This window comes from Artibeus jamaicensis, unplaced genomic scaffold (assembly GCF_021234435.1).
Source record: "Artibeus jamaicensis isolate MK-2021 breed Jamaican fruit bat unplaced genomic scaffold, CSHL_Jam_final scaffold_1019, whole genome shotgun sequence".
NCBI classification, from domain to species: Eukaryota; Metazoa; Chordata; class Mammalia; order Chiroptera; family Phyllostomidae; genus Artibeus; species Artibeus jamaicensis.
This window is the reverse complement of record NW_026522025.1, coordinates 24560562-24704740: the sequence shown is the minus strand read 5'-3', so window position 1 is coordinate 24704740 and position 144179 is coordinate 24560562. Positions and strand designations below refer to the sequence as shown.

At 39.1% G+C, this 144179-nt stretch overlaps 1 protein-coding gene across 2 annotated transcripts; it reads right to left on the bottom strand.

Moving 5' to 3' along the window:
- Positions 1–65427: 65427 nt before the first annotated feature.
- Positions 65428–142561, bottom strand: GIPC2 (GIPC PDZ domain containing family member 2). Of its 2 annotated transcripts, XM_037148134.2 has the most exons (6): positions 142215–142561; positions 114895–115080; positions 104836–105016; positions 84147–84253; positions 78478–78559; positions 65428–69307 (listed from the first exon to the last, which is right to left on the bottom strand). In XM_037148134.2, the coding sequence occupies exons 1-6, from the start codon at positions 142452–142454 to the stop codon at positions 69162–69164; spliced, it is 942 nt and encodes a 313-aa protein (XP_037004029.2). In that variant the 5' UTR covers positions 142455–142561; the 3' UTR covers positions 65428–69161. The 2 variants fall into 2 exon arrangements, with proteins under 2 accessions (XP_037004029.2, XP_037004030.2); XM_037148135.2 differs by lacking the exon at positions 114895–115080.
- Between the last annotated feature and the right edge of the window lie 1618 nt (positions 142562–144179).

The window sequence follows — 144179 nt, the reverse complement described above, 5'->3', positions numbered from 1 at the left end:
TGGAAAAATTGCATGGAGCGAATACTCACTTGTAATCTCTTAAAAATTATTCCTTATTGCATCCCTCTTCAGTTCAACTTCCCAGTAACTGTTTGAAGACCCATGGCAACCTTTCCTTACCTACTCCCATGGTAATGTTTTCTAAAATGACAACATCAGAGCTTCTTATTCTTTTTGCAGTATGCTGAGACATGGCAGTAAATCTCTGGCTATTATTTACTTATCCAGTAAACTCTGGTTGAGAATCTACCATGTGCTGGGCAGTGTGTTGGCTACTAGAGATCCACAAATGGATCAAATGGGTCTTTAGCTTCAAACTGGTCACTGACTTGTGGGGAGGTAGACAGGTAAGGATGTGTTCATATTGTCAACAGTACAAGCAGCTGCCATGTTCCAGGTGTTCAGGTTAGATGCTGAGGATTCATAGATAAAAATCTACTCTTCACTAACAAGGCAATGCCATTCACATAAAGAAAAATAAATTCAGACTTCCGCCAAGATGGAGGCGTAGGTGGGAACACTTTTTATCCTCGCACAACCAAATCTAAAAATGATACAGTTTTAACAATAATAAACACAACCAAACCACACAGAAAATCGAATATGGACCCTGGAAATAAAGGACCACTCAGCTAAACTGGTGAGAGGGGCGAAACCAGCAGCAGAGCCAGTCAGCAAAAAAGATCCGGGAGGTGCACAGGCAGTTGGGGGCGCAGATCCCAGGTGCGGGCGGGCAGAACCCAGCAAAGAGGCGCTGCTGGCTGTCTGCAGTCGGTCCTGCATTTGCATGCAGATAAACCAGTGAAGAGGCGAGCATTGAGACAGACCTCGCAGGCCCCAGCGACTGGCGCAGGGTGGCAGACTCGCACATTTGCGCTTGGATAAGCAGGCGGGGGCGAGCTGTGAGGCGGACTGGGCGAGCGGAGAGGACCGCCATTGCTCCCTCTCTGGCCCCTCTCCCACATACAGCATCACAAACCTGCGACCTGGGTGGCCCCACCCTGGTGAACACTAAGGCGCCTCTCCTCGTACCTAACAGGCATGAACAGATCAAAACATGGCTCAAGAACAACTCAGAGCCCCAGAGCCTATAAATCTAAATGATGAAGAAATAGCTAAACTTTCAGATGCACAGTTCAAAACACTGGTGATCAGGATGCTCACAGAACTGGTTGATTATACCGACAAATTAGAGGAATATATGAAGGCTAAACTAATTGAAATGAATGGAAATGCACAGGAAACCAATAGTAATGGAAAGGAAACTGGGACTCAAATCAAAGGAGTGGACCAGAAGGAGGAAAAAAATGACCAAACAGAAAAGGATGAAGAAACAAGAATTCAAAACAATGACGAGAGGCTTAGGAACCTCCAGGACATCTTTAAACGTTCCAACATCCAAATTATAGGGGTACCAGAAGGGGAAGAGGAACACCCACGAGTGGAACACTTATTTGAACAAATAATAAAGAAGAATTTCCCCAATCTGGCAAAGGAAATAGACTTCCAGGACATCCAGGAAGCTCAGAGGGTCCCAAAGAAGTTGGACCCAAGAAGGAACACACCAAGGCACATCATCATTACATTAGCCAAGATTAAAATGAAAGAGAGAATCCTAGAAGCAGCAAGAGATAAGGGTACAGTCACCTACAAAGGAGTTCCCATCAGACTGTCAGCAGATTTCTCAAAAGAGACCTTACAGGCAAGAAGGGGCTGGAAAGAGGTATTCCAAGTCATGGAATCCAAAGACCTACAGCCAAGATTGCTCTATCCAGCAAAGTTTTCATTTAGAATAGAACGGATAAAGTGCTTCTCAGATAAGATTAAATTCAAGGAGTTCATCATCACTAAGCCCTTATTATATGAAATGTTAAAGGGACTTACCTAAGAAAAAGAAGATAAAAAAGATGAACAGTGAAAGGACAGCAAACTCACAGTTAATAACAACCACACCTAAAACAAAAGCAAACTAAGAGGACAGCTAGATCAGGAGCAGAACCATAGAAATGAAGATCACATGGAGGGTCAGCAACAGGGGAGTGGGAGAAGGAGAAGAGAGGAGAAGGTACAGAATGGGGGGAGGGTAAGAATAGTAGAGGAAATATAGAATCTAAAGAACTTGGGACATGTGTTCATGAACTAAAGGGGGGAGAATGGTGAGGGAGGGGTGTGCAGGGTGGAGGGGAACGGAGGAGGGGAAATAGAACAAATGTAATGGCATAATCAATAAAAAAAGTTTAAAAAAAAAGAAAAATAAATTCAAATGAAAAATCAGGAGGAAATGAGCATTCTGAAATTAGCTATGTAGAAATGAGGTCTAGATAAACATATGCCTTGGAAATGGGTTGAAAGAACATGAAGAAGATAGTCGGGGAGACCGAAAATGGGATGGGAAGACAAGCCTGGTGAGTTAGCAGCCTGACAATGACCCCATCTGGCTTTGACAAAGCAGGCCAACCAAGATCTTGTATTCATTCTCCTTAGAGGTTTTTCTATGAATTGCATTAATGCCACAAGATCAGCAGACTGTTTATGTGACAATCCAGCCTGTGTACTGAGGGTTGGCGATGAAGGGACAGGGTGGTTAGTAGCTGAGCGTAAAATTTTCCTAACATAACTGTTTTGGTGAGAAATACCAGCTGCTTTTTGGACACATCCTTTTACCCGTTTACTTTTACTCTCACCCAAAACCACTCTTTACATTTACTAAGCTTTGGGGTTTATAGTGACTTCCTCTAATTTCATTTGAGTTACACTCTTAAAATTAAGAGTGTACAAGCACACGTCCTTTATACTCTCAGAAACACTGCCAAGTTCAGCTTTCCCCTCAGCAAGGGGAAACAATTAACATTTTGTTAATATCTGGATCTGTTTCAATTCGTCCTTCTCTGGGTTTTCCACTGCTTCGGAGAAGGGGAAGTGTTCATCAATAAGGAATTCAGCGTGGGGGGCATGTAAAAATTAACAGAGAACTTATACTATTAACAAGATAATTCAGAAAGCCTAGATTATTTTAGAAATTATCATGGCGGGTTGTATATGAAGTATTAACTCATATAGAACAGGGGATGGGGAGTCATGACGGAGCCTTGCAATCCCATTGTTTACGCTGTAGCACTCGCCACTTCTTTAAACTAATCCTGGCCCCTATTGCTCCGTGAGAAGCTAAACCATATTTGTAATGCAAATAGGCACAAAAGAAGTTAATTTTTAGCTTTTAAGATTACAGGGCTAAGATCCTTACCTAAGCAATAGACTTAGAAGAGGACTTAACCAACCACCTCCTTCTTTCCTTCCCCAGCCCCCAAAGGAAAGAGCAAATAAAGTCTTTGTGGATTAGAGGGGGCATGAAAAGTTTGGAGAAAAAGCAATAGAATCAGAAATGATTTGAGAATCCTGTTCTTGGCCCACCCCACCCAGGGACTTGCAGGAGGAAAAGAAAGTGGTTCTGCCTTTAACTTAAGAATCTAAGACAGACCTCAGTGAAAAGCCCGCAGCCCTGCAGGCCCTTAGCCACAGAGAGGAATGGGGAACTGCTTGACAGGCCTGGAAAGAGGCCTGAGTTTCTTCTCAGTCCCTGACACCCCAGAGTGTCTGGAATTTGCATGCCCTAGACTCTGAAAGAGACACAGAAGTTAGCAGGGAGAGCAACAGCCCTGAGAGTCCCACAGCACAGTCAGCAGAATTCCAAGATTCCTCACACCCACTTTGTGTCTGCTCCTTATACGCCCCTCCCCTTGTGATTAGGTTATCTTCTATGGCAAAAGTGAAGAAAATTTGAAAATGTAATTAAGATACCTGAATCAGTTGACTTTGAGTTAATCAAGAGGAAGATGACCCTCTGTGGGCTGACCTAGTCAGGAGAACCCCTTAAAAGGTCTTCCATGGAGGGTGATATTGGAAGTAGATTCTTCCATTGGCCTTGAAGAAGCAAACACCCAAGGAGTCAGGAGAGCCTGTGAGAGGGCCACTCGGCAAGGACTTGAGGGTGTTGCTAGAAGCTGAGTGTGGTTCCCAGCTGACAGCTAGTAAGAAAATGAGGACCTCCAATATATGATCACAAGGAAATGAATTCTGCCTTAAAGAGCGTAGACAAAAATTATAAATATGTAAAAAGTTGTTCAACCTCATTAGTAATTTGCCAAATGCATTAACATCACAATGAGATTTTATTTTACACCAAATAGATCGGTAAACATTAAAAGACACGGCAATAACAATCATGGTAAAGGATGTGAAGGAACATGCGTTCTCATAAACTGCTGGTGGGAGTATAAATTATAAGCCCAGGAAAGCAATTCAACATTGATTTGGGTTTGAAGAACTGACCATCATGTTAGGGTGCACCACACCAGTTTTGAGCGGTGCCCCGAGCTAAAACAGCCCTGGCAGCCACTATTGAAACTAGCATGGAGATTCCTCTAAGAACAAAAACCCACACTACTATATGATGCAGCAAGTCCACTTTTGGGTGTTTATCCAAAGAAAACAAAACACTGACTTGAAAAGATGTATGAACCCCCATATTCACTGCAGCACTATTCATGATAGCCAAGACATGGTGTCCACCGATGGATGAATAGATTTTAAAATGTCCTATGAATACACAAGGTAGGACAGAAGTAGGTTTACAGTCATGAGTACAGGGAACAGAGTTTATTCTCGTATTATTTCTTTTTTAATAAGACTTTATTTATTTATCTTTAGAGGGGAAGGGAAGGAGAGGGAGAGAAATATCAATGTATGGTTGCCTCTTGTGCGTCCTCTGCTGGGAACTGGCCTGCATGTGCCCTGACTAGGAATCCAACTGTGGCTGTTTGATTCTCAGGCCTGCCCTCAATCCACTGAGCTACACAAGCCAGAGCATATTCTCATGTTATTTTTTAATTATTGTATTATTTTCTACACAAGCAACTATAAATCTACTTTTGCCTCATATTGTGTATGTGTGTGTGTGTGTGTGTGTGTGTGTGATGGAATATTATTCAGCCATAAAAAAGAAAGCCTGCCATTTACAACATCATGAATGGACCTTGAGGGCATTATGCTAAGTGAAATGAGTCAGATACTGTATGATCTCACTTACGTATGAAATCTAAAAAACAACAACTCATAGAGGCTGAGAACAGATCAGTGGTTGCCAGAGGCAGGGGGTGGGAGTGGGAATCAGGAGTGAAGATTATCAAAATGTAAAAACTTCAGGATACAAGATAAATAAGTCCTGGGGGTGTAATGTACAGCAAGGTGACTACAGTTAAATAAAAAGAAGTCTCCGCAGGAGGCCCAAGCTCTCATGCGCTCCTCCCTCCCATTCACTGCTCACAGCCAGCAGTAGGTCCCGGGGAACTGCAAGTGTCGATAGTAAACAAAGACTTGATATGGAGTCTATGACAAGCCCTAATAAAAGAATCACAGCAAAAACTCTAGGGTCTTTCTCTGACAACAACTCGCCTTTTCAGAACCGCTCCTTCCTAGCTTGCTACTGGGCCCAGCTGAGGCTAAATGCTTCCACAGGACCCCAGCTGCCCATCGTTAACCAGGTGCCATAGATCCAGTTTCAGTTACCTATGGCTGCATAACAAATCACCCCAAAACACAGTGGCTTAAACAAGAAGCCAGATAACAGAGTTCTCTGTGCAGCAATCAGAAAGGAGAGATAGACGCAGATGGTGCTTTTTAAATCCCCTGATGGTTCTTAAATCACATTCACAGATTTCAATCATTCCACCAGTAAAGTACCTTCTACCTCACTGCAAATAATTTCCAGATTTTTACTGACATGGTTATGTCTATGAACTGTAGGAACAGAAAAAGGTAGGTAGTGTGGGAATATACTGTGGTAAGAAGTAAGGTATTTCCTATACAAATCTTCAATTTCCCAGAATTACGAGACTCAAGAAAATATTGGAACGCAGTTATTCTGAGATCTTAATGTAAATGCAAGTCAAGTGTTTCTGTTTATTCTCAAGTGAATTCTTACTAGGAAATCTACCTGACAAACATTGGCCGCAGAGAAAGATGGTAAATACCTCTAATCTCTCCAGCGTTACTCTCTCAGCTGCGTCCTCACCCAAACAATTACAGACACGAGTCTCCTGAGAGTGCATTTTAAAGAAAAGGAGATGAATAAAATGACAATAACCAGAGCCGAACAGATGACTGATTTCCTGGTTCCCACAGATGAGCTATTCTCTTAAATATCAGCATCAGCGGGGATCATCATGCTACATCTGTGCACAAGACACTGCCAGACGAGAGGAAGAGAGTAAGCCAGTTCCAACACCCTCTGAGTACTCCCAGCCAACAAAAAAAAATCTTTGCTGAGATTTCCAGTTAATATTTAGAAAACTTAGCCAAGCTTCAGAAATGTTCCCAAACACAAGTCCGCTAAAATTTCCAGGGTTATAAGTAAGTAATTCATTGTCATTTCTCCTTACCATAAAATCAGAAATTTTGTTCCTCTGTAGGTAAATGTTACCCTTCTCTGGGCTACATCCAACAGAAGTTACATAGGAACTATTTCAGGTCACTGGAGCTGTTTAAATGATCTCTGCTTCTAGTCAATGAGTACAGAACAAAGTGAAAGTAATCAGAGCTCCAAAAAAAAAATGCGTGAAAGTAATCAGAGCTCCCAAAAAAATGTGTGATAGGCACTGTGCTATGCTTTACATACATCGTCTCATTTAACCTTGCCAGCCCTATGAAGAAGGGATCATTATCTCCATGGTATAGACAGAGGGACTAGATTCTTGGGATAGGAAGGTAAACAAATGCAGATGTGGCCTCTGTTTCCATGGGTTCACAGTCTGGCTGGGGTTAGAGACAATAACTTCAGTCTGCAACTGTCATGAGCGCTCTGGAGCACAGGTTCATGGTCCTCTCCAAACCTGAATCACAGGGATTTGACTGAGTTAGTTGATCAGGGAGCCTTCCCTGAGGTACTGAAGCTTGAGCTGAAATCCAAAGGATAAGGAATTGAGAAAGATGTGAAAAAAGTGCACTAGCCTAAAAACAGCATGTGTGAAGGGCCTGTGGTGGGAGCGAGCATGCTGCTTGCTCTCTATTCTCTGAGCCGTGTCTCGCTTCCAGAAAGCATCTGATAGGCACTATGAAAACAAATCACATTACCTTGCTGGCTTTGGCTCCTTGTCTGGCCCCCTTTAAGGATTTAAAACCAAGCGATTTGAAACTCATTCTTCACTACTTAACCCACAACTTACCTTCCTATCTTTGTCATTTATTGGTAAATTATTGATTCATTCTTGGCTCTGGGGGAGGGTTTCTGGAACCCTTTGTCAGCCTTCTATATCCCAGAAATATGAAACAGCCCTTGTTCCTTCAATCTCTCAGATTCCTGTAACCTTTCCCAGTTTAGCATCATTATAACACCTACCGCACTGTACTCATTATGGGGCTCCTCTTCTACACCCTAAGCCCCCTTGGGCACCATGTTTTGTCCACTCTGGTGAAGTAAGTGATTAGCATAGGGCCTGACACATGGCAGTTTCACAATCAATGTTTTCTGAATGAATGACCCAGCTTTGTGTCTATAGCACTGGATTGTACTTCTGCATGAAGTTTCCAACTGCAGTTTTTCCCCACAGTTGGGATGTTTTACCTCAACACTGGCCTGGACATTCCTTAGCAGCCCACTCCTGCTGCAGTCTTCAGATCAAGGTATGACATTCTTGCTGCTCCCTTCTTGCCACAGCCAGCCTTGTGCCACCCAGCAACTCTTTCCTCTATCCCTAGTGAGAAATAAACGTGTTCTTGGGCAGTAGGGGACTAGGTGGAAAGACACAGAAGAACCAGAGCAAATCCAAACCACTATTAGAAATACAGTTCTAAGTACTGCAGTCTGATCTGCCAAAGCCCAAGTGATAGGCGCTGTGCTATGCTTTACATACATCATCTCATTTAACCTTGCCAGCCCTATGAATAAGAGATCATTATCTCCATGGTATAGGTGAGAAAAATAAAATCCAAAAATTTATGGAACTAACCAAAGGTGACATAGCTAAATAGGTAGTGGAGTTGGGATTCACTCCCAGGTCTAACTTCAACACCAACCGCAATGCTCTTTCCACGATACCTCTAAGGCATACTGTAGTGGTCTTAAACCTTGAACTCAACCAGGAATATCTAATACTCTCAACACAATGAAAAATATATATTCAAAGAAGAGACACTTAGACTAAGAAAAAGGTAAGGCTTAGTAAACAAAGAAAAAAATCCTCTGATCAAAGGAATTTGATCACAGTTAAGATAGACGTAGCAATGCAAAATGTTCTAGATCTGGGTGAATTGAATTAAGGACGGTGTAACATGTTAATGAATCATAGTAAGATTTAAAATAATTAGGAAAATAAGGCTACCTCTTATAAATAAAAAAACTGATTTTAAAAAAACAACAACACTATTTGAGCAAAGAGCACATTGCACAAGAACCAAGGGTTAATTATACGATTGTAATAGTTTTTCCACTCTGCTTTTTCAAGCACACAAACTGTCTCATTAGTTGTTGTGAATATTCAATAGCCCAGGTCAGAAGTTTCTCGCACACAAATAACCGAATAACACAAAATGTTCCCCTGCAATCAGATGACTGAGCAAGATTAATCAGAGAAAGCATTTTCACTTTCAGATAATCTTCAAGTATTTAACTATGTTCTTGATCAAGTGACAGATAATGGTACAGACAAATTTTACCTGGTGGGAAGGAAGACTGATGTTTTAGAAAGAGCCAGAGTTTTAATATATAAATCTGGGCTCCTTAATATAGCTTCAGGTCATCTCTGATTTCCCTCATCTCAACACCCCTCCCCAACTATCTAACGGCCTTGATTTGTTACCAGCATTTTTTTTTAAAGTCCACTTACTCAAACATTCCAGCCACACTGACCTTTCAGTTTCTCAAACATGCCAGCTCTTTCCCATGTCAGAGGCTTCACTCCCTCAGCTTCAGTCTCCCCAATACATCCCTCACTCGCTGCCTCCCCATCCTTCATGTCCCAGACTAAGAGGATTATCTGTAGGGGACCAGTTTGTCTTGGCCTGTCAAATGTGACTCAGCTCTGTATGGAAAACCTACAGATTCGAAGTGGTGGGCAGGAGCCAGGCCTTCAAACCAAGTTTTCCCGTGGGAATCAGGCCTAGAAAATACTTACAGACTGTTATGGCTTGCTCTTGCTAAAATTCTCTCACTCTGGTCTAAAGCAACAAATGTGTATTGTTTATCCTCAAGGTAACTTCCAAAGCCTGTGTGAGCTCTCCCAAGGACAGAGCTAATGAGCTCGTTGCCATTCCCCTCTGCATGTTATTTTTATTTCCTTGATTGTACCTAGAATGTAGACAATAATGTTCTATGTGATAGATAATAAATCTTTCTATGATGTAAGGCCCCAGGAAAACAATAAAAGCCTGTCTAGGCAAGGGTCGGGGTGCTCCCCTCTTGAGGGAGTGGCCAAGGCACCATAGGCACTCTTCCCTTGAGAGAATAGTCATGCCTGTTCCCTTTTTCCACACAGGATTGTTGTCGCCTGTGCATTGATTCTCGTCATCAACCACAACAGGTGGACTCTGTTGGACAGGGTCTGCAACAGTTATCTCCTTGGAGATGCCTTTCCTGACCCTAAATGTGAAGCCATCTCCCACACTGCACTCTCCTGCCTCACTGTATCCCTTCCATGGACGCTGTAGCCACTCCTTAGAAAGACACATTCCTGCATGAGTTTACTGGCATAACTCCTTCACTAACCCCATGAGAGAGGATAGGAACCTTACTACGCTGTTCATTACTGTTTATCCGGCGTAATATCCAGCATTTAGCAGGAGCTCCAGAATATTCGCTAACTAGTGGATGTACCAGGGTCACATTAAGGGGAGTCATTTGGGCTAGAAATTTGAGTGCAGTGCTCATTAGCATACCAATGGTATCTAAAACTATGAGGCTCACATCACAGACGTGTTCCTGAAATGTGTGTAAAATTTTGGTTTTGTAAATTGCCTACTTTAAAAACAGTTAAGTTGCTGTTTTCAAAGCTGTCATGAATCATTTTGTAAAAAAAATTATACTATATTTATATTTTGAATAAATCTCTTGGTCCGGTGTTAGAATTATCTCATGTCAAATGCAGTTCTATGAGGTGAATAAAGCCATAACTAAATCAAATACATATGTTTTGCTAAGGGAATCAAAATTCATCATTTCTCTATGACTTTTATTAAGTAAGTTGTCTTTTAAAAACACTTTCTCGAACACACCTTTTCTATTACATCATGACTAATTCTGGATGAGCCATCTCTTTATAGTCCTGCAGAGTGAGTTCGAGTAAGGTGGATTTCACCTAAATCAAATAGTTTCAGAAGTTTTACTTCAATTGGATCACTTTTTCCACTCATATAAATTATCTTATTTGATAAAACCTTAATAATTCTGGCAATAATAAGTGACTTTAATCTATATGTGACTTTTAAAGTGGTGCTTTTCATATTGTGAAACTAAGGCTTAATGTGTTTTTAAAATTAATTTTGCAACCATATCATAAAACTCAATATCTATACATGTTGTATTCACTCTTGTATGGGGATTCATTCAAATCCCTGTGTTTCAGGTTTGGAGAGGACCGTGAACCTCGGCTGCAGAGCACTCATGACAGTTGCAGAGCGAAGTTATTGTCTCTAACCCCAGCCAGACTGTGAACCCATGAAACAGAGGCCACATCTGCATTTGTTTACCTTCCTATCCCAAGGAAGGTAAACCTAGTTCCTCTATCACATATTTTCGTGGGAGCTCTTATTGCTCCCATTTGATTTTATTAAAAAAAGGAAACAGAGACTCAGAGAAGTTATATAATTTGTCCAGTGCCACACTGCTCCTAATAGAGCTAAAAATTTAAACCCCGGCTACACAGAAGGCAAAACGGCATGAACAGTACAATTAACTACATCTGTATTAGGAAGTAGACACATATGCAAGTGGTCCAGAAGCGGAAGATTATATGCAAATGCAAGAAAAGTTAAGTTATGGTGATAAGACTATAAGGTGTTTAAATTTTTTCCAAAAAAAAATGTTTATCATTCTAAAAGAATTTGGTGGCCCTTTAGAGCCACTCTCCTCCACTGGGAAAACTTGGAATTTGTTCTGGACCCTGGAATTACTCAGAATATCTCCCTCTGTTCAAATGAGGATATCATCACTGGGGACTGCTTTAAGGCAGTTCAAGGCCAGCTTTGTCAGTCTCGCTTCTGGCTGTGAGAGGCAATTGTGCCTCCTTGTACTTCCCGTTCATCCCATGGTTAACTATTGGCTCAAAAACATACACATTCACCTTCTAATGACAAATGCTAAGCCTCAGAATCAATGTAGCCTAAATCTAGACAAAAGAAGATGAATGTTTCCCCCACCACATGTATATAATCTACATTTCTATCTGTCCACAATAGACACAGAAACTTGCATTATTGTGCAAACTGGGAATTCCCTTCTGTTCATCCTCTTATGCTCATTTTAGGCCCTGAATAAAGAACACCTAAGAAACAAAAGCTATTAAAAAGCCATCTACCTCTTGTCTGGTCCTCCTTAGCTAAACAAATCTCCAGCTGAACGCATGGCATTAACAGGTGTGGCAAATGTTTAAATTTAATTTGTGGATCAAGTTTTTGAGACAGGCATTCTCTAACGTTCTGTTAAATTATAGCTTAGTCAAATATATAGAATTTTAGGTTGGCATCTGTTATCTTCCCCTTGGCATATTAGCAATGACATTCCATTTCTTTCTGGCATCTATTAATACTTATGAGGAATCATTATCAATCTAGTTGGCATTAATAAGTACTCTCTCCTCTCTCCAGAAGCTTTTAAGATTTTTCTTTATCTTTGGTCTGCACAGTCTCCTCAAAGTTTTTTAGATACAAATTTGGATTATATATCTTGATCCAGCCTGGTCATCAACTTTAATTTGAAGATTTATCTTTTTTCAATTCTAAAAATTAACAGCCATTTCTCTTCAGATATCACCCCTTCCCCACCCTGTTCTCTGCTCTTTTTGATCCTATTAAATGTTTTCTAAACTTTTCTAGTCTACTCTCTCAGGTTTTCCATCTCTTCTCTGTATAGTGTATTGCCTGGTTTTTCTCAAATCTATCTTTTGATTTACTGTTATATTCAACTATGTCTAACCTATGATTTAGCTTATCGAGTTGTTTATCCCAATGTCACTTTCATTTCCAAAGTTCTACTTAGTTCTCTTTCTAATCGCCTGGTTCATTTTCCCTACTCTCCTGTTCTATGACCATTGCTTTTGTTTCTTCTCCTTAAAATATTAAATATACTTAATATAAAGTCTATTTTAGATAGTTCTATTACTTCCAGTTCTTGTGGTGTTAATGCTCTTATTAATTGTATCTGCTGAATGCCCTTCATGGTGATTCTCTTCCTTGTTTGATCTGCAATTTGTTTTTCTTCAGTAAGTCTGCTTTTATGTGTCTCATGCATGTTCTGTGGTCATCTGTAGAGAATAATTTCATATTTGTCTCTGCCGGGGTTCAGTTTCTGGATCACTACATGTGTTAATTTCTCGGCATCCGACAGGAATGATAAATCAGTATGCTGCCTTTATTCCACTTCCCCAGACTGGTGAGCCACATTTTTCTAGTTCCCATTCTATAGACTGGGCAGTCCTAGGTGGCTTCTGGCTCTACGCAGCAGTCTCAGTTCTGGTTCCTTCCTCTGCACAGTGTTGAGACCTCATCTCTTGATTTTTGTCTGAGCCTTAAAATTCCAGACCCTAGCCCAAAAGGACTTTATCTGGATCCACCATCGCCAAGAGCTACTTCAGCTTCAATTTCCCCTGGTCACTCTGGCTTTGAGTTATTTCTACCCTTCTTGAACCTGGAAATTTCCATTTATTTCTTTTAAACTTGGCTCCATTTTTTTTTAATTTGTGTTACATTTCTGTTTTTCTGAGTGAAATATTTCTTTCTTATCTTTGATATATTAAGAGACAGGACCCCCAAAATCCAGGATTCATTTATTTAAAAAAATTTTGTATTTATTCTTACATATTTAAAGTACTTCAGTCACCTTCAAAGTACTCTCCATTGGATGTGATACACCTGTCAAGACATTTTTTCCACTGCTCAAAACAGTTTTTGAACTCATCAATTTTTATACCTTTTAAGTGCTTCTGCCATTTTTTGTTTCACCTCTTCCACATCAGCAAAATGTTTCCCTTCCAGGACTTTTTCATCCAGGGAAACACAATAAATCACTTGGGGAGAGATCGAGTGAATAGGGTGGTTGAGACACAGGGATCATGCCTTTCTTTAATCAAAAACTGCTAAACACTCAGCGTGGAGGGGACAGGTGCGCTCGTGTATCAGCCATTACAAAGTGGGCAGACACATTGAAAGAGTCTTCAAACAAAAAGTCACTGAAGCTGAACACATATTCTCACAACGATACCAGCTGGCATGCTGATACAGATGGGTTCCAAACCCTCACCGAGGGGGGCTGGGAGCCTGTACTACAAGGGGCCTACCACCCAGAAGATAATTTCAGTTTTCGGGGGGAGCCCCCATTGTATTTTAGCCAAAGGCTATTTTTTAATCTTTGTACATGTGGAAAGACAGTGTGAGGGTTGACCATTTTCAAAACAATTAATGTTTTATATGATTGGAAGTGAATTTTGTGAAGAAAGAAGGAAACAGGACCTGTCCCTCAGTGAGTCAGTCCCAGGGTTGAGGCTTCATTGAACACTTTATGTCCCAAACATACATGATCATGAACCAAAATGAAATACCTTGTCCTTCATCACAGAAAAACGTAACCAAGGGCTGTCAATCTAGATCCCCCTAGTTGTCAAACAAGTAACTTTTCCATTGATTGAAACAGTCTCAGGACTATTAAAATGATGTTCTCAAATTGCTGGAGATTTTTAGTGTCCTACATCATACAGAATTTGTTCATAAAAACAGAAGGTACACCTATTTTTGAGTAAAAAAAGTTTAGTATATGGAAATAGAGGTTTATAGCACTGTTGGAAGGTTGAGGATTAAAGGTCGCAATGTTAATTCTGGACATCTTGAAGTACAGGGAGTCGAGAGATATCTACAGAAACAAAATAGGCGAACTTCAGAAAGTCACTGTTGCTGCTGGGAACCATCACCCATAATCCCAGAGGATGTGCAGTGGGCATGGGAAGCTCACACTTCCCTTCTGCAAATGACTGCATGCCTCCTATAAACTCATGGCTTCTCCTTTCCTTCCACCTTCCAAATCTCAATTGAGTGCCTATTATTAGTAGACTCCAACAAAAAACATGCTCTTAAAGCCTGGGAAGTGTAGTTTCTAGGATTGTGTCTCTGTAATTGAGAGAGATATTAGAAGGGTAAAGAGTGTATTATTTACAACAATAAAGAACACATATCTCTACCCTTTACTGTACATAATGTATGTGAGTGTGTCTTTCTTATTCCCTCCCCAAACTCTCCAACTATACAAGAAACCACTAGAGGAACAAGTGTTTCTTATCCATCTTTTTAAAAAGTAGCACAGGTCCTTTACCAGTTATTCAGCAAATATATGATGAACAAGTGGATAGATGAATGGATGGATGGATGGGTGGCTGAAACAATAAAAGATGACCTAACAATGGAATATATAATGTGTCATAAGACCATCAAAGATTTACTACATCTAAGACAAGTGAATAGTATTTCTATTTCTAATTTTATTTTAATTTCTTTAAAGCAGTAAACTTTTTATAAGGGTAGAAATGTCTTTCTACATTATTACTAAACTGATTTTTCATCTTACTCTCAATCTTTTAACAAAAATATCTACTTATATAAAAATGTTCAACTTTCCCAACATCACTTTCAGAATCTCCACCAAAATTTTTAGCCCCCTGGAAATACCAGGAGTTCAGAGGCTTGGGTCCTGATTACCTACATCTCCCTGAACAACATTAAAATTCTGTAAATCTAACTATTAAGTTAGCCTGTCATGATTTCACATGTACTGGTAGAAGACATAAGACTCTGGCACAGAGAAAAAAACTTTATTGGTCACAACGCTGCAAGTAGCATGAGCTGCATAATCATGTCAGTTTCCCTGACCTACTAGAATAGAAAAAACTGTCATGAAAAAAAACACTCTGCTAGGTACTGGCTACCAAGTGTCAGAACAGAGATGTTGGGAGTAATGGAAGTATTCCACATCCTGAGCATGATGGTATTTACATACTGTGTTATATTTAATAGGAGTGAAAATTATTTTAAAAATAAAAATAATAAAATTCTGTAAATCTGTGTATGCATGTTTGTTTACTCCAAAATGCTGAGAACAATACTATTACTATTCATTCCACAAACTTGAAGTACTTGTTTATGAGCCTAATTTTGTGTTAGGCTCCAGAGACAATGACACTAACAAAGCTACTATAAAACAGCAGACATTCCTAAGAGAAATGAGTTCAAGGTCCTGTGGCATCTCAGAGGAAGAAGCGACAGTGTTAGGGGATGAATGATCAGGGACATGCTAATAAAAGAGGTGGTATTTGAGCTCACCCCTGAAGAATGAATTGAAACAACAAAGGCATTCCAGATGGAGGAAACAGCATGTACAAAGGCTTAGAGATGTTCTGTCAGACAGGGCTCAATCAGGGAAGTAGAAGCCCAATGACTGGTGACTCTGTACGGATTAAACCTTTCACAGTTGTAGGAAAAGTGATGAAAGTAAAAACCTGGAAAGGGAAGGATGGAGGATCAGAGAAAAGTCACACTACCCAGGGACCATGAAAATGGGAGCTGGTAAAGAAAAAAATGGAAGCAATTACCTCTGTGTCTGGTGGTCCATCTGAAATCACGGTGGGTCAGCAGATCTGGCAGATGAGGGGGAAAAAGCCACAGATAAGTCATGGGAGAGCAGGACACACCAGAATCTGAAGACAAACAGGAACCAGCAAGGAAAATCTGGAGCATACAAAGACAAACTGAAACCAACATCTGTCTCTAACAATGCAGTAGCTGTGTGGAAGAAACTTTACCAAGGAATGCATTCATTCCTGGCCCAGGACTTGGAGAAGTTGAAGGAGGAGATCTGGCAAGAGCTGAAGGAGCTGTGGGCACAGAGGCTGCCGCACACCAACCAGAAGAGCCAGTAGGTCAAACAAAACGCATGGCCCTCAGCAGCACTTAAGCCCCTGAACAGTTCTCTGATCATGATGCCTGCTGCTTCACTTTCACCTGTTGTGTTGGAAAAAACAAGGATCTTTGTCTTTGTGTGCAAGCTGGCCTAATTAAAAGAGCACAGGCCTTTGAATCCATGTACATGTGTTCAAACCTGGCTTTACCTTTTTCGAGGTAAGAAGAATTCTAACAACATATCCCCAGTGACTCATACCCTTATAAAATCCCCTCCCCTTGACTTGTGAATATGATGGGACATTACTCCCTTAACTAGTTTACATTGTATGTAATAGCTGACCTTAAACAGAGCCATGGTGGGCTTGACCTAATCAGATAAACCCTTTAAGGAATGGGGTTTTCCTGGCAAAAGACATTTAAATCACAACAGGGATTCAACACAAGGGAGGGTCACTATTACTGGCTTTAAAAATGGAGGGAGCCATGTGGCAAGGAATGTAATGTTTCCCCCAGATGACAACTAGCAAAAACACAGTGACTTCAGTTCTACAGCCCCAGGGAACTGAACTTGACCAACACCAAGAATGAACTTGTAAGCAGATTCTTACCCAGAGCCTCCTGGAAAAAAGAGGAAAAAAGTCCTGGCCAACACCTATATTTCAGCCTTATAGAAACATGAGCAGAAAATCCAGCTTCACCATGACCAGAGTTCTGACCTACAGAACTATAAGATAATAAATGAGTATTATTTTAAGCTGCTATGTTTATTACATAGCAAAGAAAACAAATACATTATAGCTAAGTGAACTTGGATCCACTCCTTAACCTCCCTGAGCTTATATATGCTCATATGTAAAATAAGCATAATAATGACATTGCAGAATCATGATGGAAATTAAAATAGGTAATGTGAGTAAAATGTTGGCTGTGGTTGCTCTGGCATGTTGCACATGGGCACTCAATAAGGTCTGCATTCTCCATTATAAGGATAATGAAGATCACCAATGTTGGCCCTATTATAAGAAGAGATGGGAGAGGTTTGTCTATTCCACAAGGCCTTAAAAAGAAGGATTTAACTTCTTGTAGGAGTAATGATCTCTCAAAATGCCCACATTCTAATTCCAAACAGAATAGAATAGGATAGTATATAGGCAAAGGAGAATTAAAGACTAAAATGAAATTAAGATTGTTCACTAGCTGACTTTGAAATGGGGAGATTATCCTAGATTATCTAGTTGGGCCCAATAGTATTTATGCCTACTAAGAACATATTTAGGTTAAAGTTTATCCCATAGGTCATTTTGGCATTTTTAAGTGGAGATGAATATCCATAAACCTAACAATGTTGCTTGGAAACTACAAATCAGCATAGAATAACACTTTAAAAGGACATGAGCACCACTGCAATTTGACAGGTTCTGCAAAGACATAATCCAGTGCACTTTGAAAAACTGGATTAGTGCTAAATGCTTCTCAAAAGTCTCTCTCTCAATGCCAGCATTTATATTCTTTTATGTGGCAAAGAGTCTCAAAATAACCACCTCCTGAGGTGAAATTTACAGTATAAAGTCATAAAAAATAAAAATGATGAAAAATTGTAAGAAAACTAAGAAAGGATGAGAACAATGAAAAAGATGTTGTTGAGCTATATTTGTGGCAAAAATTTAACAAAAAAAACCAACTGTGGTAGGATCATTTGGACACAGATGATACATGCTCATTCATTCCATAGACATGAGAATAGATTAAGTATAAGTCATTATATTAGATGGTAAGAATGCAATGATAAATTAGATACTGCCTCTGCTCTCAAGGAGTTTATACTTTAGTATGGTAAAGAGACATAAATTGAGATAAAGCTAAATTGAATTATGCATCTATTACTTGATTTCCTTTTCTTTTGTTGTTCAGTTACAGTTGTCCTAATTATTCTCCCATTGCTGTCCCCTGTTCTTCCCCACCACCCACTCCCATGAATCCCCACCCTGTTATCCATGTCTATGGGTCTTTTATACATATTCCTTGACTAGACCCTTCCCCTTCTTTTCCTCATTATCCTCACCCCACTCCCCACTGGTTACTGTCAGCTTGTTTTTTTATTTCAGTGTCTCTGGTTATATTTTGCTTGCTTGTTTTGTTGATTAGGTTCCACCTGTAGAGGAGATTGTATAGTATTTGTCTTTCACTGCCTGGCTTATTTCACTTAGCATAATGATCTCCAGATCCATCCATACTATTGCAAAGGGTAGGAGCTCCTTCTTTCTTTCTGATGCACAGTATTCCATCATGTAAATGTACCATAGTTTTTAATTCACTCATTTACTGATGGACACTTAGATTTCTTCCAGCACTTGGCTATTGTGAATTGTGCTGCTATGAACATTGGGGTGCATAGGTTTGTTTTGAATTGGTGTTTCAGATTTCTTAGGGTATAATCCCAGCAGTGGGATTACTGAGTCAAAATGCAGTTCCATTTGTAGTTTTCTGAAAAAATTCATACTGTTTTCTACAGTGGCTGCACCTGTCTGCAGTCCCACCAACAGTGCACTAGGGTTCCCTTTTCTCCATAACCTCTCCAGCACTTGTTTGTTGATTTGGTTATAATGACCATTCTGACCAGTGGGAAGTGCTGTTTCATTGTGGTTTTAATTTGCATCTCTCTGCTGGCTAATGATGTTGAGCATTCTTTTAAACAGCTTCTGCAAGGCTAAAGAAAACATTGGCAAAATGAAAAGGGAAACAACCACATGGGAAAGCATATTTGCCAATAATACCTCGGACAAGGGTTTGATCTCCAAAATATATAAAGCACTCACACAACCCAACACCAGGAAGACAAACAACCCAGTTAAAAAATGGGCAAAGGACCTGAACAGACACTTCTCCAAGGAGGACATACAGAGGGCCCATTGACATATGAAAGAATACAATTTGGTTCCTATAAAATAAAAATGAGCTTTGTTCTGCATAAGGCCTATTTATCCAACAGCTCCTCTGGGAAAAAAAAGAAGAAAAAGACTCTCCAGCATCTGGTTGCCCTGGGACAAGTGCATTCAGTCTTCTTTTGCATCACAGAACCTGTTCCACAACATCCAGGCAGCTCAGTCAGAGAAGGGCATTTAACACAAGGGCAGGTTGATCCCTGAAACTTAGAGAATCGTCATTTGAAGATTACCTGGAAAAACTAAAGCTAAAAAGACAAAAGGAGCAATAACACGTCACAGTTTCAAGAAAAGAAACAATGAGCTAGCAAAATCAATGGGCAAATACAAATTTAGCACAGAAAGAGAAGCAGCCAGATTGGTAAGAGAAGATACAACAAGACATACCTAGGAACTTTAAATTCTGGTCAAGATGAGAATTTACCTTTCCCTCTGAAACAACTAAAAACCCAAACATATTCAACAATGATTTTCATTATACAGACATCAGCCAATGAGGAACACTGATCCCTGAAATATAGAAAATCATCATCATCATCCAAGTTAAAAATAGCCAAAAACTTAAATAGATATTTTTCCAAAGTAGATATTCAACTGACTAACAGCAGCTGGAAAAGGTGCTCAACATCACTAGTCATTAAGGAAATGCAAATCAAGGCCAAATGAGATATCACTTCATACCTGTTAAGATGACTATTACCAAAAAGACAAAAGATAATAAATGCTAGTAAGGATATAGGGGGAAAAGGGAACACTTATACATTATAAGTGGAAATATAAATCAGTAGGTCCACTATGGAAAACAGTAGGAGTTTCCTGAAAAAATAAAAAATAGGACCAGGCTGGCTCAGTGGATTGAGTGCCAACCCTGAGAACCTAAGGGTCGCTGATTCGATTACGAATCAGGGCACATGCCTAGATTGCAGGCCAGGTCCCCAGTTGGGAGCATGCAAGAGGCAACCACACACTGATGTTTCTTTTCCTCTCTATATCCCTCCCTTACCCCCCTAAAATAAATAAATGAAATCTTTAAAAAATAAATAATAAAATAAAATAAAAAATAGAATTACCAAATGATCCAGCAATTCCCCTCCTGGGTATTTACCCTATAAAACAAAATCACTATCTTGAAGAGATATCTGTACCCCTGTGTTCATTAGAGCATCATTTATAATAGTCAAGACATAGAAACTACAGAACAGTCTAACAATGGATTAGAAGATAAAAAAATGAGATACACACAAACAGAAATATTAGTCTGCCATAAAAATAAGGAAATCCTGCCACTTGTGACCACATGAGTGGCTCTAGAGGGCAGGCAGGGAAAGACAAATACTGTATGATATCATTTATATGTGGAATATAAAAAAAACAGACTAACAGCAACAGAGATCAGATTGATAGATTTCAGGGGTGGCTGTGGGGGAAATGCATGAAGGTAATACAAAGGTACAAACTTCTAGTTGTTAGATAAGTAAGTTCTGAGAATATAATGTATAGCATGTTGTCTACAGTTAACAATAGTGTATTGTTTATTTGAAAGTTGCTAAAAGAGTAGATCTTAAAAGATCCACAAAAATAATTACAACTATGTGCAGTAATGAATATTGACTAAACTTACTGTGGTAATCACTTTGCATATACATTTATCAAATATTATGTTGTATATCTTAAACTTATACAATGTTATATGTCAATTATATCTCAAAAACTTGGAAAAAAGATTTTAATAGACACTTCAACAAAGAAGATATACTCATATGAACAGCAAGTAAGCACATGAAAAGATTTCGATATCATTAGTCATTAGAGAAATGCAGATTAAAATGACAATGAAATACCACTACACTAGAATTGCTAAAAATTAGACTGACCACACCAAAAGATGATGAAGATGTGAAGTAACTGTAACTCTTATACACTGATGGTGAGAGTATTAAATGGTATGTCTACTCTGGAAACAGCTGGACAGTTTCAGAAAAAATTAAGTATATATCTAACATATGATCCAGCTATTCCATTCTCAGTTATTTACCCAAAAGAAATAAAAGCCTATGTTCAAATACACAAAGACTTGCCTATGTTTAAATACACAAAGACTTGAACACAGATGTTCATAATACCTTTATTTGTAATGGTCAAAATCTCAACTCAAATGTTCACCAACAGGTGAATGGATAAATAAAATGTGGAATAACCATGTAATGGAATACTCAGCAATAAAAAGCAATAAACTGTTGATATACATAATAACATGAATGAATCTCAAAATATGTATCCTGAGTGGCAATAATGAGAAAGGCAAATACTATGATTCTAATCATATACAGGCCTAATTTACTGCAAACTAATTTACAGTGACAGACAGGGCTGTAGAGGGTGAGGTGAGGGCGAGGTGAAGGCAGAGAGGAGGAGGAGGACAGATGAGCATGAGGAACCTCTCAGGCAAGATAAATACACTCATTGTCTTGACAGTGGTAATGGCTTACAGGTGTAACATGTTAAAAGTTATTGAATTGTATATCCTAACTAAATACATATAATTTATCATAGGCCAATTATACATTAATAATGCTTTTTTATTATTTTTCAAAAGACATCAAAAATAGTCTCAGATCAGAGGCACAATTGACTGAGTCAAAAGCTGATATGATACTACAAGAAAGATCCACATATTCCTGCTGCTTAGGACCCGTTCATAGACACCACCAACCTCCTTGAAATCCACTCTTCTGTTCTGTGAGCTCCCTTTCTTCCTCACTGCTACATGTGACCCTATAATAAAGCTTTCTTCATAGTTTTTTTTAAAGATTTTTCTTTATTTATTTTTAGGCAGAGAAGAATAAGGGAGGAAGACAGGGAGAGAAACATCAGTGTGTAGTTGTCTTTCATGTGCTCCCCTGCACCAGGGACCTGGCCTACAATCCAGGCATGTGCCCTGACTGGGAATTGAACCAGTGACCCTTTGCTTCACAGGCCCATGCTCAATCCACTGAGCCACACCAGCCAGGCCATAGTGTAAAATTAAGTTGATTTATTCTCTATTTCTTAAGACCAAAGAACCAGAATATGAAGTTCTTTGATGTGGAACTAGAATGTCAAGGCAAGTGGTCAGATTATAAAAGGTATGGTTTAAATAGTTGATTTAAAGGGATTCAAGTTTCTAAGTCTAAATTAATTCCTATTTCAGAAGACAAGAACCTGTAAATATGAATGAAGAAAATGCTGTTAGCTGTTACTAAAAGCCAATGTGGAGCCAGTTATAGCAAGTCATACTGCTCTGAAATCATTTTCTTTATGAAAAAAATAAAAAATTCCCTTATGACAGAATCTACATTCTGGAAGATCAGCAAAGTGTCTTTCTCTTCCATTAAAAGTTGGCTTTTCTCCAGAATTCTGTACTTAGCACTGAATAGAGTTACTAATTTAGTCAGATGTAAACCTGGAGCTTCTAAGAAGAAATATTTGCAGAAAGCCTGCCTTGGAGTGAGAAAAAAAAAAAGCAAAGAAAAACAAAGCTAAGCAATGAAGACCAAGTACAGATATTATTTGAGCACCTGGATCTCCAGCTCTACCTAGAGATAGACTTACTTCTGACTTTCTCATTGTGAGTCAATATACTTCCTCCCCTCACTTACTTTGTTTACTTACCTATGTGTGGCGGGCCCTGGCCAGCAGTCTGACTGTTGTGACTTACAGGGAGAATGAATGCACAGGCGAAAATCCTGTGTGGAAAAAGGGAACAGGCACAACTACTCTCTCAAGGGGAGAGTGCCTATGGGTGCCTTGGCCACTCCCTCAAGAGGGGAGTGCCCCAACCCTTGCCTAGACAGGCTTTTATTGTTTTCCTGGGGTCTTACATCAGAGAATTTATTATCTATTACATAGAACATTATTGTCTACATTTTAGGTACAATCAAGAAAATGAAAATAACATGCAGAAGGGAATGGCAATGAGCTGATTAGCTCTGTCTTTGGGAGAGCTCATACAGGCTTTGGAAGTTACCTTGAGCATAAACAATATACATTTGTTGCTTTAGACCAGGGTGAGGGATTTTTAGCAAGAGCAAGCCGTAACAATCTGTATGTATTTTCTAGGCCTGATTCCCACGGGAAAACTCGGTTTGAAGGCCTGGCTCCTGCCTACCACTTCACTTCTGTAAGTTTTCCATACAGAGCTGAGTCACATTTGCCAGGCCAAAACAAACACTTATGTATTCACGTATTTACTTTTTTGGTAAACTGATTTAAACTGGATCTTTTGTAATTCAAGAATTCTTACTAATGCATACAATCTAACGCCTCATTCAAAGAATTTCATTTTATCAGATTCGATAAGGAGCATGGTGAACCACTTCAGCCACTAACTTTTTAAAACTGCATTGTAAAATTGTATTTCATCCAAAACAAGATGACTGAGATAGTGACGATTCTTGAAACTAATCTAGATAAGAAACTGAGAATGTTTACTTTGCAGAACTAAAGACCCAAAGGCCACCTTCCAATATTTGAAAAGATCTCACGTGTAAAAGTGAATAGATTTGATCTGATGTGCCAAAGGGTAAACTTTAAAGAAAGGCAGATTTCAGCTTATCTACATCATTTTTACTCATCAGTGAAGGAAAGTAAAGAGAATGTACATCTCTCCAATCCTTTCCAATAGTAAGTTTCTCTGATATACTCCATATATTCTATTATATATTCTTCTGATTACTTTTACGGGTAAAAATAGCCCTGGGAAAAATCCAGCAGATACTTGCTGAGTGTTTCCCACGTGCCAGGAACCAAGTGTCTTAATACATATTCCCTCCCTACATCACTCCATCTCTGGTAATATGGCATCTGTGCAAGATAAATTATTTCAATTCTAGCACTTTTTCATGCAATCCATAAAATGACCTACTGTTCTTCTTGTTAAAAATGAAATAAGTTCAAGAACTAAAATTTAGCTTCTGTCTAATTTGTACACCAGATTTGGGGAAAAGGCTCAAAAAACTCCTCAATCGGTCCATAACCCAATTTTCCCCAATGTGTACATGTGCACCTTAGAAACCATGCTAGGTATCATTAACTGCCCATCCAACAGCTATTCTCCCTTCTTTCTGGCTAAGAGAATCCTGATTTGATTATATCAGCAATAGGTTCAGCTTCCATGGATAAATCACACATTCATTCCATAAAATTTATTGATGATCTCCCTATGTGTCAAACTCTCAAGACTAAGGACACAAACGAAAAAGCAATCTCCTATCCTTTTGAAGTTTCTATCCCAGTATAAAAAGACAGATCAGAAACAATAATTATGATAACTAAATAAATTACATGGTATATTGGAAAATTAATGACATTATCAGGAAAAAATAGAGCAGAAGAAAGGAAATGGAAGTGCCAGTGATAGAGATAAGGAGCAAGTTGCAATATTAAAATCGAGTGGTCAGGATAGCCCTCACTGAGAAAGTGAGATTTAACCAAAGACCTGAAAGACATGTAGGAAAGAGCCACATTGGTGTCAAAGAGAAAAGCATTCCAGAAAGGAGGTACAGCGAGAGCAAAGGTTCTAAGGTAGGAACCCACCTGGCATGTCAGAGGTCTGGCAAGAAGGCCAGCATGGCTGGTGTGGAGTGTGAAAAAAGGAAAGCAATTGATGACAAGGTCAGAAAAGATACAAGGGTCCAGATGATGCAAGACTTTGTAGGCATTGTGAAGTCTTTGGTTTTTACTCTGAGTGAAATTGGAACCCTTCAATGGCTTTTGAACAAAAGAGTGACATGTACAACTTCAATTTTGAAAAGATCATGCTGAGTCGCATTTGCCAGGCCTACAGTCCCCTACAAACCAGTCCCCTACAGGATCACTCTGACTACAGTGCTGAGAATGACTGTGGAGTAAATAGTAAGACACAGAAAGAACAGTTTGGAAGCTTTGACAGTGACCTGAAGGAAAGATGATAGAGTTTTGTACCACAGTGGTAGCAGTGGAGGCAGTTAGTAGGGGTCAGATTTTAGATGTATTTTGGGGGCAAAGCCAACAGGATTTGCTTATAAGTTGAATGCAGGTTATTTTTTTAAAAATTAGCCCTGGCTGGTGTGGTGCAGTGGATTGATCCCTGGCTTGCAAATCAAAGGGTCGCCAATTCAGTTTCCAGTCTAGGTACATTCCTGGGTTGCAGGCCAGGTTCCCAGTAAGGGTGTCCATGAGGCAACCACACATTGATGTTTCTCTCCTTCTTTCTCCCTCACTTCCCCTCTCTAAAAATAAATAAAATATATTTTTTAAAAAACTAAAGTTGCCTCCAAAATTTTAGCCTAATCAACTAGAAGAATAAAGTAGCCATCAGCGGATAAGGCAGCTGAGGCTGGAGCAAATTTACAAGGGAACACCAGGAGTTCTGGGCTAAACATAAAAATGGGAGCACCATTGCCAGGTAGATGGTATTTCAAATGACATGACTGCATGAGATCTCCAAGGGTGAGTATAGATAGAGAAGAGAAGAGAGTTGATGACTAAGCGAGCTTTCCAACCTGAAGAGGCCAGGGAGAAGAGAAGGAACCACCACGGGAGATTAAGAAGAAACACTGGTGAGGCAAAAAAGGAAAGCAGCCCTGCCCCGATCCTTCTCTCTATCTGCCTGGCAGAGAGACTAGGAAATAATGTGAAAGCTTGCAATTAACTCTATTCTCCACAATAAAATCCTAGCAAAAGAGTAACTCCTAGCAATGAAACCATCTGTTTCCAGATACCTGGCTTTTAAGCAAAAATTCTGAATGAGAACGAAAACACAGCATATCAAAATTTGTGGGATGCAGCTAAAACAGAATTTGGAAGGAAATTTGGAGCATTAAATGCTTTTGTTAAAACATAAGAAAATTCTCAAATTAATTACCTAAGTTTCTGCTTTGAGAAACTATGAAAAAATGAGTAATGTAAGCAGAAAGCAAAAAAGGAAGCAGAAAACCCATAATAAGCAGAAAGAACAAAAGGATAAGGATAACAGCAGAAATCAATAAAATTTAGAAAAGAAAAGGAGTATGAAAAAAAGTCAATTGAACAAAAGGCTGATTCTTAAGATCAATAACATTTGTGAACTCCTTAGCCAGGTTGATCAAGAAAAGAAGACACAAATTACAAAATATCAGGAATGAAAGAGAAGATATCATTACAGACCCTACAGATAGAAAAAGAATATTATGAAAAATTCTATTCCTGTTAATAAAATGAGCAAATTCCTTGAAAGTCACACTGTCAAAGCTCACTCAAGATAGATAACCAGACTTAATCTATATTTGCTGTTCACTGTACCTCCAATGTTTTTCCCCTAAATGTTTAAATTCACCACATAGCTCAAGGGTGATTGGGCCTTCTCTGACCCATCCAACTAAGATAGCAATTTGAGTTTATTGTATTCAAAGTATGTATACCACATGCAGTTATCTTGTTTACTTTTTATGTGTTTGCTTATGGTCTGTCACCCCACCTTGTCTGTGCCAGTCATCAGTGTATCCACTGGGTTTAGCACAGTACTTGAAATGTTGTATGTGCTCATCATTAAAATGAATGCTCTCTAAGGCCATCATTTCCTATCGGTCTGGGAAATGTGTCTGGGCTGAGACAGATCCACCTGAAGGGCAGATTTCAATGAGCCCAATTTCGAAATCTAAAGCCCAAGCTGATGACTCCTACTTTGCTTTTATCCAGTTTTTCTCCTAGTCTCACCATCCAAAGATTAAAGAAGTCAATTAAGTTCAACCAATCTGCAATAAAGCAACAACTAGGAAAGAGACAAACAAAACATTCTTTGGTTTAAATGTCTCAGCATGAGGAAAAGGCTTCTGCCCCATCCTGCTTCCCATTCATACACATAACATATTTAATTATCACAACAATCCTGAGGATTAGATATTATTATAATTTTTATTTTATAGATGAGGAAACTGAGGCACAGAGAATTTAAGTTACACAACTATTCATTGTAAACCCAGAGGGAAGTGCTGGCCGTGTGGCTCCAGAGACTGGGCTCTTAAACTTTGTACAATAAACTCCTTACACTAAGGGGTATATATGCTGCCTGAAAGATACACAGATATTTTTCTATCCCATCCCTTCCCTTCATCCTGACTGACCCATCGCCCAGACCAGATTAGAACAGACTAAGAGGCAAGTCCCTTTGGAAACACTTGTCTCACTGGAGCAAGGTGGGGGTGGGGGAGAGGTTTCAAGAAGAAACAGGGCCCAAAGAAGGCAGAGAAAGATTTTTCCCTATTGACCATAATAGACATCATGACAATGAGTGACCCCAAATGTCTAGAACAAAGAACTCACTCCCTTTGAGAAGCTGGGCAACTCAAATCCAGTAGAGCAGCCGTTCTAGAGTCATGCTAGCCCCCTGGCTGGAACATAAGACTCAAACCCAAAGTAAACTATTGTATTTTTACCTTATCAACATTTTTATCATCTACTGGCAAACGTAGCATTGTTAATAATAGGCAATAAACCACTCCCTCCCACAAAAAGGAAGTCCTGTAGCTAAGAAAAGAAACTCGGCAGGTTAGGACATTTTGCCCAAAACCATCCTTAGTCCTGTTTCCTCATAACAGTAACAGGGAGCACTTTGAGTTGCCATGTGAATGCCTCACGCAGTCATTTTTACCTCCCAAGGGATATTTTTCCCAAAAGGAAAAAAAAACAAAAAACCTAAATCAAAAGAGTTTTTCTATTATTTTTCCTGCCAAGGTTGATCCCACTAATGAAAAATACAACTTTGCTCAGCCAAAAGGACAGACATTAACTTTGAGGGATAAAAAGGTCACTTTCCAAGCCTCATTCCCTGGGTAAATTAGGTCAAGTATCTTGATGCCTGACACAGAATATAGTCTCTTAAAAGATTTAATAACTCACATCAGGCCCAGTAATATTGATCTCTGAGTCAATAAGCCCTTCAGGGAAAATCAATAACTCAGGGGTTTTCTTTCCAAAACAAATTTGCTCTTTACTGATCCCAATGACTGTCCTAAAATGGAATTCAAACAAAAAAATTATAACCTGCCATAACACATACAACTTTTTAAGAACACAATATAATGCCCTGACTACCACACAAAGGTGCAGTAGAATGAATGGAATTTACAACACAATCGTGTTCAGGCCACTAGGCTCAGGCACAGCTATACGAGGAGACTAGTGAAGCAGTCAATGCATCAACATGTGGAGTTTATGGGAATTTGACATTTACCAACATAAACTGATTTGGCTGTGTACTATTGGTGATTCAAATGCCAAAGGCAGCCTGGCCTTTGGTAATGTGGTTTCCCAAAATGAGAAACAACTCTTGGTAAACTTCAAAACAAATCATGTATATTCATTCTTTCTTCAGTGTACAGTTGTTGCAGTAATGAAAAATTTGGCCTATTTTTTTAATCCTAATCCAAAAAAAATTTACTGATTTTAGAGAAGGAGGAAGGGAGGGAGAGAGAGAGAGAAACATTGATGTGAGAGGGAAACATTGACCGGTTGCCTCCCTTAATGCCCGGACCAGGAACAAAACCAGCAACCTAAGTATATGCCCTGACTGGGAATCGAACCCATGACATTTCAGTGCACAGGAGGACTCTCCAACCAATCAAGACATGCTGGCCAGGTCTCAGCCTATTTTTAAACCAAAAAATATGAGTTTATATATAAAATGTTATTAGGTTCTAGACTTATAAACAAGTTTTTCACCTCTGAATGACTAGTCAGGGATTCAAAAATTATGCAGAACATCAAACAGTTCTTCCTTGTGCAGGACTGTCTTGTGAATTGCAATTTTCTCATACCCCTTTGATCATAAAATGCCTATAGCTACCCTCAGACAACCAAACACCCCCAATTTTCCAAAACACTATCTAGGGGAGAGTATCATTTCAATTGTTGTTAAGGCTGTACTTTCATCCATGCACTTACAAAAACAAGCACATTTTAAAAGAAATCTCACTTTAAAATTCAACTTCTCAGACTTAGCTTTGACTATAGTATCATCTTCACCAGAAGAGTGGAAACAAGTCTGAGTTTGGAGTCATACCTGGGTTTAAACCTCAATTTCACCACTAACCACCTAGCTGACCTCGAGCCACCTCTCAACCTCTCTGATCACCAGTTCCTCTACAAGAAGGAAAACATGATGTTTTTACAGCAGGACCACAAATTTAACTCACATCCAACTCGGTAATGTCTTAATTGTCCATAAACTAACCTGGCATTTCTCCCAGGCTCCCATTCATTGGTTAATGGGGAAAGAATTAACTATATGTCCAACGCAGTTAAAGTTTAATCCAATCTGGTAATTTAACAATCTCTTTGGGCAATGTTGAGAATCTCTAAGAGAAAAAACTATGTAGGCTTATAGTGGGATCGGCTTCATGGGCCCAAGACCTGTGTCGTGGCACAGGGTCCTACACTTAAAATAGCCCCACACCTGGATTACTGCTTTGTTGTCACAGTGTTGAAATTCTCCCTTTTTGAATAAAAGGCTTATACTTTCATTTTGCATTAGAGCTGGTAGCTAATGCTAGCCTTCAGACAGGTGCCTCCTTCCCCTCCTTCTCTCCCTAAGGTGATATCCACATAGCTGAGGACAGAGGCATCAATGGGTCCTCTTGGCACTGAGGGAAGGAGCTCATGGAGCTCACTGACATGCATTGGGAAGTTAATGTGGATGTTAAGACAATGACCATTATTCACTGGGGGCTTTCTGTTTGGTGAGGAAGCAAGTAACACCTCTGCATGGCTCAGCCATGCTATACTGGCTGCAGTCTACTGGAGTGGCAGTCCACCTGCCTTGTCAGGGCAGGGTGAGCAGATGCTGACTTTGTAAGGCTTACTGGCTTTTGTCACATTGTCCATAAAACATAAGGATTAGGAACCGTAGAAGAAAACAAAACCATAAGATCTCCTTCTGTCCTTGGTATATGGCCAGGTTGTATGGTCATACTCACAGGCTGGTACAGGTGAGCAGGACAAGATATGAGCTTTCCAGAGCCCGCCATACTTGGAAATGGTCAATCTCCCCTCTTTGTATTTACTATTACTCTCATTTTTGTAACATGACTCCTTTTCAAGCCTTTGGGGAAATTAAAAGACACAAATCACTATCTTCTCTTCCTATTCTTTTTCACAATCTTCTTGACAAATGTCCTGCTTCCTGAGGCTGATCATATAAGCCTAAACTGCGTGCAGTATCTTCCCTATACAATGGGGACCCCTTCTATGGTCTGAGTTTCCTGGGCTCAGCTAGTGATGCGTGAAATTGGAAATGAAGTAATTTAGCAAACCCTCTATCTCCACACCACCTGGCTAAAAGGTCAAGAGCTTATCTTCTCTTTCTCTAGGACACTAAACCTCATGAATTCCCTTAAGAAGTCTGCTCTTTGCAATCAAATATGACATAAGAATGAAATGAAATATATCTATTTAACATTTGCAAAAATTTTAAGACAAGAACATTTGCTTTGCAGGCTGGTTTTGAGTTTTGGTTTTAAGCCCCTTGAGCAACCCTACCTTTTTTTTTTTTTTTTACAATTAATTCTTTAGTACATGCAATATCTGAAACAATAAAAAAGTGACCTTTTTTTAAAAAAGCAGTATTTTTTTCATTGCAGCAACCACTAAAAATCCAGCTTTGCATACATACAACAGCATCAAAAAGGATGTATCATTATAATGTTGACACTGTGACCTACATCAAAGTAGTAGTCGGCATTGTGTTCAACAGTCATAGAGTATAATCATGTTTCTCTCAAAATTTAAAAAACATCCAATGACACCCACTCTCACTGTGTAGCATCCCAAGGCACGTAGGCTGCAGTTTGGGAATTGCAGGGTTAGAATGACAGCTCAGAGCATGCTGTGATAGATCATTCAGTAATGACTCCTGTGAATCAGACCTCTCTGTACACATGCACCAGAACCCATGTGATTTGTTTGGGCCAATGAAAAACTGGTAAATATGACACAGGCAGAGGCTTAAAAAATATAGGTACTGTGGAGCTGGGGGAGGGGGTTACCCTCTCTTGCTACTGGAAATCCTGCTGCAACCCTGTAAGACACCCAGGCTAAACTCCTGGAGGATAAAAGACCTTGTGGAGAAAGGCCCAGCCTTCCTAGACATATGAGTCTAGCCTAGACCATGTAACTCCATCCAAGCCAGCCTACATCAATAGAATTGCACACTGATTCATAAATCATAAAACATAATGAAACTTTAAAAATTTTAAACCACTGTTCTGGATGCTTTTTAGGCAACCAAAGTAACTAATAGAATGTTAAAGCAGTTGCACTTTGTACTTTAGGCAATAGAAAACCAATGAAAGAATTAATTTTTTAATAGAGTTATTAAATAGATAAGCTCATGATCACTCGTTTGCACCCTTGGAATCCTCTTAGAAATAGCTTGTGATTTGCAGTCTGATAGCCTCAGGAACCAATTCCGAATTCATAAATATTTCATTGTGAACAAGATTATAAAGCTGTGTCAGGCGGTGGTAGGTAAGGGGTGGGTAGAAGGATTGAGCAAAAAAGAAAAAACAGAGAAAAAATCTCATGGACATGAAAAAACACGTGGTAATTGCTAAGGGAAGGGGCAGTAGAGGGAGGACAGAGACTTGACTTGGGGTGGTGAACAAATAATACAGTGTACAGATGATACGTTGCAGAATTATGCACCTGAGATGAGGAGAGGGAAATCGGCAGAGGAGTAAACGGAAGCTGCACCAACCTCCTCCCAAGACCAAACTGCAATTACAACTAAACTATAGGAAAATCATCCTGAATAGACAACACTAACTGGACACTAGCTGGAGAGAAGCCTTATAGCCGTGGACAAATGAAAGAAGCCACATCACCACAATATGACTGGTAGGGAGAGTGAAGGAGGTTCAAGAGGGCTGGCTGGGCTCCCACAGGCAGCAGCTGAAGTGCTGGAGGAATATTTTAGTGGCTGGGGGTTCCCCCTGAGAGGTCTGGCATCTTAACCCCAAGATGGGCTCCTCAGCATACAGCACCAAAACCAGGAAATAACCCTGGTTCATTTCACATGGCTGTGAAAATCAGCAAGGTTTATATCCACTGGGGAGAGATGGCTGGAGACACAGAGAGCCACTCAAAGGGCCAGTGCACAAAATTCCATTTGTAGACACTTATCCTGGGCTCCGGCAGAGAGAGGGCAGAGTAGACTTAAGACACATGAGAAGAGTTTGGGCCTGGTGGCTCTGGGGAAAGAACTGAAGGAACAGCCACCAGGATGCCTGTTCTGAGTCATTCCCCATTCTGCAAGAGCCATCTTTCTAAGGCAGAGCGCTGCTCTCTGAATGGTGTCAGCCTGAAGGGAAGCAACAGCCCCTCCCACAGGAATTACTCTGTCCTTCCTATGGAGCTTAAGCCCTGTGACTGAGGAGTACTGCTGGAAGACATTCACCGATTAACTCTAAAGAAAGCCTGCAAGCAGAGGCTGATCACTAGGAGATCTGAGACTTTAGCTGACCCTTCCCAGGGCCTAGTGCTGATAAAAGACAGCTTTGGTGCACATCGTGGTTCTCTCTGCACACACCCAGACCCAGCAGAACAAACCACAAGCTGTGAATCACTGATAGCTCCAAACAGGTTGCCCAGGGCCAGTCATAGTCAGGGTTTGACTTAAACCTGCACCAGGGTCTTGCAGATCTAATGTAAACAAACGCAAAGAGGCAGCCAAAATGGGAAGACAAAGAAACCGGCCTCAAATAAAAGAACAAAAGAATTCTCCAGAAAAAGAACTAGATGAAATGAAGATGAGCAATTCATAAGATAGAGAGATTAGAGTAATGATTATAAGGTACTCAACAGCATAAAAAAGGACATAAAAACCGTAAAAAAGGACCAGTCAGAAATAAAGAATGCAATATCTGAAATAAATAATACACTGGAAGGAATAAATAGTAGTTTATGAAGCAGAGGATTGAATCAGTAATTTGTAAGACAATGTAGGAAAAAAACATCCAAGTAAAACAACAACAAAAAAAGAATTTTTAAAAAATGAGGAGAGCTTAAGAAATTTGGGGGACAGCATGAAGCATAACAACATCCACCTCACAGGAATAGCAGAAGGAGAAGAGAGTGAGCAAGGGATCAAGAACCTATTTGCAGAAATAATAACCAAAAACTTTCCTAAGCTGGTAAGAGAAAGAGACACACAAGTCCAAGAAGCTCAGAGAGTCCCAAACAATCTGGTACCAAACAATTTGGTCCCAAAAAAACCTCCACCGAGGCACATCATAACTAAAATGACAAGGCTTAAAGACAAGGAGAAAATTCTAAAAGCCACAAGAAAAAAAGCAGGTAATTACCTGCAAGGGAGTACCAACTAGAATGTCATCTGGTTTCTCAACAGAAACATTTCAGGCCAGAAGGGAGTGATGTGAAATATTTGAGGTGATGAAAAGCAAGGATCTACAACTAAGGCTACTTAACCCAGCAAGACTATCATTTAAAATCAAAGAAATAAGAAGCTTCCCAGACAAAAAAAAACCTAAAGGAGTTTGTTAACATCAAACCATTCCTGCAATAAATGTTAAAGGACTCACTTTAAAAAGAAGAAGAGAAAAAAGAGAAAGAAAAAAAACAGGGGAAAATAATCTAACAATAAAATGGCACTAAATAAGTACCTATTAATAATCACATTAAATGTGTATGGCTTAAATGCTCCAACCAAAAGACATAGGATAGGTGAAAGGATTAGAAAACAAGACCCATATATATTCTGCCTCGAAGAGACACAAATCAGACCAAAAGATACACACAGACTAAAATTAAAGGGGTGGAAAAAATATTTTATGCAAATGGGAAGGGGAAAAAAACCAGGGTAGTAATACTTGTATCTGACAAGATAGACTTTAAAACCAAGGCTAGAATAAGAGACAAAAAAAGAACACTACATAATGATAAAGGGAACAATCCAGCAAGAGGATATGACCCTAGTAAACATTTGCATACCCATATGGGAGCACCTAAATGTGTGAAGCAAATCTTGATGCACATAAAGGGAGAGATCCACAGAAATACAGTCATAGTCAGGGAATTTAACACCCCGTGCACTTCAATGTATAGATTTCCAGACAGAAAATCAACAAGAAGACAGCAGCCTTAAAAGACCCACTAGATCAAATGGATTTAATTGATACCTTCAGAGCACTTTACCCCAAAGCAACAGAATATACACACTTTTCAAATGCACATGGGGTGTTTTTTAGGGCGGACAACATGTTAGGACACAAAATAATTCTCAATAAATTTAAGAAGGTTGAAATCATATCAAGCAAAATGCTATGAAACTAAAAATCAATCACAAAAAGAACACTGAAAAACAAGTAAAGTCATGGAAGCTAAATAACGTATTATTAAACAACGAATGGGTCAACAATGAGATCAAGGAAGAAATCAAAAGATATCTTGAAACAAATGAAAATGAAGACACAACTATCCAAAATCTGTGGGACACGGGGAAAGAAATCCTAAGAGGGAAATTCATAGCATTGCAGTCCTATTTTAAAAGAAAAAAATAAAAACAAGTAAAAGCTCAAATAAACAATCTAACTTTACACTTAAAGAAACTTGAAAAAGAACAACAAACAAAGCCCAAAGTGAGTAGAAGGAAGGAAATAAAAAAGACCAGAGCAGAAATAAATGATAGAGAGTCTAAAAAAAAAAGATACAAAAGATCAATGAATCCAAGAGCTGGTTCTATGAGAAGATACACAAGAGTGACAAAACTTTAACCACTTTAACCAGACTAATCAAGAAAAAAAAGAGAGACCAAAATAAATAAAATCACAAATAAAAGAGAAATAACAAGTGACGCCAAGAAAATAAAAAGGGTTATAAGAAAATATTATGCACATTTATATGCCAACAAACTGGACAATCTGGAGAAAACATAAATTCCTAGAAACACACAATCTTCCAGAACTAAGTCAGGAACAATTAGATCATCTGAATAGGCAGATTACACCTAGTGAAATTGAAGCAGTAATCAAGAAACTCCTAAGGAACAAAAGCCTTGGACCAGATGGCTCTGCAGATGAAATTTACCAAAAGTTCTGAGAAGAACTAACACCTCTCCTCCTCAAACTATTTTATAAAATTTAAGAGGACAGAAAGCTCCCAAATTCATTTTACAAAGCCAGCATTATCCTCATTTCAAAACCGGATAAAAACACTACATAGAAAAAAATTATAGACCATTATCCCTGATGAAGATAGACACTAAAATCTTCAAAAAAATTAGCAAACTGAATACAGCAATGTATCAAAAAGTTACAAACCATGATCAAGTGGGATTTATTCTAGGAATCAAGGTTTGTATAACATTCTCAAATCAATAAATATGATTCACCACAGAAACAAAATGAAGGATAAAAACAACATGATCTTATCAGTAGATGCTGGAAAAGCATTTGATAAAATCCAGCACCCATTTATGATAAAAAACTCTCAGTAAAGTGGGAATAGAGGGAGCGTACCTCAACATAATAAAGGCCATATATGACAAATCTACTGCCAACATGGTACTCAATGGGCAAATACTACAAGCATTCTCCTTAAGATTTGGAACAAGACAGACTGTCTTCTTCCACCTCTCTTATTTAACATAGTACTGGAAGTCCTAGCCACAGCAATCAGACAAGAAGAAGAAATAAAAGGCATCCAAACTGGAAAGGAGGAAGTAAAACTGTCTTTATTTGCAGAGGACATGACACTGTATATAGAGAACTTCAAAGATCCCACCAAAAACTAATAGAACTGATAAGTGAATTCAATAAAGCAGCAGAATACAAAATTAATATACAGAAATCAGTTGAACTTTTATACACCAAAAGTGAACTATCATAAAGGAAAACTAGGAAACAGTTCCATTTATAATTGCATTCAAAAATAAAATACTTAAGAATAAATAGAACCAAAGATGTAAAAGACCTACACTCAAAAGATTATAAGACACTGATGAAAGGAATTGAAGAAAATATGAATAAGTGGAAACATATACTGTGTTCACAGATAGAAAGAATCAGCATCATTAAAATGTTTTAGCCCTGGATGGCATGGCTCAGTGGATTGAGCTCAGGCCTGTGAACCACACGGTCACGGTTCAATTCCCAGTCAAGGTACATGCCTGGGTTGCAGGCCAGTTCCCGGCAGGGGACTCACAAGCGGCAACCACATGTTGATGTTTCTCTCCTTCTCTCCTTCCCTTCCTCTCTAAAGATAAATAAATAAAATTTTTTAAAAAAATGTTCAAACTACCCAAACCAATCTATAGATTGAATGCAATTTTTTTATTAAGATACCAATGGTATGTTTCCCAGAACTAAAGCAAATATTCCAAAAATATATATGGAACCAGAAAGTACCCCAAATAGCAAGAGCAGTCTTGAGAAACAAGAACAAAGTGGGAAGAATCATGCTACCTGATATCAGACTATATACTACAAGGCCATGGTAATAAAACGGCATGGTAGTGGCGTAAAAGCAGATATGTAGATCAAATGGAACAAATTAGAGACGTCAGAAATAAACCCACGCTTTTATTGTCAATTAACATTTGACAAAGCAGGCAAGAATGTATCGTACAATGGAGTAAAGACAGTCTCTTCAATAAATGGTGCTGGGAAAATCAGTCAGATATGCAAAAAAAATTAAACTAGCACCTTCTTCTACTATACACAAGAATAAACTCAAAATGGATTAAAGACTTAAACATTACAATCGAAAACATAAAAATCCTAGCAGAAAGCATAGGCAGTAAAATCTTGGACATTTCTCGCCACAGTATTTTGTAGTAGACTGCTCTGCCTGGTTTTAGGAATTGTATCTCTACCCCATGTGGCTAAGGGCGAGAGACGACCTTTGGAATGCCAGCCGCAGGAGACAAAGCCTGTCTCTGGTAGCAAATGCTGCCTCAGTTCCTCTCCCTGCCCCCAAAGCTTGGTCGGAAGTCAATGACGGGTAAGACCCCTCATAGCCGGGGTGGGGTGGGGGGCAACCTAAGCCAGACTCGATCACCTGGGAGGCCTTCATGGAAGGAAAGGGGGAGGGCACTGCAACAAAGAGCAATGGACTCTCACCCCCCCCCCCCCGGCTTTGACAAACCCCGAGTCCCCATGTTCTCTGGGAGAAGCCCTTCCTGGCTCTAATCCACTTAAGCCTGAATACCTGTTGGGGAGGGGTGCAGCTCCTTGCCTGGCCAGAGCGTGCCCTGGGGGAAAATCTGGCATCACAAAGACTTGCTGATAAACCTGTGAAATCTGCTCTGCTAAGAGTGCTTTCATTCATATGATAAGGATCTGAGAGGAAATGAGTATGTCTCCCAAAGTTTCTGCAACTCTCTTCCTGACAGACACTGACTCATAGTAAGCCCTCAGATCTCTTTGAAATGTTATCTGCTATTTGATCCTTGCCGCCCTGTATTCCTGTGTATTTCAACTCAATAAAAGGCAATGGATGAGGGCACTCAGGGCCTTTTTCTCCTTGGAGGAACTGGCTGCTGCCGGCCATTGTCTCCCATGAGAAACTGGCCACAGCCCACTCCTCCATCCCCAAACAGATCCAGCATCTCTTGGCCATATTTACTCATTCATGCGTGTCTGTGGCACGGCGGGGGGGGGGGGGGGGGATACTTGCAAAAGAAGTCTTTACCACAGTATTTTTTCTGCTATATCTCCTTGGGCAAAGGAAACAAAAGAAAAAATAAACAAATTGAACTACAATAAACTACAAAGGTTTTGCCCAGCAAAGGAAACCACCAACAACATGGACAAACAACCCAATGAATGGGAGAATATATTCACCAATGATACATCTACTAAAGAATCAATATCAAAATTTATAAAGAACTTACACAACTCAACACCAAAAAACAATTCAATTAAAAAAAGGGCAAATGACCTGAGCAGACACTTCTCCAAAGAGGATATACAGATGGCCAATAGTTATGAAAAGATGCTCAATGTCACTAATCATCAGAGAAATGTGAATTAAAACCTCAATAAGATATTCCCTCACATCTGTCAAATGTCTACCATCAATAAATTTTAAAAATAGGTGTTGGCAATGAGATGGAAAAGGGGGAACCCTCATGCACTATTAGTCTAATTCAGATTGGTGCAGCTGCTGTGGAAAACACTATGGCATGTCCCCCCAAAAATTAAAGATAGAACTGCCTTATGACCCAGCAATTCCACTTCTATGAATGTATCTTAAGAAACCCAAACCACTGATTCAAAAGAATATATGCACCCCTGTTTTCATTGCAGCACTATTTACAATTAGCAAGATTTGGAAGCAGCCCAAGTGCCCATCAGTAGATAAGTGGATAAAAAGCTGCGGTACATTTACATGATGGAATAATAGCCATAAAAAGAGGGAAATCTTACCTTTTATGACAGCATGGATGGGCCTGGAGAGTATTATGCTAAGTGAAATAAGTCAGTCAGAGAAAGACAAATACCATAGGATTTCACTCATGCATGGAATCTAATGAACAAAATAAGTAAACAAACAATAGAAACAGACTCAGATACAGAGAACAGAATGACAGCTGTCAGAAGGGAGCAGGGCTGAGGGGCTGAGTGAAACAGGTGAAGGGATTAAGCCAAAAAAATAAAAACTTCATAGACAGACAACAGTGTGGTGATTACCAGAGAGAAAGGAGGTGGGGGTAGAAGAGGGTAAAGGGGGGATAAATGGTGACAGAAAGAGACTTGACTTTAAGTGGTGAACACACAATACAACATACAGATGATGTATTATAGAATTGTGCTCTAGAAACCTATGTAATTTTATTAACTAATGTCATCCTAATAAATTCAATAAAAAATTTAAAATATAAATTTAAAAGTTCTTATTAGGCCTGATATTTCAAAAAAAAAGAAGTGAAAGAGGAAGGAGGAGGAGGAGGGAAAAAAGAAGGAGAAGGCAGACGGGGAGGGAAGAATGGGAAAAAGGAGAGGAGGAGGGGAAGAAGAGGAGGGGCTGGGAGAGCAGGAAGAAGGAGGATGTTCAGGAGGAAGGAGGAGGAAGAAGACAAAGCTATTGTCCAGCAGGAAAAAGTTGACCCAATTACAGGTCCCCTACCACTGACCAAGACCCTGTTTACCGAGGCAAGGAGACTGCCTGAAAGTCAAAAGAATAAATGAAAGCACATCCAGCCACCATTAACACAGTAAACACAACCATAAATATAGCCTCTACAGGCAAAAATACAATTAACCTATTTTACATCGTGACAGACCATTAGAAAATATGGGTAAGGTAAGGAAGAGAGGAAGAGAGCAGGCTATATAAATATATATTAAGTGACCATATAAATATATGTGATCTTTCCAGAGGTTATCCAGCCAATATGAAAAATAGAGACATTTATTGGAAAAGATACAAAATATAAGAAACATTGTACACAGGACAATGACACCTCAGTCTCCTTCAGATTAGGTGCCTTGGGACCATACAGTTCACCCGATCTCTATCAGCTGCCCCATTGTATTTTCCTGAATCTCATTGATGGTCTGAAACCTCTTCCCTTTCAAAAGTGGTTTTAATTTTGGGAAAAGCCAGAAGTCACAAGGCACCAAATCTGGGCTGTAGAGGGGCTAAATCACCTGGGTGATTTGATGTTTTGCCAAAAAAAAGTTTCTGCATGAGATGTGATGCGTGAGTGCGTACATTGTGGTGATGAAGCTGCCCATCACCAAATGCCCATAGTCATGGCCTTCTGAATCATCTGAATAGTTTCCATGGAAGAAGGTTCAAGCTTCATGCAAAATCTGATGCAGGTTCATTGCTCTACTCACAGTCATTTTGAATGTGATGGCCACACAGTACACATGCTCATTCAATAGCATCTACTGCCCCCACTGACTAGTACGGTGAAGGCATCATTGTTCAGCATGTGCACTCCAGTCCACTCTTTTTGGCTGTCAGGTTACAGGATGTCATGCAAACTGCTCTTGTTATGTTAACAATGGTTGGACTTTTTCCAAACAGACCTTAAATATCAAGATTGTTTATAGGCAAAATGATATATTAGAATCTTTTTTACTTATCAATATATACATTAATGTGGTCATTTTGAATTGAGGTATAATATTCAATTTTATAGATATAACTTTTTAATCAATTCCATGGTTTGGATACCCAAATTTTATTTTTTGTTGTTATTTCCTGGGTGTATCAGGAACCTTACTTTAATACTAACTTAGCAATAAAGAAGCATCGAGACAGATGGAAATGAGACAGCCTTACTTTTGTAAAAGTTGGATGGAGGACATGGATCAGGTATGCAGCCCATTGAGATTCCTAACACAGTAGCTAGAATTAAACAGAGTTCCCCAGATAGGCACAGGCAGAGAGGTAAAACTGCAGGCCTCCCAGCGAAGGGAGGCCTTCCCCACAAAAGCTTCACTTGCTTTGCTGGAAGCCAATGAGAGCACATGCTCACGGCAGGCAGACAGATCCCACAGTGTGAGTAGGGAGGCAGCAGAGTCCTCACTCCTCAGCCAAACTAGTTACTCCTTTTCCCGCAGAGGGTAGTGGGTGATGGGAGAGGGCCTCGCAGTGTCACAGAAGTGGTTGTCCTTCCACACAGGAATCTGGCAAAAGGAAGTTACCCACCCAATGTCACTTTAAAAACAAGGCTGCAGTGACTATGCTTACATTTACACCTTTCTGCAGGTGTCCTACTATTTTCTTAAAACAAATTTCTGGAAGTGGGATTTCTAAGTCAGAGCTGAAAGCACTTCTATCAAGTTGCAGAGAAAGACTGTACAGATTTACACTCCCAATGGCAGCGGGTGGAAGTGTCCACTTCTTCACACCCTTTGCCATTGTGACAGATTAAAATAATATCATTATTTTGGGGGTTAGCATCTTTTTTTACTAGTGAGGTTAAAATTGTTTTATATTTATTAATCATTTTTATTTCTTCTTTTCTGACTCCCCTGACATGCCTTTTGCCCATTCCTCTAGTGAGATTTTTATCATGTACTTACTCATTTGTAAGAATAAAAAATATTTAAGTAAGTCACTCTTCTTAATCTTAGAATTGTGATGCATTGAGTGGCTGTTCAAATCAAAAGCCTAACAAAGCATGATACTGGTGTTGAGAGTGATTATTTCCATATTTGTTTCAACTTTTACTTATAACAAAGCAAGAATCTATTTGGGAAAAAAAGGGTTTTCAGAAAAGGTCAATATTTATAGCCCACAGAGTGCTTAGATTTAATATCTCCTGATACTAAGTCTATGCACTGGTATTTTTATTACACATTTGAAGAAATTTTATTATTGCTTCAGAGATTTCTAATATAAAAAAATCTTTACCGATATATTTATTTCAAGCATATTCAGCACATGGAAATCTAAAATTGTGGAGAAAAACTCAGAGTAATTACTTGTTTTCTTTATTAAAAGATTGCTAGAAACTTCAGATATAAATTATGGACTGAGGCAAGGTGTACTGTTAAAATGATTGACATTATAGAATTAACAGATAGTTCCCAGGAAATTGTTCCAGAATTTGCCAAGAATGACAACTTTATTATTTTCAGGTACTACAATTGACCGCTGACAAGGAGAATACTTTTTCAAGGATGCATTATTTAATAATATTTTTGTAAGAGGTCTTAGGGTAATGGATATTGAATAAATGCCAGTAAACCACGCCTTGACCAGAATGCCTCTAGTCATTGTTCCTATTAGGAGAATTTCTATTCTTAGCAGAAGCATGTGCACCTTAAGATCTACCAAGGCAGTAAATTTCAGAATTCTACTATTATGCATTATCCCAAATTCTTCCTTCTGTCATCTTTATATTTCTCTGTAGAGTATAACAACGCCTATTAGAGCCCTCATCATGCATCACCATTTATTAATCCAATAAAATTTCCTTTCAACAAACATTTTTAAGAACCTACTAATAAACATTCTTAAGAACTTAGTCTGGCTCAGTTGGTTGGGTATCTTCGCATAAACCAAAAGGTCATGGGCCCAATTCCCAGTCAGGGCACGTGCCTTAACCAATTGATGGTTCTCTCTTACACCAATGTTTTTCCCCCTTTCCTTCTCCTCCCTTACCCTCTCTCTAAAAATAAATAAATAAAATATTTTTGAAAAAAGAACTTAGTCTATACTACATTAGGAGCTAACATTAAGTAGGCAAGTAAAACAGTTCCTACCCTCAAGGAAAACATGGTCTACCGTTTATGCTCTAGCAAGGGAGGTGGTTTCCATAGTAGGGGAGCTGCATAGATAACAAGAAAATTAGAATTCACTGTGACATAACAAGCAGTGTGATTGCTGAGACAATCCAAGGGAGCAGCCACTAACCAAAGCTAAGAGAATCAGGAAAGGATTCCAGGAGGAAGTGAGGAGTCACTGAGTCCTGGAGAATGAGCAGGTTCCAACCAAAAAAAAGAGGGTCATTCAGGCATGTGCCTGTGTAAAGGCAAAAAGGCAGAATGGGTCACGACATGGAGACTTACAACAAGGAGTTCCATTAGGCTAAAGAATACAGAGTTAGGGCGGGGACAGACAATGGTGAAAGACTGCACTACTGAAGGAACAATAATAATATTTCAAATTTTATTATTGAAAATTTAGCATATGCTAGTCACTACATTAAATCCTTGACATCCCTGTGTATGCTGATAAAAATTGATGGGGAAAGAACAATTCTTGTGCTCCTCCACCAATTCACAGTTAAAAAAACAGAAGCCCAGAGAGATTAAGTAACTTGCCCAAGTTCTTACATTTTGCACATAGCTAAGATACATTCCGATTACAAATTCTGAAACCCAGAGTTTAGGCTCATCTTCTAATTGTGAATGGATTTTTATGCAATACCAAGGAATTTAAACTTTACCTTCAAGACTATGGGAGGCCAAGGAGGATTTGAGGCAAGACAATGACATGGTCAGCTTTGCCATTTAAAAGCATGGCCCAAGTTCCTAGGAGGAAGAACTGAGGCTAGAGCTGAGTGGTAACCCTGCAGCTGTGCCCTAAACAACCTACATATCCATGTTTAATGTAACTGCAAGTCAGAGGCGATTCCAGTAATCCAGACAAAAATGTATGCTGGGTGGAACTACACAAACAAGGCAGTGACAGAGAAGAGAAAGGGTCAGAATGCAGGGCTCTTGATGGTGGAGGATAACAGGAGTTGACGGTTGGCTAGATGACGATGGTGTTGCAGAGAGAGCAGTCAGAGAAACTGGGTTTGATCGTTAGTCAGCCTCAGTGAGTTGGAACTATATTTATTTATCTATCTATCTATCTATCTATCTATCTATTTAATGTCCTCACCTGAGGACATTTTTTTCATTGCTTTTAGGGGAGAAAAAGGGTGAGAGGAAGGGAGCGAAAGAAACACTGATGCAAGAGAGAAGCACCAACTGGTTGCTTCCCATTTGTGTCCAGACCGGGGATAGAATGCACAGCCTAGGTATGTACCCAGACTGGGAATCAAACCTGCAACCTTTTGTCTAGGGGATGACACTCCAATCAACTGAGCTAGACTGGCCACGGCAAAGCTACATTGTAGAATCACCTTTCTTGTTCGGTTCTGGGTTAAACTAAGCCAAAACAGAAATGCACAAGAATCAAAAAGTCAGGTCAAGCAGCAGCCAGTAAGCTCTGAAAGTCTTTGTAATAAGAGGTGAGGATAGATGCAAAGTGCCAGCAGGTTCCAGTCTGTTCTGACTCTTCCCCATTCTGCATCCTCTTCTGCCTATTCCAGCTTTTTCCCCTTATGCCCACCCTCCTAACCAGCAGCAGCCCACTACCAGGTACCTGACGGCAAACTCACAGGCAAGAGCTAGCACCAGGTCACAGCCTTCCACAGACCTCGACTCCAGCCCCTTTTGTGGTTCCTCTCAGTACATTTCCCTCAAGCTCTCACTTGTCCACCGTGCTGGTGCTTTAGGAGGTTTACCTAGAGACTGTCCTGATCTGCCAACTCTCATCCCACACCCCCTGCTTCTCCAGCTGCAGTTTTTGATCTTGGCATGTTTTTTTGTAGCAACTGACAAGATGAGTCTAAAATTTATCTAGAACTGCAAAGTTTCTCTTATAGTCAAAGAGCTTTGAAAAGAAAAAAGCTGGAAGATTTGCACCATTTCATTTCCAGACTTATTATAAAAGAATCTATAGCAGTCTGTAAAGATGGACACCCAAGTTATAGAGGGGTAGAATATTCATTAGAATTGTTTCCTCAGCTAACTGAGAAAGCAGGCCACATGCCTACAGAGTTACAGAGTCTGTAGCTCTGGGAGAAATGGTTGTCAGCCAGAGGATAACTGTGGGCTCTCTTTTACTTTGTACTTCAGGCAAAGTATTACAAGAGATGAGCTCGGGAAATAATTGGCTACTTTGCAAGCAGAGATTGAGGATCCAGAAATGGGGGCCTGGCTAGGAAAACTGTACAAAGGCTATGCACTGAGGTGGCTGAGAGAACAGTCTTCCTTCATTCTGGAGATGTTCCTATCCAGGTCAACTCCATGCCCAAAGATGTGCTGAAAATCTAAGCTCAAGAAATATCTGGAACTTCTTATGGAACTGGGCTTCTAAAAATATCTACTTATGAAAAAAAGGCATTGTAAACCAGACTTTTCTAAGAAAAAACTAGGTGCTCCAAGATCCAGCATGCTGGGTTACCAGGACCCCTGGCAGGACCTTCTGCTCTTTCATTCGGCCACTTCATTACAGCTGAATCTTCTTAAGTCCCACTTTGGATCATTCAGACTTCTGGGAAACACTTTAGGTTGTTGGAATTAGACTTCATTCTGAGATTTCTTTTCATGGGTGCAAAATGCTTTATTTTATTGGTGACTTCTTTTATAGTGCCTTTGAAATCAAAGAGTTGCTACTATATGTTCTTAGAAGAATTATGTCAATGTTACTAAATTTTGTTCCTGTATCAGTTTGATTTTATTAACTTATTGGCTATGGGGAGTTTGGTGATATAACTAGAAAGATTCTTAGGATATTACTGGTTTTGTGCTACCTCACTTTAAGGCTTTTGAGAACTTTATGATAGGTTTTGTGAATATTTTTTACACAGACACATTTTAGAGGGACTTGTTCAGAGGTGGATGATATTTGTTTAATATGCTGAGCTGAATTTCAACTTTTCCCTCCCACCTGTCAGCCTATATTTTCCAAACAATGTATTACCTTTAGATTTTACAGTGAGAAAACATGTCCCCTGTGCAAAACTGTGATTTCAGACCACCTAAATGTTTAAAATGGAAAGATGGAGCTACCTCATCACGGTATAAGTCAGTCTTTGGGTTATAGTGTCCTTGGGTTATGATGACTATTGCTGAAGGCATTAGGATAGATTGCAGTGACAAAAATTAAGAAAAAAATCTTAAACATTTTTGAATACTAGAATAAGATTTAAACATGTATTTCAATTTTTTAATTAAATGAGTAAAAGAAAATAAGGCTTTAAAAAACAAGTAATATTCAACCTAATGTGTACATGAACATTTTTCTATCCTAATTACTAGACAGATAATTACAATATAAAATTATAAATGTATGTTCTCTGTAATGCTACCCAAAACAGCAACTATTTACAGTGCTGCTAACATTCCTCCTGCGAAATCCTCCCTGGTTCCTGTGGGGCAGGTCTCTACCCCCTCTGAGATCCATCGGCTCTCTCTGTCACTCAGGAAGTTATCCCTCTGCTTTGCACCATGGCTATTTTCTGACTTGCTGGTCTTGTCTGATCTCCACTCCAAACTGTGATCCCACTCCTTGGGGGGAGCTGGCTCCACACACACCAGTAGCCGTTGCACTCTTCAGTCCAGAGCTTAACCGTTGGGTAATATATGATGTTTTCTCACAGGAGGAGGGCAATTTTCTAAGAGGACTCAGTGGTAATTAACAGGAAAAATAAAAATAGTACCTAGTTGTATCACAGGAATTGAGACTATCCAATGAGCCAATATTTTAGCTGACTGATAAGAAATTTTAGCTTACTGATAAGAAATTTCAAGAAATTGAACTCCAACTTCTCCAAGTCTTCTTTACTGCAAAACTACTTTTATAGAAGAAATCCAATTAAATTTGAAAATACCATATCAATATTTTCTCTTAAACAATCCAGTGAGGAGAAGATGGGCAGTTGCCCATCTAATATCAATACCATTAGCAAATGGTATTGACATCGGGGATATGCCATTAGCAGGTGAGTGGAGAGGAGACAGTCATTATCTCTAATGTTCCCACATTGGTGTGTAAGGGAAATGGAAGGTAAAACATGAGGACAAATTACTCTTCAGTATGAAATGGTCAAAGTCAGAAGTAGAAAAGATCAATGTCAATAAAATATTGAGGTATACTGAATGTGCTCACTAAAGTCTGGACTATAATAAAGGAGATATATGCTTAAAGTTTGAGTGGGGGGAAATTTAGGGTGAATAGAAATATGTACAAGTTTTTAAGGGGATAAACTTTAGGTTATTGTTTACTTAAGAGACAAATGCAGATAAGAATAAAAATATAAGTAAATCAATAGATAATATCTCCATAGTTTATTGATAGTAGAGAGACTTTTGTGGAAGTAGTCCTCAATCTGTTAGATTCTTGGGTTCCTTGGCCACTGTAATTACTATAAGGAGACCTTGAATATATACACACAGCAAGCCTTGTTTATGGAGTATACAAACGATATGCTTAACACATATGTACTCCCATTTGACGTAAACACAGATGCTTTACTGATGAGCAACAGAAAGTTCAGACAGGTTGGGGAAGCCAGGCAGGCTGATCCGGCAGGGACATACTACTGGGAGAGCTGCGGATGGAGGGAGAGGACCCTACTCATTATCTGGGACACATGATCGGTGGGAGGGGCCACGGCAGAAGCCTGGGCTTTGAAAGGCTCTGAGCAGAAGAGAGAGAGGGGTACAGCCAGCAAGATGGTGCAAGCCTACTTTGTGAGCAGTGGAACCTCTCAGATCTTCAGAAAAATTACCACATTCATAAAATCAGGTTAAATTTTTTATAGAAAATGTTTAAGAGACTGAGCTTCTGGATGTGACCCAGGGCTCATGCCAAACAGAAAGATAGTGGGAGCAAAGGGAAGCATGAGGAACTAAAATGTAGGAAACTCAAGGAAACATGAGTAGCATATTGCCTCTTACCAGCCCTGCACATGGAGGCCTAGACTAGTTTAATCTGATCTTGAGAGACTTGGGAGCTTTGGGTAATATCTGAGTTGCTTATATAAATTCACTTAAAAGTGTTTCTGAATCATTGGATTCTTTTGTCTTTATGTGTTTCCTCAGTTGATGGAAGCATGCAAAAATAAAAGTCTTACTTTAAAAAAATCAGTCTTGACACTACAAGAATTCAGACTGCTATTTTCAGAGCACTGACCCATTATGATTTTTGTCAAGAGTGTCACAAGCTTCATCAGAGAGAAAAAGCTGAGCAGAGTCCCCTGCAGAACTGTGAAATCCTACCCAGGCCACTGTACAATACAGGCCTTAAATAACAGGTGCTCCACAAGTTTTTGAAGGTAAAAAAAAATGGATATTTAGAGAAAAGCAATTTAGCAGAAGGGAGTAGAAGAAAAAAATAAACTCATGCGATGTGGCTTTGTCACGGGATTAGTGGTTACTGAGGCTGACTTCAAGACCTGTTTGCATTGTCAAAGAAGTTGAGTTCACAGCAAAGCAAGTTCTCAAATCATTGCTCTGTTCACATTTCTATAGTAAGAACTGAATTTGTTGTAAGAGTATTACTTTTAGTCACTTCTTTTAATGGGAGTCATTTAGCAAAGCCACTCAGAGCTATGAGAACATGAAAAGTCTGTGTGGTTTTCTTATTCTATTTATAACAAGAATTAAAGTTTATCAAGGCTCTAACTTGCTGAGACCCCCTAACTTAATAAAGAACTTGATTTTTTGCGTTTAAAACAAAACTGTATCTTTTTTTCCTATAAAGCTAATAACTTGTCTAGGTTAATTAAGGAAAAAGAAGGTTTGTATCTAATTCTCTTTTTGTAATACTTTTTACCATCTTCAAATGTTTTGGCTTTGTTTTTCACCTTGAAATATATTTTTTGAAACACATAAACACAGATTTTTGTCAATCTCAGTTCCAAGTAGAGATGCAAGGTCAACTTCTCTTTATGTGAAGTATCACGGGAAGTCTGATGCAATCAGAGGTCAGACACTCCTACAAAACCACAGAATCCTCTCCTAGATTCAAATATAGCAATTCAAAAACATTTTCACTTAGTCCCTTTCCTAGGAAGAAACCCAAAAGTTTCATAATCAATATATCTAAGCCACCATTTAAATGAAGCTGTCATCTCAAAGTTTTCAGAGCAAGAGCAAAGCTCTGGCTTAAGAACTTTACAGCTGAGAAAAGTGCCTTAAGACCCTTCAAACTCCATTATTCTGTCTGAAAGAATTGGCTGTAAGTACAGCCAATTGTGTAGACACACAACTCACTAGGAAGTACATATAGAAAAAGAGATTTCATTAGAATTGAGGTGTGGTCAGAAAAGAATGAAGTTCATTAACCCCAGTGTAAAAAGTCACCCAGTAATTTTCTAATAACTCTTACTAATTAAATCATAAAATCACAGACTCTTAGGATTGGAGGTGGTAATATATCATCTAGATTCCAGAGCAAAACACTTCATTAGACACATGACTATCCATATTTTATTTATTCCTTTTTTATGATTAATGAAATGCATTTGGAGACAATTAATTTTAAAAAGCTGAGTTTAGCACTTTTTGAATTACTGCCAATTTTACTTTCAGCTTAAAGTTAAAAAAAAACCTTGCCCAAAACCAATAAAGTACAGTATGAAACATTTGGGAAGATGGTTATTTGGAGAGTTCTGATATGTGTTTATGTCTCTACATCTCTATCAAATGTGAAAACCATGGTCACAGCCTGGGACCCTGCTGGTTCTAGTGCTCACAGTGGGATCCCTCTTCCAGTGACTCAGGTCAGTTCCTTGTGCTTCAAGCTCTACTGAGGCCGACAGAGGCAGGTATTTTATTATAAAATGTCTCGATTTCTTAACATTAGCTACATGTCACAAGATGACTTACTTTCCCCCTGGACTCCAAGACTTGTTTAAATGAGGTCATAGATGCTCAACACTTTCCCAAGCTTATTTCCATTAGTTAATCACTTAGTTCAATTATCTAAGCCTTTTCATTTAACAGCGACAAGAAATGCCCCAAGTGAGGTTTTTCTGGAGAATAATGTACTCTTAGCCTGGGAAACTGGCTTTAAAAATTATGTCCTCCTTTAGCGCTAAAAATTTATCACTTACATCTCTGAGATAAAGCAAAGCATGAAAAGAAACCCCACAAATGTCATCCATGTAACCTTGATTTTCTGAGATAATCCAAATTGCATGTATTAAAATATAATATTAAGTGGCAAATAATAGAAGTTTGATTAAATAAATTGTCATGTACAATGGGCAAGTATGCAACCATTTAAAAGATGTGTGGAAGAATATGAAATGAAAAATGTAAAACATGTTTGGGTTAGAAGCTAAGGTAGAAAACACAATTAGTGTATAATCCTGATTTTGTAGAGACAGTGTACTGAAAAATGCACAGCAAAATAATAATTGTAGTTATATTTGGATAAAATTGTGTGATTTTTATTTTTTCTTTGAACTTTTTCATATTTTCTAACTTTTCTATAGAAAGGGTTATTTATCATATTAAAAATTAAAAATAATTAAAAATAATAAAATACAGTCACTATTATCCACTTAGCAAAAGATACTTGAAAAAGTAAAAGTTGCCATGTTTTCTATGAGCTTCAGTATAAGCCTCTTTTCTATGGTCTTTGAATCCCTTCTTGCCCCTCTCCCTAGTCAAATCTGTATTACTTCCTATTGCTGCATAAGAATTTGCCCCAAAACTTAGCAGCATAAGAACAATGCACATTATTTATTTCATGGTTTCCATGGACCATGGGCACAGCTTATCTGGGTCCTTTGCTTCATGGTCTCTCAGTCAGGGGGCTGGTCCAGGATCTACAATCTCATCTGGAAGTTGGACCCGGGAAGGATCGGCCTCCCAAGCTCACCCGGTGGTTGTTGGGAATATTCAGTTCTTCACAGGCTATTGGACTAAAGAATTCAGTTCTTTGTCAGCTGTTCGTCATAGGTTCCTCTCATTTCCTTGCCATGTGAACTTCTCCCACACAGCAGCTTGCTTCACCAAAACATACCAACCAAGAAGACATCAGAGAGGATCTGCTTGCAAGATGGAAGTCACAATATTTTGTAACTCAGTCCCAGAAGTAACAGCCAATCACCTTTGTCATAGACTGTTGTCTAGAACTAAGTCATTAGGTGCGGCCCACACTCAAGGGGAGAAGACTGGACAATAGGAGAAACACCAGTGGGGAGATCGTTAGGAACCATCTGAGAAGTCTGCTTCCCACTTCATTCTTCCCAATTAGCTCCCTTGTAATCTCTCTGATGTACCTTTAAATAAGTTCTCTTTTACATCAAATCTCATTGTTTACAGTCTATAAATTTATAAAACTAAATATAAAAAAATTCAAGCCTTCTGTTTTATACTTTTATGGTTTTTAGATAAAATAATTTAAGCATTATATTCTTGTGATAATAAATTGGTGGATTTTTTTGTATGTGTATGTCTTTAAGGGATTTTGTATATTTTTAATAATAAAAAGAAATACTCTATCACCATGTTATTCATATCAGCAAACTATTTTAAAAACCTAAATACTCAATGTATACAGAGGAAATAATACTTAATCACCAAAATCATGTTCTAGAACATTTATGACATCAGAAACACCCTCTATATTGTTAAGTGAAAAAAATCAAGACAAAGCAATATATGAAGTATGCTCACAATTTGTTAAAATATATTAAATACATACACCAAAATATTAACAATATTTATCTTTGGATATTAAAATCTCAAATGGCTCTCCCCCTTCATAATACTTTCAGAATCTGAATATTTTATTAATATATTAATAATAAATTGTTATTTTATTTATTAAATATATGTTAAATATGCCTATTACTTATAATTAGTAGCATTTTTTCTCAATAAAGCAATATCTAAAATTAGTAAACATATATTTACTAGTTAATACATGTGACCAATATTATCCAAAAATTCTTAATAAAATCTTTGAATAACCCTTATATACCAAACAATTTTGAAATTTAAGTATTGTACATGAATTTTTAAATATATAGACTACTGAGAAAGTTACAATGATCACTGTGCAGAATATCATCACTCTGGTGAGAATAGTATCTGATAAAACTAAAAACAAGAAAGAGAATGAATACGCAAAGTCCTTCCAGATGAAATCTCTTTGGAGCATGAAATGAGTGGAGTGTAAATTCATAAAGTTATTAAAGAAACTCATTTTTTTGCTTGTACTAGAGTGTCTGTTGTGTGCAGGGAGATGCCTCTGTAGGTCTAAATTCAAATTGTTCATTTGGAAACATAAAATTTAAGTTAGCATAAAAAAATTTCTGTTTGCTCTACTGTCATTTTAAAATGTCTAATAGTGTTTTCTAAATAATGTATTCAATTTACATGTACCTACCTTACACTTCTGATAGAAGTTATTTGAGACTGAATTTTCAGTAAACTAGTCTTCTCCATTTTTGTCACATTACAGGAAGCAGACAGAATACTAAAGCAGAAGGCTCATCAACATTAAAATGTCACCTAGAATATTGCTATATTTCAATTTAGCTTCCTCCAATTTCTAGCAGATGCAATTCACTTGCTTTAAACTTTTTTTTCAATTTTTAAGTGATTAAATAGAAAATGAAAAAAGAAAAATTAAAATCAAAACTTTTTGAGGACAATGTTAGTCATATGAGACCAATATTAGACAAATTATGTAGTCGATCTTTTTCATAAACATTATCGATTTTCCTATCCCCTTCATGCCTACATTTTTATATACCCACTGTTTTCTTTTTGAATGATGGTTCTTGCTGAGTATAGAAATAATATATAATCATGATAAAGAAGCTAAAAAATAGACACAGGCACAAGGAAGAACAAATACACAGGTCACCTGCAATTTTACTACCCAGATTTTATATTATTAAAATTTATAAACATTAATTATATTTTTAAGACAAAAGTGAAAATACGTATTATGAGAATGGCTGAACTAGTGCCCCAACAACCAAATTATCAGGGATGGAATTGTACTAATTAAGAGTTAATGACTGAAATAATAAAGGAAAATTAAGCACTCACTTAGATCAGTTCTTAGCACAAATAAAGAAAAATATCACCACCATTTAGCATTGCTTGTAAAGTCCAGTTTGGAAAGTAAATATGTAATTCATGGAGAAGAAGCTTTAGCAGCATGGACCAGAGGGAAGCAAAAAAGCTATCTACTCATTTAGATCAATTAATAGCCTACTAGTTTCTTAATGTAATTTGGCTGTATTCTTTGCACTAAGATATTTTATAATAATGAAGCAAACCAAATAAAATTATTTCAAGTGAACCACCATTTGTATAGGAAGAAAAAAAATTTGTTTAAGAAAAAATAAGAGAATTAGAGCATTTCAATTTCCCAGTCAGGTAAGTAAGTCCCAATGAAACAAAACACAGTGTACGGTTGTCCACTCACCGAGTCCCACAATAAAAGCAGCCCTGATGCACGCCATATCACCAAAAAGAAATGCAGAGAAAGGAGTGTACCAGCAAGCTGCCTCCCGCCACACAGCTAAACACCTAACCTATGAATCTCACCTTTACATCATGTCTCTGAGAACAAAATTCTCTAGTGTCAATGATTTTGTCTGAAGGCAATAAGGTTGGCTTGTGTGGTACTGTTTCATCTTATGTGCAATATCTGACCAACATTCACATAAGCCTCAATAAAAGATGTTAGCTATTTCTTATTCATTAAACTACTGATTTTATTTAAAAGTAGAAGCATGACAGCACTGATAAAGGAAAGAATGGTTTACTGATCCAAATAAATATGTTTGGTTTTCCAATTACTATGCATCATGCCAAAAAAAGGCTGGCTGAATTTTTATGAATTAGGGAAATAAGTTGGTTTGTTCTACTTAAATATGGACTATTTTAGTAGCAAATATTATGCTCTGGCATGCTCACATAGATTCCAATTTCCTTGTGTTTTCCTTCTGATACTATAGTGGCCATAAATTTCCCCCCTTCTCCAAGTTTCCTTGTAGCTGGGGGTTCTGGATATGATTTAGGCTCTGCCAATCACATGCGCTCAAGATTTGAATTCAGAACTGAGTTAATTGGGAGAGAAGCAGGTCATGTAGCATCATTTGAGCTGGTGCAGACAGAGCAGAAGTGTTGGCCTCAGAGCTGGTACTAATTCAGCAGAAGCAGCTTTCTGACCATGGTAACCGGTTAGAAAGTGAGGCTTTGGGAATTCATCCTGGTGCGTCTGCCTCCTCAGTTTAGCATCATCTCTTGAGTCCTTTGGACAATTCTGGGACCTACGTAATAACCTATACATAATATATCACTTTCTGCTTAAAACAGCTGCAGCAGATTCTGTTCTCCATAACTGAATTGTGACTAATAAGATGATCTTTAAAAAATTCAGCTTAAAGTGGCCCAGGGACAGTGAGTCCCACCCAGATCATCAATCAGGAGAGACACACTCTTCGGGCAATTGTGACTGCTGCTTGAAGTGGAAATTAGTTGTGCTCTCAAAGAGATGACACATAATCCTCCAAATCTGCAGAAAATGAGGTACATGGATAGACTCCTATGATTGTCCATCTGGAGACATGGTTTCTCACAGGTTACTGAAATCCAAGTCCAGCATTTGGTTGGGATAATTGGTTCTAACTAGGAGAAATTTGCCACACCTAATAAAATACTGTGGGCAGAGAAAATAAACAGTAGTGCAAAAATGAGCCACAGATCAGCTATGTTAAGAGATTTAACAATAGTTTAATGTCCAACATTTATCATCTAATTGTCCATGCTATCCCTGAAACCAATTACTAAGCTCCAGAGATTATGAGATCCTTATTAAAGCAACATGAAAAATTTGGGCATTTAAAATAAGATTAATGCTTAAAGCAGGGCCTTTCAGGTCTAGGAAAGGGAAATTCTCTAGAAGCCACTGATTCACTTTCCACTGACTTTTACATCACTGCTGCTCTCTGTGAGCCTCTATTATACTGTGAGCAGTTATAAAGCTCAGAGAACACATTTTGAATTGATAGCACTGATTTGTGATTCAGCTGCTTCTCTCACAGGCAGCTCTACCTCATACCATAACAAGAACTCATTCATATAGACCCTGGACCTAAACTGACAAGTACAGTCTATAAGGAAGCAGTTGCATGTTATAATTACAGGAAAAATATTACAATTCCAACTTTGAAAACTCCTGTTTCTAATAAATGTCATTTAACTATAGCTAATAATTCTCTCAAGTAACATCAGGTGATTATAGACCTAATATATAATAAATAAAAGGAAAATATTCTATAAGTATAAAGCCTCAAAAGGGTTGGGAAATTACTTGAATGTGAAAAACATCAGGGAAGAAAAATTATTTCATGTGACAGCTGTTGAAACAGCAATATATGAATCCATATTATACACATAATATTAGTTACTAAATGCAAAGAAGCTAAACTTGTTTAATTTATTCAGGCAAAGGACAAATAAGTTCAAAATTAACTGCTTGCTTGAAACTGATTTAAAAGTTTTGAAGTCAGAATGAGGTTTTAAAATTTTTAATGCACCTATTTAATTTTACGCTTGGTATGAAGCCATCTATAACTTTCACAGGATATTAACCATAATCACCTCTGAGTACCTCAGTGTTCAGTCATTTCTCTGCCGCTCAAGTCTAGACCAACCTTGGTTGGTCTTGTAGAATTAGTCCCTTGCTCTGAATACTCCCCAAGATCACATGATACAATCCTCAGGATTCTGAAGGAAGCTATCTGGATATCAAAGGCATTTTAGCTCTGAAGAGACTATCCTCAGGGGGATCACAGATGAGCTCAAAATCAGACTGGACGAGTCAGAACAGACATAAGAACATAACAAATACCTAACTTGCTATTCAGGTTCTGATAGACTTGAGGTAGCAGCCAGGACAGACAATGCTACCCATTGGTCAGCCAGCATAGATTTTTAAAAATTACCTAGTGAATTCCCTTCTGTCATATTGGGTGACAAGGTGGTGGAGAGTTGGGTTGTCTCCTTCTAACCAGTGAATTAGATCACCTGGTGGAAACTTTCTGGAAGCTAATTAATTTATTTTAAAAGATTAAACCAAGGTGATTAGCAATGTTTATCAAGAAAGTGAAAAAAGACCTGTGAACCAGACAATCATGGTTCGATTCCCAGTCAGGGCACATACCGGGGTTGCAGGCCAAGTTCCCTGCAGGCCAGTTCCCAGCAGGGGGCGCATGAAAGGCAACCATACATTGATGTTTCTCTCCCTCTCTCCTTCCCTTCCCCTCTAAAGATAAATAAATAAAATCTAAAAAATAAAAATAAATAATAATTGTCCTGAATCATTATAGTTTAATCACCCATCTTGCTTGTAACTAAGTTTAACAATGTCTGTAAATCGTCAGAACTTATAAAACAAAAAAATGACTGAAAATATTTTTTAAAAAAAGAAAGTAAAAAAGGAGACCAAAAACACACTTTGTAGAATTTTGGAATGACCACCCTTGAAAATGTCATGTATCTCTATTTCAGTCAGTGTAACTTCTTACTTCAGAATTTCTCTAGATGTCATTTAAATAGGAATTCAAAACTATGTCCCAATTACAATGAGTATTTGATTCTCTGGCAAGGAACATGACTGAATTCAGTTTTTAAATCCCACAGTTACAAATAAGGGTTTTTGGGTTTAACATTGAGGGAAGCCTCACAAATATTCCCCATTCATCAACTCACAAGTTAATATGTTAAAACTGACCACACTTATTTATAGAAAAGAACTGAGGAGAGATATATTCAGAGAATGTATAATCACCTCTATAAACTTACCCTTTCAGAATATACATTAGTTTTGTCCAGAAATGGGCCTTCTCAGGGAATATCACTTCCCAATTCATTCCTCAGAACTCAATGGTCCTCAGACCTCTAAAGGCTTAACAATGTTTAATGATGAGACTCCATGGTCCATGAAACATGAAATGCTAATGACATTTTCAAACAGTAAATGACACACAGAGCATTTGATAGCAAGCTGCTACTTTTTAAAATTTGTTTTACACTATTACAAAACATTTTAAAAACACAGCAATCACTGCTTAATAGTTTTCTGAACCATAAGCTACCCAATAATGATTCCAGAAGCAAAATACCCACAGCACAAGTCAAAAAAATTAAATTATGAAGTCACTTTAACTGGAAAAATGCTTTGAAGGCTTTCCAAAGGCAGTATTCATTCTCAAAAAAGTGGTCATAATTTTTCTTTTCTTAAATTTTTTCTTAAATCTAGGAAAAAAATATTACACCAGTGACCGCAATTTTTTAAAATCCAGACAATTATTACCAATTATGTTTTTTAACCAAAAGAGCTATTGAAGTTAGTTCAATAGTATATGGCTTCTAACCTAAAATTTGTCACTTAGCCATTTAAATTGACCTGTTGGCCTGACCTTGCAGAGCTGTTCCCTTCACTCAGCTTGAGGAGACCAGTTAACTGAATCTCCCACCCTGTTTTTATCCCCTCCACAACATTCTTCAGCTGAGTGACTCAGAACATTGCTCTGGTAAAGTATTAACAGGATCGATTTTGAAGAGATTTCAGACTTAAACTCAAAATGGAATTCAAATTCTGTTTCTGCCACTAACCAGGTACATGCCTTAGAGCAAGTTATTTAATTTTTCTGGGCTCGTTTCTTCATCTCTAAAATGGGAATAATCATCACCTACCTCAGAGGTTGCTGAGGATTAGGTGAGGTGATCCTGCAGCTGTGCACACAGTAGACACAACAAATATTTGTTGAAGTTCCTCATCAATAATTATTTTTTTAGTGCTTAATGTATCCCAGGCTCTGTGGTGGGGATATGATAATAAGAAAGACATAAACAGTCCTACTCCCAAGAAGCTGATATTCAAGTGGGGAAAATAGAATAAAAACAAACTAATAAAATAATTACAAATAATGATGTGTTAGGTGGAAATAAATAAGGGTTGAAACCAAGCAATACAATAAGAGAGGGAGATGGTCCAAAGGCTTTTTCAAACAAGTGGCATTTAAACTAATAATTGAAAGATGACAAGGACCCTATCATTCAAACAGGAGGAAGAGTGTTCAAGGCAGAAAAAAATAGCATGTGAAAAAGCTCTGAGAATGGTAAGAGTTTAGAAGTGAAAAGAAAGTTCAATGTAAACAGAGCACACAACTAGGAGGGGCATGGAAATGAGGTGTGCAGGGCTTTGGAAGCCACTGTAAGGAGCTTCAAGAAGAGTGATGTGATTCCATTAACAAGAAACACAAAGGGGAGGGGGGGGACTTCCGCCAAGATGGAGGCGTAGGTGGAAGCACTGCACCTTCTCACACAACCAAGTTTAAAAACAACAAAGTTTTAGCAACAAAAACACAGCCAAACCACAGAAAATTGAACTATACAGAAGTCTGACAACAATGAACCCTTCAGCCAAACTGGTAAGAGGGGCAGAGCCAGCAGCAGAGAGGGGTTGGGCAGGAAAGACCCACCGGACCGACCTGGGCACGCAACCCAGGTGCACCAGCAGCCATGGGCGGATCCTAGATGAACCGGTGAAGGAGCTGGCAGTGGGTTGGACCACGCAGGCCCCGGTGGCAGGAAGTAGTGGAGGGAACCGCCATTGTCCCTCTCTGACCCCCGCCCCACATACAGCATCACAACCCAGCAACATGGGTAGCCCCACCCTGATGAACACCTAAGGCTCCCCTCCTCATACATAACAGGCACGAACAGATCAAAACATGGCTCAGGAACAACTCAGAACCCCAGAGCCAATAAATCTAAGTGACAAAGAAATAGCCAACCTTTCAGATGCACAGTTCAAAACACTGGTGATTAGGATGCTCACAGAACTGGTTGATTTTAGTCACAATTAGAGGAACATATGAAGGCTAAACTAATTGAAATGAATGGAAATGCACAGGAAACCAATAGTAATGGAAAGGAAACTGGGACTCAAATAAAAGGAGTGGATCAGAAAGAGGAAAAAAATTACCAAACAGAAAAGGATGAAGAAACAAGATTTCAAACAAATGAGGAGAGGCTTAGGAACCTCCAGGACATCTTTAAACATTCTGACATCCAAATTATAGGGGTACCAGAAGGGGAAGAGGAACACCCACGAGTGGAACACTTATTTGAACAAATAATAAAAGAGAATTTCCCCAATCTGGCAAAGGAAATAGACTTCCAGGAAATCTAGGAAGCTCAGAGAGTCCCAAAGAAGTTGGACCCAAGAAGAAACACACCAAGGCACGGCACATCATCATTACATTAGCCAAGATTAAAATGAAGGAGAGAATCCTAGAAGCAGCAAGAGATAAGGGGACAGTCACCTACAAAGGATTTCCCATCAGACTGTCAGCGGATTTCTCAAAGGAGAACTTACAAGCAAGAAGGGGCTGGAAAGAAGTATTCCAAGTCATGAAATCCAAAGACCTACATCCAAGATTGATCTATCCAGCAAAGTTTTCATTTAGAATTGAAGGGCAAATAAAGTGCTTCCCAGATAAGATCAAATTCCAGGAGTTCATCATCACCAAGCCCTTATTATATGAAATGTTAAAGGGACTTACCTAAGAAAAAGAAGATAAAAAAGATGAACAGTGAAAGGACAGCAAACTCACAGTTATTAACAACCACACCTAAAACAAAAGCAAACTAAGAGGACAGCTAGATCAGGAGCAGAACCATAGAAATGAAGATCACATGGAGGGTTAGCAACAGGGGAGTGGGAAGAGGAGAAGGGGGGAGAAGGTACAGAAAATAAGTAGCATAGACAGTAGGTAGAAAATAGATAGGGGGGAGGGCAAGAATAGTATGGGAAATATAGAATCTAAAGAACTTGAGACACGTGGTCATGAACTAAAGGGGGGAATGGTGGGGGAGGGGATGTGCAGGGTAGAGGGGAATGAAGGGGGCATAATTAATAAAATATATTTAAAAAAAAAGAAACACAAAGGGTCATTTGCCCATGTCCCAGTCAGGGGTCTTGTACTAGTTCAATTCAACCTCCCAAGTACAGAGCAGAGGATTCCCCCACTCCACCAGATATCTGAGGGACCACTTCTCTCTTCTAAGCTTTATTCATGTAGGTCGTCTCATTGCACAAAAGAGCCTGGGAGTAGCCACTGAAATAAGCTAGTGGTTTGGGCTGATGGAGTGACACTTCTGGACAATAACAGGCAACACTGCCAAGAAACAAATTCTCACCAAGCACTGATGACAGAAACAAAGAGCGGGTGGGAAGTGCTGGTTCCATGACAGCCAGCAGGCTCTGCTCAATGACTCAAGCTTCCACAAGGGTCTTGGGTGGTCAAACACCAGCCCTCACTGTGGGTTCTACTGCTTCTGTGCCATAATGAGAGATCAGGAATCTTTAGAAGGCTTTGGTTCCTGTGTGTCTGAAAACTCCATCTAGCCACAATGTGCCTACAGGAAAACAAGGCACAATCCTCTTCTGTGTGGGACTCTAAAGATAATCTCTCTCCCCTCCTTGCCAACACACACACACACACACACACACACACACCACAGCCTTTAGTCCACACCTGTGAAAGTTCTTCCTCTTTTGTCCTCTTTCCTCCTACTTCTTTCACAGTAGACTCTGTGAGCCCATTAGTATAACAGAAGCTGAATTATCCTAAAACTAGTGCCCCATCCCTAAAAGACCAATGAGAGCTTACTGTCAAACGCTTCTAAGGAAGAAAAAATGAGACATAGATATTTTCATTTTAAAGAAAGCTGAACACTCATGTCCTTCAATAAACATTTTAGAGCACTCTCATTACTGTATAAAATATAAATTTCTTCCCACTGGGAAGGAATGAAAGAAGGGAGAGCAACGCAGAGCCTTTGGCAGCAGCCCTGGTGAGAAGTGAAGTGTGAAGCAAACAGATGACAGGAAACTAGAAAGAAGTGGATATAGTTGGGAGACATTTTTAGAGAGACGATAAGAAAAACTCACTGCTGAATTAGACACAGTAGGTGAAGCATGAATGAGATGAATTATGATGCCACTTCCTGTCAGAAAAAAAAATTGAGAAAAATAAGACTTTAAAGAAAAGTCTAACATTTAATCCTGGACATGTTAAAGTTCTGACACATCAAGTGCAGGTGTCGAGAAAGCAGTTGAACGTCTAAGTATAGAGTTCAGAAGAGAAATCCAAATGGGAGAGATACATTTAGGCACTGTAAATATGAAGATGTTTAAAACCATGGGAATGGATGAGTCACCTGTGCAGAGGTGAGGGGGAACCCAGGTCTGAGGCCTGAGGGACCTCATGGAGGGAGGTTGAGTAGAATCAAAAGAACTAGGAGGGAAAGGAGTGGAGAGGAGGGAAGAACGTTGAAGCAAGACAGCTGCAATGTTCCCGTCGCTCTTCTCCCAATGTTAAAGTATGCCATGGTTGTTTCACCATTCCTTAAATGTGCAGGGTTTTATTTTCTCATTTTTTCCAGTGCAGAAGAGGAAGTTGTCTTTGTTTTTTGCAGAACAAACTCTTTGGTTTGTTTCACTTTTACATTTGCTTACTTTTCACTGGAAAGCTATTAAAATTAAAACTAAAACACATCATGTTGTTTTTATAATAACCTATTTGAACAATAAGAGGGTAGAAATTCTAACTTTTGGGGAAGCCATTTTTTCAAATGCTAAATTAATTCATTGGATTTATAATATTTTTAATAATAAAAATTATTTCTCCCATATACTTTAGATGGCACAAAAGGTAAATTAAAAAATCATGTTTGGCACTCTACCCCTACATAAAGGTACCTCACTAGGTAAACATCTACTCAAGGAGAATTCAAATAGCATTTTTACAAACTTAGCCTTTCCCTAATCAAAACCACAGCACCCACTTTAGTTACTTCCACTGAAAGAAGTCAATCTTCTTATCACACATGTCAATTCCATTCTTCTAAAACTAAAAGTGTTCTTTAGAAACCATTATTTTAGAGGCTCCTCATCTACAAAACTAGAAGATTAAACATATATTCCATGAGGACAAAATAAATAGCCAATATTTATTAGTATCAACATTAAGCACCAAACATTGAATGTAAACTGAAGCAAAACCATCACATGGATTAATCCATAGTATGCCAACCAGGAAGTTTATTTCTTCCTTTTTTTAATTTTATTTTTCAATTATAGTTTACATTCAATATTATTTTGCATTAGTTTCAGGTACACAGTGTAGTGGTTAGGCAATCAGATAGTCTACAAAATGTTTCATGCCAATATTTCCAGTACCCGCCTGGCACCATGAATAGTTACTACAATATTATTGATTATACTCCCTATGCTGTACTTTACATCCTCATGACTATTTTGTAAGTATGAATTTATACTTCTTAATCTCTTCACATTTCACCCATCCCTCCAATTCCTTCCCATTGAGCAGCCATCAGAATGTTCTTTGTGTCTATGATTCTGTTTCAATTTTGTTTATTTTGTTTTTTAGATTCCACGCATAAGTGAAGTCATATGGTATTTGTCTTTCTCTGACTTATTTCACTTAATGTAATACTCTCTAAGTACATCCTTGCTTTAACAAATAGTAAGATTTTGTTCTTTTTTTCTGGTTGAGTAATATTCCATTGTATACACATAGCACCACTTTTTCTCCCCTATCTTATCGACAGGCACTTTAGTTGCTTCTATATCTTAGCTATAAATAATGCTGCAATAAACATAGGGGTGCGTATATTCTTTCAAACTAGTGTTTTGGGTTTCTTCAGATAAGTCCCCAAAAGAAGAATCACTGGGTTATAAGGCAATTCCATTTTTAATTATTTGAGGAAATTCCATACTGTTTTCCACAGTGGCTGCACCAGTCTGCATTCCCACCAACAGTGCACTAGGGTTCCCTTTTCTCCACATCCTCACCACAACTTGTTTATTGGTTTATTGATGACAGCCATTCTGATGGGTGTGAAGTGATATCTCATTTTGGCTTTAACTTGCATCTCTCTGAAGATAAGTGATGTTGAGCATCTTTTCATGTCTATTGGCCATGTGTATGTCCTCTTTGGAGAAGTGTCTATTCTGGTCCTCTGCCCATTTTTTAAATCACATTCTTTGAGGGGTTTTTGGTGTTAAGTTATATGAGTTGTTTATAAATGTTCAATATTAGCCTCTTATTAGACATATTATTGGTAAAAATCTCTGGGAAGTCTATTTCTCTAAGATAAATTCTTCTAGAATACCAAATTACATGTAGAAAATTACCCACTTAGTGAAATTAAAATAAATCATAATTATACACAGCTTTTGCCCATACTTCTTTACATCCATTTTTCCACTTATCTAACTGTATTAGAGACATCTCTTAGGTCTTTGCTTACAATTCTGGAAGTCACATGTATAATTCCACCCTAATGCTAGGCCAGGACCATCAGAAACCACAGAGTGCAGATCTTTCATTGGAATCACCTGGAGGATGTGTCAAAATGTAGATTCCAGGGCCCCACCCCAAACACATGGAATAGCATGATATTTGTAAGAAGACATGATATTTGTAGCAGCTCTGATAGGGCCTTCAAACTAAATCAAGGAGATAACAAACCCAAAGTAATACAAAACTACCTAAGAGCTGTGGGCTGATACATCTTCTATCACCCACATTATTGTTTGGAAACTACTGCCTTAAAACTGGTTGAACAGGACTTCCGCCAAGATGGAGGTGTAGGTGGACCCACCTTGCTTCCGTGCACAACCAAATCTAAGAACTATTTTAACAACGATAAACACAACCAGACCACACAGAAAATTGACAATACGGAGTCCGAGAAAAAGGACGAAATGCTCGGCTAAACTGGTAAGGGGGTGCGAAGCCAGCAGCAGAGCCGGTTGACCAAAAAAGATCCCTGACCTGGTGGTGCGGAAGCAGCTGAAGGTGCGGATCGTGGGCTAGCTACAGACGGACACAGGGAAGAGGCGCGCGGCTGGCTATCTGCGGTAGGTCGCGCATCCGCATGCAGATAGACCAGTGAAGAGGCGAGCACTGAGACCTCACGGCGTGCAGGGCAGCGGGCTCCAACAATTCTGCTCGGATAAACAGGCCGGGGCGAGTGGTGGGACTGGACAGACTGGGCTAGCGCGGAGAGGACCGCCATTGCTCCCTCTCTGACCCCGCCCCCACATGCAGCGTCACAAACCAGCGACCTGGATGGCCCCACCCTGGTAAACAACTAAGGCTTCGCCCCTCTTACTTACTTACCGGTGCAAACAGACCAAAAATGGCTCAAGAACAACTCAGAGCCCCAGAGCCGATAAATCTAAGCGATGAAGAAATAGCCCAACTTTCAGGTGCACAGTTCAAAACACTGGTTATCAGAATCCTCACAGAACTGGTTGATTTTAGTCACAAACTAGAGAAACATATGAAAGCTAAACTAATTGAAATGAATGGTAATGCAAAGGAAACCAATAGTAATGGAAAGAAAACTGGGACTCAAATCAATGGAGTGGACCAGAAAAAAGCAAATAATGGCCAAACAGAAAAGAATGAAGAAACAAGAATTCAAAAAAATGAGGAGAGGCTTAGGAACCTCCAGGACATCTTTAAACGCTCCAACATTAGAATTATAGGGGTACTAGAAGGGGAAGAGTCACGAGTGGAAACCTTATTTGAACAAATAATACAAGAAAACTTCCCCATTCTGGCAGAGGAAATAGACTTCTAGGAAATCCAGGAAGCTCAGAGAGTCCCAAAGAAGTTGGACCCAAGAAGAAACACACCGAGGCACATCATCATTACATTAGCCAAGATTAAAATGAAGGAGAGAATCCTAGAAGCAGCAAGAGATAAGGGGACAGTCACCTACAAAGGAGTTCCCATCAGACTGTCAGTGGATTTCTCAAAAGAGACATTACAGGCAAGAAGGGGCTGGAAAGAGGTATTCCAAGTCATGAAAATCAAAGACCTACAACCAAGATTGCTCTACCCAGAAAAGTTTTCATTTAGAATAGGACAGATAAAGTGCTTCTCAGATAAGACCAAATTCAAGGAGTTCATCATCACCAAGCCCTTATTAAATGAAATGTTAAAGGGATTTACCTAAGAAAAAGAAGATAAAAAAGTTGAACAGCGAAAGGACAGCAAACTCACAGTTATCAACAACCACACCTAAAACAAAAGCAAATTAGGAGGACAGCTGGATCAGGAGTGAATCATAGAAATGAAGATCACGTGGAGAATTAGCGACAGGGGAGTGGGAGAAGAAGAAGGGGGGAGAAGGTACAGAAAATAAGTAGCATAGACAGTAGATAGAAAATAGATAGGGGGGAGGGTAAGAATAGTATGGGAAATATAGAATCTAAAGAATTTGAGACACGTGTTCATGAACTAAAGGGGGAAATGGTGGGGGAGGGACATGCAGGGTGGAGGGGAACGGAGGGGGGAATAGAACAAATGTAATGGCATAATCAATAAAAAAGTTTTAAAAAAAGCATCTGAAAAAAAAAAACTGGTTGAACAAAGGAGAAAGTGTCACCCTAGCTAAACTACCATCTTATGACAGAATAAGCTTATGATTATATTATACTAAAATATTGTGGCAGTGCATAGCTTATGTATTTCCACTGAATCAAAGCAAAAATTGAACAATGTTAAAACACTTTGGAAGTTATACCTTGTACAAAATAAGCTCAGAAAAAAATGTACCAAAGATATGTTAAAAACATAAAGACCTGAACAATCACATGCATTATTCCCTTATTTATTTAAACAAAAGTAAAAGGTCTAATAATTAAAACCTCAAATATTTGATTTTCATGATAAAAACATTCATCACATTTATTAATGAAAAGGTTTTTATTTTAAGGAGTCATTTTAAATATATGAAATATAAAATTATTGTAGCTTTACAAGTAATTCAGTTTTGATCAATACATGAAGACATGTACATCTGTAAGTAGAAATACAGTAATATATTTGTAAACAATATCAAAATACAATTTACAATTCCACATATTGCTTAATAGATTTCTAAAGTTCAATTTCAAAAAACATTTTAAAATATATGCTATGAATTGTATAAAATAGAAAAACTTTCTTTTTTCCAAAACAAAAAGTGAAATACTTAATCCGTATATAGCCAATACTTTTGCATGGCACAAAGAGTTCAAAATATTAAATATTTTCTTAAAACCACCTTTCAGAATTTTTTCATTTCCTTTTCTATTACAGTTTCAAAAAATATTTATAGCTGTGCTTAAGTCTTACAGAGACTTAATGTCTCCCATTAAAATAAAGATGTCATATCCAATTTTGATCCTCCTAACCAATAATAACCATAAGTCATTTCTTAGAACTGGGTTTTCAAGTAATAGGTAGGGACAGGCTGTGCCATTTGTACCTTCACAATCTTAGAAACATTTTATAACCATGATAAGTGTAAGGACTTGTCATTACTCTGATACCTCTTTTAGTTTATGCCAAGAAGATAATAAATGTGCACTTTACACACAGTACTAATACTTGGGACTGGGAGTTATGAGCTTCTCCTCTCTCCTTATTCACTTACCGCTTCTAACCTATTACTTCCACCAGAATAATAGTAATGCTATTGGCACCCATATATTTTTAGATGTATCAGAAAGTAAAAGAGTCATTATATGATCAATTTTTTATACCTTTGATGGATAACTGCTCAATCAAGAAGATCCATCATTTTGAAAACATCATTTGCCAATGAAATTCATTTTGCTGCTATGCTATACAGGCAGCAATAGCTGACCTATCACAAAGGCTCTCTCTAGACTTGATGAAAGCCTATAACAACAACATGGACCTACATAAAGCATGCTTTACTTGAGAAATATCCATTTGTTAAAGTTACAGGGGAAATATTGCAACTTAAAAATCACTTGGAAAAATGAAGTTATCTCTATTTAGTTAATTATCTTGATTTAGTCATATTGTAATATTGACTATGGCAGCCCCAAACAGATTACATATAGAAACCCTAAGCAATTAACTAATTACTGCTTTTATAATTGAATTCTTAAAGAGTTGCACAACAGCCCTGGCTGATGTGGCTCCGTGGATTGAGTGCCAGCCTGCAAACCAAAGGGCTGCTGGATTGATTCCCAGTCAGGGCACATGCCTGGGTTGCAGGCCAAATCCCCAGTAGGGGGCAGGCAAGAAGTAACCACACATTGATGCTTCTCTCCTTCTCTTTCTTTCTCCCTTCCCCTCTCTCTAAAAGATAAATTAAATCTTTCAAAAAAAGTAATTAGAAAAAAGAACATCTGTTATTTTTTAAGAGTTGCACACCATATAGTTATATATTTTCGAAACATCACAAAAACCCAAATGCACCTATTTGTAAGCATCAGAATGTGTAAATTTTATGAGGACCAAGCTATAATCAAAGCCCCATTGAGCCTAATGTCAATCATCATCTACATGCTCTGCCATGAAGAAAACATACAGCGTGTTCTCTGCATCCAATGAAAGATGCTGTTTTGCATGGAAGGAAATCAAGAATAAAATAATCATTCTCCACTAGGCCAAGGTAGAGGTGGGGCAGGGGGGCAAGGACCACAGAAAAAGAGAAAACAACAGAGGCCTTCTGAAAATGTTTAGTGATGCCAATGAAATGGCATATTTTAAAACATATGTGAACAGTCTTGTTGCCACAGTGGATGGGTAGCCCACACTATTAGACTGTGACAACGAAAAAGAGAGTGTGCTCCTTTTGAGCACTGAGTCACCAAAAGTCACAAAGTTCACAGGTAGATGTATTTTCAGGTAAGGGAACAAGATGAGGTGAAGAAACTGACCTCGCTACCAGTTTAGCAATAGAGGTTAAGAGATAAACACATTTGAAGGAAAAAGTCTGTTAATATTAAAGCACCGGTGCTCAGCTGAAGCCCTTATTATTGATAACTGCCCATTTAGTGCTGACAATTACAGTTACTACTGTATACAAGCATCAGTCCCTACACACCAAAGTCACAGAGAGACCATGGTGAGCACACTCACTCTGTGAGTTAGGGATTCCACCAATCACAGGGTATCAGCACCACGTGTCAATCTTCAGGCATGCACACAAAGGAAAAAGAAACTGATATCTGTTAATAAACAATCCTCACCATCTCAAATTGGACTTCTTGTGCCAAGAAATTTATTTTGTTGTCCAAACGAAAATGTCTCTATGGACCTCCTGAGTCATCCAATAACTTTCCTGTCCCTAAAAATATTCTTTTTAGGATGTTGCCTTCTAAAAGAGGAGATATTAAGATTAATAGGCACTCGTGGACCTCCATTTAAAAAAAAAACAACAACTAGCAACAAACTACAGCCTGAGCTGGATCCTGTTTTCAAATGATAGGCAAGAGCAAGAAGACAACCCACATTCTGTAATTACTTTTTGTTACACGTTAATGACTAAAACAGCTTCTGTGCAGGTTTTGGATCAATGAGGCCAAGTATCGGCTACACAGCATTGAACTTACGTGAATGGGAAGTGGATGACAGTAAAAGTTAAGTTGCAGCAGAAAACAAGAGTTATGGAAACATGAGTCCAGCATGAGAAGCGAACGACTTCCGGTTTCCTAGAACACACCCCTCGCAGGCTCTGATTTCTGATCGCCACGGCAGCTCACAGCATTGTCCTTCCAGCACTTCGGGGAAATGCTTGGTTGCGCCAGGCTCTGCCTTCTTACATGACCTTTGTGGAAACTACTCGTTTCCATTTCTCTTACTTCTGTAAAATGTCAAGTGAAAGCAATAAGATAATCACTTGCCCTCAATTTTCTCAATAATGTAAGGTTTTAAGGAGCATCTGCTAGAACTCTAAGATAATAGGCTATTGTGTGTTCTCAATCCTCCCTTCCTCCTTTACTTCTACTCGAGGGAAATCTATTTCTAACAGTATCTGCTCTAAAGTTTAGGGGGCTTAAACGTGTTGCTCTTTTACCCAAAAAGTGCTCTCAAACATACTTGTTTTCTGAGTAAATCTCTTTTGAAAGAAAAGTTCTACTTTTCCCTGGAGTGTTTATAATGAGTAACATTAAAAAAGTAGGTATGGATGGAAAAAGAAATAACGTTTTTAAGAACTGTTTTACCAACATCAAGTATGAGTTCTGCCCTTGACCCTTCTTCTACACCTGCAAACAATTACCCAGCACAATGGATTTCAACAACAGGTTTTAAGAAGCAGTTTTCAAAGAAGTAAAAAATAAAAGTCAATCAATTCTTGTTTTACACAGAGAAAGTAGACCATAGACATCAACAGGCTATAGTTCCTTCCCTTACTCTGTGGATTAAAAATTAAAACAGTTCTTCTAGACCTATAGTAGGTATAATTCACATTTCATTCCCTGAACATGTTCTGTTCCAGCCAGTATAACAAAATGAAAATGCTATGAAGCAAATTGTACTCCAGTCCTAATTTTCACTGTATTAAGATTATGCAAAAGAACTATAAAGCTACTACAATCAACTTTACATGTGGAAAACAAAACATGAATATTAATGGAAATCAATATCCTCTACCTAGAAATACTCCCTAAAACTTACTTTAAAAATAAATTTGAATGAATATTAAAATTGATCAAGCTTTATGTAATTTATCTTAAGCGTACTACACATTCAACTGCATTAAAAAGTACCCAGAAATCAAAAATATCATTTCGAAGAATGTATTCCATGCACATAAAACCAAACCAGAGTCCATAACAGTGACCAAAAGCAGGTCTTACAGGGTTTTGTTTTTTTTTTAAGGAAGAACAGCTCATTTCCCCAGTAGCGGACCATCCACATCACCATCATCCTTGTCTGGCATCGCCAATGGCTCCCCAAGCATCAAAGACAAATTCATCTGGGAACGCAAAGTCTCCGAGAGTTTTGTCAAGTGCCACAGCAAATTCATCCGGATTTCTTTTGTCCTTTCCAGCTTCAAATATTGTGGAAGCTACCAAAAATAATTTTTATAAATTATTGGTATATGAGACAGCATCAGAGGACTGAGAAAAATAGCACCATAAAAATTACTTTCTAGGAGTAACATGCATAGATATCACATATTTCTACTACCAATTAAACAGTAAGATGCTCTCTATCACATATCAAAGTAGCAAAGATCTCTTTAAACAATTCATCTACTGCACCCAGGTTTGCAGCTGCCACCCCTGCCCTCTCCTCCACCTTGGGGCCCTTCTGTGGAGCAAAACTCCTGAAAAGCAAGCCTGTGACTAACTCTGCGGGAAAACAGAGCAACTTACAAAGTGATCATAACAGTAAGTCTAGTAACCATCTGTCACCATACATTGTTGTTACAACATTATTGACTCTATTCCCTCTTCTGTACATTATGTTTCTATGACTTATTTTATAACTCAAAGTTTGTGCTTCTTAATCCCCTTCCCCTCTGTAAAAAAATATGCACTACAGCATTTGAGCAGAGGGGCTATCATTAAAGTAATAAATCCTAAAATGGTTCAAAAGAAAAAAGACTTTGTACTGTATTTGTAACTTTTCTGTAAGGTTGAGATTGCTTCAAAAAAATTCTTTGAAAGCATAAATTGTGAGGAGAAATCAAATCTCTTCTCTTTATTATAGTTACTTCCTTTCTCCCACCAGGCCCCAAGCCTCACTCAGCCTTGACCCAAATGCTTTCTCATTTATCATTAGACCAGATGCTAACACTTCAAAAAGCGGGGGAGTCCTTGGCTGCATCTGGACCTTTTGCTGCAGCCCAGGGGCCCTGCCATGTTTAATAAAAAAACTTCTATGTATTATTTTAAATATGTGAAGGCTGGCCTGGATATAGTGAAGCAAACACTCAGATACACTGGTTTGACTTTGTAAATTTGGCTTTTGAAAAGCAGTTTGACAACAAGTATCAAAATCCTTTAAAATGTTCATATCATTTGATCCACTAACATTTCCATTTCTGGGAATCCATACTTTTTTATCTCCAATTTTATTGAGATATAACTGACATATGGCACTATGTAAGTTTAAGGTATATAGCATAATGATTTGACACATATACACAAGGTGGGAAAAGTAGGTTTACTGTTGTGAGTACACAACCTTGGTGTTTATTCTTATATTATTACTTATTAATTTTTGTATTACAACTGTAAACCTACTTTTGCCCACCCCTGTATATGTGATGAAGTGAATACCATAAAAAGTTTAGTAAATATCCATTATCTCATATAGCTACAAAAACTGAAAAAGAAAAAATATCGTTCCTTGTGATGAAACTCTTAGGATTTACTCTGTTAACTTGCCTATATCGATATATCATACAGCAGTGGTAACTATAATCATCATGTTGAACAATACATCCCTAATACTTACTTATAATGAAGTTTATAACTTTTGACCACTTTCAATCAATTTTCCCTCCATCCACCTCTGGTAACCACAAATCTGATATTTGATTTTTTTTAATGTGTTTGGGTTTGGGGTTGCTTTTTAATTAGATTCCAAATAGAAGTGAGATTATATAGTATTTGTCTTTCTCTGTCTCCTCACTTCACTTAGCATAATGCCCTCAGGTTTCATCCATATTGTCACACATGGTAGGATTTCCTTCTTTTTGACAGCTGAATATTCCATAACACACACACACACACACACACACACCACAACTTCTTTATCCATTGTCTGTCAGGGACACTTGGGTTGTTTCTACGTCTTGGCTGTTGTAACTCGTGTGTAATCACACAAGGATGCATATATTTCTGAGATGTAGTGTTTCCTCAGATATGAGGAAATCAATACTTTTCTGTAAATCTTAAAAGCAGAAAAGAATTTAGCATAAAAATGGACCTAACAGTATTTTTTTAAGAAGCCTAAGGTGTTGGATCACTCAGTTACCACTGGTATGAGGAAATATTTGATGAAATAGTTTGAAATCATTTTAACCAATGTTTATGAATAACTTTGTAACAACTTGGGGAAATCCTTTTGTTTTAATATTTACTAAAAAAGCAATGCACAAATTTTATATTATAATAACAACTATGTTTTTACAAAAATCTCTACACAGGATGGATAAATGGAGAAGAATGTGATAAAGCAATTATAATAATACAGTAATGGCAGAATCTAGGTGATAGGTGTAGAAGTACTCACTAAAAAGTCTTTCGACTGTACCGTATGTTTGACAATTTCCATAATAAAATATAATATTAGGGAGAGGAACCTCTACACAATGGGAGAAAATTTAAAGTGTAGTAGATACGTTCAAATTAAAGAGAAAGTTCGTTGTAGTTTTAAGTTGGGACCTGTTCGATGCAATAAAATGAGTGGCTTGTAAAATTACTCTGTACGCTCATCTGGTTTGGGATCCTTGGTCACAAAATGAGAGAAATGATGGTTTAAGATGCCTGTACTATAACCTCATGGTCCGAACTGCGGACTCTCACTCGTGCTGGCACACACAGAGCAGTGAAAAGAAAGAACAATGCTCCTACACACAATACAGTCCCAGAGTTGCTCAGACCTCCAGTTACACAGTCCTACATATTCTAATGCCACCACCATTATTACTAGTAATAATGAATAATGATCATTGCCACATATGATAATAACTATCATATTAATTATGATATGAGAGGAACTTCACACATATTATTTAACCAAATGCTTTGGCAACCCTATGAGGGTTTTAGTTGTGCCCTTTTACAGAGGTGGAAATTAAGGGTCAAAGTTTAATGATTTGCTCAAAGGCTAACGCTTCAAACTAATGAAATTAGGACTCGGACTCCCTATGAACTCACCACTTTTTGTGCCTATTCTCAGACATTCGGTCAAGAAACATTCAGCAAGTGTTTACTATAGTAGAGGGACTATAGTAGAAACTGGGATTAAAAACTGAGTGAGATATGGTACCTGCCTTCAAGAAACTCCTGGTTTTACAGAAGCAACAAAAATATCAATTAGGCAGCTTCATAATTGTGTTGGAAATATTGTATGTAATACAGTGCTCCACAAATCCCACAAATCTTTTAAAAACCAGAAATGTGCTACAAAATTTTTAATCGAAATTGAGAATGCAGCACACAGTTAACATGTTATCCATTGTTGCTAGTACATCAAGTATAAACACAGATTCGAAACACCGTAACAGGAGAAATAAACTGGTATGATTGTATTTCTTTTTTTGATAAAAGATTATATCTCTGATTTAAAAGAAAAGCCAAAGAACTAGGGAAATGTATTACATTAACATAAAGATAGCTACTAAAATGCTTTTCATCTGTTAACTATACTAGATCTGAAATATACTGCAATAATATTTAACATCTGGATAAAAGTTAGCAAAAATACTCCAGTTAAAGAATTGTTACACCACATACAACAGCAAAGTGCTGACCTCTTGTGGCTATTTCAGGAATATCTTTATATCAGTAGCACTACTGAACAATTTTTACATTATTAATGACACTTATTTGGTGTCCAAATAAGTGTCATTATTTTACAAAATACTGATTTATCTATTTTACAAAATATTGATCAATCTATATTTTACACTAGGTTTTTAAATACTTAAGTAGAACTTTAGACATACAATATTACTTCAGGTGAAAAATCTTGGTATCAAAGTGCCAGAATCGAGTCTCATCTTAAACTGGTAGCTGACTTTTTGAGCAAGTTACCAGAATTCTCTGAATCTGTTTTAATAAAATACACATAGCAGAACTTAGATAAAGACTGACATCACCACTGTTCAGTTAACCATTAAATCTGTAACTCTATCTCTTTCTGTGGAAGGTCTTCAGCACTAATTTTCTCTAAGACTTCTCATAAATGTCAATTCATCTCAAACAATTCACATGAGTCACACACACATCAATATAAAGCCAATGAAGTGCTTTTTAATAAAATCTATTTCCAAAATTTTATTAGCTTTATCTGTGAAGGGTAGCTTTCTATAGTATTTATTGTTTTCAATTAACAGAAAAAAGAAAAATCATCCTATGGAGAAATGTAATTATTTCTAATAAAATACCATTATCATATATTTTTTAAAGAGCCAAAAAGACTTTAGGGGAAAAATTATTTAGGAACAGCATTTAGATTTTCTTTCTACACACTTCTGGATCTCTTTATAAATTAGTAATCCAAAAATTCCAAAGTTGTTAAAATAATCATCAAAGTCCTAAATTGGTATTATCAGAAAATGTTAGTTCTATATACAATTTATACAGTCTTAATATTCACTAAGAAACTCAGATGATCCAATTTTCCATTATGTTAAGTCAATCCTATATAAGGTCTTAGCTCAAACTCTTCCAGAACCTATTCTTTTCCAAGGGGCAACATTCTAAGGCAACCCTTTGGCACTAAGTCATTTGAAATGTTACAGTTCATGACTTGACTTGACAACCAAACGGAGCGCTATTATCTTCAGGGTTACTTGCTCCATAAACTCATTTGAATTACTTGCCATTTTCAAATGGTAAATACATCCCAATTTTTTTTTTGAGGTTAGTGTTTTGGTTTTAGTTACTTTACTTAGTTAATATAAACTTACATTAACAACTACAGAATAGCATGATGTCAGTGTACTTCTCATTAAGAATTAACATTTATGAAAACTAAGAAACAGAAGAAATACAAATAATTCATCTGTTGAAGCAGTGACACATTTGTGATTTACATTTTATGCTAATAGGATCTGAATAGATAACTTCCTAATTTAACAGTGGTTGCATTCTTCAATTAATTACTTCCTTTAAACTTTACCCCCATGGTGACTGATCACATTGCTAATCATGTATAATAATAATGACTTTTCATGTCACTGGAGGAATTTGCTACAAATGATTAATTGTAAAGGGATTAGTAGTTAATTTACAAGGAATTTGTGAAGAAGATTTAGTACCCTGAATTTGTCAGAGAAAAAGAAAATTGATTTTTAAAGAACTGTTTTTTAATTCATTTATAATTACCTGAATCATTTTCCAACACTCTTCCTATATTTAATAACAAAAGAGCAAAACTAATTCACTTAACTATTCCCAATTTAGAGTTAAATAAATATAAGGCCTATACCTAAAATTAAGTTTTAAAGTTGAGGACTGCTTTAAGTTATCACCTTTGAAAACAGTGGTTCTCCAAACTATATCAAACTACAAACAGATATTAAACTACACTGCAAGGCCATAGTAATTAAAACAGCATGGCACTGGCATAAAAATAGACATATAGATCAGTGGAACAAAACTAGAATTAAACCCACACCTTTATGGTCAATTAAACATTTGACAAAGCAGGCAAGAACATACAATGGAATAAACACAGTTTCTTTAATAAATGATGCTTGGAAAATCAGATAGACATATTCGAAAGTGAAACTAGACCACCTTCTTACAGCATGTACAAGAACAAGCTCATAATGGATTAAAGGCTTAAATGTTAGACTCGAAACCATGAAAATCCTAGAAGGGAACACAGGCAGTAAAGTCTCAGACATTTCTCATAGTAACATTTTTTCTGATGTCTCCTTGGGCAAGAGAAACAAAAGAAAAAATACATAAATGGGACTACATCAAACTAAAAAGGTTTTGCAGAGCAAAAAAAAATCATCAACAACATGAAAAGACAACCCATGGAATGGGAGAACATACTTGCCAGGGATACATCTAATAAAGGGTTGACATCCAAACTTTATTTAAAAACTTATACAACTGAACACCAAAAAAAAACAAACAATCCTATTTAAAAATGGGCAGAAGATCTAAATAAACACTTCTCTGTAGAGAACATACAGATGGCCAGTAGGACATATTAAAAGATGCTCAATATCACTAATCATCAGAGAAATGCAAATTAAAAGTACAATGAGATATCACCTCACACCTGTCAGAATAGCTATCAATAAATCAACAAATAACAAGTACTGGTGAGGATGTGAAGGAACCAGCATGTACTACTGGTGGGAACGCAGGCTGGTACAGCCACTATAGAAAACAGTATGGAGTTACCTCAAAAAATTTAAAATGAAACTGCTTTATTACTCAGCAATTCCACTTCTGGGAACATATGTAAAAAAACACAAAACACAAATTCAAAAGAATGTATGTACCCTTATGTTCACTGCAACGGTACTTACAAAAGCCAAAATTTGAAAGCAGCCCAAGTGTTCATCATTAAATGAGTGGATAAAAAAGCTGTGGTATATTTACATGGTGGAATACTACTCAGCGATAAAAAAGAAAGAAATCTTACCTTTGGTGACAGTGTAAATGCACCTGGAGAACATTATGCTAAGTGAAATAAGCCAGTCAGAGAAAGACAAATACCATACGATGTCATTTATATTTGGAATCTAATGAACAAAATAAACCAACAAAATAGAAACAGTCTCATGGATTAAAAAACACACTGTTAGAGGGGAAGGGGTTTGGGCCGCTAGGTGAAAAATGTGAAGGGATTAAACAAAAAGAAAAACAAACATACTTGCATAGAAACAGACAACAGTACTGTGACTACAAGAGGGAAAGTGGGGGTGGGAAGGTAGAAGAGGGTAAACAGGGGACAGATGGTGATGGACCGAGAATATTTTGGATGGTTAATGCAGAATATAATACATAGATGGTGTATTATAGAATTGTACACTTGAAACCTATATAATTTTATTAATGAATGCCACGCCAATAATTCAATAAAAATGTTTTAAAAGAAAGGTATGGTTCTCCTAAATTTGAACTTATCAGCAATCGATGTACTACTTCCTGGACTTACAATGTTCATACAGTTACTTATTCAACTGTATTCAGTAGAAATAACGTCATATTATTTTTCCGACATATACTACCTAATCTAAGTTTAATAGCAGTGACAATTCTAAAACTCCTTTACCCCTTTTGCATATGCATGTGTATAACTGTTGCAGGCCCACATGATTTATGCAAATGTCTATATTGTTCCAAATACAAGAGATTTGAGGAGAAAAGTTTTAAGATACTGGGTTTTTACAGAATCATCTCATCTATACCTTCTTATCTGTGTGGAGCAAGAATATATCATATGCAAATTTTATATTTCTCTTCAAGGAGCTAGAACCGAGTACCACCTTTTTTTCAATTACAGATATCATCTATACATCCAACATAGAAATTTTATTTTAAAAGTTCAGACAGGTGCCCTGGCTGGTGTGGCTCAGTGGACTGAGTATTGGCCTGCAGACCAAAGGGTCACCAGTTTGATACCCAGTCAGGGCACCTGCTTGGGTTTCGGGCCAGGTCCCCAGTAGGGGGTGCACAAGAGGCAACCACACATTGATGTTTCCCTCATTTTTTTCTCCCTTCCTCTCTCTAAAATAAATAAATAAAATCTTTTAAAAATAACAAAATAAAAGTTCAGGCAGGCAAGAAAAAAATAAGAATGCATTATCTAAGGAAAAAGGAAAACTAGTGGAAATAGGAAAGGAGGAATAGCTTCAAATATTCTACCTGAGGTTAATTAAAATACTTTAGTGGGGGGTGGGGAGAGCAGGGAAGAGTAATGAGGGGGGAGGGAATGAGAACAACCGTAACTGAACAACAATTTTAAAAAATTTAATACTTTATCTGGTAGCAAATAAACAAGACTTTCCCAGCCTTTGACGCTAAGAAACTCGTTAAGTACTTAATACTTCACACACCCAAGTGCACACACAAGGAGGCACATAGGCACAAACCCCACCAGTAAGTGCACATTTACTCTTTCCTTACCCAGGGAATATTTCTTTCTTCCTTCTACAGAAGGGGTCAGCAGCTTCCACAATCTCAGCCTTAGTAATTCAGAAATTACTCTCAACTCCAGAGGTTTGACCTAGACCTACCATCCCTCCCAACCTCAGCAATTGGTTCAAGTGAACCAATCAGCTGGGTCAGAGACGATCCTGACAATTTTGTTTGAATGACTTAGCAAAGTCCCTGCCTCTTTCCCCTTGTTTTAGACACCAAGATGTAGAGGGTGGAGCCATCACAGTCATTCTGACTCCATGAAGGAGGGCCTGAAGCTACCAATACCACGGAATGAAAGGGGAATGTAGAGAAGAGAAATCACACCCTGACGATAGCATGAGAACTTTGGATCTAGCCAGTGTTGAAGCCAGGAGCTACCTCTGGACTTTTCAGGTGTAAGAACCAACACATTTCCCTCGCTTTTTTCCCCTTAAGTCATTTGGAGTTCAGTCCGTTGTTTGTGTTGTTTTGTTATTTATAACTGATAGAGTCTTAATTAATAAATTAAGATTCTGCCATCCTAATGATGACATAAGAAATACACAGAAATTCACTGCTCAACTGCCCTTATCAGTCATACACCAGGTGTGTCCATTTCCTTCATAATTCTGATTCATTTATCACAGGGTTTCATTAACCTTATGAATGTGTAAAACTTTAATATACTGTATTTTGCTGTGTATAATGCTCACCTGTATATAATTTGCACCCACATTTTTGGCCCAAACTCTCAGTAAAGAAAAAAATCTTTTGTTTTAATTTTTAATTCAATTTTGCATTTATTTATATTTAGATACTTGTTTTTTGTATTATAAAGAAATTTTAACATTTATTTTTGAGCATATTATGGTACAAGAAATTTTATGTAACAAGTAATTACAAAACACAAGAATAGATACAAGGTATTTTAGATATTATCCATGTATAATGTGTAATACCCTTATTTTTCCCTGAAAATTTTGGGCAAAAAAGTGTACATTATACATGGTGAAATATGGTAATATAATATAAATACACAATTTAATCAATGTACAGCTAATATATCAAATAATATCTTGTATATGTATCATTTATAATATTCTTTTTATATATATTTTTGAAACCATAAAACAAGCCTAGAAAGAAAATATTATTAGAGTTAATAGGTAAAATACTGAAGTGTAGAAAAGTTTACTTGACTCTAAGCATTCACAGCTAGTAAGTAGTAAAGGCCGGGTAATCTTTTCATTATTCTTCATCATCTCTATTTTTTTCACTATGCTTTTCATCACTATACAAACGCTTTTTATCCTGAAAAGCATCATTGACTATAAATGCAAGAAAGGCATAAGCATTAAGTTACATCAAATTAAATATATATATATGACATTTTAAAATAGTATAACCTTACCTAAATCAGTATCTCGAATTCCCATGTACGATTCAAGAAGATCATCAACCTTTTCAATTGCCTTGGCTTTGGTTTCAGAGGGCTTTATTGAAGAAAAGCAAAATAAGATATTATATTGTTATATGAAATTTCTTGAATGTCAAGGCATACATAAAGGAAAATATGAGATGGAGCTAGTTCATGGTTGTTTACTTAAGCTAATTTGAATGCAAATATATCTAGAATGTGCTCTGCAACTCAGTACAAATCTATACAGTAAGTACTTATTTTTAGCATCAGCGTTAAGGGCTATGGATTCAAATAAAAGCCAAGAACACAGACTCCAAGTAGCTGGCAATCAAAAAGGGGATACAGATGTGAAAATAAATGGCTAAATGACAATAATAAGCACAATTTTTTAAAGGATCTCTAAGGTACAGAAGCATCATGGGGAAAGTAAATTTAAATCTCTAAGAGTCATGGAAGACTTCAGAAGGAAGCTGACAAGATTGTGTTTTCAAAGATGAGCTGGTATCGATAAGCAGGGAGGGCACTGCACGAAGATGGCAGTAAACGCGAAGTCTACGCGAGGTCCGTGAGTCTGATCGAAGACTGTAGCGTGGGGTGGGGCCTGAAGAGCCCGTTGTGATGAGAAACACGGGCAGGTACGACTAGACCTTTAGGGGACCAGGGTACCATGAAAGGGGCTCTCTGGTCTTCGTCCTGCCAGCCACAGCCTCCAAACCTTTCAGTGGCTCACCCCAGAGAAAGACATTTCTGAACACATACATTTATTGGCTATTTTTTATTTAATTGTATTACTTTCAGATTTTATAAATTATATACATGTATTACCACATTAATCTATTGTGCACATTATAAAGATACACAAAAATACGGTTTTTAAAAGATTCAGGTCATGGTGAAATATTCTTAAAGTAATTTTTGTCTTACATATTAATAGTACCAATACATTTTTGTTTTTTCTAAAACTGTTATTAAAAGTTTCAGTGAATTGCAATATACACTGAAATCATCATAGTGGAAACCTCAAACTAATATAATGTTACAACTCAATATTTAAAAATTCTTTTCAGTGAAAAAAATGAGTGGGTATACAGCGTGTGGTAAAAGTAGGCTTACATTTCTTCATAGTCATAATGCAATAATTAATAAATAATAATATAAGAATAAACTGTGTTTTGCATACTCACAACTATAAACCTACTTTTGTCTTACCCTATTTTTATAATAATAAAAGTATTATATTATTCTTTTTAAATATAAGTTTTATATTTGATAAAGTCTTATCCTGTGCTCAATTCATTTCAATATTTGGTTTTAAATGACTTCACAGCTGAAAAGGAAATGTCTAACGATGTTAAAAATCTCTAAGTGCAAATGTGGAATTCACAATTACATTGTAAGAGATTCATACTTATAGTATTGTTATAAATGTATATTGCTTTGTATTCTCCAAACTTATTTAAAATATGTGCATTTTCATGCAAATCAAATTTTATTTTTAGTTCCCTGAGGATATTGTTACAACTTTCTCATGTTTTTGTTTATCTTAACTAAGCCTTAAACAGTATCAGACACCATATATCACTCTTGCCTTCTTTCCGGCGTCTGGAATGGCCTCTGTAAAGCAATAGGCTGTGCAAAGTAACTCAGGCACTTACCTGCACGTCTGCCCGGCCATTGTGTAAATTACCGCAGCAAGTACCAGTACTTCCCATACAGAGTCGCCACCATTCTGTCAGTAATTATAAACGCCTCCTGGTCTCATCGCCCCTCTCCCATTCACACTCTGATTACCTGGGTTAGCACTCATCTTTTCTTTTTTAAAATGGTAGTGTACTTGACAAAACATTACATCAACTTCAGGTGTACAAACCTGATGCGATATATGTAGGTATTGCAAAATCATCACCACGATGAGTCTAGTTAACATCCATCACCACACAGAGTTACAATTTTTTCCCCTGTGATGAGAACTTTTAAGATTTATTCTCTCCGCACCTTTCAAATATACAGCACAGTACCATGGACCACAGTGACCGTGCACGACATCCCCAGGACATATTTGCGCACGGAAGTCTGTGCCATTCGACCGCCGTTCCCCATTCTGCCTATCCCCCACCCTGCCTCTGGCAACTACCAATCTGTTCCCTGTAGCTATGAGTTTGGCTTTGTTTTCTTTTCAGACTCCACGTGTAAGTGAAATCATATGGTATTTGTCTTTTCTGACCTATTTCACTTAGCATAATGCCCTCAAGTTTCATCCATGCAGTCACAAATGGCAGAATCTGCTTCTTTCTTATGGGTGAAGAATATTCTCCATCTTTTCTTATTTGCACATATTTTCCAGTTTGTCTCCTTGCTTACAATCTTCAGTCTCTCAAATCCACCCTGTTCAACAACACATCCCCCAGAACTAAGAATTCTTCTAAATACAAACAGTGCTGATCCCAGTTCTCAAACAGCTCCTCCCTTATCTGCAGGCACTTCACATCCTGACCCAGGCCTGCACCTCCAGCCTCCCCAACCCCCACCAGTACCTCCAGTGCCCACACTCCAACCCCATGAACACCTCTAGGGCCCCCACCGCCATCACTGTTCCCGCCTACAACACTCTTCTCACCGTCCTTGACCAACTTGGCCATTGGCCCCTGCTTTGTGCCACCAACCCTTCCCCCTGGTTGGTAATAGCTTCTTTTCATGCCTCTCTTCTTTCAAAGGAAAGCAAGGTCTTTGTTCTGGTCTTTGTATCACCAGCTCCTGGACCACCTTCTGAATAAACTGGGAGGTGTGTAGGTGCAGTGTCATTCACAAGGTCCTCAGAATTAACATCAGAAGCTGTGCTAGGTAATGAGGGGATGATTTGTTTCAATCTATAAATCCTTCAGTGTTTGAAATAGATTGTAAGTCATTTGTATCAAATTTACTATTATTACCACACTAGCTCTTTCCTTTCATCATGAGCTATTTTAATTGCTCTATTTAATGAAACAGGCTATGCAAATAAGAATGGAGTTTCAGATGTTTATCTTTGAATGAATCTTGCTACCTCCCCAGAGAGATCTTCAGCTATTCTTTTCATTCCAGCAGCTTATACACAGCAGATGCTCAAAAAAATGTATTAACCATGTTAACTATTAGAAGTGACACTTCCCCTGCAGTGACATGGCATTTCCTTTGCCACCCCGGGTACCTTTGCAGGCCCCTTTAGGGTCTGTCCTTTTCTGACAGCCTCCTTCCCCAGCTCCTCACCACCAGCTCCACCCCCCCACACTGTTTTTTCCATTGCCTTACACATTCCTTTCTTCCACTGAAGTTTACTCATTCGTTCAGTAAACATTTACTGGCCTCAGCAACGTGCCTGGTGGTGCGCTGGGCTAAGGAAAGGTAAAGACTTGGAAGGACCAGAAGTCACTGCCTGCATTTTTTTTTTACATACGTCATCCTACCTCACTTTTAAAATGCCTTTGACTCTCCCTGGTTTCTTTGTTGCCCTTTGCCTCCAAATCAGTTCTTTTCTGCACCCAGAACCAAGGCACACAACTCGAAATCTTCCTCTAGATTCCCCCAAATTGACAATATCCTCAGTGGCTCAAAAATTCAAAAGGATTTGTCCTGGCTGATATGGCTCAGTGGATTGACTGCCAGCCTGTGAACCAAAGGGTCATAGGTTCAATTCCCAGTCAGGGCACAGGCCTGGACTGCAAGACAGATTCCCAGTAGTGGGTGTGTAAGAGGCAAGCACACGTGGATGTTTCTCTCCTTCTCTCTCCCCCTTCATTCCCCTCTGTCTAAAAATAAATAAATAAAATCTTTTTTTAAAAAAGGACAACCTTGGCCTCATGGTTCCTTGAGCATCTGCTCCAGCAAGTCTCCTGACAGCTGACCCTGACCATGGTCGCCCCATAAGCTCCGGGAACCTGCTCTACAGAAAGAGCCTCCGAGTGGTTCGCCTGTCTCACACCTTGGCTTTTCAAACACTCAGGGATCCTGGGACAATACGCACGCCCAGAGGGACTAGATGAGCCCGGGGCCTGTGCTCCTGCCTCCTGAATTTCCCTGGCCTCAGCCACCTGCCCCATCTCCCCAGTTCCCACAGGATGACTTCATCGCCGCTGTCTTCTTCGCTGTTGTGAGCGGGCCTGACGTCCCGCGTGCCACTTCCAATCCTGCCCCAACCCCTCCTGTCCTCTGTCTCCCCCGCCTTCATTATGCTTTTGTCTCTTCTGCTTCTGCTGTTTTCCACCCAAACGCTGACCCACTCGATCCGTGAAACCCTCACTCTTCCCAAGTTTAAATGTACTATGTGTTAATTCATTAATCCAGCAAAGATTCGAGCCCCTTTGATGTGTCAGGTACTGTTCTGGGTTTGGGAGATACTGCAATGAACAAGACACATGGGGAGGCGGGGCTGAGGGTGGAGGGATTATGAAAAAAAAGGAGAGAGAAAACACTCATGAACACAGACAACAGTGTGCTGATTGCGGTGAGGGCACGTGGAGGTGGAAGAAGGAATGGGGGGGTAAGTGGTGATGGGAAAAATGAAGTAAAAATGTACGTTTAAAAAAAAGACACGAGCAAAGGAGATAGACAATAGACAAAAAGGAAACAAGCATATAATGAGCCATATTGTGTTTAGTGCTTTAAAGAAAATTAAGGGTAAGGAAGTTAGGCAGCAGAAGGGGCAGCAGGAATAGCTACTTAGACAAGATACTTAGAGGCATCCTTTTAGAGAAGGTGGTATGTGGGCAGAATCCTGAAGAAGGCAAGGGAGGGAGCCATACCCACAAACATGCAAAGCATTGAGGTAGAGGACACAGCGGCACAAAGACCCCGAGAGAGCACACATCTGGAGCGATAGGGGACAGAGGGAGACCCATGTGGCGGACGCAGAGGAAGCCAGGAGCAGAGTGGCGGGAAATGAGATCAGAGAAGAAATGCAGGGTCAAATCTTGTCCATCATTTGAGGACGTCCGCATTCATTCAGAGTGACATGGGAAGCTACCGGAGGGCTTTGAACAGGAAGGTAACAAAACCTCACTGGTGCTTCTGAATGACAATTCCGGCTGCTGTCCTGAGCACAGAGGGGAAGAGAGCAGGGTGGGCCCAGGCAGACTGATGAGGGAACTGCGATGCTCAGGATCAGACACGGGCAGAAGAGGTGCCCTGCTGTCAGACGCTGGCCTGCCGTGCAGTCAGACCGGCCAGGACTCGCTGACGGATGGGACGTGGGACATGCCAGGGAACAGTCTAAGGTGACTACAAAATGTTTCACCTGAGGAGACTGGAATTCATGAATATTATCTTTCATTATCAAAATCTTAAGTCTTTTTCCTCCTACAGGTGGCTCTGCGACTTTGGGGGGTTCTTAGATCTTTGAACATTTTTGAGCCAGTCCAGATGTCCACAGGCTCCAGAAAAAGTTGCCTGCAGGTAGCTGAGGATGGCTATAGATCACAGTCTCTTCTCACACACTTAGTTTCTAGAGTTCCTTCTTAAAGCTCAGTAACTTTCATATTAAGTGAGCAATGAATTAAAAGTCGTGCTTTAGTTAGAATGAATGGTATCTTATTGAAGCTCATGGTTTTACCTTTCCTCCCAGCTCCAATGACTATAAATGCCCATACGTGTCCAAACAGAACGGAGACCAACTGAACCCAACATACCATTTCTTCCACGATGGCCGGACCTTTGGATCTCAGGCGAAGTGTCTCCCTTTTGGTACCAATTCTTCCTGCTGAAGAATTTCCAGCTTTTGACCTTGGCTCTATTTCTATAAAGATACAATAGATGGGGAAAGATATATATTCAGAAATAATTCCAGCAAACTGCTGTAAAAGTTATGTAGTTTCCATCATGAAACTATGTACAATTATTACAGAGATTTTATAAGAAGCATTGCTTCTTATAGCATTTCCCAAAACAAATTCACCTGTCATTCCTTAGTCTCACGGGAGTCTCTACGAGAGGTCTGGCTACAAAGGGAAAAGGGAAGTATTTGAAATATACAGAAGGGAAAGAATCAAAGTTTTAAGGAATAAAAAATAAAATGGTTGTCTATAGGATCAGAGTAAAGAGGTGTTCCTGGAAGGAAAGCAGAGGTAAGGGGTCAGCTGGACTTCTCAAAAGCCGTGAAGAAGGGAAAGAGCCATATCTGAATAAATATTTTCTAAATAGAGGGGGAGAGAGAATGTTACTTGAAGACCTACCTTCTGTTTGATGCTTTATATACAAAATCCTAACAATACTCATACCAATCTATGAGGCAAGTTATAACCCTCATTTCACAGAAAAGGAAACTAAAAACTCACTAAGGAGAAGAGCTGGGATTCCAATCCAAATCCCATGACCCCAGAGCCTGTCTGCTTTTCCTCCACAACATTCCAACACCCGCCTCCCGGAAGCACAAGGGATAAATTCAGAAGTGACATCAGGAGAGAAGCAGGACCGTAAAGAAAAAGAGGCTGAAAACGGGTTCCGAGGAAGGCAGTCCCCTCAGGAGGCGGGCCAGAGCCAGGGAGGAAGAGTCCACGGGAAGCCGCTCTTTCCCTTCTGCTTGGTTTGTGTCCGTGTTTCATTTTCAGTTTTGATTGTCCACCTTATGAAGAGTTTCCCCCCAATACCAAGCAGTTCCGTAAAGGAGAGAAAGGGTAGGGTGGGCACCCAGGGTAAGCGGAAAGGGCTTGCCCTACCTAGGCCCCTCCCACAACCTAGTCCCTGTGAGAACGTAGCAAGAGGCCCAGGTCTACTTGTTTGTACAAGAACTGAACTCTCAGAGTTTGTTATGAATCTCCTGATTTTTAAGTGTTGGCAATTGTGTCAAACTTTGAAAAACATTTTGGCAAAAATAAAAGAGATCCGTGGATCAAATTCCAACCACGGGCCACCAATCTGTCACTTCTGCAAACATTGTCCAGGTCCCCTTGAGTGGAGACTGTACATGACAGCAGGTGGGGGCAAGAACAGAGGTGGGGTGGGAGGGTGGTGCACCAAGAACTGGAGGTAACTGAGCTCCAATGAGGAGCCACAGGACAGGCTGGTAAATACAAGCAGGTAGTGAGCGCCACACCAGCTCTCAAGGCACAAGACATCAGTGGGCCTGCGCCAATGTATTCGTACTGACTCGGAACCCAAAATAATTCCTGCCCTCAGCCAGTACTGCTTTGCTATTGAGAAGCTACTCCAAAGTGATCAAGGATTTTACATATTAATTTTAACCTGCATTCGGGGACAGAATTGCCAAAAACATAAGTTTTCCTCTGAGAATGAAAGCATTAAAAATTATCATGAGGTAAGTAGAGCAGATCCCCTAAGCAAAAACCTATAAATGGTGACTGATGATGTGAATGCTAATCACGGTGACAGGATTCTCAGGAGCCCGGAGCTACATCATCAGGTCCACAGCATTGGTCTTACCAGCTACACTGTGCCCTGTCTGAGGAGAATGGATCAACAGAAGCAAGATGCCCAGCATAGATTCCAAAAAAGGGCCCAAAGAAACAGACAAGGTCAGTCTGTGACTGGCACTGCCCAGGATTCTGGACCACCCGGCTACGGGAGTGTTCCCAGCAGAGCTATGTCCAGACGTACAGTGATCTGGACAGTGTCAGCTTCGTGGCACCAAGCTTCAAGATAAACAGCCTTATACTCTCCACTCCCTTCCCACATATACTCCACCCCACTGCCCCACAAAGATTTCACCAATGACCTACTTGGTGTAATTTGTCTTCCCATACACATTTCCTGGGGGGTGGGAAATGAACTGCCCGGGTAGTGCTTCGGTCCGCCACCACTTACACATTTCCAGTTGTCAAGTCATACGCTGGCATTCTGACTTAGGAACGAGTCTCTTTTAAGTTTGGTGAGCAATGGTGTAACCCTGGAAAACTGAACAACTCTGGATACACTGGAAAAGTAAAAGGCCTCTGGGATTTACAGAGCTGAGGAACCAGACTCTGGAATGTGGGAGCTCCACAAAGGGACTCTCATCCACGCTTGAGAGGGCAGCCAGCCTCCCTCGAGGGGGTCTCTGTCTTACCCGGCTCTTCTTACCTGCAACACCGTTCCTCAAAGGGAAAACGTATGCAGAATAGATTTTTTTTTTTTAATTAATAAGGTTTATTTTCTAAAGCAGGTCTCGGCATACAGCAAAAGTGAGGAGAAAGCACAGAGGTTTCCCAACACCCCTCCGCCCACACACGCACAGCCTCCCCCTTTGTGAACCCCACCACAGGGCACCCTGGTACGATCAGTGACCCCGCACCGACACATGGCCACCCAGAGCTCATAGTCTAGGTTAGGGCTCACTCATGATGTGTACGTTCTGTGAGTCCGGACAAAAAAATTAATGGTATGTATTTGGTATTGTAATGTCAAACAAAATAGTTTCACTGTCCTAAAAATCCTCTGTGCTCTGCCTGGCTATTCATCCAGATTTCTTGTTACCACCATGTTTATTTAACCTTTTCTCCTAGAGTGATATCTCACAACTAACCACTTGGTGGCGCCAAAGCAAAAGTTAAATTTTAAGTTGTGGCTTGCAGGCCTCCGAAAAGGCAGTTTCCACTGCTATGGAAAGAGAATTCGTCTTTATGATCCCACGATTCAGGAATATAAATCAACCAGTTGATACATGAAAACAGGCAGGATAGTTCTGTTCACCCGCAGGGGGGAAAACAAGTCCTGTGTTTTTTTCATTTTTTTGAAGACTGTGAGTATTTTCAGTCCAGCCTGCTTTGGGGATGCTGGCCTGTCTAAGCCTGTCTAACCAACCAGGCCAAGCCCTAAATCGGTCCCTTCCCTCCTCATGAGTGGATCTGCACGGGCCTCTCCAGGGGCTGAACAATGAGAGGGACACAGTTCATACAGAAGACATTATAAGTGGGCTGCAGCTAGCTGGATTCACCAGGTGCCCCAGGGGTCCCCACCCTGTAAAGCACACTGAGTACCTGCCTGCCATGGGTCACCTAGGGCACAGGACACTGACAGCTGCTGGGTGGACAGCTGCTCCCAGTCACCAAGAGCAGTCATGTTTGTTCCCAAACCCTTTTGTGGCAATTATATCATTACTCTGGTTATGTAATTTAATTTAAAAGCATGTGAACTGATAAGTGTGAAATGAGGAGTTATTATTGCTAGGAAAACTAGGTTAACTGCTTGGAAAGATTCCATAAGAGTGAGTTGCAAAAAAAAAATTAGGCGTGGGCAAGTTGACATTTGATTAGAAAAAAAAACTTTAAACAGCCATCATTTTAGATTTCTGGCTTTTTTAAATGAAACAGAACCCATAGATTCACATTAATGTTGTGATTACATAAGGCTAACAGAATTTCAGTTTGTGTCCTCTACTCAAAGAAAGGGCCTTTTACATTGTATAAGTGCTAAAAGAATATATGTATATATGTTGAAAATATTTATTAACACTTATTCCATTCTTTATAATATCCCAATTCAACTGGCATTTTCAATAAACACACCAACCCACAGTCTCTGCTATGCCAAAGAGATGGGAAAACGGAGAAGCAGAAAGATGCCTGTCTCTAGTCCCGCCCTCAGCTCTAGGCCCTATTTTCAGGAGGAGCACATGCAACTTGACGTAGATTCCTGGTGACCCTCCAGGACTGGGGATGGGCTCTGCTCATCCTCGTTAGGGAACAGGCCATCCAGAGAATCTCTGAAGAGTAACAATGGAACTTCAGAAAAAGAAATGAAAAAAGAACAGCTCCTTTTGCAAATGCAACAAAAAGAATAAAATACCTAGTAATAAACCTAACAAAGCACATGAAGCACCTATAAACTGAAAACCACAAAGTATTATTAAAAGAGATTGAAAAGGACAATGAAATGGAAAGATAGTCTGCTTCGTGGATTTAAAAAATCAGCATAGTTAAAATGGCTGTATTAACCAAAGTAATATACAGATTTAATGCAATCCCCAACAAAATCCCAATGACATTTTTTAAAGAAATAGAACAAAAAAATCATCAGATTTGTATGAAATCACAAAAGACCCTAAATAGCCAAAGCAATGCTGAGAGGAAGAATGAAGCCCTGGGCATCATAGTACCTGACTTCAAATTATACTACAGAGCTTCAGTGATCAAAACTGCATGGTCCTAGCAGAAAAACAGACACACAGACCAATGGAACAGAATGGAGAGCCCAGAAATAAAACCACAAGTATATAAGCAAATAATTTTTGACAAAAGAGCTAAAAGCACACAGTAGAAAAGAAAGCTTCTTTAGTAAATGGTGCTGGGAAAACTGGAGAGCTACACTCAAAGGAATGCAACTAGACCACAGTCTGACCCCATGGACAAAAATTAATTCAAAATGGATCAAAGGCCTAAATATAAGATCTGAAACAATAAATTATTATACATACCAAAAACCATTGGTACTAAACTTATGGACCTTAGTCTTAGAGATTTTATCAATTTGATCCCAAAGGCAAGGGAAGTAAAGCCAAAAATAAATGAATGGGACTGTATCAAAGCAAAAAGCTTTTGCAACAAAATAAAAGGCAACCAACCAAATGGGAGGTGATGTTCTAAAACAACCTCTCCAACAAGGGCTTAATCTCCAAAATATGTAAAGAACTCATACAACTCAACACTAAACAAACAATCCAATTAAAAAAATGGGCAGAGGACCTAGACAGACACTTCTTCCAAGAAAGCAGACAACTGGCCAACAAATACATGAAAAGATGTTCAACTTCACTAGGTATTAGGAAAACACAAACCAAAAATACATTGAGATACCACCTCACACCTGTTAGAATAGCTATCCTCTACAAGACAGGAAATAACAAGTGTTGGAAAGGTTGTGGAAAAAAAGAACCCTCATTCACTGCTGGTAGGAATGTAAAACTGGTACAGCTACTATGGACATCTGACTTCTTTAGAATAGCTATGGGTTTCTGTTATGTGGAAGATTTTTTAAATCTAGCTGGTTGGGTGCTGAGGCAGAAAAAAGCAAGGAAAAGGAGGCATGCAGGAGCCGCCTGCACAAGGCATCAGTTGTATGTTGGACTAAAATAACTGGCAACACATGAACCGACCCCACCCCCCCAAAAAAACACAAAGTTACTCTTAAATGTTCCTTTGGTGAGACTGAATAGTGCATGACAAGGGTCAGAACGGAAATAGCTGTACCCAAAATCTGTTTGTTAAGGTGTCACTTGAGAAAAACTTAGCCATGTTTTTATAACTTCGTGAAAGTACAGGCAATAATGAATGTGTATCTCTGGGAAGAAGATTCATATCTTTAATCCAGAGGGAACTGTGTTAAAAAATAGATCACAAGCCTCTGAACTGCAACATGTGAAAATTAAAAACAAAAAACAGCGATGGCCAAAATATTTTGTTTTTACCCTTTTAAACTTCTTATATTTCAAAGTATAATTTTGATCGTGAAAATTCAAATCTAAAAAATTGTTCACTTTTATAATGGCTTATTACACGTATTTTCCCCCTGGCCTTTAAAAAGTTAATAAAAACACTACAAAAACAATCCTGCCATTTTAAAGAGTTGATAACAATGTAATATTCTACCACATTTCTAACATGGACATATTTATAATATTAATGAAAACTGTTTAAAATGAGAATAGTTACATAGTTAAAAATTATAAAGCCACTAAAAGTAGAATCATTCAGTTCCTCTACTTCCTGGCCTAGGAATGCTAGACTGTTCACTATTTTTTATTGTATTTTTTCCATTATGATTTAGTCCTCTTATATCTCCCCTCCCCCCAATCACCACCCTGCTGTCCACATCCATGAGTCCTTTTTCCCTTTTGCTCAATCCCTCCACCCACTAATCCTGCTCTGTATCTAAGTCCGTTTCTATTTTGCTTGTTCAGTTTTGTTCATTAGATTCCAGATATGAATGAAATCGTATGGTATTTGTTTTCCTCTGACAGGCTATTTCACTTAGCATATGTTCTTCACATTCATCCACACTGTCGCAAAGAGTAAAATTTTCTTTTTTTATGGCCAAGTAGTAATTGACCGTGTAAATGTCCCATGGTTGTTTCTATTCATCTACTGGTGGACACGTGGGCTGCTTCTGTATCTTGGTGACTGTAAATAAACATAGGGGGTTGATGCTGCAATGAACATAGAGGTGCTTATGTTCTTTTGAATTGGTGTTTTGGGTTCCTTTCAATATAGTCCCAGAAGTGGGATAGCTGGGTCAAAGGGCAGACCCATTTTTAATTTTCTGAGGTGTCTCTACACTGCTTTCCGCAGTGGCTGCACCAGTCTGCAGTCCCACCAACAGTGCAAAAGGGCTCCCTTTCCCCAAAACCTCACCAGTACTTTTTGTTTGTTGGTTTATTGATGATAGCCATTCTGACAGGTGTGAGATGATATTTCATTGTGGTTTGAATTTGCATCTCTCTGATGATTAGTGATGTTGAGCATCTTTTCATGTGTCTGTTGACCATCTATATGTCCTCTTTGGAGAAGTGTCTACTCAGGTCCTTTGCCCATTTTTTAATTTCTTTTTTTGGGGGGTGGAGTTTTGTAAGTTCTTCATAAATTCAGGATATTAACCCCTTATTAGATGTATTGGCAAACATGTTCTTCCATTCTGTGGATTGTTTTTTTAGTTCACTGATGCAAAAACTTTTTAGTTTGATGTCGTCCCATTTGTTTATTTTTTCTTTTGCTTCCCTTGCCTGGGGAGATAGATCCAATAAAATATTGGCACGAGCAATGTCTAAGATTTTGCTGCCTACATTTTTTTCTAGAATTTTTTTGGTTTGGGATCTAATATCTAAGTCTTTAATCCATTTTGAATTTATTGTTGTGTGCAGTGTGAGAAGGTGGTCTAGTTTCACCCTTTTGCACATATCTGCCCAAGTTTCCCAACCCCATTTATTGAGTAAATGATCTTTAGTCCATTGTATGTGCTTGCTTCCTCCATCAAATATTGACTCTAAAGGTGTGGGTTTATTTCTGGGCTCTCCATTCTGTTCTGTTGATCTAGCCTTCTTTTTTAAAATACATGTTTTCTGGTTATGAAAGTTAGTCTGTTCATTTTACATTTAAAACTTAAAACACACACATACAAGAAGCCTAAAGAAAGAAATTATTCATAAAATCACCACCTAAAGATAAGAACTGTTAATATTTCAATATACATACATGCAGAGGTAATTTTTCTGCTACATTTAAAGATAGCTTTTACAAATGGGAGAGCATTGTACATTGTTTTATAATCTGCCTTTCCACTTGCTATATCAAACATTATTTTCATAAATAAAGGGATTGCTTATCCACTTCGGATTTTCTGGAAACATACTCCAACCACAAGTTTGAGCATAATTTCTTAAATCTATTTTTTTATAATTATGTGACAGCTCCCACTGTACAAACGCTTTCTGATAAAATATATATTATTAGTGTAATTACTGCTTTTCTAATAAGTTACATTATATTCATACTGTTAAGACAATTTAAGGAAGCTGCTTAAATTCTAGCATTATTTTTTACACCACCATACATTCTGATTTTAATTGCTAAGCTTAAAAACAGCTGAATGCCATTATCTCCCTACTACTTTGATATTCGTTCCAAATGCTCCTTAAACATCCCTCTAAGGAATTTTCTTTTAACAAGAGTTCACAATGTGGATGAAAGGGGTCGTACAGGAAGTAACCTCACAGAGTGCTCTGCCCATGAAGTCCTAAATGGGCAGGTCACTCCCCAGGCACATAACTTGTGTAGTAAAAGGTTTATCTTTGCTTTAAGTAAGCCCTGTCCACGGGCTCCATGCACCTAGGTAAACACACCTTTGAAATGCCTCCCGTCAGACCAGTAAGGAGAGAAACCACCCTCAAGTGGGCACAGAATCCTATTAACTTCCCTGGGTAATCCAAGCCCCACTTTGCTTCCTCCTTCATTCACATACTTTCCTTTTGTTCCCTCCTTAACTTCAAATGCATAGAAGGAGGTGCAAATGGTCATCCTGAGAACCATTTTTCTCAGTCTGTTGAGATCTTGCCTCCAGGCACGCGGTATCCTCTGTTTGGCTTAAATAATTTCTTATAAGAATTCCGTGTAGCCCAGCTGGGGAGGCTCAGCTGGTTGGAGCATTGTCCCATACGCAGAAAGGTTGTGGGTGTGATTCCCGGCCAAGGCCATGTATGTAGGTTGTGGGGTCGGTCCCTGGTGGGGCACGTGTGGGAGGCAAGCACTCAGTTTCTCCCACATCAATGTCTCTCTCTCTCTCCTTCCTCTTTCTCTTTCTGCAGAATCAATAAAAACATATTTTTTTTAATTCTCTACAGCCCTGGCTGGTGTGGCCCATGGATTGAGCACAGGCCTGTGAACCAAAAGGTCACCATGTTGGTGGCACGCGAGAGGCAATTGATCAATGTTTCTCTCTCACACCAATGTTTCTCTCTCTCTCTCCTTCTCCCTCCCTTTCCCTCTCTCTAAAACAAATAAAAATAAAAAGTTAAGAAAAGAAATTCTCTACGAGGTTGGACATTCTCAGGTCAACAACTGGAGCAGAAAAGAGTGCACATGCAGTCTGGGTCTCTACCCAGCTGGGTCTCTCACCAGACACACATTTATCCGTTACACCTAGTATTTACCTAACACATCCGCCACACCCCATGAAGAACTTGGTTCTTCATTTATCTTTTCCTACAATATCTTTCTGGTAGATGCCAAACCCGTGTCTAGGTAGGTATAGGAAGGACAGAACAAGCTCTATGACATAGAAAGATTAAGTGGTATGTTCTACTCCCAAATTTGTCATTGTAAGCACTTTAAACCATTGCCCAAAAAAATGCATGAAAGAAAGTGCCGCCATCAGATAAAACATAAAACACCTCAAACTGAACTTTTCTCCATAGCATTCGCCAAACCAGTTCTACCTCTAAGTTGCCTCATTGCCAATGACTGCTTTTATCACAGGCTCTGAGGGTAGAAATCCTGGCAGCCACCTTTGCTTCTTTTCAACTTTCTCTCCTCCCTGCTTTAGCTAAACATCTTCAATGCACCTCCTACCCCCATTTCTGCCTTTGCAATATTACCCAGACTTTTTTCTTTTCTTCAAACTCCCACCGCTGCCCCTTATCATTTGCCCCCCAAACTGTTGCAACAGCCTCTTACATGGGTTCTCCTCTAATCAAATATAGCCACGTTGTTTTTCCAGGCTTAATTCCTTAAAATGTATTTTATCATGTCATTCTTCAGTTCTAATATCAAAATGATCCCCTAGTATCCTCTAAGACAGGGTCAGATTGGGGGACCTAGTTTTCAGAGCTCCTCTTAAAAAGGCCCGGAGCTACTTTTGCAGGCCAGTTCGCTGCAGTCCCTCCAAGGCTAGGTTCCTTACTGTCCTGAACACTTCCCACAGGAAACCATCCTTCCTCATCTATAGTTTCCCATTTCCCAAAGCCAAGTTCAAGTGCAATCTTCTCTAGGAATCTTTCTTACCTAGCCCAGCCTACTTACATCTTTCCCTTCTCGGAACACCCATTGAAACATCTGTAGAGGACTTGAATTTTACTCCACAATTCGGGGGGGGAAATGTCAAACTGAATCTAACTTTAAGCTTCCTGCATCACAGGTTTGAGTCTTGGGAGTGGTTGAGAAGTCTCTCTCCCTGTCTGAAGATCTGGAGGGCTGATGTTCGGCTCAGTTTACACAGACTCTGCCCTGAAGCTCTATGTCCAAGTCAGTGTGCAAAGCTGAGGGCACAGGCAGCCTTTCACCTCAGATTACAAGGCCACAGCTCTGCCAGTTCTAATATCCCTACGCCGCTCTCTCAGGCATCCTGTCACCTCTCAAGAGAAGTTACATGGGAATGGACCCTGGTCCCTGGTAATAGTGGGGCCTGCCAAAATCATCTGCCACACAGCTTTCTCTTTGGGGAAGTTCTTCCCAATCTTACCACTTCTCCTAGCCACCATCACTCTCTAAGCTTTAGAACCCCTCCCGATCATGGCCAAATCAGCTTTCAGTGGAATTCAATTTTGTTTAAATCTGCATTACAGCACATGTCACAGTTCTAAAGAGGCAGTAACATATGTTTAAGAGCAAAAGCCTGGGGAGCAAACCAGACTGGAGTGCTATTCTTGCACTTCCTGCCCACCACTGAGTGACCTCAGTGGGGTATTTATCTGCCCAAAGCCTCAGTCTCCTTATCTAGAAAACGTCATAGGAATGGCATGAGGATTAAATCAGGCCCTAGCAGCAGCAGTCCTAGGAGCAATGACTAACACTTGGGTGGCCTTGGGAGCCAAGCACCACTCTAAGTATTTTACATACATTAACTCATTGAGTCCTCACAACACTTCGTGGGTAAGTAAACAGGCACAGGGGGAGTAAGTAACTGTAGCCCAAAAGCACTCAGATAATCAGCCCCAGAGACAGGAATCAAACCCAAGCAGTTTGGCTCAGACTCTACGCTCTAGAACATGAGCCCATATTGCCTCTATTGAGTATTCAATGAATGGTAGCCATTGCTGCTATTAACAGAATTACTTGATTCTTAATGTATCTGCTTCTTTAAGTAAATCGTAAGCTCCTTGAGAACAACAAACATGCTGACAACATACCAGCTGCTGGAGAACTGGCTGCAGAGACTTCCCGCATCCTTAGAAGCCTGCCTCTGTCTCACACTAGCTAGCTCCAACACTTCGAACAAATTGCTTATCCTTTCAGAATGGCTGTAAGGATGAGATGATTTTCCACTTCACAAGGACTTCGAGAACTGCAGCTATGACAACGATATAACGATATACTTCACTATTCGATGTGGAATGGCGATAGCACCGCCTGTCTTTCCAGGGTCTAGAGGAATGCCCGAATTCTCCACACATGCTGGCTAATCAGCAGCTCACCCCACTGTTTTTCCTCCCATTCCTCTTGTTTCTAAAACTACTCCTTAAAGAAAAGGCTACACCTTCATAATAACAGTAGGAATATCGGCTGACTTGCACTGAAGACTTACTATGCATCGAGGACTAGTCTATGGGTTTTTTTCAGATGCTTAATAATTTAAAACGCAGAACAGCCCGAAAGTGGTTGATATCATCATCTTCTTCAGTTTCATGCATGAGGAAAGCAAAGCACAGAAAGGTTAAGTAATTCACCCAGCGTCACCTTATCACACAGCTGTATGTGGCAGAGTCTTGGTACTTAATGACTTGCACTTTGGTTGTCTTTTTTGTAACTGTTTTCATATTCCCCCAGGATATTTGGCGGAATTCAGTACATAGGAAAAAGTACCGAAAGCATTTGTTGTTTGAAATAGCATGAATAATAGAAAATAATTTAAAATGTTTGAAACACCTAAAAAGTTATTAAAACTTAAAAGCAAAGTTTCTCTTTAAAATCGAATATACTTAGTCTTTAAAAATGAGGACATCAATTAAGTTGAATCACAAAGCCGGGGGCCGAGTTTTCCAGCTGTGAATGACTCAAAGGGCTCAGACATAATTCACATACTGAACATCCTATTCTGATGGGCCCATGGCACAGAAATAAAGCCTCTAAAAGAAGACATAGTCCAGAGGTCTGTTACAAAATCTAACCCCAAATAAAGACTATCGATGCTTTAAGGGTTAAACTTTCTTTCAGCTCCATTCTTCATTTTCAAAACCCTTTACAGAGACATTTCAGGCCCCCTTCCACTTCTTTCCATAAAGGGCAACAACTGCAAATTTAAAAATCATCTCCAGGATAAACCACATAGAGATTCCTCTAAGTAAAACTAGAGCACAGCGTCATACATTAAATAGTTATTTTTCTGCAATTAAAGGCCTCACAGGAAAGAAAACAAACCAGCTGAACTAGTATGGTCCTTAAGCCAGTTAAATGGAAGAGTGAACTTTCATGACCTTGGGAAAACCTAGGTTTACAGAGCAAACTCTGCAGGGTTGAGCTCATTGTGGAGACATGTTCCTTTTTGTTGGCAAAAGAGAAAAGGAAGTGCGCCATGGCCAAAAAAAAAAAAAGGAAGAAAAGAGAAAATACTGCTAGGGACATTCCAGCCGATACTCGATAATGACTGGGAAGGTTTCCATCAACTCATGTCTAGAAGAAGGAAAATTTGTATCAGAAAGCAGCAGAGCAAGAGAGACCATACTAGGTATGGGAGAGCTTTCTGATTCAACTGCAGACTTTCAGCAAGGGAGTCATTTAAACAGTGGCTCTCATGTGTTTTCTTGCTATGACACAGAGTGAGAAATCTATAGATTATATCATGACCCATAAATACATATGTATATGTAAATATTCATGTTTATACACACACATACAAATAAAAATGAAACACACACATATACACAGAAACAGTTTAATAGAAATAATACTCATCCTTACTAGGTACAAAGCACTATGAAAGCATCAATTCTGTTCTACTTGTGTTCTAAACACACTGGTTAAGAACCACTGGTCGAAAAACAGTGATTTTAAACCAGCACAGGAGGTTCTGCGAGTATGTTTTTAAAGGCCTTCACTTTTCCCTCAGACCCCCCCACAGCTGCAATGGAGCATCTGCTCTTGGGACGAGTGACTTGAGTGCTTGTGTAAAGGTCGCCCACAGGGCTGTCTTCCTCCATGTCAGCCACTGCTCACTGTGCTGGCTTTTCTTTCCACAGCATGAATGCAGGGGTTCCCCACAGCTCTGTTTTTCATCATTTTCGTTTATTATTATGAGTAATTAGATCCATTTCCATGGCTTCAGATTACAGTCATGTGCCATTTAACCTTTGGTCAACAATGGACCACGTATATGACAGGGATCCCATAGATTACAATGGGACTGAAAAGTTCCTGTCCCTAGTGACATTGTTGCAGCACGCTACACAAATACTTGCCATTGTGTTACTATAACCATGACTTAACATTTCAATTAAGGGTTTAGGGGTGTGTATTCTGCTTTCTCTCCAGGCTGTAGCCAACCCTCTGTTTTCTTAGAGTATGTAAGTAAAGCTTTGTGTTTTCATTTCTTATCTAGCTTTCTTTTACATTTAGAGAAGTCTGTTTGGGGGTGGAGGGCAGGGAGAAAGGGCTGCTTGGCCCAGCCCTGAGGATCCACAGTAAATCTACAAGTTCCTGTTTGAAGAGAGAGAGCAGCCTAAAGAGGGGAGGAAGCTCAAGAAGCGGCTGACGCACACTCCTTCAGCCCTCTCCCTCTCTCACGCTCCCCCTTCTTAGGAAAGGTGGCCCTTCACATTCCCCTCCCCAGTCTCTTTGTTCTGCTTTCCCTCTCCATCCTTATAAAAGCCTCTGCCTGCATTGAGATTATTAAGTTGGGTTTTTGAGGGGAAAAAGTACCCCATCTTGAACTGCCAGCATCCCTAATAAACCACCTCCTTCTCCCCAGTGCCTGTCTCACAAATCTGGCTTTTGAAACTGGATGAGGCTCTTCTCACAGTTATGTTATAACTGCTTATAGTACTCAGTATAGTAACATGCTGTGCAGGTTTGTAGCCTGGGAGCTATAGAGGAACAGAAGTAGCCACCCCAAAATATATCCATTTGGCATAAGTATCATTTTAGGCTGGTTAATTTTAAGCAACAGCAGACATGGGAGGAGCTCTGAAAACCAAGCAGAAGTTACTCTTTGCAGAAGATATTTACATTTATAAGAAAAATCACAATTTGTAAGAGTATCTTTCAAGCTGTACCACAAGAGGGGGATGACCATATGTCTAGAAACCCTTACCGATTCAGGACTTAGATTTGCACAACAACCTTATCTTTGTCTGCTCTGCTTTTCCTGGTAACCTCCCATAACTGATCTCCCCCCACCCCCAGCATCCTTTTTTGTCTTCAGCTGAAGATGGTATTTAAGGTGGTGGCTCCAGTCACTGCAACAGCTTACTCGGTTTTTCCTAGGTCTCTGTATAAAGGAGGTGTGCATGTTATTAAACTTTTGCTTGTTTTTTTCTCCTGTGAATCTTTTATTACTCAAAAGGGTAGAGGAAGAATTATTTTTCCTCCCCCACAGAGCAATAGGCTATAACATATAGCTTAGTATGTAGTAGAGTATACTATCTAGATTTGTACAAGTGCACTCTGATGTTTGCACAACTACAAAACTGCCTAATGACACACTTCTCAAAATGGGTCCCTGTTGTTAAGCAGCACGTGACCGTAGCCTGAATCCCACTCTCTAGGCCCCAGTTTTCAAGACCCATCTATCTCTTACACGTTTTCAACTGAATTGTCCCAAAATCACACTGTAAGTTTAACCTCTTCCCTATCACCTCACCCAAATCTTTCTTTTCAATATTCCTCATTTCAAAGAATAGCACCACACTCAATCCCTAACAAATCTGTGTGCCATGGTTTGTGATTTCTTTTCCTTCACCTCTGCATCCAATGGGTTACCAACTCTACCTTCTTAATATCCAGTGGTATGCAGGTAAATGTTCAACACACAGCTCTCCAGGCTAAAAAGCCCCGCTTCACAGCACTTGCCTATTTCTGTGATGTAAACACCCCACGGTGGCCAGTTGCAGGCAACCAGCTTGCTGCCAGTGCACATGGAGCTGGGAAGAGATGCGGGCACAAACGGCTCCAGCACACCACGGTCTGTCGCTCTGAACTAGTTCTTATCTCCACTGCTCAATCCAGGATTTCTTCTACTGTCTCCTTAACTAACACGACTGAATCTTTATGGATTTCCTAACTATCATATAACCTACCCCTCCTCTGACACAGTCTCCAAAATATCCTTCTAAAATCAAGTCTCATCTTGTCACTCCCCTACCTAAACCTCTTCATTAGTCTTTCATTGCCTGCTCTTTATCTTCATAATAAGGCCTTTGATAATTTGGTCTCTACTGACACTTGAGTGTCTTTTCTCACCACACAACCACCTATAACCTGTATTCTAATCACACTGACATACATGATCATATTCCCAGATATATAAAATCACTCCATACCTTGACACATTCCCTTAGTCATTTCCTTCTCCCTAGGACAAATTTCCCTGCTCTTTTAAGATTCATCTCAAATCTCTTTTCCAGGAAATGTTCCCTAAACTCCTAAGGTAGACCTGAAGTCTCCCACTTTTATACCTCTAGTATGTTTTACTACCTCTAAAAGCCTTCATTGGGTTTATTTCTTTTCCGATCTATCTCTTCCCTCTGGACATGAATGTCCTGAAGGCAAGAACTGGATCTTATTCAGGAATATACCAAGCATGTGATGCAGACCCCAGCTCATGGGGTCCGCGACATTGTGGATGGGGGAGAGACATTCACAAAGACTACCGAGTCCTGTGGAGGAAAAAGGTAGACATGGCTTTTTCTCTCAAGGGGAGCAAAAATCCTCAGGCTCCTCCATGACAGACCTTTATTGGGTTTCTGCTTATATTACATGATGGTCCGCATTTACTGTGCACAGACTCACTTTAGGTGGTTACCTTTTACAGACAACAGAGGAGCCAATGCCACTAATCACATCACGGAAGAGGAATATTTGCAAATGAAAAGAGAAAAGTAGTTGAACTTGTTGCACTCATCCTTGAAAGGTTTAGCATGGATTCTAGGAAGTCACTCTGCAGTAAATTCTTGCTACAAATCAGGGTGAGGGAGTTTTAGCAAAAGCAATTCTCAAAGAGGCCTAGGTAACAATGCAGGCCTGATTCCCCACGGGAGAACCTATCCATGGGCATGGGTCCCGTGCATCTCCCAGTGGGAGCTGGGCCCCACGCCACACAGAACCGTCTCCTACAAGCATGTAGTGTGGTAATGGCATGTAGCAGGCTCTCCTATAAACAGTGACTATTATATCAACTGGCACCCTGTGACCAATAGATACTAATTACTCAAACACCTGTTGAGTGAAAATATATCAGTATGTTCTTGCCATCTTCCCAAGGCCAAAGGACCACTAAGATACCAAACCTGTACCCTCCAGATTGTTAGGGAGCCCAAGATGTACTGCCATAGTCAAAGAAATTGCACCATTTTTTGTTTGTTCGTTTGTTTGTTTGCTTTGTTTGCTTACTAGTCTTGTTACTTTCCAAGGGCTGCCATAACAAAACAACTCCTAGCTTAAAGTTATTTTCTTATAGTTCTAGAGGCTAGAAGTCCAAGATCAACCTGTTGCTAGGGTTGCCTTCCTCTGAGGCCTCTCTCCTTGGCTTGCAGATGACTCTCTTCATGTTCACATGGCTTTCTCCCTCTAGGTTTCCAGGTTCAAATGTCCTCGTATTGTGAGTACATCAGTCATATTGGATCAGGGCCCACCTAATGACCTCTTTTAAACTTAATTACCTCTTTAAAGACACTATCACCAAAGAGAGTCACATTCTAAGGTACTGGAAATTAGGACTTCCATATATGAATTTTTAGGGGGACATAATTCAGTAAATAACAGTCCCCTATGAGCCCCTCAAAAAACAGGAACTATAACTTAGTCTTTTTTCTCAGCATCTATTATGACTAGCAGAGTACTTGAAACACAGCAGATCCTCAAATTATCTGTGGGATACATAAATGAAATAAAGACCTTCTCAGAAGTATAGTCCATATCTGTGGAGTAAGTCCCCTTCTAAATCTGGTAGCCAGCACAAAGAAGAACATGGCTTTACTCCTGCCCTAAGAAAAGCTTTGGTCTGTCATGGTCTCTAGATAGCCCAATATCAGACAACCGTGTTTACAGGATCTAATACCTAGCAGAAAAATTTTTAAGTCCAGTCACCCAAAGCCAACTGACAATGCCTTCATCCCTCCAGATTTATTGTGATACTCCCAGACTGAGGGCATCCTTCAAGGCTAGAGTCAAAGTCAAGAGAAAAACTACACTGCTCTGCCTAAAGTACAAGGCACCAGCTTGGGAGAATGGCAATGTGGGCATCTGCCTCTTCCCTACCCAAAAGGAAACTTCCCCTTCACTGTTCTGTGTGATTCTGGTGGTTCTATCAATCATTTAGCTTACCTTCCCAGCTATCAAGATGGGCATATAACCTAATCAGTTGCCCTTCTATCCTAGGAATTTGAATCCTGAGCAAAGTGACATGAAGGCAGAAAATAATTGGAAGGAGTCCATTAAGCCAGTACCATGAAGGGTGCCTGGTTCACACGTCCCTGAAACAACCTTGGTTCTTGAGCTTCCCAAGGTTGGATCCACAGCCTTTGTTTCTGAGATCTACCTGTTAAGACTTGCAAAAAAAATCCATGTTCCTAAATTAGAAGGTGCTTATTACATATCTCTCAGAAAATCCTGACACATATAATGGCCCTAGAAGCAGGATGTGGCTAGTGGTAGACCTGACTATAGAAAGGGGAGCAGGTGGACCCCATTCGTGCCTGAGAAGTTGTGCTCATTATCTATGTTACATCATTACAAAGCAGTTAACTACACTACTCCCTTCTGTATTTTGGGATACACACAATCCACATGACTCTGAATTTTCTTATCAGCTTTCCTAAAGATTTAGAAAAAAATGGTTAAAAAAAAAAACCTGGCACCCTGGCCTGTATGGCTCAGGTAGTTAGAGTGTTGTCCCACAGATCAAAAGATCACAACTTTCATTCCCGGTCAGGGTACATGCCTAGATTGTGGGTTGAGTCCCCGGTCAAGGCTCATACAACAGGCAAGCAATCAATGTTTCTCTCTCACATCAGTGTTTTTTCTCCTTCTCTCACTCTCTCCTCCCCGCCCCCCTGCCCCGAAAATCAATGAGCCTGTTCTCGGATGAGGATTTTAAAAAGGAAAGAAAATACTGTTGTGTGGCCATTTCTGACAGCTTTGGTAAAATCCCAGAAACACTTAGCTTCAGCCAAGATAGCCTACCTGAATCAGAGAAGAAAAAGTTCTGCCTCACCTAGAGTGGCCCTTTCTCCTGGTCGAAATCCAAGATGCCAGAGAATCAGATAATCATAAAAAAATAAACTATGAACTCTGAATCACTGCATCAAGGATAATGCTAGAAAAACACAGGAAGGAAGAAAACATAGCAAAAGAGAAGACTGGGACTGAGGGAACCGGGGAAGCCTGGTCACCCAGGTACCCCCTGATGTACACCCCCTCCCTGGCAAAGAGCCAAGTGCTGGTATGAAGCCAGAGGATGAGGAACAAACTAGTGTTGCCTTTATTTCAGAGGCAAAAAAATAAGCTGCAAAAGTAAGGGCTGAAGAATGAGCAGGGCAGCATGGCCTAGTTCTAAGAGAAAAGTCCCCATGCTGGGACCCAGAGGCAAGGGCTGCCCCACAGAGTGGAAAATGCATGTAGACCAGTAGACTTAACTTGTGTTTAGCTGCCATAGAAACCTTGGAAAATAAAAACCTGTCACCTGTCATTCCCCCAGAACCAACTTCCAGGTACTTTAACCCACAAGAATTTGGAATGCTAATACAAATACACCCTCATTAGGAAAACTGTACCCAGTGTCCTCTGTTCATGGAATTCTTATGAGGCAAGAGAAAAATAGGAAAAGACTAACTCTGGAAAACAAGATTGAATGGTAGAGATTTCCTTGCGCTATACAATGAGAATGACTTCGATTTACAAATAATCTAAATCAAATAAGAATATCTCTCTCAAACTGCCTATGTGCTATCAATTTTTTAAAGATTTAATTTGTTTATTTTTAGAGTGAGGGGAAGGGAGGGAGAGAGGAGAGAACATTGAGGTGTGAGAGAAACCTCAATTGGTTGCTTCTTCTACAAGCCAGGGACCAAACTTGCAACCTAGGCATGTGCCCTGGCCAGGAATTGAACTAGCAACTGCTGCCTTTGCAGAACGAGGCCAAACCAAGTGAGTGATACTGGTCAGGGATTTATGCTATCAATTTATATGCTACAACACCTGGGAAGTTTGTTACGAAGAAAAGCCACTTCAAAAGGAGCTGCTGGTCGGAAATCCAAGTGCTCACCCACCTTCCTTGGTTAGAAGTGAGCTCAGATGCTGCAACACACTGGGTACCACCACTGTATCCACGGCAGTGGTTGCTAGAATGGTACCTCCGAGAGCAGTACAGGCATAAAGCATTCTTTTCTTGTATCTTCTTGGAACTCTGTCTCTCATAAGTAATGTAACCTACAGAGTATTTCTATTAAATAGCACAAAATCACTTGGAAGCAGGAAAAAATTTCCAATTCCATATGGCCAGGACCTGCCACTTACTTGCTAAAGAAAGGAGAAATGTAGTTCCCCAGACCCACTACATTTTCCCCTCACTGTCACTAACTACCCTGAGAAAATAGCCATTAGCAACAAACTACAAGGACTATTTGTGTTCTATGAGCAAAGGAAAAAACATAAAGTGGGTGGGGTCATGGATGAGTAAGGGCAGGCCCATAAGGATTCTGAAGATATTTTCACACTGATGAACACTAGGCTATCATTTGGCTTATTAAAATAGCGCTGGGTTGTGAGAGAAGCTGGCACATTTTCCTGGAGATGAGATGGCCCTGGGGGTTTGAACAAGAGTCAGAACACAGCTGCCATGGCTAAAACCAAGCAATACAGATGTCACACCAAAGTAATTTCATACTGTCCCACCTGCCAACTCAAAATGCCAATGGAAGAAGAGTATTGAAGGAAGTCTTTAAAATAGACTAGATAACTACTTTAAATACCAATTCTGTGTGTGACTAAAGATTTTGCTATTGATTGAGGACCATGAATGACAGTTGGTATAGTTTAGAGAGCTTAACAAAAATCTTACTGCTCAGGAAGATGAACACAATATAACGTCATGTTCTTAGCTTGGAACAACCATGTAAAATTCAAAGACTTCATAACTCCAAAAGCCTTTTTGAGAGAATGTCCTTCTAGGCATTTTTTTCCTTCAATGGTTGTTTTCCTTATAAGTAGTACTGTCTATTATTCTGCCTATTATTTCCTATGTTGTTGACTGATATACAAATGGCACACGTCACCACACCGCAGTACTCACCACCCTGAAGTATTCAAGTTTCAGCATTCCAGTGAAACTGGGAGAGCTAAGTCAGTGAAACTGGGAATAATGGAGAGAACACTGTGTACAGTATACGGCCGTCTAAGCACGATGCTGTACACTTGAAACTAATACAAAATAACATTAAATGTAAACTGAAATTGAAAAAAATTTTAATAAAAAATGTAAAAAATATCAGCACAGAGAGAGCCCTGAAAATATAACTATTGTATAAATAGTGGTAATAAAATGAATTTTTAAAAGGAAGGAAGGAAGGAAGGAAGGAAGGGAGGGAGGGAGGAAGGGAGGAAGGAAGGAAAGAAGGAAGGGAGGGAGGGAGGGAGGGAGGAAGGAAGGAAGGAAGGAAGGAAGGAAGGAAGGAAGGAAGGAAGGAAGGAAGGAAGGAAGGAAGGGAAGTCAGAGGAAAGGAACACCCCATACACACACATAAAAACAACTTACCAAATGCTTTCTTAGGTTCTATTAACTTCAAGGTAAAGAATTCTTCCTTTTTTAATTCCTTTAACTTCTTAGCAACCTCAAAATGACGCCAGCCAGCAATATTTTCTCCATTTATACATTCAATGTGATCTCCCACACAGATAGTTTTAACTGAGTCAATTATGCTGCCATCTTTAATTCTCTAGAAGAAAATTAAGGATAACACTTAATATAAAATAGAACTGCATAACATTACTTTTCATGTTCTTGAGGTTTTATATACAATACATTAACAAATTAACAAAGCAGTTTAATGCTCACTTTGAGATGGAATACTGAGTAGAAAAGACAACTGTCTTCTCCCAACCATTCTTCCTTATCATCCATAATTCAGCTCCATCAGTCAACAGATCCTCTGAGAAGCTTTTCCTGACATCGCTCTCAGCCCCCACTTAACCAGGATTAGTTAAGGTACCATGCTTCTATAATACTTCTTGCTACATATGCTTGAGCTCTAAGCTAAGCACTTTACATTTACTATCTCATTTAATTTTAACAACTTTAATGAGTGTCTCAGGTCACAGATCAGGAAAATTGAGGCTTAGGAAGATCAAGTTGTTTGCCAAGTTCAACATTACCACAGTGCAATTGTTCATTTACCTCTCAGGCTCCATTACTGAACTGTAATATCCTTGGGGAAGGAGATGGTCTTTTTTACCATTGTAAGCCCTGTATGTAGCACAATGCCTGCAGAGAAAAGTCCCTCCACAAATGATTATTGAATCATTTCAGCATGAAGCCCATTACATGAGAAGAGAGCTTGAGCTTTTTCTGCTGGCTATATTTTTTAAACCTTAGTTACAAATGCAGAGACTCAAGACTTAGTAGAACTTAGCTAAAAAAAATTGATACCTAATAAAAGACAGGTGGGTTCCCATTTGGGAGGCCAATAAGAATGATTTTATACTATCATTTCACATTTATATCTTTTAGGTGAGAAGAACTTTCACCTAAGGAGAAATTTCAAATTGATTTTTTAAAAATCTATCTGAGTTGTGTACAATACACCTCTATTGCAGTTTCAAAATGCAGCCTAGGACTCTCTAAGACAATACTAAGAATTTCTGAAGGAATTTGAGGGCCAGGAACTCCAGAAGACTGCACAAGTGACAAGTCTGCAAAGGATGCACAAGTTCCTGCACAGAGATAAGAAATGGAGCAAAATGAAGGCCACGATCTGCCTCAGGTGTCACAAATCCTTCAGGGGAATAATAGGATGGAAATATCAGCAGCTGCTGCTACTATGTGACAAAAATACGTGTATTCCCCACTCTTGCTAGGAGGAAGAATGCTATCTGAATCATCAGCTCGACGGACCACTGAATCCAAGAGTTAAGAGAAGAACTGATTACACGTACCCCAGCACCTTCATAATATTGCAAAAAGAAAATAAAACCTTGTAAAATACTAACTTGGGAAGGATGGGCATTTTTTAATTTTGAATTTTTATTGTTAGTATTCCAAAACTCACAATAGGTTCTTTTCATCCCCAAATGCTATGTTCACTGTATAGTAACTACTAATATGCTTTACGCCAACAACACAAGAATGCCCATTCAAACAGAGCTTACCATTCATCATTACAAATAGTGAATTATAAAGCAAAGAAACCAGAAAGTTCATAATCGAGCAGGCACTGTTGTAATATAAGTCCATATCAGCCTTAGCCATGAAACAAAAAACAGTAAGCACAACGCATGACTCACAGAAACACAAGCGAGGTCAAATACAACATTAGAGTTCAAAGTAACAAAGAAAACAAATCTGTAATATTCTGTCACCCGACCACTCTTAAATCATTTGAGAATGTGAAAATTTGTAACTCTAACTTTCTTCTCAACTTTTATTCTATGACTTGATATAGCCTGAACATATTTTTATTCAATCAACTACACCATGCAAATTTCAGTTGCACATATTATTTTTCATTTAAGACATTGTTATAATTTTATTGAAAATAAACATTAAATAAAAGTAATTAAATGGAAGACTTTAAAGACATGCACGAATCTTACCAGTCAATTAAAAGGCAGATTCACAAAAATCCAGGTTCACCTGCACCTGTGAGTAGCCACAAAAGGCACCAAGAGTAGTTCCCAGGCAGAGGGAGGAAAGGCAGTTACCAGAAGTGGGCAGGCAGCAAGGTGAGAAGCCAGGTGGGCAAGAGAGAAGTCAAAGCGTATGTAATCATCAGGGGCAGCAGATAAGGATCTGGGATGAAGAGACAGGAAAGTCGACATAATGACTTGGAGAAGAGCACTACAAGGTAAACCAGATGCAGAGGCCAAGGGGGAGACGTTGATTATATATCTGGTAGGTTACCTGCGCCTTAGCTTCCTAAGTAGATAAAGAATGAATGCACAAGTTGAGACAAATGTCTGAAATCTAATATACTTTGATAATTATATAATAACTTGATAGAAATTAATACTATTGTTAAAAGTGCTACTCAGGCACAAAGGACTAGGAAGGCAAAAAAAAGAGGCATTATCTCTATACTTGTATTTACTGAGTCACTTAATATCTTTCTCTATAACACTTAGAACTTTCTTTCATCTGACTTTAGAGACTGATGCCAAAAACGGCACAGAAAAGCCCTGGCTGGAAGGCTCAGTTCATTGGAACATTGTCCAAAACACTGAAAGGCTGTGGGTTCTTTTTCCAGTCAGGACACATACCTAGGTTGGGGGTTCAACTCCTGTTCAGGGGCATAAGGGAGGCAATTTACCCGTGTTTCTCTCATGTCAATGTTTATCTCTCTCTCTCTATTTCTCTGCGACTCCCCGCCTCCTGTCCCCAAATCAATGGAAATACCCTCAGGTGAGGATTTAAAAAGAAAAAAAGGCAAAGAAGAAGCCATTAAATATGTTTTGGAAAATAAGCATTGACAACATTATTAAACTTAGAAGTCCCCAACCATTTCAGACCATGATTACAGTACCTTCCATTATTTCATTCCTTATATGCACAGAACTCTGCCTTCACATCACAGATACCAGCAGAACTCCAAGGTGGCATCCCACTGACCCCAAAGTCTTAGCATTAGATTCAAAGTTCTTTGAGCTGCGTGCGCCACAGCAATGGTTAGAAACTCTGAGATCTGTGCTGCTGACCCTCCCAACACTGACCTCAAACCATGTTCATAATAACAAACTAACATTCACACACCAAGTGTAAGTAATTATTTGATTTAGTCCTCACAACTTGCCTAGGAGAAGAGTATTTAATGTTCCATTAGTGAATGAGAAAATCAAAGCACAATGACACATGGCCTAACCAAAATAACACAGCTAATAAACAGCAGAATTAGGCTTCAAATGGAGGTGGTATAATTGGAAAATGTATGCTCTTTCCATAAAATACTCAGCTTCAGATAGATCTAACTAACCCAAGACCAAATGCCTAGTTAAAAAAATAAAAAGACAAGAGAAAAAGAAAAGTCAGATGAGATGACCTCATGAGAAGAATTTTGGGTTATAGCTGTCCAAAATGACCTACCACTTCAGCAATCATTTTGCAATATACAAGTGTATCAAATCAATACACTCTATACCTTAAACTTACACAATGTTGTATGCCAATTATATCTCAGTGAAACTGGGAAAGCAAATGACCTATCACCTCTGAACTCTGAAAACTCTTTTTTGACAACCCCTACCTTTCCACTTCTCATTTGCTTACTTCTACTAAAGCTGTTATTTGCCTCTCTCATGGCTTCCAGTTCTCAAACATCCATTTTCCCAGATTACCTCTTCTGCTCAGGCTTTACATGCCTCTGCTCACAGATCCTAGCTTCCATCCTGGAATCCTCTGCCCCTTTGAACTGTACATTTCCAACCTTGCTGATTCTTAGTTCTGGATAATGAAGTTTTCAAAAAGTTAGAAATATATGAAGTACTGCCCTGGCTGGTGTGGCTCAATAAATTGAGTGCCAGCCTAAGAACCAAAGGGTCTCAGTTCAATTCCCAGTCAGGGCATATTTTGGGTTGTGAGCCAGGTCCCCAGTAGGGGATGTATGAGAGGCAACCATGTACTGATGTCTCCTTCCCTCTCTTTCTCCCTCCCTGCCCTTCTCTCTAAAAATAAATAAATAAAATCTTTAAAAAAGAAAAGAAATGAAATACATGAGTACCATATTCCTTGGAATAAAGATCATGCTAAATGTGATTAACTCAGTTCTACTATAGTAAAAGTACCCCAGATCATAAAGATTTCTATAAGAAGATAGTCTGAGAATGACAGTTTTGTGGTTTTTTATAAATTATTTAATTCAAAGTAAACTTGGTTTTCTAAGTCAATTAAGTCTAATTTCTTAAGTACATGGTATAAGTTCTTATTTCTGTTTTGAATCAAAATATAAGTCTTCTCTTAAACTAGAAGTCAGCAAACAATGGGTCACATAGCTACTTTTTCTATACAGCCCATGCACTCTGAGTGATTTTTACCTTTTTATATGGCTGGGAGAATAAAAGAACAATTGTGACGTGTGAAAAGTGCACTAATTCAAACCAGAGCACCCATAAAGGAGAGCAGCACGTGCACCGTTTCAGTGCTGTGTGCCGCCGCTCCTGTGACGCAGTGGCAGAGCCCGGCAGGTGCAGCAGAGATTATGACGAAGCCTGAACTGTTTACCATACAGCCCTTTATAGAAGACGTTTGCCAACTCCAGTCTTAAAATGTTTAAGGAATTTACAGATTTTGTTCTTCAAATAAACTCAATTTACTGATTGACTCTTATACTTTTTCCTGGGAAATGCTGAGACTTGAATACTAAAATCACAAATGTTTAAGTCTGTTGTCTTTTCACCTGAACAGTTTCACCTGCGAGGGCCATGTAATACTATGAAATACATTTTTCTGCATTGATCTCATCTCCTAATTATGTGATGATTTGTCATTATTGCTATTATTAAAGTATCAGCTATGTATTTTGAGTACTGTAAAACATTTCTCTATGTCATCATTTTTACCCAAATAATCCTACAAAGAAGGTGCTAATATTCTCATTTGAGAGAAGGTATAGAGAGGTTTAATGACTGGTCCAAGGTTACACAGCAAGTTATTAAGTGGTTGAACCTAGACTGAAAACAGGCCTGCCTGACTCTAACGGCACACTCCTACGCATCACACTGCACTGCCTTCCTAATCATGGAATCCTCTCTCTTCACTGTAGCCTCTCATCTGAAGCGTTAGCACAAGCTCTACTCCTACTTCAGCCTACCCTAACTTCCAGCCACAGCCAAAGCAAACCAAGTACTCACTTCAGCAGCACATATACTAAAACTGGATCTATACAGAGGAGACTGTGCATCATCCTTGTTCAGGGACCATGCTAAATTCTTGGAAAGTCCCTTTTTATCTGCTTATCTTGGCAAAAAGAAACTCTGGAATGGTAAACCAGTAATAAATGAAATTGATTACTTCTAAGGAGTGGGGGGAAATGAGTAATGGGATAGAAGAGATAGGGGAAAAAGAAACACATCTCTAAATATATCCTTTACTATAGTTTTAATTTTTGAATCATGATAGTATTTTACATATTGAGAAAAAAACAAGTCAACAAGAATGAGGAATAACTCAAACTTGATTCAGAAAAGCAACAGGATTCAACAGTATTTCAAATGAGTAACAATCATAGGGAGAGGAAGCATATAATTCCAGGTAACCTTTGAATAGAATACTTACATTATATACATACATTTACTCTAAAAATAACAAATACATACAAATCTTGAAATCTTCTTAACAAATTTATTTTGCATAGTATATATATAGCAACTCTAAAACTATTTTGTGTATATTGTAGGGCTAAGCAAATGAGTAAATACTTAAATGATTTTGAAAAGTAAATTATAGGGAAGCCAATAAGAACCCTGTGGTGCAGGAATATAATTGGAAGTGTAATAAAAAATTCATAATTTCTAAAATGCATGGTTTCTTTATTTTTAATTTTTATTTTATTGATTATGCCATTACAGTTGTTCTATTCCCCCCTTCATTCCCCTCCACCCTGCACCTCCCCACCCTCACCATTCCCCCCCTTTAGTTTATGACCATGTGTCTCAGGTTCTTTAGATTCTATATTTCCCATACTATTCTTGCCCTCCCCCTATCTATTTTCTACCTACTGTCTATGTTACTTATTTTCTGTACCTTCTTGCTCCTTCTCCTCCTCCCATTCCCCTGTTGCTAACCCTCCATGAGATCTTCATTTCTATGGTTTCGCTCCTGATCTAACTGTCCTTTTAGTTTGCTTTTGTTTTAGATGTGGTTGTTAATAACTGTGAGTTTGCTGTCCTTTCACTGTTCATCTTTTTTATCTTCTTTTTCTTAGGTAAGTCCCTTTAACATTTCATATAATAAAGGCTTGGTGATGATGAACTCCTTGAATTTGATGTTATCTGAGAAGCACTTTATCTGCCCTTCCATTCTAAATGAAAGTTTTGCTGGATAGAGCAGTCTTGGTTGTAGGTCTTTGGATTTCATGACTTGGAATACCTCTTTCCAGCCCCTTCTTGCCAGTAGGGTTTCTTTTGAGAAATCTGCTGATAGTCTGATGGGAACTCCTTTGTAGATGACTGTCCCTTTATCTCTTGCTGCTTCTAGGATTCTCTCCTTCACTTTAATCTTGGGTAATGTAATTATGATGTGCCTTGGTGTGTTTCTTCTTGGGTCCAACTTCTTTGGGAATCTCTGAGCTTCCTGGATTCCCTGGAAGTCTATTTCCTTTGCCAGATTGGGGAAGTTCTCCTTTATTATTTGTTCAAATAAGTTTTCCACTGGTAGCTGTTCCTTTCCACCTTCTGGTACCCCTATAATTCGGATGTTGGAGCATTTAAAGATGTCCTGGAGGGTCCTAAGTCTCTCCTCATTTTTTTAACTTCTTGTTTCTTCATTCTTTTCTGTTTGGTCATTTTTTTCTTCCTTCTGGTCCACTCCCTTGATTTGAGTCCCAGTTTCCTTTTCATCACTATTGGTTTCCTGTGCAATTCCATTCATTTCAATTAGTTTAGCCTTCATATATTCCTCTAATTTGTGACTATAATCAACCAGTTCTGTGAGCATCCTGATCACCAGTGTTTTGAACTGTGCATCTGAAAGTTTGGCTATTTCTTCGTCACTTAGAGTTATGGGCTCTGGGGCTTTGAGATGTTCTTGAGCCATTTTTGGTCTATTCGCACCTGTTAAGTATGAGGAGGGGAGCCTTAGGGGCGGGGTGGGGTAGGGCCACCAGGGCAGGGTGGCTGGGTTGTGATGCTGTATGTGGGGGCGGGGTCAGAGTGGGGAAATGGCTAAAATGCATGGTTTCTGACCCTGCCCTGAAAGGACCTGAAACAATGACACTCCAGTAGCAATGAGTGAGTAAAACTAGCATCCACCTCTCAATTTTGAAATATCAATCCTCACAAAAAAACAAGACGATAAAAGAGCTCCTAGAAGAAATGGTTGATTCCAGACATGGGGAAAAGAATATTTAAGATGAGTCTAGAACATCTTGTGCCAAAAGGAAGGAACTGTTGACTAAAATGACAGGCGCCGTGTCAAAAGGAGAGAGGGGCCAGCGGAAAGGGACTCCTGCAGAAAGGAGAGCAGAAAGACTGCTCTCAGAAAATCTCAGCCCCAAAATAAACAATGAAAGTGGCCTGTCACCCACTGAATAAAATAAGAAATCATGTGTCCTTGTTGATAATAGATAAGCAAATAAATAAGTGGAGTGCTTCTTTCAATAGAATGTTTTAAAAGAAATATATATGGAATGATGGAATTAGAAAAAATTGCCATTTTCCAATCATTATAATAAAAACTGACTCAGGCAAGACTTATCAGTAGATGAGAAATCTGTGGGGTACAAGTAAAAGAACAGGATACTTTCATAATCTCAAAGCATCTCCCCACAGATTGTGACAAAGGAAAATGTAACTCTGCAGTGAATAGATTGGCAGACACCACCTTAGACAAGTGGCAAAAATTAACATCGTAAGTGAGACAAACCAGCATAATGTACCTTCTGATGTACTACAATGAGAAGGACACAGCATGACTTATCCACTTTTCTTGCCAGGAATGTGCGATCTGTTTTTCAACATGAGGAAAAATCAGAAAAGCTCAAATTGAGAGAATATTCTACAAAAGGATGAGAAACTTTTCTACAATAAAGACAATAAGGAGACATGACAATTAAATGAAATACACGATCCTACATTGGACCTATACTGGGGGGAAATGCCACAGATGAAATTATTAGGACAACTGATAAAATTGCAATTGGACATATTAGATTAGTTTAAAAGCATTATATCACTGATAGACTTCCTGAATTTCATAGTTGTACTATAGTTATATATAAGTGAACATCTTTGTTCTAAGTAACTACATTCTAAAGTATTAAGGGATAAAGAGATGATTAATGTAGGCAATCAACTTTTTCAAATGGTTCAGAGAAAATTATATATATATATGTGTGTGTGTGTGTGTGTGTCTATGTGTGTATATATACCCACAATACGTGTGTGAGAGAGAAGAAAGCAAATGTAGCGTATGGTAGAAACTAGAGATCTGAGTGAAGGGTTTTATGGAAATTCTTTATGTTATTATTACATTCTTCTAGCAAGTTTGAAATCATCTCCCCTTCAACTTTTAAAGAATCCTATCAACCACATACACACTATTATATTCATTTCTCTTCGAAGCTGAACTATATGTCGGCAGCCGAGTTTACACATCACATCCCCTTGCCACCACGTTCTCTGTCTCCACATGGCTAGTGACTAGTTCTCTGAGGCAGGCACATGTTTGACAAGGCATAAAAAAATAGAAACATGAGCTCTGAACATCAGAGGCTGAGATCTGGAAAATCCATGTGTGTTGGCAACACTTCCAAGGCCTTCCCTGCTGACATTAGAAAGGCATTGCTGCGTGTACCTCATGTCCTGAGCTTCCCCTAGATAGTCCCACATGTCTTTCCAACTCACAGATTTTCCATTTGGTCACCCACTCAACCTTCAGCACAGTCATATCTTTTGCAGAGCTAAAAATACCCATTCTATCAAATGGGAAGTTAAATAAGGTACTATTTACAGTTAAGCAGATGACTCCCCTGAGACTTTTTTTTTTTAACAATGACAATGCTTCAGCAAAGCAAGGATTCGGACAAAATAAAGGCATGAAACCATGCTCTGTTGCATGAAGTTTATCACTTATTCTTAGCTCAGTAGTAGGATGGCCAACTCAAGTCAGATCTCTTAGATTCAAACCCTGAATCTGTCCAGCTGCACAATGCTGAGCAAGCTACTTAAACCTCCTGATCCTGCTTTCCACATCTGTAAATTAGAGGCTGATAATAGTGTCTACCCATGGAGGAATCTCAGACCTTATGTTGAAGAAAAGAAGCCAGAAACTGTAGAATACCTAATGTATGATTCTCCCTACATGAAGCTCAAAACCAAGCAAAAAGTATGACGATAGAGGTCAAAAGAGTGGCTACCTTTGTGGGGAAGAACAGTGGCTGGGAAGGGGCACAAGGGAGCTTTTTGGTGGCAGATAGGAAATTTTCCTTAGTTTGGGTGCAAATATATAAACATTCATTAAGCTGTTCATGAAAAATTTGTTACACCTCAACAAAAAAGTAAATGAAATAAAAATCATAGTACCAACCAAGTAGAACTACCTCGTACATGTAAGTCAGTGTTCTTACAGCTACTTGTCACAATAGTAGAACTGTTAGTTTTAACATAGTGACCTACCGACCTGCAAGAGCTCAGGTGGATAAAAAGTAGGCACTGGGGCCAGCTTTTCAGTAAGTTCTAAATTCTACAGGAAGTTGAAACTGAACAGAATTTCAAGAAAAGGGTAAACCAGAAATGACGTTTTTAAAACATTTTAAAATGAAACCTCACCAATCTATCCATCCCTCCTGAGCTGACTCTCACTCCAAAGACCATTGGCAACTTTCCTTGATCAGGTAGATTTTTCTCAAATGTTACCCTCAGTTAGGTCACGCAGTTATTTTTTAAGACTTACCTTAATAAAAGCATAGCCAACACCATTATCTGTAATGGTGAGACCAAGTGCATCCTCAGATTTATACACACTCACTTCTTTTTTTATCCCTTTCACATGGGCAAATATAAAATCTTCAAGACCTATTTGTGATCCTAAGAGTTTTTCCATGTCAACTTTCGGTGTGTTTAAAGTGCAATATAAGATCTGCAAGGAGAAAAAAATATTTTAGGTCAGTTTCCATAAGGAAAATGTTCTAGTTATTAGTTTGCTTAATAAATATTTGAGTAAAATAGTCCTTGATTTATTATATAAGAAGTTCATCAATAAAGTACAGCACAGGAAATGTAGTCAATAGTGTTATGGTGATTAGGGAAGTTGCCAGGTGGGTGCTGGAAATGTCAGGGGAAACAATTTGTACGGCATGTGATCATCCAGCCACTCTGCTGTATGCCTGAAACTAATACAAAAATAACATTAAATATAAACCGTAATTTTTAAAAAGGTTACATCAGAAACATTAGGTAATATGTATTGTTGCCCGTAAGCCAGGCTCTGTGCTAAGCAATTTACATCCATTATCTTATGTAATCCTCACAATAACTTTATAAATACATTATCACCTCCACATAACAGATGGGGAAATGGAGTCTTAGTGAGAGTAAATAATTTCCCTAAGGTCACTAAGCCAGTACCCGTCAGTCAAGATTCAGTTCAGGTCTCACCAACTCCAAAGTGTGCTAAGCTCTGTTACCTCCCATTTATGATGCTGAAATCAAAGGTCGTGTTCCCAGAGGTAAGGTCATGCTATGTATCCTGCAGTGAAAATCCAGGCAAGACTATTTTTGAAAACAGGTTAAAAATTTAATGAGGAAAACGTTATTTATCTTGCATTATACTGCTTGAGAAAAGTAATTTAATTCTTGAATGAGATGCTAAAATGAAGATGTCTAAACTTGACTAAAGTGGGCCTTAAAGACTAACTACTCCAATCTCTTAATTCTGAAAAGGGGGAAACTGAGGTCTGGAGAGCTTAATGCAACTTGTCAAATTCACACCAAAGTAGGGAAAGAATAAAAAACTGGATGTGGGAAAGTGCAGAGATTTTTAAAGGGACTTCTTATGGTTACCAAGTCTTTATTTGACCTCATTCTCCTTCAAAAATATGATTCAATTTACTAAATTCTGCAGTGCTACTTTCAAGTCTGTCAACCATAATTTGGGCAATTTGTGGGCCCAAATACAAAATTTGGAAGGAGAGAAGGAAGGTTGAAAATATGGCATTGATTTAGAAATATAGTTCAACAAACATTTATTACCTTTCATGTACCAAATCAAAGAAGGCCATCTTAATAGTGCTGTTTTATACCAAAATGACTAAATGAAAAAAAATTTTTACTTCTTTATTAAGTAATATTTGCCACAAATATTTGTTAGTCCTTCCTCCATCCTTGAGCCTTGCTTCAACTCTCTCCCTACATTTCCAAGTTTCACAATCTTCCCAGTTCCTGGGCCTTGATATACCCATGAATCTCAGAAGCCTCATGAATCTCATAAATGGTATAATTACTACTTATCCAGTGGCTTTTTAAGTTACATCAAAATATATCTGAATTGCAACAGCTGTCCCTGCTATACAATTAAAAGTCCAGCATGGTCAGTGTAGTTCTGACCAAACCCCATGGGTGTGTGAAAGAAGCTAGTGATGAGGTCTAGAAAGAGGCCTGCAGGATGCAAGCAATAAATGCCTGGAAGGAAAAACTACTGCCCCCGCCCTTTCCCCTTTTCATTCACATCTGGGAGCTGTGCTAACTGCTCGGCCTTTAAATTTAACCCTTTGTGTTCTCAGGGAAGGCATGATGTATTTGATTTTGTTGTTAGTAAGTTTTTGCGAATGTTCTCTAGTGTAAAAATTGTGTTATTCACAGAAAAAGTCATTTAATCCAAGAATGGCTATCTCTTATTTTAACGGTAAAATCAATGTGTTAATTAGTCCATTAACAAAGATCATTGATAATGGGTAGAGTGTGAAGGGAGTATGCATAGAAAACAGCTTTTCCTGACTTCCTTTCTCAAAATCATGAGAAATTAGTAAAGAAATAAACATAGTTTTCTTTTTGTTTTTTATAGTTAATCTGTTAATGGTATTCATAGTGGATCCAAAACACCACTAATATAAAAACAATTTACTAGGTAGACAAGAAATAAAACACTAAAACATACTGATAATGTAACAGAGCAGGCAGCAAAACCCAAAAAGGAAATTCCACGCAAAGTGGAATTGTAGTTATTAAGCTACTTCCTTTCTTTCCACTTTTCATATGCTTCACTGCAAAGTAATTAGATTTCCTGTAGATATACCCCTTTTCCATTGTGCTTCCTCTCCTGCAAAATAATGTTTCATTCCAGGTAGCCAAAAGTTGGCAGGCAAGGCTTCGTTTTTTCTGGAAGAAAGAGCGGAGCCAGCTCTGCCCTTCAGGGAATGGAGCTCCACAGAAGCTGTGTTGAATACCTTCAGGAATGTAATGGTCCCTGGGAGGTGGCGTTAAGAGCCAGCCCTCTGCAGCAGCAAGTCAAGAAAGCTCCATAGCTTCAGATCAACTCTTCACAGAAAAATGAAAGCCTAACACTCACACAACCTCAGTGCACAACTATCAGCAAACCAAATAGATCTGTAACTCTGTGATAAAGGTCTAGACATCCAAATACATCTTCTGTACAGTATTTTGAACTGAAAAATAAGTGATTTACCACTTTCTGAATGTTACAAAGTTGGTGCTCACTCATCTACTCCCCAATTACCTATTGGACACCTGCCTTTTGCCAGGTTCTGGGCTGCACTCTGGATGCACAAAGATGAGTGCGACCAGCCCTTATATGCAAGGAGCTGCCTGGCTGGCAAATGCTCCGGTGAGGTAGCGTGAGGCAACATGAGACAGGTGTAAGATATCAAAACCCATGAACATGGATAAACCAAGGGAAACTCAAATACATATTGTGAACTTTCCCACCTTCATTTATACATCTCCTTCAATCCAAAATCTAAAATGCCTGTCTGCCCGATCCACTCCTACGCCCTTGTCCATCAACATGCTGTTCAAATATGGCTGCCCAGGTAGAATCAATCAGTCTTTTTACTTTTCTCACATTAATTAAATCTAGTACCTCATTCAAGTGTCTGAGTCCCCTTTCCTTGAAGTCCAGTTGGTGTAACACATATTCATCACTCTTACTCTGAGACATAGGAGATGTTTGTCATCTTTCTCTCTCCTGCAATGGCTAAGAGTACTCTGCTCAGTTTATGTCAGAATGGCACTGTAAACACACATTCACTTATGTCATTTAATGCAGCATACCCTGTGTACTAGGTTCTGTTATCTTCATGTTGGGGAGAAGAAAACTATGATTTTACACAATTAACACTGATAATAATGTTTAACATTAAAATATTTATATTTAAAAATAAGAAAAGGAATAGTGAGGCAGTCATATTATCAATGTTCCTTTAAAAAATATTTGCCACCAGAGAATAACTATACTACATAGAAGGCAGTAAGATGCAGTACTTAGCATTGCTTTTAATACTCTCTGGTGAACAAACTAAAGCAAAAGAAAGTAAACTCAAGACAAGGTGTACAGGGAAAAAGACCCATCTGTTACATAAACACTTTCTAATGTTTTCATTGTAAAATGTAACCCTTAAATCTTCTGGGGTATCTACATTTGGTGCTTTACCAACGTCATTGCCAATTTTCATAAGATAGAGCACCCACTGATACAGAGATCTGACGACATCGCTGGGATGGAATAGGAAGGGGCTGTTGGAGGAACTCGTCCGGGCAATGGTAAACAGCCTAGGACAGGATCGGCTGAGAAGCTGAATGCCTCCAGAGCACAAGAAGTTATGGGCTAGAGAAGATTTGAAATACAAGAAGGCTCTTGGGCTCTCTCGCTCACTGGCTCTCTCTCTGCTTCCTCAAGGATGTCTGGGTGATCATGCTGCAGCAGCCCAAGCTTCCCAACAGACAGTATTTTGGATGGGAAGGAACTCTGGGTGCAGCCTAGGATCAGGTTGGCCTGGCAGAGGGTGGCAGGGTTATTCTTCTCCGGGTGTTGAAAACAGGCTCTGAGGCAGAAGCCTGCCATTCTGAAGTTGTGTATCTTATCTTGTTTTAGTTTGTAAACTAACCCTATAGAAATAAGATAATTAAAAACTAACAGAGGGAAATGACAGGAGAACTCAGGTGTTAAAGAGGTTAGTCTTAATTGGCAGGCTTGAGTGATACACGTGGAAAGCTGTTATTCCAAAATTGTGAAGCTTTTCAATAAAGACTCCTTTCCTTTACTACCAAACTCTGTCTCTAGAATTCTGCCTAGAGGGTGGCAGCGGGCAGCGGGACCCCACTTGCCATTCAGTAACATCACGACTGTTCAATTTTTTAAAGTAGCACTGCCCAATAGAAATGTAATGCAAGCCCCATACTTTTAAGTGTCCTAATAATCCCATTAACAAAAGTAAAGAAACAGGTTAAGTTAATCTAATTTCCTTAGTTATATAACACTATATATCTAAAATATCATTTCAACTTATCATAAATGTGGAAATCGAGATAGTTTACATTTCTATTAAGTTTTTAAGATCTGGTGTGTATTTACCCTTACACCCTATGCTCCATTGGAACGAGATACATTTATCCATATTTGGGTAGCAGCTACTAGACCAGGCAGCTCAGTTCTAGAATTTCTGTCTTTATCAATTTTATACTGCACATTTTTTTCTATCTCCACATAACCACATGTCATTCCCTTGGCCAAAAATGCCATAGCTTAAATATAACCTCCAAACCCAGTTTGTTTGTGTCAAAAAAATTTTTCCCATCCAATAAAGTCTAGTTAAAATACTACATTTTCTGCTACTATCACCATAGGCTAACATTACTTTGTCATCTTCTATATACCTATTAAACTTCATACATCTTTTGGGGACTTGCCATATGCTCCTTTGTATACTTTAGTAGGTAAAGATTTATCTTATTGTCTTCTTTGTCTTATTGTGTGCCTTATGTACATGAGAAATGGACTGATGGGAGGAGAAAGCGACTGCCCTCTGGGGCCACACGGCAGAGGGCCAGCGACATTAGGAGAGAGGGAGTGGCAATTAGGCTGACACATCGCACAGAGCAGAGCCCCCAGATACAGGGTGTTATGGAATATCAGTCACTAGTGGACACTGGGAATTGTCCACCCTTTTCCCTCCTATCATAACCTTCAGATATCCGATATCTATACCTCCTATTTGTTCTAGAGGAAAATGATTCACACTCCCTGTTTAAACATAAGATTTAAACTATCTAAGTGGTGATTTAGGAATAGGCATGTGGCCAAATCCGGGCCAACAAGGTACAGGAAGAAGACATCCAGGAAGCTCATGGAAAATATTTCTTTTACTAAGAAACAAACACAGTAAAAGACATTTTCTTCTTCCTCTGGATATCGCCTTATCTGTATATGGTCTAGGAACTTCCAGCACCATCTTACTAACCAACTGAGCAAGATACTGATGTCAAGAAAGGCAAAGCAAAGAGATGGAATAAACCTAGGTTGCTAACATTGGTGAGTTGCTCTATTAACCAACTCTTGAGCTCACTCCACCTTACTTAAAATAATGATTTATCTTGTTTTAGCCACTTTGAGTAAAAAGTTTTGTGCTACCTGCAACTAAAAACATCCTGTTACACAGTCTTATCCCAGAATGTTTAGCTACATGAGCCAATCATTTCACAAGCCCATTCTGGGTTGAATTTTCTGTTACTTTCCACTAAAAGATTCATGACTGATAGAATTACTATCCTTTGGACCTTCAGAATTCTTCACAGTTTAAAAGTGCTTTCTACCTACTTAAAAAAAATCTGAGGTACACGGTGAATTGTGTTTTCTTTAATACATTTTAATACATTATACATTCTTATTTTAATTTCATATCCTATCCCCTCTATCAAAAATTTCAGGCACCAAAAAAGTACCAATATTTCCAATATCAGCAAAATAAATAAATCTCTAAAAAGGAGCTATGTCACCCTTGTAATGTTTGTTAAAAAGAAAGAAAAAGATTACATACAAGGAAGGAGAAAAAGCAGTGGATTAAGAGGTAAGAGACCAGGCTCTAACCCCAGTTCAGTATGCACAGTGAGCTCAGTCAAGTCTTTGGACCTCCTTGGTGCTCACATGCATCAGTAAAACTTGGTCTACCCGCACAGTTATAGACAATAAGAGAATATATATATGAAAGTGTTTTTTAAACTAAAAAGCTCTATATAAAGGCTATTTTTACTATTCCTGGAATACAGATGTTTCTTGAACAATATACCTATGCTTAACAGATTCTTAAAATTACATTACTTCTCCTAAAGATACAACATTTTTGCTCCTTTTTAATGTCATAACCACAATGACTTTCATTTTCCCCCATAAATTACATTATCCTTCAACTTTCTTTGCTGTTGAAAGATAACTCAGAGACAGTAATCTTACCATGCCTGTAAAGATCCATTGCTACTATCTAGTTCTTCTCACATGGTCATGATTACTCACCCTGGAAACTCAATATGGCTAGGATGATAAAGTCTAAACTACTACGTCGAGCCCATTAACATAAATTAATATTGCTTTTTCTCTGATGGCACTATTATATATTCCATAAATGTGGTTTGTGAATAGAGTTAAATAAATCATCTCTCATTAGTGCTTCAAAAGCTAGTCTGGCCCACAAACAGGCTACAAATGTCTCAAAAAACACATCGAAACTCATTTTTAAAACTCCAGGAAGTCAATTTTCAATTTTCTTTTGTTTAATGCTTTCCTTAAACAGGAACTGAGTTGGCCCAAGATTCCACATGTTCCCAAGATCTCTGGAAGAAATTATGGGCTTATGTAGCTTGCATTGTTTACATTACCTTATTTGTGGATATGGTTGTGAATATAAGCAACTGGAGTGGTTACATCTTGTGGCCATCTAAAACAGCAGTGTTACTAAATATTTTAATACAACTACTTTTCTACATCTCAATCTACCCCAAGATTCTTGCTAAATTTGTACACGTTTTCTAAAATAAGCATTATAAAAAATATCAGCCAATGTCATTACAGAAAATAAAGAAAAGGAACTACATAATAATAAACCTACTAATTAACCAAGCCATATTGTCATCAGAAGTTAACATCATATTTTTATACACAAGAAAACCACTGGGATTACATTTCCTTCATTAATGACTAAGATTTCCTCTGGGCTGTTTTTATTAACTAAGTCTCAAAGACTCTCTCAAAAAGATAAACAAGATTTTCTTACGTCCATCTAGTTAACTACCCTTAAAATATCAGGAATTTAAAATAGCCTGGAACTAAGAACAAAATAATTATGAGAGGAAAGATCACCCATTTACCCTAAACACTTGAACACAAGGAAGTAACTTCAGCCATGCCACAGTGACAGACTTGTTTTACTCAGAGCTCTTCTCCAGAGCTCTGGGTGTTTTCTCCTACGTGATTCCCAAAAAATAATCGATAAATGTGTTGTATCAAGGAACTTCTAGAATTCAAACAACTCTCCAATTACAGACACGGACCGCAATACCCACTCATCCCTATTACTGCACACAGTTTGGACACTGGCTCCCACTTCCAGTAAAGCACTGTGAAAGCGAAGGAACTGGAGAGACAGAGTTCTAGAAGAATGAAAAAAAAAATCAAAATTAAGGTCAAATAAACATTAAGTGATTATTTATGTGTAAAAGGTACTTTCACATATTATCCAATTTCATCTTTACGACAATCCTGTGGGTGGTATTATTATACCCATTTTTGACAGATTTGAAAACAAAGACTTAGAGAGGTAAAATGGCTTGTTATTACATAGTATGGGGTACAAATGTAACTCCAGCTCTGATTGTTAACCCCAAGCTCTGTTCCTTGCAGTGTTGCCTCTCCGCCTCCAAATATCTGCATGCAGTCATCTAAATTACTGATTACTTCCTAAAGCATGAGCTCAACTGATTCTAGTGAGTCAGGTCATAAGGGCAGACATTACTCTGTGCCCTGAGTGCACAGGATAAAAATTAACTCAGACCCATGAGCTGGCTAGTAAATAAAAGAGTAAAAACTGGAATTCAGATATTTGGGCTCTTTCTAACCCCATAATACTGTACCTATGATGTAAATATAAATTCAGCTTTGAATTTAAAACTCCTAGAAGGCAGAGACCACACAGCTTTTCATCTGCATGGAGCCAAAGACACCGTGTGTGTTTTATAACCCACCACTTCCTGAAAGAGGTGAGGACAGTTTATAAAAAGGAGCTATTCCTAACTGGACTTCAAAAGCCGAATATATTAGATGATTAATAAATATAAAACTATTGATAATATTATTTAATTTGACTTCCTGTAAATAAGTAATGTTTATATTATTTCTTCCAGTTAAATCATTTCAAACTAAATCATTAGTTACCTTAATGTCTTGTATTATAAACACAGACATTTAAAACCTCACATCCATTATTTTCCCGGTATGATACATAATCAATTTCAAAGATTTGTTTTTAAAATACACAATGTTTTATCACACGGTGCCTTTGCCTTAACCTTGTCAATGGCTGCAGTCCTCTAGAAACAAGTCTCACAGTTCAGGAAAGATATAAAATTGGCTACAGGGCAGAGATTTAGAAACCTGATACCAGATGCTCTATTTAGACCTTCAGAGGATATAATACAAAGCCCTGCCTCGAACTGTGTAGAAATTTCTATAAATGATTCACTTCTAAATCAGCTGAGGGTCAGCAGTGGCAAGTCTCAAATAAAAGGTGAATCATCCTTTGTGCTCTTCCTTCTCCAGTTCCACTACATATTTCCCCCAGTATTTTTAATAAGCAAAATAATGTGACAAAAATAACTTTACCCCAAAACAAAGAAAATCAGATTCACATTTTGAATCTACCAAATGACCTCCTAGAGGAGGTCAAAAAAAATGTATTTTCTTTTGTTAATAAAATCTAAGCAAAGATTTTTTTTTGTATCAAAAAAAGTCAAAATCTCAGATTAATTCTGGAAACACAAGAAAAAGTTGAAAGAACAGGGACAGGGTTTAGTCTTGCCTTGTGGACATTACACAGACACTAACCAACAGGAAAGATCGATCAGATGTGTGTGGCTATATATAGCTTCCTCTTGCACAGAACTCCTCCTGTCGGAGAGGAGGGATCCGCCAGTGCCGCGAGGTGACGTACCAGTTCTAAAGACATCGTAAATCACCGCTACAGCCCTTATCAGGTGCAGTCTCAAATTTTCCAGCTTTCCAAACCACTTATTTTCTCAAAGGCCTCCTCTTGTTTGACACTTAGGAAGGAAGAGAACAGAAAAGGGCAAGGAGAGGCCGTAACAGGAAAACATTTTACATCTCCACATAAACAGTGAGGACAACACAGTAGGGTGGTCTGTGAAGAGTAATATAATAACAGTAAAGAGACATGTGGTTAAACTTACCAGTTTCCCAAATAAATATACAAATATAATTAATTTTAAAATGACCATTAGATCCAAAAGGGTCCTTAAACACAGCATGCTCATGCGGCACTGTTTTCATACTAGCCCAGGAAGCAGACTTACGATCCTTCAAAATTAATGTCTACACAGCCAGTGATATATAAAATCAACCAAATAAATCATGGACTCTCCCTCTTTTTCTACTTCTCTCTCTAAAAATAAATAAAATCTTTTTTTTCAAATTAAAAAATAAAAGTTGGCCCTATAAAAGGCTGGTGAGGAAATCAATTAATCAACCAATCAATCGTGGAATTTGAAAAGCAAGCACAGTGAGACATTCAAGTGTCAAGCTGGAGTGACTGGGGATGGTGGTCTATTCCTTACTATTCCCTACATCCAAATTTCTGTCCAAAAAAATTGTGCACTTTATAAAAAAAAATGGGTCATGTGAGAAACTATAAACATGTTAGGAGAGAAAGATTGAAATGGATTTTTATTCTAAACTAGGACACCTGAAAAATGTAAGGAAAAGGTACTACAGAGTGACAGAGTGAGAGGTGACAAAGGAAGACGTACTGTACTACAGGGTTCCCTGGGTGCGAGGTGACCAGTGCTGAGGGAGGAGAGGGAGGCTGGCCCACCGCCCACCATAAACGCAATTGCCCTATGACCAGGCCACTGTGACACAAGCGAGTTTATCCCTAAATCTGGAGAGTGTGTGTGAAGATTCTTCTAGGCTCAGGGTCGCTCAATTTTGAACTGTTACATCCAGGATAGAGAGCCCCCAAAACAGAGACCTGGAAGAAGTGGAGAAGAACTGCCCAGAATACAATTCTGTCACAGAATCAAAGACACTTTGGCACAGCCCCGTTGAAAAACTGTCACCTTTGCTCGCAGTTATTATCAGGTCCCACTCCCCACTCTCAGCAGCTTCTTCCCACCCCGTCTTTGCCAACGTGACTGCAACTCCTGCCTGTACGACTCCAGGCCTGGCATTTAGAGAAGACGGGAGGGGATCCAGCAGTGTCAGGAGGCTTCCCGAAGAAGCTGGCAGGCTCTCACGGGGCTCCATCCCCAACTCCCAGGAATGTGTCACCACGCCCGAGCCAGGACAAGCAGTACCAGAGTCTCCTGGCTCCAGGCTTGGTGCTAACACTGCAGCCGCACTACCTGCTTCTATTTTTATGACCACACTCCCCTCTCCCCACCTCATCCTCCCCTACTGCCCAGGAAACTGGGCTTGTATACTGGTGGTGCCTAACTGACAAGAGTATGATAAACATCACATATTTTTCCTCTTTCCTGCTTTCTGGTAGGCAATTTCATTATAATTAGGATGACAAAGGTCCCAGTTTACAAAGTGTCGGTTAGGAATATAAATTATATGGCCACATATTTGTAATGCATCTTCTATGTGACCAAACAAGTATGTTCACATTTCAGAATGGTAAGAAAAGACAGACAGCATAGGAAAAAAAAACCTTAGGATTGGGAGGTTGAGGAAAGGCGGTGGTAGAGAGAGTTCTTCATCTGTCCCTTAGCATCTAAGTAATGTTTCCCAGAAGCAAAAACCACTATCTGTGACTGGAGCACAATTAAGATTCTAGGAGACTTAGTAAGTGCTGAGAGAACTGAAAATGAGGTAAAAAATGTTCATTCAGGAAGAATAATAAAATTAAATGCTGAGACAAACCATGTCACAGGTATTCTCTGTGCCTAGAAATATGGCACAAAGAAATATGGGTATGACTGAGTTACTTTTGGGTTATAAGAAATAAGCATCGACAAATGCAATGCAAAATAATTCTGCACATTTTTTTTACCCTTGTGTTTCCAGCATCAAGCATAATACTGAACTCTTAGTAAGCACTTAGATGGGTAGATTCCTTCAGCAAAAATTAATTAAAAGTAATCAGACATGGGTTATTTATTTGGCAGTTAAACAGGTTAAATTTGGAATACAATAAAGGCCCTTTCAACTCGAGATTGTAACAACCAGCATTTGATAAATTCCTGATAATGTGCCAGGGACTCATCTATGTGCTTACATACATCATTTCATTTACCCCTCACAACAGTCTTTTAGGGTGGGTATTATCGTTAACACTGTTTTACAGATGAAGACCAGAAACAGAGCAGCCAGCAACTTGCCCAAGGCCTCACAGAATAAGTGGCACTCCCAACCCCTGAGCTGTGTGGTAAATTCAATGCTTCCAAACAGAAGGAAGGTTTAAGAGTACATGGTACGAAGGAGATAGAAAAGTGATCATTTATTTATGATAGAGGGTTTTCCAGTGAAAGTATAGACATGCTTATGTTCTCCTCCTGCTTCGCAAAGTTTCTAGGTCCTTTTTTCTTGAGATACAAGACCTGTGGATGTATAAAGAAACCCTACATTATAAGGGCTCAAAGAACAAAAGGCCAACAAATGCCCTGCGTACTTATTCTGGCTGATATTGGCCAATGACTCAATAAACACTAATCTCATAGGAAGGAGGGGTAGAATGAAGCTTCATGTGGGCTGATATTGTTGTCTATTTTGTTCATTGATGTATCCCAAGACATGGAGCAATGACTAGCACAAACGCAATAATCAAAATCTAATAGAGATAAGAATGAACAGGCCTAATATGTGTACCCACTAAAAATTATAATTGCTCTCTCTTATTACAAATTCATAACATATGCAAATGAGAAAAATATACTGTTGTATTATGAACGCCTCCTATTGGAAGGTTTCATTATCTTTTTATTCACTGTTTGATTCTTCACACACACATACAGGAAAAAAATCTTCCCAGTTATACCTTTCAAATAATTAAAATCCTGCCAGCATTCCAATGTACAAAGCCCACGCGGCTCTGCCATGGGTGTGGCTGGCAGGGTTCATTTGGGATAAAGGGCTCCCCAAGAATTCTCGCCATGAGTTCAAAGGTTCCAGAAAGCCACTGTGGCTTCACTGCACAGACAACAAAAATAGAATACAGAAGGGACTTTTCCAAATGGGCTAGTCTATTCCAGCAGGAATATTTACACCGTCGTACACTGACCTGTTTTCCCTGCTGATTTTTATTTCACTCATTCAATCAGTAAAAGTTTTAAGTACACTTTTGATTATGTCTCATTTGGAGACAAAAATCAAACCTCGTCTGATTAAGTCTTAACATACAAACAACTATCAATTTATAAGAAATAAAATGACAAGGGATGCTAAACTGTATCATGGAAATATAATCAGCAAAATAAATACTATAAAAAACTAAACATACAAGTTACATTGTCTTCTTCAAAAAATACATTGGAAAACACAAAGTATGATGAAAGGGGAACTATAGATTAAAAGAGATTCAAAAGATATTTGAAAGCAGTCAAAATGATATTATGGTGTTTAGGAAACCATACACAGGTGATAATACTCTTTTTTAAAAGGGATTTATTACCATAAAAATCAGCATAATGGTTAGTCTTAGGGGAAGGGGGAGAGGAGTTATATGGAAGGTTCTGGAGTGGCTGGCAAGAACTATCTACTGATATCAGTGTGGTTACAAAGGTGTTCTACTTACCCTTAAGTTGTATAGATTAAGTTGTACATCTATTTTATATCCTTTTATCTACTTGTATTACATTTAATAGTAAAAACACTTTTAAGTGGGGGATTAAAAAAACTGTTAGCAGATGCTCATAACTTGAAGCTGGCACATGGAATTTAATCACACCATTCTCTTTGCTTTTGCATGTATTTAAAATTCCCATAATAAAGAGTTTTAAATGAAAAGAAATATTTACAACATGCTAACTGCTAGTTCCTGCCCCCAGCAGCTCTCATTTTTATGGAGAAGAGAGACAGTAAATCAACAATTACCATTCAGTCGGATAAGAGTTATATAAACTCAAAGGAGAAGCAGGGAACCTAGTCTTGAGGTGGGATACAGCTTTGGGTAGTGACCCATGAGTCCTGCAGCCTAAGTAAGAGTTCTTAAAATTAATTCAACAAGAAGGGCATAAGACTGAGGTGGTCCTCATACCTCAACAGCCTACAGAAACAGACCAAAACTAAGCTTGTAAATACCCAAAAATCTAAGGGCAAACAGCCAAAGGGGCTTTCAAATAATGTAACTGCTTGAGCTATAGCCAATCAAACAATTTCCTTGCTTTGCTTCCACATCTTCTCTCTAAAAACCTTGCCCCAAGCTCCTGTCTATGGAAGGACCCTAACCAATTCTGGTTTGATACTGCCCAATTTGAAGTGCTTTTTTCTCAGATAAACTCAAAAGTTTTCACATCCCTCAGTTTATCTTTCAGCAGAGTTATCAAGGAAAGAGCAGGGGGGAAATTTTTCAGGTAAGTGGAAAAACAATGCATAAAAGTCATGGAGACCCGAAAAGATTTCATGTTCTTGATAGGACATGGGAGATAGCTGTCAAACTCCAACTTAGTAAATCTGAAAATACCCGTCATGCCCATGACCTTCTCTGAAAAGACACCTTATCCACTGTTTACCTGTTTTTGTAGCACAGGACCCTGCAGACTAGACCAGAGATGGGACCCTGCCCCAGAGGCCCAAGAATTCTGTCTCACCTACACTGTACCCTAACTCACCAACACAGAGATTCTCTCTTAGGAAGTTTGAATATGACACAGAGTGAGGCACACAAAAGCAGGGGGTCAAAGAAACAAGAGACACAAAGAGATGAGGCAATGAGGGCCTTAAAGGGGCAAAGTGAAAAGAATGAGAGAAACAAATTGGTCAAGAACAGGGTGAGAATTAGGGAGAGAGACTTAGATGGCAGGTGAAGGACAATTAAATGTGCTCTTAATTCTCCATGGTCTACAGCTACTGTGTTCACCTGGACAGCACCATGGACTATGCATCAGCTGGTCATGGAAGCTGACTGCTCAGCTGCTACCCCAAGCTTCCTTACCTCCCTGTGTAACCTAGTCATACAAAGAGTCAAACACATACATGCAAACTTCCAAGGGTGGCCTGAGTGTCTCCATTTCTTGTGATCTACAAGAGCCTTCCACATCCACTCGGTGTGGGCTAGAGTGCCAGGATCCAGTGAGAGAAGGTGAAGGGGCCAGCCACTAACCTATGAGGTAACAGTGGCTTTGGGAGTGGTTGGCCCCTACCCAAGAATTAGGACTTTATTTTAAAATTATTCACATGCCACTGAAACTTCAGGGGATTTCAAGCATGAAAAGCAACAGTCGTATCCCTTTATCTTCTGAGATAGCAATGAGGTCTGTAAGGCAGCTGGTTAGATTATCCTCCCACTCTCAAAATGATTCATGTTTGGGGTTTTATTTTATTTTATTTTTTGCTTGAGTTTTTCATATACAAATGAGGCTGATGGTAATAAGCATACATAATGATTGTAATATACATGAACTTCTCAGATGATACTGTGCAATTCCAGAAAATATTATTATATTCAACTTAAACCAAACATTTATAAAGAAAACATAATTAATGAGTGGTTGGTTGTTTCTACTCCATGCAACATGAGACAGGAGTCATTCCTGTTAAACATTTGAGTTAATCTCATTGCCTATAGAACAGAACCCATACAGCTTCAAGAACATCTGTAGTCTCACTACCTACATCTTCAGCTTCATCTCCTATGGTATGCATCATTTTTACTTATCAGATGTTTATGGAGCAGCAAAAGCATCTTGGGAATCTAGGAATGAGATGCATTTTTAAAGCCTCAGCCCTTGGATAGAATCCAATTTGGTGTCCTAATGCAATGTTAAAATCATGCAATTGTGAGCACTACACCTAATCTTGATTGGCAGATTCACAAGGAAGGATTCTTGGAGGAGGTAACAGTTGAGACTGGAGAGGTGAGTAAGAGCTATCAGAAAAAAGTGAGAACAGTGTGAGGAAGTGCACAGAGGAACGAAACAGCTAAATACTGTGCAATGTAAAGAGGGGATTGTTAGATGAGCTTGCAGGTTAGAGTAGGCACAGGATAGGACTCAAGAGGCAGGCAAGAGTAGGAGACTTTCTTTGGCTGGTGGGATGGGAAATCTGTAGGTGCTGTGGTCTGAATGTTTGTGTCCCCACACCTGACTCCCCCCAAAATATGCAAATGTTGAAATCCATACTCCCAAAGTGGGCAGTATCAATAGCAGGTAGGGTCTTTAGCAGTTTCTTAAGTCATGAGGTAAAGACCTCATGAGTAAGGTTAGTGCCTCACTAGAGAGGCTCCAGAGAGACCATCAGTCCCCACCACCATGTGAGGACATAACAAGAGGGCATCGGTTATGAACCAGAAGGCGGCCATGCTGGTGTCATGACCTTAGACTTCCCAGCCTCCAGAACTATTAGTAATACATTTTTATTGTTTGTAATCTACCCAATCAGTGGTATTGTAAGTAACTGGTGATCAGAGCATCAAAATAGTAACATAGAGTATGGGTGGGATCACGAAAAACATACTCAGGGTGCCTCTTTAGAAACTGCCTTGTAATAAGGCAGCAATGACAAAGGTCCATGCCCTCCAGGCAAGGACTATTAGGGTACAATGAGCAGCCAGAAGGGAAACAAAGGCAGGGAGGAGAAGGGATACATCTCAAATTCTAAGAATCTTTTCCATTATCTGGGGGAAAAAAGCCTTTGAAACTGTGCTTTCATCCCAAGCCCTGAAAGGCCTGAAAGGGCCCACAGTGCCTGAAGGAAGAAGCCCCATTAATACCTTTGGGTATTCACACCCCTGTCCTGGAAAGGCAGCACCACCTTCACCTGTCAATCAGTAGGTAACTTCTTCACCCTCCCCCATCCCACCAACTGTGTAAGTCCTCAGGACAAAGGGCTCTGGGACTTGGAGCTCTTGGCTCTCTGGCCACCCAGCCAGGTCTCCCAGCCTCAGGCACCACCCCAGTGCTCGTTACCTCGGCCTTTGGTTGCCCTAATTTTCACTCCTTTTATCCTGCTTTGCCCTGAACCTATGCCTTTCAGCAACCCACTCCTACCACAACTGGCATGTTCTGTTCCATGAGGACAGATCACCAATAACCCCTGCTTGCATATGCTAGTAAACTCACTGATCTCTAATTTTTTATTGCACTGGCAAGAATGTTACAGAACCCACCCCTGCCCCTGGGGGGGGGGGGGTCTTGTTACAATATGGCTCTTCTTGCCCACCATCGTAGGAACTGTGGCTCTCAATGCCAGGGTTTGGTAGAAAGGAAAGGAACTATTTATTCAAGTTATACAGGTTCGGAATAATGGCAGGATGTTGCCATTAAATCACAAAGTCCCTTTAAAACACCCACAAACACATACACACAGTCCTGCCTCCCCTTGCCAAACCTGTCCAGTTTGGGGTACCGTCTCCAGAAAAGAAATAGAAGTCTGTAGCTTAGCTGGGCAGATTCCCATCTGTATCCTGGCTTCCTCCAGTTGTCTGTGCTTGGCTAGACTCCTGCTTTTAATCCAAAACCATGGCACTTCCCCATGGCAGGTTGGTGGGAGTCCTTCTGCATCCTTTCAAATGATGTGGCCAAGAGAAAGAGCCCCACGGGAGCTCCCAAACAGCATGGTAAAAAGCCCCAGCACGGCTGCCATGCCAGGGTTTAAATCCTGTTGTGGATCTTCCTCCATAACCCCATTTCTGACTCCTCCCACACTGGGTTCCACCTGCCAGCAGTCTGGTTTCTTCTGCCTTTCTCAGCTGCCATTGTTAGTCCAGGCAAGCATGACCCTCTGATGTAGGAGCCACCTCCAAGCTGCTCTTCCCAGGGCAGGAAGCCCCTCTGGTACATCACATCATGGGTTAGAGTCATACCCATCTCCCTGGCCCTGAGTGCCGGCACAGCTTTAATATTACTAAAACACTGCCCAGGTTCTTCAGATATGCAAAGTAGCTATTAATGGCCGTTCTCTCCTTCCCTCATTCCTCAAGTGATAGCTAAAGGAGGCTTTAGGATTTTTTGAGGGGTACCTTCGGTTCAGCACCCTGTTAAAAGAAGAACCAAGCTTCTAGGAGTTGCTCCCATAACAGGACCATCAGGAATCCTCACCTCTAGTTTCTTGCTGCTTAAAACAAGGGAAAGAGCACACAATGCGGAACTGTGAGGGTCTCGGAAGGTGTTGGAAAGGACTCGGATTGCATTAGAACATTTGGGTGTAGGTTCAAGGACTCGTGGGTTTGCTCTGGATAGGGTGGAACAAGGAAATGGGGGCAATGAGGACACTTGGTCATTTCTGTGGTTTAGACAACGTTCATGTTTGTGTGTCTGTTCAGACATAATTACAGAGTAGTCTTATTTTTGTCTTGATCCAACACAGTCACAGAGTGGTCTTATAAGATGTTGATATTCCGTAAAATTATTTATGTCCAATGGGAGAATACCAAGGCCTACCTGTGTCAGGTGAGCTCCCAAATGCTAGGGGCTGCTCTTCTCTCCCACACACTGTTTCCACTAGGTTTGTTGGGCTTGCTTCATAGTCCTCAGGGCTCGGTAGTAAAGTTCACTCAGAATTCTCAATTCCTTCATTTTTGGTGGAGGTTCTTTTGTATAATTTTTTTAAGATTTTATTTTTATTTTTATTATATTTTATCAATTACGCTACTAAAGTTGTCCTGATTTCCCCCCCTTTGTCCCCCTCCACCCAATGTCCCCTCTGCCTCAGGCAATGTTCATGTCCATGGGTCATGCATATAAGTTCTTCGGCTACTCTATTTCCTATACTGTATTTTACATGCCCATGGCTATTCTGAAACTATTTGTACTTCTTAATCACCCACTCACCTCACATCCTCACCATCTGCCTCTTCCTCCCTCCCATCTGGCAACCTTCCAGTAACTAACTTCTTTTCTCTTGCTTTTAAGAGTCTCTCTTTCCCTTTTACCTTTGGCCTTTTAATCATGATGTGTTTTCAAGTGGGCCTCTTCACATCCTTTATAATTGGGACTCTGTGCCTCCTGGATTTGCATGTCTATTTCCTTCACCAAATTAGGGAAGTTTTCTTTCATTATTTTTTTCAAATAGATTTCCAATTTGCTCTTTCTCTTCTTCTTCTGGCACCCCTATGATGTGAATATTCAACCTCTCAAAGTTTTCCCAAAGACTGTTTATACTATTCCCACTTTTTTGGATTTTTTTCTATTTGCTGGTATAATTGGTCATTTTTTGCTTCCTTATGTTGCAAATCACTGATTTGCTTCTCAGGTTCATCCACTCTACTGTTGTTTCCCTGTAAGTTGTTCTTTATTTTAATTAGAGTATCCTTTGTTTCTGGCTGCGTGTTTTATGCTGCTGAGGTTCTCACTAAGTTCCTTCCTTGAGCATCCTTATAAAGTGTTTTGAACTCTGCATCTGATAGATTGCTTATCTCCATTTTGTTTAGCTCTTTTTCTGTTTTTATCTCTTCTTTCATTTGGGCCATGTTTCCTTGTCTCCTTGTTTTGGCAGCTTCCCTGGTGTTTATTTCTATGTATTAGGTAGAGCTGTGCTGTGTGTCTTGGTAGTGTTGCCTAATATAGTAGATGTCCTGTAGGGTTCAGGGGCACAGCCTCCCCTATCACCCAAGCTCAGTATTCAAGGTGTGCCCTTTGTATGGGCTAAGAACAGCCTCCTCTTGTGGTTGAGCATTGGTTGCTATTGGCAGATCAATGAGAGGGATTTACTCAGGCTGCAAGGATTGGCTGTGACCACTGATCACCAACCTGTCCCACCTCGTGTAGGATCAGTTGTGTATGGGCAGAATGGTGGTGCTCTGACATGGTCTGTAGCTGTCCACTGGGTGCATTAGTCCTGGGGTTTCCTGGGTGATGCAAGCCAAGGTCAGCTCCTACCCATGTTCTGCCCAGGACACCCTGCCTGAGCTGTAAAGCAAGGCTGAGATGGCTGCTACTTATACTGGGCTTGGAGATTCCCAGGTGAAACAAAGCTGTGACTCTAATCTCGCTGCTGCTAAGATCATTGAAGCCAGCTGTTGCTTATTTGATAGGATTTGGGAGCCAAGACCAGTCACTCATGGCAAAGCAGCTTGGATGGGCCCATACACTGGGTGGGGTAGAACCTCTTAGATCTCCAAGATGGGTCGTTCAGTGTTAGCCAGGTTGATGGAGTCTCAAATATGGCACCAGCCTACCTGCTCTGTGTGAGGAGGGCTCAGCAAAGGGACAATGGTCTCTGCTTGCCCCGATGCAAGACACTTCAGTCTCTCCCTGTATACTACTGGTACCCTTCAAGCTGCTACCCCAGTGCTGGAGCTCAGAGGGAGCAAGTCTGAGTAGGTGAGTCTGTGTGTGGGTTCCCCAAGAGGAACTGCTTAGGGCTCCAGCAGCCTCCTCAACTGACTCAATCTCCACTGGTTTTTTGCAGCCAGAAGTTTGGGGGACTTATATTCCTGGCACTGGAGTCCTGGGCTGGGGGGCCTGGTGTGGGTTTGGGACTCTTTGCTTCTGATATATCCCTCTGAAATTTTTATCCACATGGGTGTGTGGGGCCAGCCTGTTCCACATCTGCACCCCTCCTACCAGTCTGGATGGATGTGGTTTCTTCAATTCTGTAGTTGTCAGACTTCCATTCAACTCAATTTCTGATGTTCCTGAGTGATTGTTATTCTGTATTTTAGTTGTAATTTTGATATGGTTCTGCGAAGAAGTGAGCCATGTCTGCCTATGTCACCATCTTGACCGGAAGCCCCATTTTTGGTGTTTTTGTTTGTTTTTCCTCAGGGGCCTATTTGCAAGCTTGTAAATCCCATTTTGCTCTGCTCTTCCCAGATTTCCCATTTATGAAGTAGAAAGACATGGTTTCACTTGCCAAGTATCTGCTTTGCTAGGAAATGATAAAGTCTGCAGTGCAGTTCATGTTCTCCAGAAATGTCACATAAATAGAGAATATTGACTTTCACCAGAGTTCAGTGCTGGTGCCAGAAAGTTGAAAAAAGAAAGCAGCTTCTGGGAAGCTTCACAAGGCAGCTCTCCATACACTGTAACTGAGCTCAGAAGCAATTTTGCTTGAAAACATAGCCTTCAGATTCATAACTTATAGATTTTGTAGAAATGCATGCATTCAATACAAATACCTTTTACTTAGCTTCCCAGTCTCCACACTTCACCCTCTTACTCCTCTTCCTACTTCAAGATGCATGTAGTACTCCTCACTCCAACCTCTGTTACAGACTAGTCTCTTTTCTCACACTACAGTATTAAAATATTAATGCCTACATATTGGTATTGTAACCAGTAGTAACACTTAGTGCTAAAGCTACAGGATTTTAGGTTCTGTATTTGTGAGGATTCTTTTATTCAACAAATATGTTTTGAGCTTCACCAAAGTTTTAGGCCCTACATCAGTAAATAAAATCCTTGTCTTTATGGAGCTTATGTAATATAGTACATGGAGGAAGAAAGACAATAAACAAAATAGATAAGTTAAATATACATAGGATGTTAGTGTGCTATGGAGGAACACTCAGTGAGGAAGGGAATAGGGGTGTTGTAATTTTAAATGGGATGATCAGTACCAGCCTCAATGAAAAGGTGGTATCTGAGCAGATATAAAGGAAATGCAATGTACAGGAAGAGGTTCTGGTGAGACCACAGCCAGTGCAAGAGCCCTGAGGCTTCAGAGTTCAAGGAATAGCTGGAGACTGACTGGAACAGAAAGAACAATGACATTGGAGAAGGAACAGTGCCTGTAATCCATCATTAGATTTTGGTCTTTTGTTCTATGGAAGATGGGGTGCTCCTGGAGAGTTTTGAGCACAGAGATGAGATATAGCATGTATCTCATTGAAGACAGCCACTTTTGAGTTTTGCTATATGGGAGAAATGGGGTGATGGCATCAGGGATGGGGGCAGGTGACAAGAGAAGGTAAAGTCTATTTTGTTTTTTGAAAAAATAATAGCATAATTTTATGTTGAATGTAGGGCTTGAAATTAAAATTATTATTTGTATCTTTTCTGCTTCCCAAATACACTGCTTCATTTGACTACCTTTATGTATTGAGAAGGAGCTACATTTGTTTAATCCACTCATTCAATGAACTACTTAATATAACCTAGTTAAAGGAAATAATTTCTGAAATCTATAAAGAAACTTGAGTTTTCATTTACTGGATATGTAAAGTATCTAACTACAAGACAACTGATACCAAAGAAATGCAAAGAATTGTAAGAAAATATTGTGAACAACTATATGCCAACATATTGGATACATTCCTAGAAACATACAATCTCCCAAAACTGAAGTAGGAAGAATCAGAGAATTTAAATAGACAGATCACAAATAGTGAAACTGAAGCAGTAACCAAAAAACTCCCAACAAACAAATGTCCGGGACCAGATGGTTTCACAGATGAATTTTACCAAACATTAAAGAAGAAACAAACGCCTATCCCTCTTAAACTATTCCCAAAAATGCAAGGGGAGGGAAGAATTCCAAGATCATTTTATGAGGCCAGCCTTATTCTATTTCAAAACAAGATAAAAACACTACGAAGAAAGAAAATTACAGGCAAATATCCCTGATGAACATAGAAGCTAAAATCCTTAACAAAATATTAGCAAGGCAGATACAGGACTATATTAAAAAGATCATACACCATGATCAAATGGATTTATTCCAGGGATGCAAGATTCATACAATATCTGCAAATCAATAAATGAGATACATCACATAAACAAAATGAAGGATAAAAACAACATAATCATATCAACAGATGTAGAAAAAGCATTGGATAAAATCCAGCACCCATTTATAATAAAAACTGGGAATAGAGAGAATATGCCTAAACATAATAAAGGCCACATATGACAAAGCCACAGCCAATACCATACTCAACGGGCAAAAACTACAACTGTTCCCCTTAAAATCAGAAACAAGACAGAGGTGACTGCTTTCACATCTCTTATTCTACATAGTACTAAAAGTCCTAGCCACATTAATCAGATAAGAAGAAGCAAAAGCCATCCAATTTGGAAAGAAAGAAGAAAGCTGTCACTATCTGCAGATGACATGACACTGTATATAAAGAACCCAAAGGCTTCCACCAAAAAAACTATTAGAACTGATAAATGAATTCAGTAAATTCAGGATACATAATAAATGTCCAGAAATCAGTGGCATTTTTATAAGCCAATAACGGACTATCAGAAAAAGAAACCAAGAAAACAATACCATTCACAACTTCAAAAAGAATAAAATACCTAGGAATAAATTTAACCAAGAATGGAAAAGACCTGTACTCAGAAAATTATAAGACACTAAAGAAAGAAATTGAAGAAGATACAAAGAGATGGAAGCATCTCTGGATTGCTTATGGATTATGAGAAATAACATGGTTAAAATGTCCATACTATTCAAAGCAATCTATAGATTTAATGTGATTCCTATCAAAATACTAATGGCGTATTTCACAGAATTATAACAAATAATCCAAAAATTCATATGGAACCACAAAAGACCTGAAAAACTGCAATAATCTTAAGAAAGAAGGACAAAATTGGAGTAATCATGCCAGCTGATACCAACCTATAACACAAGACCTTCCCATACCATACACAATAAACTCAAAATAGATTAAAGAAAAATGGATTAAAGACTTAAATGTTAGACTTCCAACCATAAAAATCCTAGAAGAAAGCATAGGAAGTAAAATCTGGAGCATTTCTTATAGCAATATTTTTAATATACCTCCTCAGGCAAAAGAAACAAAAGAAAAAATAAACAAGTGGGACTCCATCAAACTAAAAACTTTTTGCATAGCAAAGGAAACCATCAACAACATGAAAAGACAACCAACTAAATGGGAGAATATATTTGCTGGAACATCTGATAAAGGGTCAATATCCAAAATTTATGAAGAACATATACAACTCAACATCATAAAAACCCAAACAATATAATTTTAAAAAAGGGCAAAAGACCTAAATAGATACTTCTCCACAGAGGACATACAGAGGGCCAATAGGTATATGAAAAGATGCTCAACATCCCTCATCCGAGAAATGTAAATAAAACCACAATGAAGTATTACCTCACACCTATCAGAATCCTATCATCAATAAATCAATAAACAAGTGTTGGAGAGAATGTGGAAAAAAGGGACCCCTCATGCACTGTTGGTGGGAATGCAGTATGGAAATGCCACCAAAAAATAAAAAATGAAACTCTTTATGATCCAGTGATTCCATTTCTGGGAATTTATCTCATGAAAACCAAAACACTAATTCAAAAGAATATATACACCCCTGTGTTCACTGCAGCATTATTTACAATAGCCAAGCTTTGAAAGTAGCCAAAGTGTCCATCAGCAGATGAGTGGGTAAAAAAGTTATTGTATATTTACACAATGGAATACCACTTGGTCATAAAAAAGGAGGAAATTTTACCCTTTGCAACAGTATGGATGGACCTGGAGAACATTATGCTAAGTGAAATAAGCCAATCAGAGAATGACAAATACCATACGATCTCACTCATATGTGGAATCCAATAAACTAACCAGCAAAATAGAGACAGACTCATAGATAGAGAGCAGTATGACAGCTACTAGAAGGTTAAGGGGACCTGGGGGAGGCAGAGGGAGAAAAAGAGTAAGAAAAGAAAAACTCATGGACAGGAACAATAGTATGTTGAACGTCAGGAAGAAGGTGGGGGACTGTGGGGAAGGGAGGAAGTGGGGGATAGAAGAAAACTTGACTGGGGTTGGTAAACACACAATATCGTGTGCAGGTGATGTGTTGTAGAATTGTGCACCTGAAACTTGTAGAATTTTTTAACCAGTGTCACCCCAATAAATTAAATTAAAGGAGAGAAAAAAATTTTAAATATATAGATGTTATGAACCAAAAAAAATGTTTTTATTAAAAAGCTCTCACAATTCCTTATCTTTCACTACAATCTTTTCCTGTAATAGAAAAGCAATAAAACATGTCATGGCACCAACTACTTGGTAAATAACTACAATGGCCAATTATTCAAAATGCTAACTTAATAAATTTTATGACTACAGCTCAAGAAATTAATGTTTGACTCATTTATATAACCTGAATATTTAAAAAATGATATTATACATTTTTATGAGTTAACTGTTCTTTTAGACGAGATTAATTTACTTTCTTTTTACAGAATTACTCGTTTCCTTGTTTAATAAAAACAATGTCAGCTGTAAGGGATTTTTGCATAATGGGCCACCTATTTCAAAGTAATGATCACAGGGCACCCTGCAAGTGCTTCCTCCCTCATTAGCTTCCTCCTTCAAGGACCACAAAATAAATAATATCCAGAACTGTCCCCTTCACAACAGGATTTTTTCGAGGCAATGTAAGTCTGAAGCTTTCATTGAAGACACCATTTGATTTTTTTAAAAAAACCTTTTCTGGGTTTGTATTTGGAATTTGAATCCAGTTACCAAGAATCTCACAGTTGCTGTGTAGTGGACTTGGAATCAGAAAACCTGGATTCAAATCCTAATTCTGCCCCATACCAGTCCAATGACTCTAGACAAGGTGCTCAAAGGCTCGCTTAGCTCAACTGTAAAATGAAAAGAACCCTTGCCTCTCTGCTATGGTAAGAATAAAATGATCACTCTGTAGACTTTCATACTAGCCGTCAGCTGCACCAGACATAGCTGTCCCTTATTTCCTCCGTAAAGAGCTCTTTATACAGTGCTATTTATATCCGTCTAGCTGCATCTCTGGAGAAATGGCATGACTTCTGAGTTAACCTTGTACATGATCTATTAAGGGGGAAAATCTTTTGTTTTTTTCCCAGCGACATCTCAAAAGCTTACATCACTATTTCTCTTGAGGAGGGAATGGGATGAGAAATGGGATCTCATTTTATCGATATGCATTTTATTTTAATAAATGACTTCTGTTTCAAAGTTATGCAGATACTTATGACATACCATACTATTATATCAACACCAATAGTACTTTATCATGAGTATACTTAACTTTTTTTAATCCACATTGAAAACTCCCATTATCTCTGTTATATACATAAACATACTAGTGCTCACAGGTATTTGTGGTTATAAAAGTTTATGAACTTTGATAAAGTACAAAAAAAACACCTTGATTATATTATCTTGGAATTTTATCTTGCAAGTCAGTTTATTCAAAATTGAAAACGTTGAACAGGGCCAAGGTCCAATCACTTTGTATTCTAATCTAACTGTTAGGTATTAATGAGATTAGTTACAATTTGTTAAGTACTGACCATGCAATCTGATTGGATTGGTGGGGGAGGATGAAACTTTCCTCTATCCTCAAGGTTCTTTCTGCTGGTCTAGCAGTCAAACAGACATGAGAGGGATAAACGAGAGAAAATAACTGCCTAATTCAAGTTCTTCTAGGCTGTTAAAAGAGGTCAGAAGTTTTTGTTGAGCTGGATGGGTCTTGGCTGTGTTTAGCTCAAAACAATCTGCATACCGCAGAGGCACATCTTGGGACGACTGGTTCTAATTCCCTACAGTTTCTGTAGAAACTCCAATCTTTACAGTCACCCTGCACAGCAGATGTCCTTATCTCTATTTTATAGCCAGCGGAAACTGAAGGAAGTTAAATTTGTTCAAGGCCACACAGCCAGTAAGCGGTAGAACCTGGCTCCACATTCAGGTTTATCAGCCCTTAGGGACGCAGCAAACTACCTGCCACCTACCTTTCCTAGAAAAGATCAAAAGGACATATTCCTACAAAGGCGTTCTTTGGATTGAAATGTCCTATTACAAACATGAGTTATTATTGTTACTACTCTATACCAATATCAAAAATTCACAAATAGGTTTGTGATTTACCCCTCAGGGCGTGGGAACCCTGAAAGAACAAATGGTTACACTTCAAGCTCTCTTTCATCTCCTCTTGGAATTTTGCCTTGACCTCAATTTCGCCTGAACAGACCTGATAAACAACATTAAAGAACAGATATCCAAAGGCTGCTCGGTGCTACTCAACATCAGTGCCCTGCACTCCAGGACAAAGAGATCGTGTGTTTTTCCTTGAAATGTGGACAGAATACTTTCTTGGACTCACTTCTCATACCTATTTTTGCGGTTCGCTTGGGCAAGCGTAAATGAAGTGATCACTCAAACGTCAACATAAACTAGTGCTTTCGAAATCACGGTGATATGAAACTCTAGTTCAACCTAATTAAGGCAAACCTCGGTCCCTTTTCAAGCATATAGTGTAAAATTTTAGAGCTGATTTTCCCCTCTAAAAAATTTGGTTAACCAGTCCCACGTACTTAAGTATAACTCTCTAACTTATCCACCTTTGGTATAATAAACTTATTGGAAATACTACCAAAAGGTTTCTGGTATTTGGTACATATAAGGGGGAAATTGGGGCAAAGTGGGGCCCTTGCAGTGGGGCCGGAAAGGCAGTTCCTTCTCCCCACCCCGCCCCACCCACTTAATCTGGGAGATGCTCAGCGTTGTCCCCTCGCCTCCGAAAAGGAAGCAGGAGAATGAAGTCCAGATAGGCTGAGAGCACTCCTTCTCCCTGCCAGATCTGGACCCTGGGAACGCGCTCAGTCCCCACCTGCTGAATACTACAGCAGCTCTTTTGCGTAGGAAAGAAAGATCGCCCCAGTTTCCAAGAAACCGGATCTCCGAGCACCGGGAATGCGACTTTCTGAGCTCCTGGGACTTACTTTTTGCCTCCCCAGTAAACCCCTCTCCCTTCCCCTGGGGCGCTCCCCGCCCCGGGCTCCCCGCCCCGGGCTCCCACCGTGTCCAGCGAGGGGTTCAACCCGCGGGCCGATTTCCTCCGCAAGCGGCGCGCGTGGGAGAAAGGGGAGAGGGCGCGAGAGGCTGATCGTGAGCACCTGGCCCTTACCTCGGAAGGCGAGATCTCAAACACGCCTGCGATCTTGGTGTAGAGCTCCTGAATGCTGGAGAAACTCTCCACTCGGCCCGTGGCGCTGCCGTGGGCTAGCTGCGTGTGGAAAACCAGCCTGGGTCGGGCAACCGGGGGTGCCGGGGGGCTGCCACCGTAAGCGCCCGCCTGCTCACCCTCCACAAGCCGGTAGGTCTCCTTGGACTTGCCTCTCTTCTTCACCCGCAGCCCCAGGGGCATCTTGCCTGGCCGAGGGCGGGGGACCACTTGTGCTGAGGACCACGGCCTCCAAGACTGGGCTTCGGGCTTTGGGCTCCGCGCAGGTGAAAGTGGCTGCTGGACCAATGACAGAGGTGCTTCCGCCTGGTCGCTCCCGGGCAGGGCCCTTTCCTCCACCCCGGGGAGCGGCCTCTGGACAAGGAGCGACCGCCTGTCATCCCTCCAGACAAATACGGAGAGAAGCAATGTTGTACCAATCCCCGCATCTCCTCTCCAGGTTTCTCCCCAACTCCCACCCGCTTCTGTTAAAATGGCTCGATTTCCTTAAAAGCTTCGGGATGCTGAAGCAACAGAATAACGTCTTAGAATACGAACATGCTGGCCTTTGAGGAACCATCGGGGAAATGAATTTAAGTTCAAGTCCACCCTCATCTGCCTTCTCTGCGCCTTACACCCTGCAAGGTAGAATTGGAAGGAAAAGCTTTGAGATGAAATTCATGGTCAAATACCCTCAATACCTCTCAGTAACCTTTTTTATTTTCCTGGAAAGATTTCTTCCCCAAATATTCAGGACTTTCCCTAAGTCATTTGCTCCACTCCCGCCCTTCTAGGTCTCTGCAGTGGACCCTGCCCGAGGGTCCTACAGAGAAAATCACGGCCATTCAGTGTGATGTGTGAGCTCCCTTAATTCCTCAGCCTTGTCTATAACTCCACCCAACTCCCCTCTCCAAACTGGGAAGAAATCTCTTTTTTATTTGACACTTGATCTGTCTTCACTCCTTAGGGATCTATACTTGTGAACTACCTGTTGCCCCTTGTCTTTCCCCACCTGATGCCTCATTGATAGTCCAAAGCCCAAAGCTCTTACACTGTTTCCAAGCCCTCCATTCCTGCAATTGCCTCTAGCTACATTTTCAAAGCAAAGCAAATGAGTCCTGAACTATCAGCTACATTTCCTCATTTCCCCTTTACTCTTCTTTACTCTTAGACATGCTTTTTAAAAATATATATTTTATTGATTATGCCTTTACAGTTGTCCTGTGGTTCCCCCCCTTCATTCCCCTCCACCCTGCACACCCCCTCCCTTACCATTCCCCCGCCTTTGTTTTATGTCCACGTGTCTCAAGTTCTTTAGATTCTATATTGCCATAGACATGCTTTGATCAGACTTTGTCCCCATACTCCAATGAAACTGCTCTCACCTCCGATCAGCACTTCTTAATCATCAGATATGACTCATTCTTTTTGGTCTCTATCTTACTTCGCCTTTAAGAGTATCTGACTGCAATAACCACTTCATTCTTGAAGAAAGCCTCTGTTTTGATTTCCTTACCTCTACCCCTCACTAGGGTGGTCAGAGACGTGGGCTGTGAAAGAATTCACAAAGAGAAGAAAGTATAGAGAGTAAGTGCTGGGGACAAACTCAGGCAGGTAAAATGGCAGTCATGTTCAAAAACGTCCTAGGCCTGCTAGGCAGATGGGGCTGGCTTTGTCCTTTCTCCCTGCTTTGCTCCTCTACAGAAACTGTGTTCTCCACGGCTAAGCTTTCTGTGGCCATCTTCTCTGTTGCATGCTGCCCTCACTAAATGACCACATCTATTCTCTTGGTTTCAGTCCTTGACCTTGGTTTTTTGTTGTTGAACTCTAGTTTTATACCTGCAGTTCAGTCTACCAGAAAGGGGATCTACTGCAGAACTCAGATTGAGACTGTACAAACTCATCCTTTCTTCTTCTTTTTTACTCCTT

Coding starts and splice junctions, on each gene's coding strand:
- GIPC2 (XM_037148134.2), bottom strand. CDS start 142,454: ATGCCCCTGGGGCTGCGGGTGAAGAAGAGAGGCAAGTCCAAGGAGACC. Junction 115,081..142,214: donor TTGAGATCTCGCCTTCCGAG/GTAAGGGCCAGG, acceptor TTCTCCTTGCAG/ATCTTATATTGCACTTTAAA. Junction 105,017..114,894: donor TTGGCTATGCTTTTATTAAG/GTAAGTCTTAAA, acceptor ATTTTCTTCTAG/AGAATTAAAGATGGCAGCAT.